The sequence below is a fragment of the Bos indicus genome, chromosome 10 (assembly GCF_029378745.1).
Source record: "Bos indicus isolate NIAB-ARS_2022 breed Sahiwal x Tharparkar chromosome 10, NIAB-ARS_B.indTharparkar_mat_pri_1.0, whole genome shotgun sequence".
Lineage (NCBI taxonomy): Eukaryota > Metazoa > Chordata > Mammalia > Artiodactyla > Bovidae > Bos > Bos indicus.
This window is the reverse complement of record NC_091769.1, coordinates 76,311,341-76,421,087: the sequence shown is the minus strand read 5'-3', so window position 1 is coordinate 76,421,087 and position 109,747 is coordinate 76,311,341. Positions and strand designations below refer to the sequence as shown.

The 109,747-nt window shown below is 41.1% G+C and overlaps 2 protein-coding genes across 18 annotated transcripts; one reads left to right on the top strand and one right to left on the bottom strand.

Moving 5' to 3' along the window:
- Nucleotides 1-6,501: 6,501 nt before the first annotated feature.
- On the bottom strand, nucleotides 6,502-67,198 carry MTHFD1 (methylenetetrahydrofolate dehydrogenase, cyclohydrolase and formyltetrahydrofolate synthetase 1). Of its 2 annotated transcripts, none has more exons than XM_019969039.2 (28): nucleotides 67,018-67,198; nucleotides 51,373-51,457; nucleotides 43,134-43,193; nucleotides 42,651-42,704; nucleotides 41,643-41,779; nucleotides 41,422-41,522; nucleotides 39,369-39,505; nucleotides 38,379-38,490; nucleotides 33,477-33,604; nucleotides 32,769-32,866; nucleotides 32,426-32,599; nucleotides 31,651-31,787; nucleotides 29,861-29,907; nucleotides 29,136-29,243; nucleotides 28,929-29,003; nucleotides 26,008-26,110; nucleotides 23,844-23,920; nucleotides 23,089-23,229; nucleotides 21,528-21,596; nucleotides 21,161-21,272; nucleotides 20,928-21,067; nucleotides 18,429-18,470; nucleotides 15,802-15,902; nucleotides 14,719-14,896; nucleotides 12,319-12,426; nucleotides 11,640-11,792; nucleotides 8,134-8,227; nucleotides 6,502-6,748 (listed from the first exon to the last, which is right to left on the bottom strand). In XM_019969039.2, the coding sequence occupies exons 1-27, from the start codon at nucleotides 67,056-67,058 to the stop codon at nucleotides 8,138-8,140; spliced, it is 2,808 nt and encodes a 935-aa protein (XP_019824598.2). In that variant the 5' UTR covers nucleotides 67,059-67,198; the 3' UTR covers nucleotides 6,502-6,748; nucleotides 8,134-8,137. The 2 variants fall into 2 exon arrangements, with proteins under 2 accessions (XP_019824598.2, XP_019824599.2); XM_019969040.2 differs by lacking the exon at nucleotides 67,018-67,198 and adding an exon at nucleotides 61,380-61,473.
- Nucleotides 67,199-67,272: 74 nt separating this feature from the next.
- LOC109565244 (coiled-coil domain-containing protein 170-like) lies at nucleotides 67,273-109,327 on the top strand. 16 transcript variants are annotated; one of them, XM_070796715.1, is made up of 12 exons: nucleotides 67,279-67,453; nucleotides 69,185-69,311; nucleotides 75,130-75,268; nucleotides 81,342-81,362; nucleotides 82,118-82,246; nucleotides 89,526-89,782; nucleotides 92,815-92,950; nucleotides 94,796-95,110; nucleotides 96,592-96,792; nucleotides 103,231-103,458; nucleotides 104,107-104,322; nucleotides 105,929-106,191. In XM_070796715.1, the coding sequence occupies exons 2-12, from the start codon at nucleotides 69,205-69,207 to the stop codon at nucleotides 106,088-106,090; spliced, it is 1,911 nt and encodes a 636-aa protein (XP_070652816.1). In that variant the 5' UTR covers nucleotides 67,279-67,453; nucleotides 69,185-69,204; the 3' UTR covers nucleotides 106,091-106,191. The 16 variants fall into 16 exon arrangements, with proteins under 16 accessions (XP_070652825.1, XP_070652823.1, XP_070652826.1 ...); XM_070796714.1 differs by having other exon boundaries at nucleotides 67,280-67,577; XM_070796724.1 differs by lacking the exon at nucleotides 105,929-106,191 and adding an exon at nucleotides 108,661-109,327 and having other exon boundaries at nucleotides 67,273-69,311.
- The last annotated feature ends 420 nt before the right edge of the window (nucleotides 109,328-109,747 follow it).

Below are 109,747 nucleotides of genomic sequence, written 5' to 3'. Positions count from 1 at the left end.
GAGATGTGAGGTGGTCACCTAACAAAAATCCTATGAATTTTAGATGGATGTCCTAAAATAAGCAAAGGGACTCTTTCTTTGTACTGTTTTTTGTTTGTTTTTTAATGTAAATCCTTCACTGTTGAAGGTTTATTTGGGTAGCCCCTGATTCCATGAACCATAGAAGGAACTGGAACTCTGAAAATCAGTTCATCATCTAAGTAAATATCCTCTTAGGTTGAGTCTTATATACTCCATTCCTCTGACAGAAAGACAGTCATCCTACAACAATGACGAAACTAAAATATGAACATTTTTACAATGTCCCTCCTCATATGCTTCCAAACACAAGAACCACAGCTGATTATAGCTCTTTAAATCCCCTCCCTTCTTGTGAATTCTCAGCGCCTGAGAGTTTTTATTAACCAGAGGATGTAGAGCCAATAGAAATATCGAAATTAGACCATGTTTAGAAATGTATCATTTGAAATTATCCTAGATTGCCCAAAGACAACTGCTTGAGAAGCTCACTTGAATGTATATCAGATGAAGAAATACAACAAATATCCAAATAAAACCTAACTGAAATGGGGAAGGTGCAGGGCAGCGACACTAAAACTTTGCATAACACTAAGCTGCAACTGATTCGTCCTTAACCTGCGCAGATGGTTTTATCGCCTCGGCAATCTTAAAGTCCCTGTTATAATTTCCTGATAGAACCGCAAGTTTACTGCCACAGAAAATACCCCTCCCCATATTCCCGTGAGCAGAGAAGCAGCCGCTCTCTGGGGAAAGTAGTGAGTCTCTCCCATCTCCCGGTGCTGACGGCGAAGCTTCCTCCTGGAGGAAGGCGTCTCTCCTTCGCCTAGATTGTGCCTTTGGCAGGAGCCAGAGCGCAGGAGAAAGTACTCAAAAAGGAAAATGCTGGGGCGTGGAACAGGTAACCCAGCTTCAAGTTCTCTGCACAATGATAATGGCCAGGATCCCCACACCATATTTCCCCCCAAAAGGGCAAGGAATGAAAAGCTATCAGCCAACACCTGCTCCTAGGAGGAGATGTAACACGAAGAGGTGGGCAGACAGAGCCAATGAGGGTTGCTCTGGCTGGAGATGTCTGCGGACAAATGACCTTCCTGATTCTCACCCTGGCCACCTTGGGTGGTCCAGCGGGCACCTCCCGCCTACTCTGCCGCACAGGCGATCAGCGGACCGGACACCTGCCCGCACCCTCTGCCCCGCAACCTCCCCGCCTTCCTCACTTACCGCGGGGTCCCTGGCCGACGCAGGGCTGGACGCCGGGGCACGCAGAAGCCACGGTCGCACCGGGAGCGAGCAGCCCTCTGCAGAGGGACCGCAGCCCCGCGGCGCCCCCTCCCCAGAGCGCGGGGACCGACAGGCGGCGGCACCAATGCGCGCGGAGGGGGCGGGCGCGGGGCGGGGCCGGGCTGGGGGCGGCGGGGCGGTGAGGGTAGCAGATCCAGAGGTCTCTCCATCTAGCAGCTCGCCGGGCCGCTGAGACGCCGACCGTCGCGCTTCCAGCCTGGCGGCAATCCCCGCCGCGCGACCTCACTGGGGCCAATGAGAGCGAGCCGGCAGATGGGGAAGGGACCCGGGTCAAAAGCCTCCTCTATTTTTTTCTCAGAGCAAAGTAGTTAAATCCAATTTTGAATGACACGCATCCCATTATAAATCCCCCCACTGAATATTTAAGTCACAGCATACAGCACATTTTAAAAGTAGGATTCAAAACTTTGCAGTGAACCTTGTTTGGAGAGAAAATGACATTATGTGAATTGAGAGAGAAAGAGAGAGAAAAACAAAACAAAACAAAAACCTCATTACACCCAAACCCACTCCTGGGAAAGTTTTGGATATCAAGGTTCACGGCCAAAGGGTTTCAGAACCTCAAGACATAGTAGGCTCTTCTCTCCCTAAGTGTCTAGATGTGATGTGAAGTCGCTCAGTCGTGTCTGACTCTTTGCGACCCCATGGACACCAGGCTCGTCCGTCCATGGGATTTTCTAGGCAAGAGTATTGGAGTGAGTTGCCTTTTCCTTCTGCAGGGAACTTCCTGACCCAGGGATTAAACCCAGGTCTCCTGCATTGTAGACAGACGCTTTACCGTCTGAGCCACCAGGGAAGTCAGTGCTTAGAAGGCGGGTAGAAATGATCCAATCTGTGTGCTGAACACAGTTCAGAACGCAGGAACCCAGCTTCACCCATCCTTTATACCTTGTATAGATTTCCAAGATTAAGTGGCTTACAAGTTACCCGTGTTTCCCTTCAGTATGTTCCTAGATGTCTGCTTAACCTTGTCCCTCTCAGTTAAGTGGAGGGTGGAGAACTGGAGCCCTGTTCCTCACAACTCCAGTCCTGATCAGAGCAAGGGTACTGGCATTATCTACTCTCCTGCCTGACTGGAGGGTAGATTCAGTTTAGCTGTTGTGTATTTTGACACATTTTGAGTCTTTATTTACAGATTCTTAAACTTTAGTGAAAAGCACCATAAGCATTTATTTGAATACATAATCCATTGTGTGCTATGTATTAACACCAATGAAAGGTGTTGCAGTGAGTGACTTGCTTTGGGTTTAATATGACATACAAGGGCACTCCTGGGAGCTCCAGAGGTGAGGTCCTCCAGGATGCTCAGCTCCTCTCTCCTCCTCTGGCCCCTCCGATGCACACCCCCAGATGAAGAACTCATTAAGATGGAGGGAAGAATTTCTGAAAAGTAGTTGTACTTATCTTTTTTCTTTTATAGGATCATGATACTTTATAGGTAAACCTCAGTTACCCATTTGGGGATGTTTTTCCAGGAATATATTTTACTTTTGTTAAGATTCTATAGCTTTATCTGAGACTTATTAAGCAAAGAACTATTAGCACACAAAGGTAAAGCTGAATCTAATCTGTCAAGATCTTAGAGACAAAAGCTGTAAAACAGGAAAATCCATAAGCATTTATAAGCACCAATTTATAGTAGTTATAATTAAGAGTTCAATTTCTTTGTTTATTCAGCAAATATATGTGAAGATGTCTCAGATGGGTTACTGACCCTGCTGTTAGTTTTGAACTTTAAACAAATCAAAAGAAATCCATGTCATTCATAACTAACTGAGATGCTATTATTGAGATACGAATTTTCCTAAATCTAGCAGATTTGGGAGTTTGCAGCAATTTCAAGCAAAAATAAGATGCGCTTATCTAGATGAAGACAGGGTAGAATAGCTGTCTTATTAGGAAGTAACTGGAAATGAAATAAGCAACAGATTAAAACAATAAAGGTCATCTTAATGACATAGATCTTATTCCATGTGCTTTTCTTAAAAAAAAAAAAACTGAAAAGTGGTTTGGGGTGAGAGGTGAATTGATTTTGTATTTGAAGGGCAGATTTCTTTAAGGTGTATTACATATAACTCATCTCCAACCTCCAAGACACACACAGTATAGAATCATAAATAAAATACTGTATTGTGGTTTTTTAGAATGTAACTAGAACCCAATGCTAAGTCAGAGTTTCAAAAAATATATCCAGTACCTCATACATGAAAGAAACCTGTCATCCTTGAACTCATTTAAGTGACAATTAGTAAGTAAACCCGTATCATTGTCTGCTATTCCATTAGTAGCTTTTTATTATATAATGAGAAACAGGCTCTAAATATATCTTCAATCTGATGAGATATCCAGTACCTCATACATCTGATGAGATATCCAGTACCTCATACAATCTGATGAGATATCCAGTACCTCATACAATCTGATGAGATATCCAGTACCTCATACATGTGATGAGATATCCAGTACTTCATACATGAAAGAAACCTGTCATCCTTGAACTCATTTAAGTGACAGTAAGTAAACCCATATCATTGTTTGCTATTCCATTAGTAGCTTTTTATTATATAATGAGAAACAGGCTCTAAATATATCTTCAATCTGATGAGAAATTACCCTACCTACAGCTTATCTTGTTAATATCACCAGATACAGTGTGCCAATAAAATCGCTTATTTATCTGATCTCTACAGATGATACCATTTCTCCCATTCTAGTCCCTATCCACCCACAGCCTGGGTCTGCAGTTACCAAAAATGGTTTATAACTCCTTGGTAATAATTCTTACATGTTATGAGACCTCCTGGGAATAAGCCCTCCACTTCCCTTCCCCGGTACACCATTAAATGAATATGGCTGCAGCTCTCTGCTGGTTTGATCTGTTTCCGGACACCACCAGGGTTGCCCCAGCCAACGTAAACTCGACACTAATTCTGCTGCAATCTGCTTTACTTGACAGCACATAAACATTTTCTTCCTTGAATTGAGAATGTATATACATCTTCATTGCACAGCAAGCCTCTGAGGTGCAGATCAGAGGAGATGCAATCTGTTTATCAGTAACATTAAAATATAGGGAGGGAAACCATTAACCACTCAGGGTCAGAGCAGGGACAGGGAGGTCAGTGATCTTGAAGGATGCCTAGGCCCAAAGGAAAGACACTAGTCCTTCTCTGGCTACACACACTATTCCAAGGCCACTAATGCTTGGCAGTAAGACTTTTTTTTTTTTTTTGGCAGTAAGTCTTGAGTTCAGGTCTTCAGATAGCCTGCAGTTATTTTTTGTTCTTTATGCCTTCTCTTGACCTTCAAATACTGGGTAAAAAAACTATTTATTGTATTGAAAGTGAGTTGCTCAGTCGTGTCCAACTCTTTGTGACCCCAAGGACTATACAGTCACTCTCCAGGCCAGAATACTGGAGTGGGTGGCCATTCCCTTCTCCAGAGGATCTTTCCAACCCAGGGATCGAACCCAGTTCTCCCACATTGCAGCTGAGCCACCAGGGAAGCCCATTTATGTATTAGGGCTTTGTTTATAATCTTTGTCTTCCCACCAGTTGTGTTCAGTATTTCTAGAAATATTAAAGATTAAGCCCACACGGCTGGGGCTTCCTTGGAAGTCCAGTGGTTAGGACTCTGTGGGTTCCACTGCAGGGGCCACGAGTTTGATCCCTGGTCTGGGAACTAAGACCGCACAAGCTGTGCAGCACAGCTAAAACACGTATACGACAAACAAAACCCACATGGCTTTTGGTGATACGAGAAAGCCTAAATTTTTAAAGATGATCTTCAGGTCACCTAGACTAACAATACACTGCTTTACTCTCTTGTTTACAAACTGAATTCCCAGCAGGTCCCATTCCAGATGAGGTTTTATAGGACATTAAAAAAAAAAAACCCACTGGAAATAGTGAACTCTGTGCAGACGGCCCCGGGGATGCTTTCTAACAGGAACTGACATCACTGAGTGTGTATGATGCGCCAGGACGCGTGCAAGGCGTGATGGAGCTGGGGCTCCGTGCTTTGACCCCCTCTGCCATATGCCTATGCTGTCATTTCTTTAGACTGTGAAACTGACAGTATTACAACATTGATATGAACAACCTAGGGGATTAAAAATAATAAAACCAAGGACACCAGGAAAAACACTGCTCTGCAATGCTAACTGTGCAGCACTGGCACCAGTGTGGATGTGACATCTTCTGGAAGGGCCCAATGCAGGAAGAGAAAGGGGAAAGAGAAGGAAAAATGGCACAACAGAGAGGGACGATAAACAAAGAGAAGGGAAAACATTTGAGGGGGAAAAAACATCCTGTAGGGAGGGCTAGAGAGCTCAGGCACAGGGTAGAAGCTAAATAATCATTCGCAGAGCCAAAAGAGCCATCCTACGGTTAATACTGTATAACCATCCTTCCTGAGGACTTTTAAAAATGAATGATGCTGGGGGCTTCCCTGGTGGTCCAGTGCCTAGGACTCTGAGCTCCCAATGCAGGGGGCCCAGGTTTGATCCCTGGTCAGGGAACCAGATCCCACATGCTGCATCTAAGACCTGGCAAAGCCAAATAAATAAATAAATAATATATACATTAAAAAAAAGAATGGTGCTGAAGCTGTGATAGCAATGGGAATTCTAAGGAAGTTCAGGATAAAAACCTATATAAGCAATACTTTCTCAGAGTTAAAAAAAAAAAAAAGGCAATATTTTGGGCTTCCCTGGTGGTCCAGTGGTTACGACTCCAAGCTTCCAGAGCAGACGGCATGGGTTCAATCCCTGGTTGGGGAGGTTTCACATGCACACAGTGTAGCAAAGGAAAAAAAAAAAAAAAAAGTAGTTCCCAAAAAACTAGACTGACTGACTGACCAAGGCAATGAGGCCAAGAAAGCATTAAAAAAAACAACAACTCTCTCTCTATATATACACATATATATATATGTACATGACAAAAAGGCATGTTCTCCAAATTCCATTTCTCCCTCAGCCCTCTAAGGAGGTCTCCTTATGTGTCCTCCCAGAAACACACAAGCACGCACGCATCGTTCCCCCTTTAAACACAACGTATCCTAAGGTACACACTAGCACTGGCTGCTTCTGTTGTGGCAGAGGTCTCCCAGATCACAGGGGAAAGCAGAGCTAAGGCAACAGACTGGTAAATGCTACAATTTCTATTTGAACACGGAGACTGAAAAATTATTTACTTTTATTCCAGGGATTCAGTAAGGTAATTAGACGTGTACATGATTCAGGTTAATTTATACACAATGATGCAAATTAAAACTGAAGAAAGGCTTCTGGGGAAACTCCCACTACTCATTTCAGAAGACCTTTGGGGGCAGGGACTGACTTCTCTTGATTTCCCCACACTTCCTGACAGGAAGCCTGAATAAACAGCAGCCAAACTTTCAAACCAACTTCTTGAAGACGGACAATCTAGAAAGACAAAGAGACAAGAAACAGTTTTCTCTAAGCACTGAAATATCTCCTCTTCCTGTCCACACCACACTATCATCTTCTACCGCTGCTGAAGTTGTTAACACTGACCTCCTTCCTCACCGTCAACACTTCTGTCCACAGACCTGAAAACAACGTACAGGATTTATACCATAGCTGTGCGAATACTGTCTAAGTCCAGACCAAGGATGTGTAAGTCCAGACCAAGCATGGGCCATGACAACATTTCCAACGTCACACATGCCTCCTGAAGAACAGCGCTTCCCCAGCACCAAGCACAGGTGTCTGTGCTTCTGTGACAACCATCCGTACAGCTGCCTAGATGATAGCCATGGTTGGCTTCCACCTGGACCCTGACTTTCTTAGACAATGTGAGAGCCTTTCTTTTGCATAATTACCCTTTTGACACCCTTGTCTTAGCTCTCTTTAGTCTTTCCTCCCTCCTTCTATTGCATCTGGGACTTGTAACTCTGGGTCACTTGCAGTCCTCAGGACTCCCCTTCATTAAGTCCAGATTAAGATTTGATCTTCTGAAAACCATGTCTTCCTTTGTCCTGGTTTGGTCCTCATTTTGCTGGAGTAAACTGCTAAATCCCTTCCGAGGAAGGGACGTGGGAGCAGCAAGCCTGCGCCTGTCTGAGAACACCTGGACAGTTTTAGTGGAGTGTAAATACAGGTGGAAAGTCACCTTTCCTCGTGAGTGTGGAGGGCTTTCCTCCACTGTCTAGAAGCCTCTTACTACTGGGAAGACAAGGGTTCAGTCTAATTCTCACTTCTTTCACAGGCCAGCCATTTTTTCTTCTCTGGAGAAGGGTTTTTAGGATTTTCATCTTTAATGTTTTTGAGATTTCACCTGGTATGTCCAGGAGTGGCTCACTCATCGTGAGGAGTACTTTGAGGCCCTTCATTTAAGACCCCAAGAATTCCTGGACTGCTTCCGCTTCCTTCTCTCATCTACTTTCTAGGACATTTACTCACTCCTGCCTGCCGTCCATTCAGAGTATACAGACCTTCAGCTGCTCCTGCCCTCCAGTGTGCCATCAGCTCCAAGCCCAGAGTCTCCTGGGGCTCCAAAGAGGTCTAACCTTCACTGGGGTCCCTCCACAATTCATCAGATGGTGCCTCTCCCCTTGATGCTGCTAATTTGTGATGAACCCTGCTCTTCTTCCAAAAATGTAAGGAAATATAAATATTTCACTTACTGGGTACTGCCAATGCTCACTACTACGGCCTCTCCTCTCACTGATGTCTGGGAAGGAATCTTAAATTATGAAATCTGCATTTTCATAGCTTTAGATGGAATCCGATAATTCATAAATATGCCTCATAAGGAAAAAGCAAAACTTCTGCCAGTAATGACTTACCTGTTTAGAAGAGCCCATTCACCTGCTCAGTTTCAGGGTCCAAATCAATATCATAGAAACAGGGCCGAGTAGGGAGTCCAGGCATGGTGCTCATCTAGGAGATGTGAAATAGCATTAAAAACAAACTAAACCGGGTCTTTTCCTTCATGCTCCTTTCAGTTAGAAAGCCCAAGACACAATATTATTTTACAGTTATCCATAAAGCGGTACTCTTCGTGTTACAAATTAAAAACCAAGTCACTGATTCTGTTCTGATCTCAAGAGAAAACCCTCGAGTCCTCCAGCAAACCAGTCGCCAGTCTTCCCTCTGGGCTCCCACACGGACAGCTGCAACAGGAGGCTGAGGGGGAGTTTGCACCTTCGCCCCACAATGGCAAGTGCTGGGAGGCTAAGCCAGTTATTCACCCCCTTGGTTCTCACACTGAAACACCAAAAGGAGGTGCAGGCTTGTCTGCTATTTAATTTTGTTTTAAAGAGTCTTGAGATGATACTGGTATTATATATTTGCTTCAGTAACAAAAGATTAGCAATCAGTATCCTTTAATTTGGGCCATGACATTGCTGGACACAATCTAGATGGTTTTACAATCACTGTTACTACTAGTCCAATCTGGCTTTCTAAAACTGAACTTGCAATGCTTATGGATTTTATTTATACTTGTTTCTTCTGAAGAGTTGGCTTTGACAAATACCTACTTAGATATAAATTTGTAAAGTCTTGTCAGTGAAAACTCAGTATATTTTAACCTGGAACAACATCCTTTATAAAGAATACATACATACAAGTTTCAAATCAGATCCAGACAGGAGGCGAGACTAAATGGAACTTCTACAACTTTACTATAAAAGTGTCATAGAAAAGGATGAGTCACCTTCCATAACACAAAATACATATACTTTAGAAAACCTGATTCTGACATCTGAGTGTCAGTCAACACTCCTGAGAACACACTATATGGAGCTCATGTTGGTCTCTAGTCTCAAATTCTGTAAGAGAAGCAAGTGCTGAGTGTGGGGACGAGGAAGAAAAAGGGAGCCTGAAGATGACATTATAAAGATAAAGGACAGGTGCCCACTGATGTAGACACGCATGTGCAAGTTGGCAGAAAATTCTGAAGATGTTCCCCCAAATAGTAATTAGCAGGATTTTCAGTACTTTTATTCTTTTCCAAGTAGGACTTTTTCCCCTTAGACACTGGTCATATTGATAATCAGAAAACAGTTTTAAATAAGATTATATATATACATATAGGAACTTAGATTAAAAAAAAACCTCCAAAAAGAAACCACCACCCCGTGAATTAGTACATAAAACGCTCAAATCCTCTAAGCCTCATTCAGGTCCCAACAGCAATTAGGAAGCAGGAAGAACAGTCATCATCAAGCCATCTAGATTTGTGTGGAAACGTGTTGGTCCAAGCGGGCTTCTAATGTGAGTTTGTCTAGATGAGACTGCCGTGGAGCTGGGCAGGCTGTGCTCCTTTCCGAACTGCAGGCCTAAAACTTCCAGTTTCGCTTTTGTCTCCACAGCCACCCTTCTGCATGCACACATCAGAAGTGACAACACTGTTCTGCTTCTTCAGCTGCCAGCTGCTAACAGTTTCTCCAGAATCAATGTACGTTCTACAATATCCAAGGTGCTGGATAAATGGTTTAGAGTTCTTATTAAAAGGGGATTTTGACAAACCCTGAGCATTGATGAATGCTGTCACCAGAGCGAGGCCTCTGGCCTCTGGAGGGGCTGAGGGACACTGGCTTGCAGGCCCGTCTGGCCACCACTGTGACGTGGTGACGCTGCCCCAGAGCGCTGTGAGGAGCAGGGCTCACACCTCTTGTTGTTGTTTGGTCGCTCAGTCATGTCCGACTCTTTGTGACCCTTTGGACTAGCCTGACAGGCTCCTTTGCCCATGGAATTTCCCAGGCAAGAATACTGGAGTGGGTTGCCATTTCCTTCTCCAGGGCATCTTCCCAATCCAGGGATCCAACCAGTGTCTCCTGCTTGGCAGGCAGATTCTTTACCACTGAGACACCTGAACTATCCTGAGGCCCAAACCAGCAGAGCTGAAAATGAATTTGGCTTTAACCTTCTGTACTTCCGACTGTAATATTGCCTCCTACTGCCTTCTTACTAAACTGAAAGAAGCTCCAAAAGGAGATGTATTGATTTCTTTATTTGTGTACTGGCTTAGTTCACTATTTCAATCCTGTTATTTCAGGTAAGAAAAAGCTGCAGATATACTGGTTGGCCAAAAAGTTCATTTGGGTTTTTCTGTACATCTCAAGTGAATTTTCTGGCCAACCAAATAGGCTACTGGGCAGATCTGTGGGGGAGACCTGGGCACAGGATCAATGCAGACTTTGGGACAGAGTCCAAACTAACTAACAAAGTCAGTCCAAATCATGCCCGTAACCTCTCCTCTACTTCCCAATTAGCAATTTTCCTCCTAAAACATGTATGAAACCTGTAAGACAAGGAAGGATTTGAAAATTAATTCATCTCAAAGCGTAAATAATCAGCCATAGAAAGGAACGCATTTGAGTCAGTTCTAATGAGGTGGATGAACCTAGAACCTATTATACAGAGTGAAGTGAGTCAGAAAGAGAAAGATAAATATTGTTTCTAATGTACATATATAGAATCTAGAAAAATGGTTCTGAAGAATTTATTTACAGGGCAGCAGTGGAGAAACAGACACAGAGAACAGACTTAAGGACATGGGAGAGAGGAGGAGAGGGTTAGATGTAAGCAAAGAGCAACATGGAAACTTACATTACCATATGTAAAATAGATAGCCAATGGAAATTTGCTATATGGCTCAGGAAACTCAAACAGGGGCTCTGTATCAACCTAGAAGGGTGGGATGGGGAGGGAGATGGGAGGAAGGTTCAAAAGGGAGGGGGTATATGCATACCTATGGCTGATTCATGTTGAGGTTTCACAGAAAACAACAAAATTCTGTAAAGCAATTACCCTTCAATAAAAAAAATTAATTAAAAAAAGAAGAAAAAAGCATAAATAAGCCGCCTTATCTTTCTTATCTATAGGCTTCATTTACACTTTAAGGGGCAAATTCTTTACTCAAGAATGGTTAATTCCCTAAATTTCAGGCATAAGCTCCAGGCCTATTGATAAGACCCAGGAGGTGCAGAGCCTCAAACAGGCTATTGGGAGGACTAAGTTAGTCTGTAAAAGGTGCCCAATAAAAGTCAGCTGTGATTATATACAACAGTACTGTACAGAGCCTATGAATTAGGCCCATCCGGGATTCAGACAAGGTCACACTGCCACCGGGAAACAATTATTATTCAGTACAAGCAGTCATGGCATCATCCTTGAACTGAGACCAAGATGGTCCACGGCTAGACAATTTATCGTAATGGGTCCGACTCCAGCTTTCTCCTTAGCAATGAACTCTGCTAATTAGGCATTTATGTAATGTTTACAGTAATCGATTTAAGAAGCACTGATGAACAAGCGGTCCTCTCTGCTTGCAGCACTCACTCACCGTTCCCACCAGAGGGTACAGAAAGCCGGCCCCAACGCTGGCGCGGATGTCGCGAATGGGCAGGACGAAGCCAGTGGGCACACCTTTTAGCTCTGGGTTGTGAGACAAGGACAAGTGTGTCTTGGCCATGCAGATGGGCAGATTCCCAAAGCCCTGGGCAAAGATGGGAACAGAAGTGGGAGAAGTGAAAAGCTGGCAATGCAACGCAGAACATCTGGGCACTGTGCTTCTGCAGTTTACCTGAAACACCCAACTCCCTTTATGTCCATGTCTGTGTCACCGCTCTCCTCCAGCTTAGTCATTATAAATTTAAAAAAAAAAATCCTTCTTGGGCAAAGGAGTGGAGCCCGCACAACTATATCCCACAAATGAACATTTCACTTTCATTTATATAACCGATTAAAATGATAGTCTGGAGCAGAAGTGAAAATATCACTCAAGGCAGGCTCTCAGTGCTTTAGTAAGACATTTCATGTTTCCTCATGACTTTTCTACACTCACATACCACCTCAGGGAAGATAAAGAACTTGGGACTGGACCACCTAATCCATGCTCAGTATTTAAGAGGGGAGATGGCTGCCGCCCAGAGGAGGACAGCAGTGCCTGGTGGGGCTGGGGGAACGCGGGCATTCTGCCTCCAAGACTTGATATTTAAAAAGAGCTGAAAGAACACACCTACCTGCTTTGTGTAGACCTCTGCTTTGTGCTGGGCTTCAGGGAGCAATTCGATGTTGTCAGCTCCATAGATCTTCTGCGCAATAATTCTGATTTTGTCCTCAACTGGGAGCTAATGAGAGAGAGAGGGGAGGGCATGACTAGATACCTGTGAGGACATGAACCTTTACTTACAGTGGTATTCCGGGTCAGAGTCCCTGAAACGGCCACAGATGTTTATACATATACAAGGATGGGCAAATAGTTCAAAGTTTACTGGATTAGAAACGTTTTTTTACTACAAGGTCCCAGATCTTGTAAGCCGAAACTGTCCCACAGGTGTCAAGTTACTGTATGTGTGTGTGCATGTGTAAGATTTTACTAGGTACATCATAAACAATATTGCTCAAGAGTAACTATTTCTTCGTAAATAAAAATAATGCTCTAATACTGACCATCAGTCTCCCATCAAAGCAGACTTGGGATACTGTTTATGAATAAGACAACTGATACCCATTCACAGAACCCCCAGTGTGTACAGATGCTCCCTTTAACACAAATGACTGTCAACTGCTGTTACTTTGGAAATAGTTATAAAAACAAAATCATCCCCATATTTAAACAACAATCTAATGACTTATACGATCAACATACAACAAGGATGGTGGGAAAGGATATGTTTTTCATGGCACTTGTGTAGCGGATAGAGGCCAGGGGTCCAACCAGTGACCTCCAGGTCTAATGAGGAAGCCCAGAGCTGCTTCCTCCAGGGCAAAAACCTTCAGAAGTGGCGTCTGGCCTCTGAAATACTCTTGCAGCCCAGCTCAAGTCACTAAAATTCAAGAGCAAACAGCACAAGGAGAAACTGCCCAAAGGAAATGGGAAAGACAGCTACTCTCACAGGTAACCTGGGGGAGCAAATCACTTAAATTAGGCAGTATGTGACTCCATGCCCCCTAGCAACTAAGGCTAACATTGGGCGAGTTTTGCTTTCTGAAAAGAATAATTACGAAAAGAATTACCTACGAAAACAAGTATTTCCTTTTGAACTAAACTGTGATCATTTATGAGGGGGCTTTGTATAATGGACATGAATAAAGTGAAGCTATTCAATTGTGGCTTTATAAAGATTCAATAGAGATTACTTTCATAGCCTCTTATAACTGGAGCTCTATAAATGCCAAGGCACATTCAGAACTCCTGAAGCAAAAGTACTTTCGTTGAGGAGTGATTTAAGACCAACAGATGCTGAATACGACAAAATGCGACAGCTTCCCGTCTGTCAGATACAAGTTCCAAGTAGAAACGGGTTATGAAGTCCTCATTATCCCACTTCTTCCAGGCCTCCTTCTCACCTCCAAGGACTGGGGTTCCTCACTCAGGCATCGTGGATGCAGGCTTAGAGAAGGTGTCTATAAATGCTCTGTATTTGTGTGCAAATTTCTGTGTATGGCATTTCCCCCAAAGACGTTTGGTTGAACAGGTTTTCAAACCAGTCTATAAAACTAAAGCTCAACAGGAAAATGTCCATTATCAATAGAATGTTAATTAACTGTAATTAAGACATAAGCAGATTAGGTCTGCGAGGGACAAAGAAAACAAGAGACTGTTAAAATTCATGAGCAATAGGGTTTGCTTCCTTCTACCTTTTTATGGCTATTTTTGAAAGTCTATGGTCTAGATAACACAAGCAGAACCAGCTGCAGTGTCCATGCCGTGCTCCTAACGAAGCTGGCAGTTGTTGCTGTGGGCGGACTGCTTAATGTCCAATCGCCTTCTGAAGTATATGGACAGAGAGCTGACAGCAAAGCACAACCCTGTAATAAGAACCACCACTTTGTGAACTACCTTTATTGTACCCCAGAATAAGCAGTGCTTCTGCCTACGCCAGACGTATCATAATTTACTCAGTGACAGAAAGGACGCTGAAGCCTGCCAAGGTACTCTGGTTTCACGCCTGAGTGCTTCTCTGAACCCCAGGCACCCCGTACCAGGAAAGGTGTGCAGAACCACACTGCTTTCCCCTATGCTGGGAAGCAGTCAGACGACACTTCTCAGCTTGATGTAGCCCAGTGCCAGTTTGCAGTAACATGGCTGGTGCCCTGCTTTAAAGGCTGTGGTTCTCTATGTAAGCCTTTCTCCTGCCAGAAAAGGGGCTGTACTGTGAGCCTTTTCCAAAGTTAGGACGTGAGCCAACCTCCTGGGGTGTTCTTGTCTGGATGCCCTCCTCGGTCAGAAAGCAGCAATGCACATTGTTAAGAAAGCTGTCTGGAGTTGGGCGTCCAGGCTGTGGTCATGTAACTCACCTCCATGAGACGCAAACCCACAGGCTGAAGCTGCTAAACATGGCTCTGAACAGAAGCCTAAACAGAAACTTCGTTGTGCTTTTTTGGTTTATTGTTTTTGCATACAGCAGTTAACCCACCTTGAGGTCATAGAGAAGCTGGAAGCTGCTGGGGGCCGCAGCTGCCCTCTGGACGGCCTCAGCCAGCGCCAGGGCGCCCTTGCCCCCTTCTGCCCAGTGAGTGCACTTCACGGCGTCAAAAGCACCATGTTCTTTGGCGAGGCGGCTGACGAGGTCCAGCTCGGCCTCCGTATCTGTCCTATAAAGGCAGAACTTCAGGTTAAAGCACTGAGGATGGGGGAGAGGACAGAATTTGTCATGTTTTTGCCATAAAAATCCATGTGCATTACCCACTGATAAACAGACATGAACAGTAACACTGCTTGGGTTTGAACCCTGACGCCACAATTTACCAGCTGGATGACTTGCAATGTCTTGGTGTCCATGTGGGTAGAATGGGCATAATCACTGCATTTCATGGGATGTCATGAGGCTTAGATGGCAAACACACGCAAGGTACTTAGAACATTCCAGGCACGTCATAAGGAATCAATAAACACTAGCTTCTCAAAATTTTTGTTTCCTATTTTGCTGTGGCTAGACCATCAGAACAAGATCAAAACCAGCATGAGAATAACTAAACAACTCATGCAAGTTCTCTTACAGGAACATTTCCAGGTCACTATGCTTAACAAACTGTCAAGACACTCTCCTACCAGACCTGGAGAAATAATGGAACTGTAGGCCCATGACCTTATCTTAGCACAAAAGGCCTTTAGAGACCAGAAAGAACATTTAAGTTCTGGCCTGTGTGTTACCCACTTCACCTGGTGAGGATGGGCACCCACAGGAGCCAAATCTGACTCCGCATGCTCAGCAGGGAGGGTGACAAGTCCCCTGTGACATATGCAGCTCCTGTCATATGGCAGGCTCTCATCAACAGCTCCCAAAGCGAACGCTTGATAACTGACAGCAGCAACTGAAGAAAAGAACAAAGCTAAGAGCTGGGCTGCACATCCGCTCCAGGAGACGTCTGCTGGCCATTTCCCACAGTCTCCCTCAACTCTTTGTTTTATTAATTTATTTTTTAATTGAAGGATAATTGCTTTACAGAATTTTGTTGTGTTCTGTCAAATCCTGCCTCAACTCACACCCCATACGTACTTGAAGGCGTTCACAGCCACTACCACTGGCACGCCAAACATCCTGGCATTTTCAATTTGCTTCTTCAAGTTACTGAAGCCTTTTCCAACCAGCTCCAGGTCCTGCAGAAACAACAGAGGGAGGTCTGGAAGGTTAGAGAGCAGAAGTTAAAACAGCTGCAGGTTCTTCTTAAAAGAGAAACTGTCTCCTTGAGCCAGCAGCCACTTGCTGTCAGGACAAGCCGACAGAGCGCAGGGGCGGTGATGCGTTCCCCAGGCCGCTCCAAGTGACCTGCGACCCTGGAGCAAGCTGTGCTCATGGCCTGGCTGCCCTGAAAGCTGAGATCTGCCTGCGCATCTGCCTCACCATGCCATATCTCGAGCTTATTTGCTGTTTGAAGGGACTCAGATGCCCTTAAATTATATTTGCAACCCGTTTTATAATAGACTGTACGTAGTCCTACGGCACAACGGCACACACTGGCTGTTCGGGATGGCACAGACGCTGCCATCAGAAGGCAGGGCCTGGCATACGGTGCACAAAAAAGCCAAAGTGTCAGTCACTCAGTTGTGTCCAACTTTTTGCAACCCCATGGACTACAGCCCCCCCAGGCTCCTCTGTCTAAGGGATTTCTTAGGCAAGAATACTGGAGTGGGTTGCCATTTTCTCCTCCAGGGGATCTTCCCAACCCAGGGATCGAACCTGGGTCTCCCATACTGCAGGCAGATTCTTTACCGTCTGAGCCACCAGGGAAGCCCTGTGCATGGCATTTGTCAGAAAATGTGGTGTCATCAGGAATGCTTCAAAAGGTTTAAATGAACTCAACCATAATAAGCCTTGTATCAGAAGTAAGATAAATACCATCTTTAAGAACCAAATACTATGAAATTGAAAGGAAAGTAATTAAGGAAGCATTTTAAAATATGCTTCCTGGAGCACTGCCTGCAGCATGAGAAGACTGCAAACAACACAAACCTCCTCCAATAGGGGACTGAGTCAGAGAATTATGATATACACACTCAATAAATATGTATCATGCACATGTCATGAAAAGTGAGATAATCTGTATTAGCACAGAACCTCTCAAAGATGTACTAAAACTGTGAAACTATGAATAGCTTAATTAATGCTATTTTTGGACAAATAAAAAAATACATGTGCATATGCAGGAAATTTTAAATGTTGAGAGATATATACACTAAACCGGGGACTCATATCATATATATTATAATCTTAATTTTTTTATAAAGTGTATGTTATTATATAAGCTTAAAATTCATTAAGTATTTTAACAATGAAAGTATCATGGTCTCATATACAAATATGTACCTAAGACCATGGGTAAAACCCAGCAGTAATAGTGCTTGGTTTATGGACTCCATAAAACCATGGCAGAAAGGGTAAGATACAAGCACAAAACAACTGAGATCATTATAAACATGATTTATGTTTTTTTTCCCTTTAATCACTGAAAACTGAGATTAGAATTTAGTTGACATTCTAAAGAGCACAGCTAATTCTTTACCTCTAGTCACATGAAAACCAATTAATATGTAAGACTGATTGAGAACAGTTTTAAATAAGGCGAATTTCTTAAATGAAGACACCAGCTGGGCCAGTGAGGGGCAGTCACTCTAATTAGACACAGGAAAGGCTGCGGGGTGGCAGGAGGGCCAGAACTGTGAATTCCCCTCCTACGCATGAATCACACAAATGACCATAAAAGGCAAATCATAACTCAGAAGACAGGCAGGCTGAAGGCACCAGCAATGCTTTGCTAGCTGCTTTTGAATTACTTCATTTGGGGGCTGAAAAGTGACCCTGCACTGTCTGACAATTTAAAAGCCTCCAAAAAAGGCAGAGAACTTGAATCAACGGTGATAGCCGCTGACCTTACCGTCTCACATGGTGCCCGCACCTCTCTCAAGACCACCCCAAACTGGCACCAGAGATGCTTCTCGATGGTAAATGATACGAACATGAGAAGCTCTACACTCACAATTCTTTGAGCTCCTGCTTACTGCTATAAACCATATCAGTTTATGAAAACCTTGCTTAGAAAAATAACCAGGGTGCTGATCCCATCTTGGCCCTTGACTATGAATTTAAACCTGCAGAGAAAAAAGCATTTGAGAAAATCCCCCTACTTGCCTCTGATTTGAATGGCATTTACAAATCAACCGGTCAATGCAGGGAAGACAAGGAAACTTCCACTAGATTAGTGCATGGTTCCTTATTTCTTTGTAGTGGGGGGTATCCTACAAATCATAGCTTCCCTCTTTAGCAACAACCCTGGCCTCTACGCTCTGAATGCCAGTAGCACTCCCCACCTCCAGTTGTAACAATCAAAAATAAATGTCTCTAGACATTCCCAAATATCCTAGGATGGGGGAACTGCTTCTGGTTGAGAATCAACCACTGGTCTAGGGGAGTGGTTTTACCGGTAGCCTATGTAGGCAACTGTTTTATGAGGCATTTCTTCCCTGTTTCATTTAGTCCAGTTGTTCAGCACACTACGGGCCCCTTGCTCCCAGGAACAGCCCTGGGTCATATGACAACCCACTCATTTCCAGATATGCCAGGCTGAGAAATGCTGACTTGGAATGTGGTGCATCCTAGGGCAAGCAATGAGAAGTGACTGAAGTTACCTCCTCTATGTAGGCCTTGGGAAGCGGAAGTCCAGCAGTAACCTGGAAGATAAAGCAGCAAAGTCAGAGGCATTTTTACTTACAGTAAAATTTTAGCTTCTAACAGTGCTTTGCCATCTGTTCAAAGCCAGAAACTGCATCCTTGGGGCAGGGGGCTGGGGGGTGGGGTGGAGGATATACAGCAGTAGAAAGCTGTTTCCTGCCTTAAGGATTTAGAGCAAATGACCAAAACTACGGCACAGAACAAAAGTCACTGCTGTGAGCAGGGTGGGAGACCTTCATGAACTGAATTAAAGAGAGAAGGGACGAATCTATGAAGGCGGGTGGGGGAAGCAATGTGTTTCCCTGCGAAGCACACAGCAGCGGGGGTGGAAGTAGGGCTGAGTATAGGGAAAAAGGCAGCTGTCAGCCCTGCAAGAGCCACCCTGAGACGTCCGCTGTGGAGTCTGAGATGCGCCCAGCAATGTATTCATGAGCCGGTCCACCAAGCCAGCCCACACCTTGTGGAGCTGAAATGGTACGTGGGGGCTGAACTGGGGCACGTGAGCAGTACAAACAAGAGGGAAACAACACACAAAGATTTTCTTCCTCTACGGTTACAGAGGTACCTGGTGGGGCCTACTGTATGCACAGGGAAGTGCGTGAGGGTGCAGGCGCCGGTCCCAGGGACCCGGCTGGGCAACGGACTAACAAACCTTCCGAGTGCTCTGCTCCCTTTCCTCAGAGACACCACAGTGCTCCACCTCCAAAAGGGGCCTCAGAGAAGTGGGGCAGGAAGCTGGGACCTGATCCCACTCTCTGGGCCTCACATGGCTCCAGGAGGTACAGGAGCAGCGGGCCAGCCTCCCAACAGAGCTGTGTGAAAAGCTCTCCTCTCAGTGCAGCCAGGTGACACGCTCACGTGATTCCTCAGACCATGAGATCAGGAGGAAGGGAGGCACAAGGGCGTGAGGATGAGTGAGAGGATGGAGGAGGAGAAACGCTGGTTATGATAAGGAAGAGAAAGGGAGTCCATCCTGCAGCCCAGCAGAAAGGGACGTCCTGGGTTAGGAGGGCCACAGGACGAGGAGGACCAGAGAGGTGTGCTGGGCTGTGGCGGCGGTGGTTCTCCCCTTAGTGGGGACCTAAACCTTTCCTGGGGTCCAAGAGGTCAGGACTACTTCCATAACCCTAAGATATTATGGCTCTTTTCACTCTCATTCCCTCAGGAAGTCTACAATGGATTTGCCCACAGATTATGTGACATCACAACAGATCAAATGCTGAAGATGAGAATCCAGCAGTCTTTGATTAAGCCAGACACTGAAGAGATCTGAAAAACATACAATGCCCAAATGTTGTTTTGGAAAATAGAGTCACTTAAAAAAACTGTTTATGTAAGCATTTCATTATGTTAATATTTATGCTAAAATTTAATTCCTACTTTGGTAAATATCAGTATACACAACTCACCTAAACAAAAGTTCTTTTAGGCCTTTAATAATTTTAAGTGTGTCAGGAAGGTCTGAGGCCAACATTCTTGAGAACTGCTCTATCAGGAAAAGCCCTGATCACTACACTAAGAAACAGTGATTTTCTTCTGCAGATGAGGGAGGTCTTACTGCTCAAGCTACAAAACCAGCTCCCAGAGGACAGGAATTTAATACTTCATCAACTAATTCCTGAAAGAGAGAGCCGTATCTTCACATGTACACGCTGAAGAAAAGGTTACAACAGTGACAGTGTTCGTCACTCAGTCGTGTCCGACTCTTTGCCGCCCCAGACTGTAGCCCACCAGGCTCCTCTGTCCATGGGATTCTCCAGGCAAGAATACTGGAATGGGCTGCCATTCCCTTCTCCAGGGGATCTTCCCGATCCAGGGATCAAGCTGGGTCTCCTGTATTACAGGTGGATTCTTTACCGTCTGAGCCACTTGGGAAACCCAACAATAGAGCAAAAAGTACAATTTCTAAGCAGTGTGAATAGAGGAAAACACAGTTTCAGGATAGAGCTGAAGGAAAACCGTGATCACCTGTTTCCCCCATCACTGGAGGCAGTCCCAGCATACCTACCCCTCTTCTCCTCCTCTCCCCAGCCCAGGCTGTTATCAGTCCTGCCTGGCACGCTGACCTCTATCTCAAGCTAAATGGTTTGGCTGGCTGGCTGCCAGCAGCACCATTAGAGGGAATGGGACTCAGATGTAAAAAGAACAGTCCGAACAGAAAGGAGTTTTTCGGTAAATATAGCCAAGCACATGTCCTTGGAGGGGTTTGGATATCATCAGGTGTTTTCCTCAGAAAGGTAGGCCACGAGGCCAAACTTGGCCCTCTCCAAGAGCAGGGACTACCTGTGAGTGATGAGACGGCCAGCACAAGAGCCATGTGGACGTGCCCTGCTTTGGTACCCTAATAATCTTAAGGATAAGAGCAGCTTAATGAAGAAACAGGCAGGAGTCATCAGCTTCCTTTTAGCCTTCAGAACATGTCTGAGAATCAGACCCTTCCAATCCCTGATTCTCACCGTGGGGCCACCTCCGTGCATTTTCAGAGCCCTGACAGTGGCGACAAGCACCACCACGTGCGGGCGGAGACCAGAATACCGGCATTTGATGTTAAAGAACTTTTCCATTCCAATGTCTGCTCCGAATCCTGCTTCAGTCACTGTAAGGACAAAAGCAACTGTAAAAATGCTACCCCAGCTCCCTTGATGCTGAAAGAAAAATGGTCTATCACTGATTTTGCAAAAGTACTTGCCTACAAACCCCTCGGGACCGACAAGCTTGAGTGCAATCCTGTCTGCAATGATGGAGGAATTCCCGTGTGCGATGTTGGCAAACGGCCCAGCGTGAACAAACACTGGAGTGCCCTGTGGAAAGCAAGACATCGTGAGCAAAGCTGCCGATCCTGCTTCAAAAGGGACCATTCGGTCAAGGGGAACCAAAATTAGTTGGCATCCAAAAGAAAAAGGGCAAGTATGAAGCCACCTCTTTTATATTTCAGTGCAGTCCCAGTCATAACTGTGAGAAGAATGGGAATAGAGAGATGATCAGGAAAAGAAGTGTCTCCCTAAGGACACTGTGCTTTCCAACCAGTCCAGGACGGCAGGAGTCACTCTGCTCACCTCTAACGTCTGCATGAGATTGGGCTTGATGGCGTCCTTCATAAGGACCGTCAATGCTCCACTCACTCCCTACAAAACAAAAGCACAAACGGTTAATTCCCACCAGGAAAAAACCCTCCCTTTTGAAGCCAAAATTCAACATTCTTAGGTTTTCCATTTTTGGCCATCTTGGACTAACGAATATTTTTACCTAAACTAGACCAGTCATTCATGTACTTATAAGCTACCAAATACCTTAAAGGAGAATAGAGAATGAAAATGACATTCACATGTAAGTTCTGGAAAAATGTGTAACCCTGGAAACAAGCATCTCAGTGAAGCTCTGGTTACTGATCCATGTGGGGAATCCATTTTAGACAGCATGAAAACGCTAGTTCCTAGAATACTGAAGTATGGGTAACTCTGTGGTGTCTGGACTGAAATGGCTATAAACCAAATTTAACATGTGTGTCTTGGGGCCTCTCCAAATTTAACATGGGGCTTCTCCTGTGGCTCAGCGGTAAAAAAAAAAAAAAAAAATCTACCTGCAATGCTGGAGCTGCAGGAGACACAGGTTTGATCCCTGGGTTGGGACGGTACCCTGGAGAAGGGCATGGTAAGCCACTCCAGTATTCTTGCCTGGAGAATCCCATGGACAGAGGAGTCGTCTGGTGGGCTACAGCCCATAGGGTTGCAAAGAGTTGGACATGACTGAAGCGACTTAACATGCATGCACGTCCTGTACCTTAAACTGAAATTTACCCAGGAGTTCAACATCAGCTCTCATATATCAGGACCCTCTTTTAAGCCATCCAACCACGGATGAACAAACTGGTATCAATGTAAGATAAAGGTATAGATTTCAATTTCCATGAGTTTCTAGGTTTCTGGTTTGGTGTAAAAATTTAAAGCAATTTTTGTTTTTACATACAGAAACTGTGAAAATAAACAATTAGTATTTCCCCCCTTTTCTGAATTCATCTGACATACCACTAATTGTAGACCAACCATTTTGGTGTGTGTCAACACAAACAGGCTTTTTAAAAATTAATCTAGAGATTATCTCATTTCAAACTTCATATTACCATGTAGACAGTTCAGAAATAATCCTGACGTGGACAACTAGCCAAGTAAGATCATTAGAAGACCTGGTTGAGCTATTTCTAATATGATCATCAGTGTGGATATGGGGCCAATGAGCCTCATGATGAGAGGTCTCTGTGCAAGGAGGCCTGTTGCGGGGAGGGGCCGGGGTGGGACGCTAAGCTCAGCTCTAAGGGACTTAAGACTTGGGACTCTTGATGCTCTCTGAAACTGAAGTCAGACACCCTCTCTTGGAAATATTCACAGGTTGAATATAAATGCTCAAACCATCTGAAAACTGTGGTCTGTTACTGGAGCATACTGCCTGTCACTCTCTGTGGAAGTGTTTTTTATAAATTTCATATTTATTTACCAAGTAAAAAGATCATATGACTTCATTAGTTAACTGCAGTATCTTAACTCCACCATAGTTTGTGTTACTGGTAGCTGCTGAGAGAGGCTGGGAATACAGACACAGAGGAATCACCCCAGGACCCACCAGATCCTCAGTACTGATGGGCTCCCCTTTCTTGCTGGACGCCACCACCATTTTGCCCAGTCTCTCTCTCATGTCTTCTAGAGAACTGGTGAGAGCCAGGACAGCCATGATTTCACTGGCCACGGAGATATCAAACTGGGCCTGTTGGCAGGGAAAAGACGCAATAAGGAAAACTGTGTTAAACCTACAAGTGTGGATTCTCTTTACATCCTAGGCTTAAACAAATAACTTAAAAGGACAGAATAAAAGAACAGTACACGAAGAACTTAATGAAAATAAATAATCCCCTAAGAGCAAACAAGTTTGTAATTAAATATTCCAAGACTTTGAATAGACAGTTTTTAGAAATAAAAGTCCCAGAAGGACCAACAATCCTTCTGGAGGCAGCTTGTGGTTCTGTGATTACGGTTTCCCTAACATACAGGGACTGACACGGAAGCTCTCACACTAAAGAAACATACTGCAAGACGGCCACAAAAAAGAAGCCATTTTAATCAATTTGTGTGCAAGGATATTCACTGGGGGCTCTCCACCTCTAGGAGAAAATGTTGGGGGAAAATACATAGGTGACACATGGGGTTTACTGCAAAAGCTGTCAAGAGCGCTCAATGCCACACACCTACTCGCTCCCACTTTAAAAGGAAGAAGGCGGAACAACACCCGGCAGAATCAATCGATCGGGAAAGGACGGAGGAGGAGAGAAGCAGCAAGGATCCAGTCCCCATGAACTAATCTACTTAGAAAGGAACAGTTACCGTCCGTGAGTGCCCCTTCTCCGTTGGAGCCTGTCCAATTGTGATCTTCCTCAGGAATCTATCGTTGGTATCCAGCACTACAGGAGAAAGGGAAGACGCAGAAGATACGGTAGACACAGCAGAAAGGAAAAAGGACCACAGAGTTAAAGGAACTTGCAGAATTGTAAAGCAACAAGTCTAACTTAATGACTATTTGATTTCAAATTTTATGGTAAAGCTAGAATATGGGTTCAAGTTTAGAAATGATGTTCACGTACTGTTAATGTGCAGGAATCAAGGACAGGATTGTAGAGTGGCTTTGTTTACGCTTTCTAGAGAATTCAAACAATTATTAATAACTAGAAATCTGGACTCTGTTTCAAAGCATATTCCAAATTCCACAGAAAACAGAGCAGGTCACACTGTTTCAAAAGGCCAAGGTTTGTGCTGTTCCATGGGATGACTCACTGATTTTACACAACCCTGAGAACCACAGGGGCCATAAACACAGGGCAAGGGCAAGGCCTTTTGAAGCAGGCTGGGTGACAGACCAGCTCTTTCCTTAGTATGTGCAGATGGAATAGTTTCCATTCTGATGGCACAACATCGATCCAATTGCATACCCTTGGAAAACACGGCTTAGATCAATCTGCTAACTACTCTTAATCCCACCGCCTAGGTCTAACTATGGTGAACATTTTAATATATTCCCAATTTTTGTGGACTTCTCTGGTGGCTCAGACGGTAAAGCATCTGTCTACAATGCAGGAGACCCGGGTTCGAGCCCTGGGTTGGGAAGATCCCCTGGAGAAGGAAATGGCAATCCACTCCAGTACTATTGCCTGGAAGATCCCATGGACAGAGGAACCTGGTAGGCTACAGTCTATGGGGTCGAAAAGAGTCGGACACGACTGAGCGACTTCACTTTTCACTTTCACTTTGTTTTTTGTATGACATGCCAAAAATAGCAACAAAACACAAAACGAACAACAGTGGCAAACCCGTTCACACTTTTAGGGTGCATCAAAGAGGAGAGGCTTTTTTAAGGTACTGGATAACATGCTCAATTTTTTCCCATAATACCATATTTAAACACTAAGAGCAGCGTCTTGTACAGCACTTGGAGACACACATACACCCCATTTTGACAGTGAAGGATGTAATGAGTTGTTGGAGTTTATCCTTTTTTTTTTTTATAGTGTCAAGTTCCTTGTATCTAATTTCTGTGTATAAAACAGCCAATGGGTATGATCTATTTTTTCCCTTGTCTACTTCTACCTTCTCAGAAAGCATGAAATTACATATAAAGCAAAGGAAAAGTGAAGGAGATACCAAATTTTCAAACTGGATCTTTACTCCTCACAAAGTATTATACCATAGGGTTAAAGCTACTGAAACAAAGGAAGAGAAATATCAGTGTAGATTAGATGCTAAGAGAGTTACCTTAAAAATGCCATTAGCTAGCACAGTTATTGGGCCAATCACAATCACAAAAACAGTCAATAAATTACTTGTTAGCTGCATTCTGTGCACCTGGATAAAAATTCCTTCTCAGTAATGATAGAGTTTGCATGGATGCACTGTTGGTACAAAATAAAAAACTAAGCCATGCTGGCTGATATAAAGAAAGGCAACATATGGCAGGGAAACCAGGCAACTCACTCTTCAACTTGCTAAATGTTTAGACCTACAAGGCTACCTATTTTGTTAAAAGAGAGTTTAACAAAATGAGGTAAAAATGAGTAGGCAAGCTCCAGAGCTACAAGAAAAATCAAGTCACTTATGCCAGATAAGAATTCTAAGAATAAAGGGCAACATGATTCAAGAAGTGATTAAACATTACTTCTGTACTTCATGACACCGAAACTTGCCATATAAAATGGAACTTGCAAAAATGTTACTTCTGGTTTGTGCATGAACTTCCTTAAAACCATCCTCACACCAATGAACACTGCAAAGCCAGCAAAATGTCCAACTGACCAAACAAAAGCAGGTCTGATTACAGCTAATAAGGAGAGAGACTGGTAGAGGTGGCCAGGAAAAGGAGTAAGTTGCCATCTTGGTCAGCCCTTAACCATGAAACAAGAATACCCAAGCTCTGGACCTCCTGTTTTACCACCTTTTAGGGAGGGCATGGGGTGTGCGGCATAACTGAACCCATGGGGCGTACGCCCTGCTCTGGTACCTCTTTGCCAAGTGATAGTTTCTGGATCAATGTCCAATCTTGCAAATCTGTTTATCTCTTCATCTGTCAGTGTGGCAGGGTCAGTCTTTTCAATGCCTAGTCTCTGAAGAGATAAAAAAATTAAAACAAAAATAAGACAAAACAAACAAAGCAAACAAATTTTAAAAAAGATTTTTATCCTTAGCTCCAGATAGGGTCCCCTCTAGGAAATATGAAAGTGAAAGTGAAGTTGTGTCCAACTCTTTGCGACCCCATGGGCAGCAGCCTGCATCAGGCTCCTCCGTCCATGGGATTTTCTAGGCAAGAGTACTGGAGTGGGTTGCCATTTCCGTCTCCAGGGAATCTTCCCGACCCAGGGATTGAACCCAGGTCTCCCGCATTGTAGACAGACGCTTTACCATCTGAACCACCAGGGAAGTCTTAAATATAAACCATATATTTTAGGTTATAAGTCTAGGAAATATAAACCATGTTAAATTCAGAAGGGCAAATTATGATCCCTTTAGCTAAATCTTTATTAATACCACTCACACATGTACCAAGGCATGAGTAACACATTTGTCCCTATTACTGAACACCAGAGGCATTTCCCTAAACCAAAGCCTTATGTAAGCACAGTGACCAAAACATGTCATACTAATTCACCATATGCAAACATATTGAAAGGAAAAGAAGTGCAAAGCTTTTTCAATCAAACAACTGAGAAGTCCAAGTCAAATGCAAAACCAGAAATGGCCAAAACAAGTAGCAATCAATAAAAATCAATGGAAATCACTTTTAATGTTTTTTTAAAAAAATAATATGCTAATCTTTTGAAATATATAAAGGGATAGTCTTTTCAATGCAGAGGAAAAGAAAAAACATCGCTCTAGCACAGTACATGCTTTTGAAGTAGTCCTATTGTTTACTGCCTTCTTACTGTTTCAAAAGGCACAAGAAAGCTTTGTCTCTTCCTCCTCATGGAAGTTGGAAATTTGTCTATTTACAATGTGTACCGTGGTCACATCCTGAAATGGAAAATTCCTTTAAAACATACCCTCCTTTTCTCATAACTCTTAGTAGAGCTGAGTGGCCCCAGCAAGCCCTACTCTTCCCGTAGTTTCCTTCCTATGCCAATAGGACTTTGTTTTCAAACCTCAGGTGTGTTTTCAGAGTTGGTGCTCACGGGCTTGTCAAACAGCCTCACAAGCCTGGAACGTGCTATTGTTCACAGAGGTCAGCAAAACCCTCAGTCGCTAAGTTGTGAATCTGTGGTTGATCATCCACTCTTATTTACTTCTTTGGTTGCACTGGGTCTTGGCTGCGGCATGCGGGACCTTTGATCTTCATTGCGGCATCTTTAGTTGCAGTATGCAAACTCTTGGTTGCAGCACGTGGGACCTAGTTCCCTAGGCAGGCATCGAACCCAGACCCCCTGCCTTGGAAGTATGGAGTCTTAGCCACTGGACCACCAGGGAAGTCCTGACAACCCACTCTTGACTAAGCCAGGGGGTTAGACTGAGAAAACAAAGTTCAAGAGAGAAAGTTTGGGAACCAGGAAACAGGGGACCAATGTTCTCGTTCTAACCTGTCGAGGGGTTCTGTGGCCACGGACAAATCCCTCGTTTTCAAACCCTAGAGCTTTTTAAAGGATCATTTAAACACTGAGTCCAACCCCTCCCCACACATTGACAGAAAGTTCTACCAACAAAGGTTAAGATCAGTTGCCTGCTCTTTCCACCATACTTGCAGAACACAATTCTCTGACGTAACAAGGTAGGAGCTGACTTATTTTCTGCATAGTGTTTTTTGGGAGGTGTGAAAACAAGAGAAGCTAAGCAATATCAAACTGTGTGAAAGTCAGTTTTTCTCATGTCTAGAGAAAAATGCATATGCATCAATGTGACAGCACTGTACAGTAAGTAGGGCAAAATGCAAACAATGACTGCATCTGGGTACAGGGGAGCTTGTGTCCTACTCTTACAGCATCAAAATATAAGTTGCAAAAAATTAAAAATAAGGTGAGTGTAACGAATATTGGTAACAAGGCAGCACATACCATTTACTGAATGCTTACATGTGCCAGGCAGTCTAATATTTATAGATGTACAATATTTCTTGCATATGTAAAAGTAACACAGGAATATACTTTTGAGTTTTATTTTTAAAATTCCCTTGTGCTACCCCTTTATAGTCACACTGTCCCTGACCCGTAACTGCTGGCACCCAATGACCTATTCTTCATCATTATAGCTCTGTCTTTTGAGATTGTCATATAAATAAATGCAAGCATACGGTATGCAACCGTTTGAGACATTTTCTTCCACAAAAACATAATGCCCTTGGGATTCATTCAAGTTGTTGTATCAGTTCATTCATTCATTCATGGTATGGATGTACCAGTTTGTTTATCCATTCATTCACTGAAGGCCATTTGGATTGTTTCTAGATTTTGCAGATTATTAATAGAGCTGCCAAAAAAATTCATGTTTTTATATGATACACATAAAAGTTTGCATTTCTCTTGGGGAAATACCTAGAGGTAGAATTTCTGGGTCATACAGTACAGTGTATGTTTAATAACTATATATTTGCATTAGAGATTCAAATAAAATACAGAAGTAATAACCTTGCTAAGCTCCCAATGCTGGGATGAGCAAGTATTGAAACTCCAGAAACTGCCATGCTGGCATCCTGACTCCTACACCCATGCTGTAAAGGAAGTGTCATTCTTTTTCTTAGCTGAGGGCAGGTTGTCATATTTCTGCTTTTTTCACTAAAAACTCACAGACAAATGAGAAACAACCTCTGCCACCAATCTCCGCTGTGTATATCATGACCTTATGATTACTAAATGAACCTGTCCAAAATAGGCTACTCTAAGGAGATTATCAATCACCTAATTTCACATAATAACAAAAAAGAACAAGGAAAAGGCTTACCCGCAACCTCCGGATTTGGATATCGGAGAACTTTCTCACTCCATTTACTGATGGCACCAAACGATTAAAAAGAGCCTTAAAGAAAAGGAGCGCAAGAGTTTTTAAGTGAAAAGAACCTCACTGCCTGGCTACCTGCATTATCAGCACCCATTGGGCCAACATTAATTCAAACCTTCTGAAAGTGCCTGTGGGGTCTGAGCAGCCTACCTTGTCTGTCTGGGTCTCTTCATGGAACATACGGGCATCGATGGCTGCGGCCACAAGGTTATTAGCTGCAGTGATGGCATGGATGTCACCAGTGAGGTGGAGATTAAACTACAATAGGGTGGAAGCCACATCAGTCTTAAAACTTCTTTGTATCTTTCCAACAGTCAACCTATCATGACCAAACCTATCCCTATGGTAAAGCCAATGGAAAACTGACGGGAGCACAGCTAGTGGACAAAGACCCAACAGCCCTTGAGAACAATGCCCATCTGTCCTCAGAAGGAACTGGGACCTTCCCTAAGAGACCTGGCTAGTAACCACAAATGCCACACCACTGGGATCAATAGCGACACTGGATTAGAAAGGACACACTCATGAGCTTTCAGCAGTGAGCAAGGAGTACACTGGAGCTCCATTCCTATATGCTGCTCCCACTTCTGTGGTTAGTACTTGGAATTCACTGCATGTTGGTTTTCCCCTCTCTTGTGCCACATCTGATCGCTTGCTTAATGTGATTTCCACTGAAAGCCAGGCTTTGAAGTCCTTGTCATATCAAAAAAGTAAGATGTTTAGAAGTTTACAAATTAAGATGTTTTTCTTCTAAGTATTGCTTCTGCTGAGCAAACGAGTCGTTTGTCTACTAAGATCTCTGTGACAGACTTCATTTCCAGGAAGGAAAATCTATAATAAAAGATCTGATTCAGCCAAATCCTGGACTGCGTTACCTCTTCCATAGGAATGACCTGAGAGTAGCCACCGCCTGCAGCGCCACCTAGAGGACAGGTCAAGGGTGAGGACTCAGGTTAAGCACACTTCTTCATAACTTGAAAATCAAATGAAAGCAAATTGGTTTTTGTAACTGCCTCACGTATTATTTACTTTTTACAAATATTTGGACAGATTTGAATAAGTGATTCTTAATTTTCTTTACCAAGTATTATTTGTTTACTTTTTACAAACATTTGGACAGATCTGAACAAGTGCTTCTTAATTTTCTTTACCAGACTAAACCACTCGCTCTTGTTCATGCTGAATAGTCTCTCAACTGAAATGTGACTCTAACTGACAAAACCATGAACACATACATACCTACTCATTATCTTTAAAAACAGGTTCCCCGTGATTCCTAACATTTGTTAAAAAACCCAGCCGACGGTTACATAAAGACAAACCTGTTCAATTTCCTACCCTCATAACTGCTATTCTGGCATTTTAAAAAAAGGAATATTTAAAATACACACACCAACATAAACACAGAGACTGCAATTCTTCCTAAATAGGACACATATGGTGGAAAACAGCTTAAGTGCTAGATTTTTGCTGGCCCATACTGGGTTCAATAAACAGGAAAAGGCTCATTCTGAGCTAAAAGGGAGTTGTTAAGACAAGCTCAAAAGCAGAACTAAGTCAACGGGCTTATAGCTAAACAACAGGCTGAAGAAGGGCAAAGGTGTACCCATATCAACATTTGTGGTAATGAGAGTAAGGAGAATATATGATACCCTATCACCAAGCGAATGATGAAGCTAACTCTGAGCTAACCCATTATAGTTAGTAAAAATATAATTTTAATTTTAATTACAAAAAGATGTTTGGAGTATTGCTGCTACCAAAAACTGAAAGTGAAATAGTTACTGATGTTGTGTTTTCATCTCATCAGAAGAAACACTGTGTTGATGGTATTATCTTAGACCTTGAGATAGACGCGGGGGCTCTCCCTGGGACTCGATGATAGTGCCTTGACCAAGCTCCTCTGAATTCCAGCTGTTACTGTTGTAAGTGGTGATAAAACTATCTTAGAAGAAATAGGCATAAACCGCTTAGCAAAAAACCTGGCGTGAAGCCTAATACTCAACAAGTGTAGGCTTTTCTTATTCCCTCAGTGTGAAACATCTGTGGGGTTTGTCTTTGTCTCTAGAAAAGTCAGCATGGTGATCAGCAGTTGGGACCGTGTGCTCAGTTGCGTCCGACTCTTTGCTGCCCCATGGACATTAGCCAGCCAGACTTCTCTGCCCATGGAATTATCCAGGCAAGAATACTGGAGTGGGTTGTCATTTCCTCCTCCAGGGGATCTTACTGATCCAGGGATTGAACCTGCATCTCCTGCATCTCCTAAATTGGCAGGTGGATTCTTTACCATTAGTGCCACCTGGGAAGCCCCTGGGAAGCCGTTATGATTACCTTTACTTTTTACTATGACAATCGACTATCAGTCATATAAAAGCACTCCTGGCTATGTATCACCCAATCCAGGAATCCCTGTGCGGTGTCAGACAGTGACAGTAGGAACTGGGGTGAGATGATGAAAGCTTTCAGCAGAAGTACCATGACGGGGTGTAATGAAGCCCCATCTAGTGTCTAAACGAGTTGAAGACCACTGCCCCATAGATGTTCATGGGCCAAGTGGGCCAGAGGACTAAAGGAGAGGCAGGTGCCCTCTGGCCGCCCAAGTCTGGTCCCACTTATACATTTTATTCCTCCTCCAACTGAAAATAAATAATTTTTAAAAAAATACCTTTTATCCCAAAGGTGGGCCCCTGAGAAGGCTGTCGCACACATGCAAAGACATTCTGATGGAGATGGGTGCCAAGGGCCTGCACCAACCCAATCGTGGTTGTGCTTTTCCCCTCTCCCAGGGGTGTTGGAGTGATTCTTCAAGATGAAAGCAGAAAAGGAAAATTAAGTTTAGATAAATTAAATTCATGTGTATCAGTAAGTCAGATCTAACAGAGCCTAGAGAATGACTCTTAGTCTGAATAATCAGAAAGATGAAAGACATGAAAGGGATCTTTTCCAAAAATCTTAGTTGTAACTTCCTCCCAGTTTAAAAAAAAAAAAAAACCTCCTGCATTTTAGCTCTTCTGACTGTGAGGGGCAAATATACTTTACCTTGTAAGAGACACTGCTATAATCTTACATAATTTCTCAATTTTAGTCTCAAAAACTAGCTTTTAACTCAGTAAAACAAAAATATAGATGAATGCTCAACAGATCTACGGAATTAATGATTTGGGGCTAAAAAGAAAGGCACTTTCATCTGAAGATCAGGTTTTAAGACTCAAACTCTTCCACCTACTAGATGAATGACTTTCACAAATTTTCTCATCTCTGCAGGGTTATAATCTACTCTTACCTCACAAGGTTGCTGTAAGGATCAAATCAGTAAAGACATATGAAAATGCCCAAACCAAATTAAAAGAACCTCCACAAATACATGCTAAATGCGAATGCAACCTCTGGTAATAATAATCAGTATTAAGAATCAATTGGCAAATGGACAGAAGTCATACCCAGTTACCACCACGTATTTCCCATCAGGCTGGTGCTTCAGCCGTTCCAGCGCCGACAGCAGAACTTTAGCCTTGGTTTCACCATACAATTCTACCTCTTCAGTGCGCAGACCAACTTCTCGAGCCAGGTTACCAATGGGCTTTGGCTTGTAAGACCGTGATATATCAATGTCACTTAGAAGAAATACAGAAAATACGAATCAACCTTTATGAATCCCATCGTAGTAATGACTCACTCCAATCCCCTTCAGAAGGGGCATACACATTAACCATCAGTTAAAAACCTAACAATCCACGGAGTTTTAACACAGTAATTTTTTTTTTAAACAGTAAAATATTTTACCTTGGCACGGGTGTCTTCAGGTTAAGTTTGTTATACTGAATGATCCACTTTCCTGGCTTGAAGTTCTCCAAGAAACGCTTTGCACTCTCTACTGTGCTCTAAACAAAATGACATGAATGGAACTGAGAAGAGGTGATGATTTTCTAACCTCCACCTCAATTCTTTATCCTGGTCACTCAAGTTCAATTACAAAATGAACAGCTTCATGATCCGATTATTAACACGCTTCAACTGTAGGCCAGAGTCTACGAGCAGCCAGGACGCCCTGGGCTGTGTGCCTCGCCCCCATCAGCTGGTGTATGTTACGAAGGGCAGTAAGCCAAAACAGACCGAGCAAAGCCTTAACATACAGGGTGTTTACACAGTTTTTATACATACAGGGTGTTTATACAGTTTTTATACATACAGGGTGTTTATATAGTTTTTTTCCCCCTGAAGTTTTTATACAAACAGGGTGTTTATACAGTTTTTTTCCCCCTGAAGTTATCACATTCCAGAGGAAATTAGAATCGTGCTACCCCTGATTCCCTTTATTAATATGCCTGATTCTACTTCTTTGGTCTTTCATTTCCTTTTTTTCTTCCAAATAGTCACATCCTTACTCAGATTTTGAGTAGGTTCTATGACATTTCTACTTGAAGAGAAATGCACTCCCTAGAATTCTATCAGTTTTGTAGAACTATTATAGAAACTTGCACCCACACGCACCTGCATTAGCATCGCCACTGTCATGGGCCCGACGCCACCAGGAACGGGGGTGATGAAGCTTGCCCTCTCCTTGGCTTCCGTGTACGCTACATCACCCACAATTTTCTTCCCATTTGGTTTTGTATCATCTGGTCAAACAGGTTTAAAAAAAAAAAAAATCAAAGCCCAGCCTCAGAATCGCAATCCTGGTGTTTATGTCTAAGTTATGTGATCAATTATTACAATAGCTTGTTCCAAAAACTTAGTCGAGTTTAGGGGGTGCTGGCCCATCTGGTTCAAGTGCCTGCTTTACTTTTAAAAAGCTGTGGGGTAACAGGTATTTGCTATTTCCTAGGGAGAGACTTACTCTACCTGCAAAATTCCCCAAGATGCTTAACTGGTTTTTCAGAACCAGGAGAATCCTTTTGTCATCTGTCAGGTGGCAAATAAAATACCAACTGTTTTGTATTCTTACAGCCAACCACCCTGTATATAATAAGCACCTTTTAAAATGTTAATTTGCCAAGGCCTTCAAAGGAATTTTTTGGGTGCACAAAGCTCCAGCTACATCACAGCTGCTAGATACGGTTTCTACAGCAACTGTCACATTTGGTAAGCTCCAGGCATGGAGCTGGAGGAACAATTCAACATCCAATTCCAAAGACGAGCAGCTACTTAAATGTATGCAGAAGGCAAAGAATATAATTACACTCCCCTTAAAAGGATACAAGAACAACTACGAATCTCAGCAGCAAAGAATAGCTATTCAAGAGAACAAAAATCCCACGATGCATCACTGCTCACACACGAACCACGTCCTACACTTGGCTTCAGAGCACTTCTGGGAGGGGCTGGGGACAGGGCTGGACCTTGAGGCTCTCAGGCTTCCAGGCAGGACCTGGTAGGATCTTAGCCATTTCATCTTTTTGAACAGAACACCAGAAATAAGAAAGAAAGCCTTGCTGCTGCTGCTGCTAAGTCACTTCAGTTGTGTCCAACTCTGTGCGACACCATAGATGGCAGCCCACCAGGCTCCCCCGTCCCTGGGATTCTCCAGGCAAGAACACTGGAGTGGGTTGCCATTTCCTTTTCCAATGCATGAAAGTGAAAAGTGAAAGTGAAGTTGCTCAGTCGTGTCCGACTCTTAGGGACCCCATGGACTGCAGCCTACCAGGCTCTTCCGCCCATGGGATTTTCCAGGCAAGAGTACTGGAGTGGGTTGCCATTGCTTAGGTTCAGCCAAAAACCCAGAATTAAGTGACCTCGGCTCTAGGATCAGCTCTTCTACTAACCTGGAGTCCTCAGCCCCTATGGGCTCCTTACTCATGAAAAGTCCAAAGGGACAAAGAAGGATGAACACCACCTATTTCAGAGGCTTGTGAAGACTCAAGAGAGAAATTGTGTTTCTTGAAACTGAAAAAAAAAAACCATTCTCCAAACATAAGGGTTTCTCTTCCCATTCTAGATGTGGTGGTTGGTTTAGTCGCTAAGTCGTGTATGACTCTTGTGACCCCATGGTCTCTAGCCCACCAGGCTCCTCTGTCCATGGGATTCTCCAGGCAAGAATACTGGAGTGGGTTGCCATTTCCTTCCCCACCCATTCTAGATACATATTTTCTATACATACTCTAAGGGGGCAGGGTACAGAAATCCTTACGATGGTTTCAGGTTTCTAGATTATAAGGCAACAAGTTATGGCAACAGGAGAACATTTCCTACCATAACCACAAAGGTCGTTTCAAGATGCCAAGGAAATACAATTCAGCGCTGCCTTCTGTATAGGTTTCAACTTTCTAACACCAAAGTCAGCTAAAAATACCCCTACACCTCCTTCTCTCTATGAATGTTAGTCCCTTTCTCCCTGTGTTTCTCCATACGTACAGGAGATGTATCAATGACTGCACAGCTTAATGCTGAACTGGGTGAGCTCAGCTCTGCCCCTCCTTCAAACACCATCAGGGCTAGCCTCAGTGCCCTGATATACGCATGGGCTTCCCTAGCGGCTTAGATGGTAAAGAATCTGCCTGCATGCAGGACACCAGGGTTCTACCCCTGGGTCGAGAAGATGGACAGGGTTTCATGGAGGGTGTAATGTGGTCAGCGTAGCCATGTCTTGATCTAAGCATATGGCTTCAATAACCAACACACATTTTGGTTACTTATCCCAGCCCCTGAATTTGCTTCATCAGGAATTATTAGCACAAAACTACTTAAGATGAGCTGAGGGAATTCCCTAGAGGTCCAGTGGTTAGTACTCTTGTGCTTCCCCTGTAGGGGCACAGGTTCAGTCCTTGGCTGGGGAACGAAGATCCCACAAGCCTGACAGAATGGCAAAAAAAAAAAAGACGCAGCTGAACGTTAAGTCCTTCGTGTGTAATTTGGGGATCCTAGTAACAGGGTTCAGCATAGAAGCCACTACACTAAATAGATTGAGACTGGATGGGGGGGCAGTGAGGAATCTGTTCCCACTTTTATAACCCTGCCAAATAAAGCACTATTAATCCAGCCCTTCTCAAACAATCTTTAGTAAGCCAAGCAGACAGAACACTTTCACATGTTTCTCTGGCCAGCGCTTTCTGCTATGCACTTGAATCTTAAAAAAAAATTCCGTAAAAAAACAACAACAAAAAACCATACCTTAATTCATCCTGAATTTGGAAAATGACTTAAGACATTATCCCTGAATGGACCATACAAATGATTTGAATAATCAAAATATGAACTAAGAAGTGGCCTAGCTGTGGAACATGGTGCTTTAAGAATGAACATTTGCAAAGAGCAGTCTTAGGTCCCCCTGCTCATCCATGGATTGGTAACAGCAATCCTGCCCTCCTTGGGGAACAGTAACATCCAGGCTTGTTGATGCTTATTCACCTAAATGACCAGGACCAGAAAAAAGTACAGCTGACCAGGAGGAAAGATACTGCTTTGACTATTCATATTTCATCTTCTATGTGAGAAATAAATGTGAAAGGGAGGTAAGTTTCAAGTGTAAGTCAGCATTTCATGCCAAACTGTGAGACTTGAGAACCCTACCCAGGCTTTTCTTTCATCTCTCAAATTCAGTCCCAAACAGAAAAAAGCCAACAGCAGAACTATGTTACAGAAGATGCAAGGTTTTAAACACAAGGAGCCTGAATGTCACATTGCAAGTACTGAGAGCGAGGAGTTATAGGAGAGCAATGTCTTTATCACCCGTCAGATAATTACACTACAAGACAATGAGTGATCAATTGTGAGCTACTGTCTTAAAATCATGGTACCGAGAGTGGGAGGGAGGTTAAAAACGGAAGGCTTGACAGTGACTAATGTTCCTGGCAGCTTAGTGTCAATATTTCAAACCTGAGCTGGGAAGGGAGAAAAAAAGAATATTCTTGCTATAACTCTCTTCAACAATCCAACAGATGAGGGCCTGCTGTCAGCAGGCCTAAGCTGGACATGAGACTACAGAGACCTGCCCCGAGGCACCCATGGGCAGACAAGTGGAGAAAAAGAGACACATACGATGAGAGAAACACCAAGTTCTGTGGGACGGGAGGGAGAAGAAAAGCACTTTCAAAGGAGAGATCCTCTTCTGATGAAGGGAAATAAGACAAGGTTTGAAAGGAAGAATGGACATTTCAGACAGAGAAGAGGTGGGCAGGAAGTTGCTGAAAATGAAGATGACAGATGAGTTTTATTCGACTCTGTAGCCCAAGGCCTGGAGTGGTGCCCCATGCACAGAAATGATCGCTTGATTAAAAATTGTTCCCTTTTTAAACTCACAAAGTATGTACACAAGTATCACTAAACTGTCCTTTCAGCTTTTATGTTTGAAAACTTCATCAGAGAACAGCCTGTCCCACTACAGACGCAGAGGAGCTGCAAAGGAAAACAGGCATGTGTGTGTGTGTGTGTTGGGGGGGCACATGGTCCACTTTACAATAGTTAAGACAGGTATTCACAAAATGCATGTGAGAAAAAAGCCCACAGAGGTGGCCGAAACTAGTACAGGGCTGAGGAGTCTGACAGGTGACACGGGAGAGAGAGGCTCACAAGTCCACGTCAAGCCCCCAAACCTGGCAAGAGCACGCAGATGGACCAGAGTGGGAGGCAGCTGGTGGTAGGGAAGCCAGGGAGACATTTATGGTAGCACATCCACTGGAGAGGGGGACACTCAGTGGTGACACTGAGAATGGATCTATACGTGGAATGATTGGGAGGGAAACTGAAAGGTTTCAGATCTGCGGGAAGGAAGAACGGTGATGATATTACTAACCAAACAGGGCCATGAGGAGTAACTTAGGGATGAGGATTCAAGGACAGTTACAGACATGACTATAATGTTAGCATTATCCTTGGTCTAGAAAAGGTGCAGGTCAAACACCTCTGCAAATCCCTAACTGGAGCTCTCTTGACACTATGTATCCGTCTCCTGGAGTTTCAGAGCAGTTTGTAAAGATCACACTACGCTTTAACTGTCCTTTGCTAAAATCCACTCAAGGTGAGGCTTCTTCCCTGGTGGCTCCAGTCTATAGAGAATCCATCTGCAATGCAGGAGACCCGGGTTTGATCCCTGGGTCAGTAAGATCACCTGGAGAAAGAAATGGCAACCACTCCACTATTCTTGCCTGGGAAATCCTATGGACAAAGGAGCCTGGTGGGCTAGTCCATGCAGTCGCAGGAGTTAGACATGACTTAATAACTAAACACCACCCCATCTCTAGGTCATCTTGGGACTGCACGGCACAGTGGCTAAAATCACAGCTTCTTCCTGCCAAGAGGCAACTATGCCATCTACTAACTTCACGAGCCCAAGGGCAGGCTGATCGCTCTGAACCTTAACACTTCAAGCCTAAAACGGGACAAAAGGTTCTTGCTTAGGCTTCATCTTCCTTGTCCCAGCCTGCCTCCAGAAACCACCTTCTTCCCCGCAACACTTACCTGTGACGTAATTGATTCCACAGTCGATGACTATCGCCCCAGGTTTGATCCACTCCCCTTTCACCATTTCAGGTTGACCAGCTGCAACCACCAGGATGTCACCTTTACTTATCTAGAAAAAGATGGTTCTGACTTCAGAAACTTAACAGTGACACATAAAAAAAAAATGTAGAAGCGGAAAGGACACCCCTGTTTTACACGACATTCTTCGTCATCTGCTATTTTATGCAGGCCGCATAGTCTCTGACAGCTCTTTGTATACTGTGCTCATTCCTACACATGTCAAAACCTCCCCTTTCACTAGATATTTTACTGAATGGGGAACCTGATGAAAACCTGCAAGGTAGGGAGGCGTATAGGCTTAGAGCCACAGGCCTGAAACAACGTCCCTGAGTTACATGCCTCTTCCCCAGGAGGTGGGAACTACCACCTTCCACAGAACATTGCTTGGGGAGGATTAAAGAGATGCTGGGCCTCTCCTGGTCTCTCCCCACGTTTACGAGCCTGCACTGTCAATGCGATGTGTCTGTATGAGAATTCCTGAGCCCAGGTGTCAAGAACAAGCTGTGACTGAGGTCACAAGACCACCGTCCACATCCTCCTCTAGACACCTCCACCTCTGAGGCCACCCCGTCACGTATCCGGGATCTGGCAGCCTGGGGTCAGTCTCAGTTCCTGTACTGCTAACCCCTATCTACCGCGGGATGGACTGGTGGAGAAAAATACAGTCAGAACAAAATCTGTATAAATTTGGGCAAGTTTTAAACCTGAATTTGTTTCTTCATCTTGTAAAATAGACAAGAATCATAGAATTGTTAGAGGGGTTAAATGAAATAATGAGGTAAAGTACACGACAATTTTTGGCACTGAAATGTTAGCTATTCCCATTACGCAAGAACCCCCACCACATGGGAACGTGCATGCAAATGTGAGCATGCGTGTGTGTGCACGCACACACATACCCCTTCCACTCCACTCTGGATCCCTTACCTCCTCTTTCAGATTGGCAGTCTTGGAGTGGCAGGTGGTCACTGTGGCATGGTTCCATAGAAGCAAGTCATGCATTGGGGCACCAACGATTTTACTGCGCCCGACCACCACAGCGTGCCTTCCAGCAATTTGCACCCCTGAAAGACAAGCCAGAGAGCATCAGAGAACAGGGGAAGCTGCCCTCCTTTGCAAGCCACCTAAATGGGAAAATTCTGAACAAGTGCACAAAAACAGGTTCTTAGCATCAAAAACAAATCTTCCTAAAACCATCCCTTCTTTGGCAACTCAGGGTTTCAGCTACAAAATTGGGACTTGTCCATGTGGCCTTCTTGCAAGTGGGTTTTGGAGCGGAGCTTAAGCCAAGATCCATTTACTGAGTCATAGCAGAGTGGGAAGAAAACCTACACTCAAAGCAGAAAGAAACGCTGACATACAGCTTAACAGCCATATGGAAGCAGAGAGCAGATTACATTACCTGGGAAAAAGTTATAAGAAATAGGGTGCGTGTTAATGGAGTGGAGGAGAGAAGTGAAAGAAATTAAGATTCGTATCAGTAATTCTTTAGTTCCTCATCCAAATTTCTCTTTTGGCTTAGGGCCTGAGCCACAGGGTTATTTGCAGGGAAGTGATAAAGGGGAACCTAACTGTAATATAAAGCTTTCTTTTTGTTTACTGAGTACTCATTCTTCTGGCACTGTCCCAACATCTCTCAGGACCAACATACTCTCTGCAATAGAGTTGATATGGGTGAGGACCCAAGTGTGGACGAATGACTGTATTTCATCCCCTGGCCAACAAGATCCGCCCCATCACTCTTAGGCACAAGGATGGAACAGGCTGGAGCTGCTCCGGGAGACCAAGCAGAGCTGAGAAGGAGCTGCCATGCAAAGGCGAGCAGAGATGAGGTCTCTGCTAAGGCCCTACACCCAGTCCCATTGAAGCCAACTCAAGGCAATTTGTGTTCAATTTATGCTTCTTGTGTAACATTAACTCTATCCAAAAATAGGGAAGTTTCTATATAATGCTAACACCATGAACATCTAGAAGTAAAGCCCTCAAATTGTGAAGTGTTTATAAGGTAACTTTCTATACTTTTTAGGGTTCAGCAAAGGACTTGAAGCTCACTAGGGCAAACTGTTGCTTCAATATCAACAAGAGGGAATATCCCTGGTGACCCGGTGGCTAAGACTCCTCACTCCTATGTATGGGGATCTGGGTTTGATCCCTTGGTCAGGGAACTAGATCCTACATGCTAAAACTAAAGATCCTACAGGTTGCAACTAAGACCCAGTGCAGCTTAAATAGATAAAAATTAATTAAAATCAACAAGAGGAGGTGGAGGCCCTACAGCTGCTGCAGCCTAAGGGACTGGTTTCCATCGAGTTGTAATACACTGTAGGCTAAACAAGTCATAGAGGATAAATTTAGTTGTAGGACTGATCAGCAATAGCTGTCCCAAGGGTTATACCTTGACCTTTCCTTGCCAGCCACAGAAAATTTTCACTTATGTTAGCCAACACTTTCCACTTGAAATTTCTGATCCACTTCCTCTAAAAAGGGCACACTTCCTTGTTAAAAAAAATAACCTTTGCTAAAAAGTATTCATGATGAAATTAAAATACCAACATGTTGACTAGGTACTAGGGGGTTGGTTATTCAAGGGATTCATTTGCTAGAACTACAATAGCTCAGTGGCCCATTTTGGGGTGGGGATTTTTCACCCTACAGACAATATGAATTTGTATTACCAAATTGGTTTTTCCACACACAATAATCTGCTTTGAACTCAAATAACTCTGAGTTCAAATCTTGGCTCTGCTGCCTCTTGGACAAATGACTCGATCACTCTGAGAATGTCTTCTCAGCTATTAAACAGTAAGAGTACCTACTTCATAGGGCTGTTGAGAACGTTGAGAATTTAAGTCAAGAAGCCCCTAGCATACAGGTCCTTATGCCAATCAAGCCTGCTTCTTTAGGGCCCACAGCGTATCTCCCCTAAACCTCCAAAGGTATAGACCACGTTCCCCAAAAGGTGCTTTGTTTCTGTTTTTACCTGTCTCCTTGATGAGTTCCAAGCATCCTTTGGGTGTACAAGGGATGAAACAGTTACTAAGGTCCCCTCTAGCAAGTTTTCCAGCACTGATGCTATTCAATCTAAAACAAGGAAAGTGATAGGTATTTTTACTCTTTAGAAACAAAATGACATGTTCCTCAAATAGGAATATATTTTAATCGGAATCAAGCAACGTGGTGCAGAAAGCCAAGCCAACTCACCCATCCACATCTTTTTCGGGGGCGATAGCATTGACCAACGTTTCAGTGTTAATGGGATTCTCTGAATCTAAAGGCAGCTGCACTATGAAGCCGTGCACCGTGAGGTCTTCGTTCAATGATGTGATGCACTTTAACACCTAAAAGTCACACCACATACCAGTTAATGTACCATGGAGCAATCACAAGGGTAGAGAAACACTTCCCAAGCCAAAAGCCAGGCTACCTCACCCCTGCCCCCTCCATACACCGAGAGTTTAACTGTAGCTTTCTCACCTTGCATTCTAGAGCAACTCTACCTTAACACAGAAGGTCATCTTCAGGTGTCTGGTAAGAAATCCATCAAATAAGAGAGCTAAAAGCTTTAATAATCTACTGCTACACAGTAAAATTCATGTTATCATCATCTAAACCAAGGCTTTTGTGATGACAGAAATGTTCTATAATCTGTACCTCACAATAGTGGCTCCCGAAGTACTTGAAATGTGGCTAGTTCGGGAGTTCAAATTTTATTTCATTTTAGTTAAATGAGCACATGGGGTCAGTGGCTGCCCTGCTGGACTGTGTGGATGTAGAACATATCCACGACCTAAGAAAGTCCTTTTTCCCTCCTGTCGTGTCACAGCCAATCCCCCACCTACCGGCAACCACAGTTGCGGCTTGACTCACCCAAGATTTGTTCTGCCTATTCTTGAACAGCATGTAAATGAAATATACGTTTTCATTTTTAAAGTACACAAAACGACAGGCCAACGATCAGTTTTTAATGAACATCGCAAGTGATTTGGAAGCAAAACATGGGCAATTACACTGCAAGTACCCAACATTCACAGCTGGCACTGCCCCATTTACTGATTTTCAAAGATTTTCTGGAGGCTGAATGTGCAGACAAAGAATTATCTGGAGGTCTCTTGTGTGCTGAATGTATCAGCCCCTAAAGTTCTCTGAAACTAAAACCAGTAAGAAAAGCACTTCAGCTGCCCTCTTAATAGCCGACTCCTAACTGCTCACCTCAGATTCCGTGGCCGTCCGGGGTAACTTAATGTGCGTGGCTTTGATCCCGATCTGCAAGAATGAACATTTAAAACGGATACATGGCAAAAGGACTTGAGACATGGGCCTGTTTCCTCTGCAGATGTGACTAAACCAAAGCAAGTGAGGCGGGCGTCATTCCACCCTCACATGTCCTGAAGAATGAGTCTCCTGCTTTGATCCCCCATCCTTCCCTTGTTAACTGTTGCCACCGAACTGAGGCACGTTTATGTTCTCTACGCCTGCTCTTTAGAATCAGATCACTGACTCGAAAACACTGCAGGGCCAACGACAGGCCCAAGCTCTGTCACCCATTTCTAACTTGAAAAATAGATAACCTGAAGTCTGCTGTGGGTGATGAAAGTTTTTGTGGGAGGAGCGCAAGGGGTGACAGACAGGAACCGGAGACGGGGAAGGGTGGGAGCTGAGGTGGGGTGTTGGCACCATTTTTCTGGGCTTTACCTCCTCAGCAGCCTTCAACTTCATATTTATATAAAGATTAGAGTCATCTCTGTTGCCAACCTGGAATAATAAAAACATGCAAATCGGATGATTAGGGAAAGGCAAACTGTATGGCAAAGCTTATAAAATTTCAGTTTTGATAAAAGCAATGTTTAATTATGAGACTCCTGCTCCCGAGAACTTTTACAGGAGAATAAGGAGGATGCCGGGACAGCATGGAGATGCGAATACAGCAGGCAGTACCAAACAGAGCAACGCACGCCTGACCCTCAAAGAAAAGACACTTCAGCACCTGCTCTGGAAACTAACTGAGGGAGCAATGGCCTGCCTAAACCATGGGGAATCTCTGCTTGCCAGCAAGCGGATGAGCCAGAGCAACAGGGCAGGGGGGCGGAGGAACTGTCAACATGCAAGAACACACCGTAGCTCTGGTAAGACATCTGCCCCCTCTCCCCACATCTGGGGGCAGGGCAAAGCTCTCAGGCTCAGCCACAGAAAAGAGGAATCAGCGAGGGTGCACCGAACTATTCCCAGCTCACACACAACACTCGCTTATGCCAGGCAAAGGGCAGTCTGCAGCCCTCAAGACAGAGAGGAAAGAGTATACAGAAGCCAACTTCTCCGACCCACCATGCTAGGTCTCAAGATGGTCCCTGTTTCTTTAATCATGGATATACATAGGTTTTCACTGTAATCACTTACCTAAAAAATTTCCTTTACAAATATTTCCCCCAGTGCTGACATTTGCTCTTTTCAATGATGAAATGTCCTCTCGGGGTGATTTATCACAATAAGTTTGGTTTCTCCCCAAACTGTAGAGGGAAAAACTGTAGGTCCCTTGACACCAGAGATAAGTGATGTGTGGCTGCTTTACACAGGGCAACTCTGGAGAAAGCAGCTGGCCCTAGGAACAGAGCAGCTCCGGGCTTAGTCACTTGATGCTGTTCCTGGAGGCTCTCCTTAGGTTCACGGAACACAGGTTCACAGAACATGGCCTAACTGTTCACTTCATCACTTCAGTGATGAAGTTTTGCCAGTGCTAAGCTGAATTTCAAGACAGCCAGAGGAGTCCAGTGAAGGGTATTTGGTTTTCTGCACCTAAATGCATTAGCTGCTTACTGGGAGGATTTCCCTATGATTTTAGGGAAATTTAGGGATTTTAAGCTCATCTTTCCTGTCCTTTTCACCTTTGCCCCTATCATCCAACCTTCACTGATTTGGTTACCAGATTTAATACCTTACGGGATTTTTAGATCAAATAAAAAAGGTAAGAGTATTTTGTTTTTCCTTATATTGTAAACAAACGATGCCTCCTGCCATTCCAGTTCTGTAAGGATCATGTCATTAGCCACCACAGTCACTGATCTGCAAGTCCACCCTGAGAGGAATTCAGGTTGCAGTATTCCATGTTTTGGATGTGTGGGCCCCTCAGACAGTTAAAATGTGTGTCTTAGGAAGAATGTCAATGACCCCAGATTCACGCATCTTCTCACACACAGAAAAGCACTAAAATCATTGAGATATCTGATCCTGGCGCCCGCAGTTAACCTTTCACTGAGATCCTCACTGCCTGTATCCCCAGTCCACATTCACAGATGTATACTGGCTCCTCCTCCGAACTCTTTGGAACAGTTTCTCTGAGCAACTGGAGAGACTACTGCTGTCTCCTGGGGTACAGCCTTCAGTTAGACACTGAATAAACGACTCACAGCTCTTAGGTTGTATGTTTTTTAAGTAGACCATATTCATAACTATAATTAGTTAACTGAGATTAAATGGTTTTTATCACTCCCTGCTGTTTTTTTTTTTTTAATAAATTACAACTGTTCTATACTTTATCTTCATCTCTGATGTAGCTGAGATACACCTGTAAGTCACTTTTCCTGGAAAGGTGTGGGCTATTCTCCCGAGTCCATGTGTACCTGAAAATCTCTCTCTGCCGTCTTTGCACTCAAAGGACAAATTTGGCCAAGTTTGGAGTCACAACATTTTCCTTCAGGGTTGCTGTCTTTGGCATTTAGTATTACGAAAATCTGAAGTCTTTTGTTGTTGTTGCTATTTCTGTCTGGATGTTTCTGAAGGAATTTTTCTAAAACTCCAAAATGACCACTAGTTTTTAAAAAAAGCTTGAGAGTTACGAGCATACATCAAAGTCTGATTGTAATCCTAAGGCAAAGGAAAACGCCTCTTAGGATCCAGGTGAAACACTCAGCATAGGCAGCTAATAGGGAAAATGGTTACACAATCATTCTCAAACTGGACGCAAAAGGAATGTTTAGCTGAAGAACAGTCGATTTCTTGACTGACAGTCGAGTGGGTGGATGGCACACTGGTTTCCCAGAACAAATCTTAATCCCATTATAGTTTATATTAAAAAAAATCACTTAAGCATTTTATCAGAAATACCAATTTCTTCTTTGAAGGAGTTCAATTACATCATCCAAAAAAGGTCCTATTGAGACAGAAGGGAAGGGGGCAGGGCACAACAGTTAAAAGAACGACAACCGTTAAAGAACAGGATACCACAAAAATCGGTTAGAATCCATTAGGTACAGGATGGCAGTAGAGCCATCTACTTCCAGTGGAGCCTGATTATATGCTCACTGCAATACATTAGCAAGCTAAATGACACACTCACAGGCACCACGACAGTTCCCAGGGTGACCATAAAAGGCCAAAACGTGGGTAGTGGCCCAATTCCTGGAAATCCCTGCCACTTCTCCAAAGTAACTGGAATAATCTTCCTACTTCCTAGCCTAGGAAATTACCCAGCCCTGAGAGCTGAACAATTGATGCTTCGAACTGAGGTGTTGGGGAAGATTCTTGAAAGTCCCTTGGACAGTAAGGAGATCAAACCAGTCAATTCTAAATGAAATCAATCTTGAATATTCATTGGAAGAACTGATGCTGAAGCTGAAGCTCTAATATTTTGGCCTCCTGATGCAGAGTTGACTAACTGAAAAAGACCCTGATGGTGGGAAAGATTGAAGGCAGGAGCAGAAGGGGATGACAGAGGATGAGATGGATGGATGGCATTAACGACTCAATGGACATGAGTTTGAGCAAACTCCAGGAGACGCTGAAGGACAGGGAAGCCTGGCGTGCTGCAGTCCATGGGGCTGCAAAGAGTCAGACACAACTGAGTGACTGAACAAATCAAATCACATCATAACAAGTACAACCACAGCACATGAACTGAGAACTTTCAGATGTACAAGCTGGATTTAAAAAAAGGCAGAGGACCCAGAGATCAAATATCTGCTGGGTCATAGAAAAAGCAAGAGAATTCCAGAAAAACATCTGCTTCTGCTTCACTGACTATGCTAAAGCCTTTGATTGTGTGGATCACAACAAACTTTTGAAAATTCTTAAAGAGATGAGAATACCAGACCATCCTACCTGCCTCCTGAGAAACCTGTATGCAGGTCAAGAAACAACAGTAGAACCAGACACGGAATAATGGATTGGTTCAAAACTGGGAAAGGAATACATCAAGGCTATATATTGTCACCCTGCTTATTTAACCTATATGCAGAGTATATCATGCGAAATGCCAGGCTGGATGAAGCATAAGCTGGGATCAAGATTGCTGGGAGAAATATCAATAATCTCAAATATCAGATGACACCACCCTAATGGCAGAAAGCAAAGAGAAACTAAAGAGCCTCTTGATGAAGCTGAAAGAGACTGAAAAAAGCTGGCTTAGAACTCAACATTCAAAAAATGAAGATCACAGCATCCAGTCCCATCATTTCATGGCAAATAAATGAGGAAAAAATGGAAACAGTGACAGACTTTATTTTCTTGGGCTCCAAAATCACTGAGGATGGTGACTGCAGCCATGAAATTAAAAGACCCTTGCTCCTTGGAAGAAAAGCTTTGACAAACCTAGACAGCATATTAAAAAGCAGAGACATTACTTCGCCAACAAAGGCCAACATGCTGATAAACACAGTCAAAGCTGCAGTTTTTCCAGCAGTCATACACAGCTGTGAGAGCTGGACAATAGAAAAAGCTGAGCACCGAAAAACTGGTGCCTTCGAACTGCGGTGTTAGAGAATATTCTTGAGAGTCTCCTGGACACCAAGGAGATCAAACCAGTCAATCCTAAAGGAAATCAACCCTGAACATTCGCTGGAAGGACTGATGCTGAAGCTGAAGATCCAATACTTTGGCCACCTGATGTGAAGAGCTGACTCACTGGAAAAGACCCTGATGCTGGGAAAGATTGAAGGCAGGAGAAGGGGACGACAGAGGAAGAGATGGTTGGATGGCATCACTGAGTCACTGGACCGAGTTTGAGCAAGCTCCAGGAGATGGTTAAGGACAGGGAAGCCTGGCATGCTGCAGTCCATGGGTCACAAAGAATCAGTCATGACTGAGCAACTGAACAAGACAAAAAGGTCTTCCGATTCCTGTTTTACAACGTAAAATATCCTGGATACTGGTTTATTCATTAGTTTTTCTTCTGCTCCAGGGAAAAGATTTTATAGGCAAGACTTAGGTTGAAAGCTACAGAGTGTGTGACTTTCTTCAGATTGGGTGGTGAGGAAACAGGGCAGTGCTCTAGGAATCTTGTGCTCAGCTTGAAGTTACCATCCTTCACTTGTGTGGGAGCCTTAGTTCTGAAGAATAACTCAAAGCTACTTTTATATATATGTCCTGAGAAGGAACCAGGACCCTGCCCCAAGGCTGTGCTGTACTACTGTTTCCAGACAGTCCCTCTCCTGTGTTTCTACATCCCCTCCCTTCCCTGATAAGCAACTGTTTGAATCTGCCCTATGGGAGGCTGAATTAAGCCTATTTCCTACAAACGAGAAATGGGGGACACAGGAAGATTTGTACCACATGGGACCCCACAGGCTTCTGCTTGGTTTCATTACTGTGTCTACAGGAAGACAGCTCCCATTTTGTGTGGGGAGGGGGGAGGGTAAGATAAAAATTAGAACAACCAGAAATACATACAATCACTTGAACTACAGAGACATTACATAAACAGTACTGTCATTCCTTCTGCATAGGATGGGCAGTGTGTGTGGCTGGATTGATTGTGATCAGATCTGCATTTTGACAAGGGTGGCATCTGCAGGTAAAAGGACAGACTGGAAGCATCCAGATCAGAAGTTTGTAAGCGTGTGACTAGTGCCCGAGTGGGGTGGGAGCAGCAGAAATCAAGAGGAGGGAAAATGGACTTCCCTGGTGATACGGTGGATAAGAACCCGCCTGCTGATAGAGGGGACATGGGCGTGATCTTTGGTCCAGAAAGATTCCACATGCTGTGGAGTGACCACGCCTGCACGCCACAACTCTTGAGCCTGTGTGCCCTAGAGCCTGTGATCTGCAACAGGAGACGTCACTGCGATGAGAAGCCTGGGCACCACAGCTAGAGAAAGCCCAGGCACAACAACAAAGACCCAGCACAACCAATAATAATAATGATAGTAAAGTAAACAAAATGATTTTTAAGATAAATAAATATACGAAAGGAGGGAAGAGGTCTCAAGAGCTTATGATGTGGAGAGCAGAGAGGACAAGACACAGCTCAGGTTTCTGGTTTGAGTATGTGGGGAAATGGTGGTGCCAGTCCCCAGGGTGGAAAAAAAAAAAAAGAGGTCTGAGGCAGCACAGATGTGATTACAACATAATCTGTGAACATTGCATCATAGAATAACATTGCATCATAGAATGACATTGCTTCTGGTGCTAAAGTGCAAGATTAAAATATTCTACCACTGTTTTATTGGCAAGAGCATAGGAGACAAGTTGCAGAACAGCATTTATGTAACAAAAACACTTTGCAATCAATAAGTTTAAAATAGGAGCTTGGAAGTCAATTTTAAAAACAGGGAAAAAAAACCTTCTCTATTGCTACAAAAAGGGTTTTACAGAGACAGATTTCTTGTCTATGACATTTACTCTTCATACAACAAACAATTCACAAGTATAAGCCAAGAAATAACTGGTCCCACAAATGTACCAAGTGTACACCCACAACATATACCTTTGATTCTTAGCAATTTGTAAAATAAAAAAGGAAAATCCATCAAAGCACAGAACAGACCAAGCAGAACGACAGGCCTTCGGTGCTTTTCTTGTCAACTAAGGCCTCTCAGATAATGTATAGCAATGGGGGGGATATTATTCACTCTGAAATTCTTAGAGAACATGGAACAGAACTTAGCAAGGAATTAAATGATATATATGGAGACACACATACAGAAAGAAATGAGACGTGAGGGACCAGGTGTTTCGAACGGAATTTCAAATGCAAGCTATCAGTTTCTTGTCGTCCCAATAAACCCTTTAGACATTCATTTGTACATCTGTCCACATGACACGTATTTATGAAATACCTTCTGCCTTTTTATTGAAGGCCTCTTACTGGATGAACCTGGAGCTCTTGGAAGAAATCTTGGCTAGGAAGTATTCTCCCAAGCAGCCATGGGCCTGGGGGCTCACTTACAGAAAGAATAAGGTAGAAAAGAGGTCTGAGGGCTGAGCATTGGCATTTAAATGGTCAAGGTAACAGGAACAGCAAGCAAAAAGATTAGAGAAGGGAGTGATGTCCTGGAAGCCAAGAGTCTGGAACTCAGATGAAATTGTGCAGGGCAATGGTTCCCAAAGTGTGGATCATACACTCCTGGGGAACCCCAACACCCTTTTAGAAGACCTGCTAGTGCCATCATAATACCATGATGTCATTTGCCATTTTCATTGTATTGACATGTGTATAAGGCTGCAAAAGTTATGGCGGGTAAGACTGCTGATGACTTAGTAAGAATCAAGACAATGGCCCCAAACTGTACTAGTCATAAGGATATCCTTCACTGTCACACACACTCAGTAAAAAAAAAGAAAACACACACACCAATTTCACTTAGAAGTGCTCTTGATGCAGTAAAAATTATTTTTATTAAACTTTGATCCTTGAGTCCATGTCTTTTAAATACTCTGCATAAAGAATGGGGAAGCAGTCATAAAGCACTTGGGCCATAAACAGAAGTGGCTGTCACCAGGAAAAGCATTTGTGCTTTCTTGCCTTGCAAGCAGAACTGGCCAGTTTTTAATGAAACACCAAATTTACTCGAAAGAACAACTGACAAACAATGATTACTGGGGCTTGAACATTTGGCAAATATTTTCTCAAAATTGGATAAAGCGAGCCTGCTACTCCAAGGAAAATAACTAATGACAAAATTGGAGCTTTCAAGCAAAAATTGGTATTTATGTACTTCCTATGAGCTTGACAACTTCTCAACACTTACAGGCTTTTCTGATGAGCTTGTTGGTGACAGTAATGATCATGATTTTTTAAAATATCACATAATAAAATGTATTAACATTTGGGAGATTTGTATAATTCAGTGAACCATTATTTTTCAGATGAGGAACGAAGAACATAACAAAACCACACACAGGTAAGTATCCATTCAAACTGTAACATAAAACTAGATTCTGACTTAACAAAATACGGAAGCTCACTAATAACAGTTTCAGATTTCACACTGCAACTACCTTTTTAAAATTTTACTTACTGAATCCTTATAGTACTAAAGAAAAACAACCACAATCATCTGAGAAGAATATCAAAAGAACACTTCCTTTTACAACCATATGTCTGTATAAGGTCAGATATATGTGAAGGTTCTTCATATATTTCAATCAAACCAGCAGAGGAAGAGACTGAAAAGTGGATAAGAATCCAGCTGTTCTCTATTAAGCCAGACAGTAAAGGGTTTTGCAAAAATGTAAAACAATGCCCTTCTTCTCACTCCAATGTTTCTAAGAGTTACTAAGTCATAAAAATACTACTTAATGCTAATATCTAGTGAGCTTACTATTGGCATTTTAAAATATACAAGTATCTTTAAACTTCTTAGTTTTCATTTCTTTTTTTTTTTTTAGTTTTCATTTCTAATATAGTAAAATATCAATGGATAAATTCATATAAACAAAAGTTCCGAAGTCTTAAATTTTTTAGTGTAAAGGGGTCCTAAGACCAATGATCAAGAGATGCTGGATTAGGGAAAAGTACCCCCAAAGAATAGCCAAGAGCCAGGGCAGGTCCACATGCAGAAGTTGAGCTGAAGAGGAGTAGCCTGCACAGAGAAACTGAAAAGGTCTGAGGCTTCACAGAAGCCAAAAAAGAGGGAGAACTTTGATGTGCTTGTTGTCTTAAGTACTACTGAGAGATTGAGAAAGGAAGAAAGATACTAGTGGAAACACACTATCATAATACCTGTAAAATTGCCAGGCCTGGTATGAAACCAGGTACTTCCTCCTTCATCTGAATGACTTGGTTCTTCAGTCTCTCCTTTATTTGCCTAGAGAAAAAGGAAAAGACTGGAGTTAAAACTTAATGCTTCAAGTCACAAATAAGCGATATGTATTATTAGGTACGTTGAAATTGAAAAAACACCTTCACTAAACAGACATTAGGAGAGGGCCAATGGCACCCCACTCCAGTACTCTCGCCTGGAAAATCCCATGGACAGAGGAGCCTGGTAGGCTGCAGTCCATGGGGTCACTAAGAGTTGGACACGACTGAGCAACTTCACTTTCACTTTTCACTTTCATGCATTGGAGAAGGAAATGGCAACCCACTCCAGTGTTCTTGCCTGCAGAATCGCAGGGACGGGAGAGCCTGATGGGCTGCCGTCTATGGGGTTGCACAGAGTCGGACACGACTGAAGCGACTTAGCAGCAGCAGCAGTGTGTTTTAAACTAGTTGTCCCATAACCCATGGCCCAGTCAGTGTCAGTGAGAATTAGAAAAGATCTGTGCCTGCTTGAGCCCTGGAAAACTGATGGGTGGTATAGAGTACATACGACATCAGATAATGTCTGTTTGCTTCTCCATAAAACACACTAGTTGAATATATGAAATAGATCATCTAGTTGAATACATAAAATAGATCATCTAGTTGAATATATAAAATAGAACAAGGACAGAGAACTCATTATTCTGTAATAACCTAAATGGGAAAAGAATCTGAAGACTAGACATATATATATATCACTGAATCACTCTGCTGTGCACCTGAAACCGAAACATTGTAAGTCAACTATACTCCAGCATAAAATTAACATTTTTAAAAAACATACAAGTTTACAGCATTCAAAATCATACAGGGAACAAACAGAAACTTGGACCAACGCTTTTGGAAGGCTGCTAATACTCATCTTTTTCAGCCATTTCCACTATCTGAGTGCTACTGGAAAAAAGTTTACAGGAAAGAACTCAAGCTCACACCTTCTGCTCAACCTGCCCTACCTAGTCACAGGGTATCTACAGAGTTTGAATGATAAGTCAATGAATCCCACTCTGAATTCAGCATGAATTTACAAATTATATCCTAGTTCACAAAAGAATTTCTCTTACTAAGTTGAAAGTATAACCTCTTGTGAAACAAAGATACATCAATTTACTAACATACAGCTTCTCTACAATAGGACATTAAGTAAATGCCATTACATCCGTAAGTAAACATTCAAATTAGTCTAAACTGTCCAGTTACAATGCAGTTGTTAACTTGAACAGGATCTGTCTCTCCTGAAGGACCAGTTTTGTCATTTGTCTTCATTTTAACTGCAGTTGACAAACAAATATGCCCAGATATTCACAGCATCTCTTCCTTCATTCTAATTTGGTTACTCCCTCCCCCAGCTCTCCACATTTTACACATATCTGGCACAGGAGGACTTCTCTGGTGGTAGAGTGGATAAGAATCCACCTGCCAACGCAGGGGACATGGGTTCAATCTCTGGTCTGGGAAGATTCCATATTGTGCAGAGCAACTAGCCTGTGTGCCATGACTACTAAGCCTGCACTCTAGAGCCCACAGGCCACAACCACTGAACCCATGGGCTACAACTACCGAAGCCTGCACGCCCTAGGGCCTGTGCACCATGACAAGAGAAGCCACTGCAAGGAGAAGCCCATGGACTGCAATGAAGAGCGGCCCCCACTCGCTGCAACTAGAGAAAGCGTGAGTGCAGCAACAAAGACCCAGCACAACCAAAAACAAAGTAACCCCAAAAAAAAGCACAGGAGTAGCAAAGAATAGATTATTCGGGTTAGCCTAGTAGATGGTAAGAATGTTTAGGGATACAAGAAGTTAGAACTAGGACTGCAAAATCTTGTAGCTAGTAGCCTTGTTTTTTCAAATCCAGTATTCTATAAATCATACAGTTCAACACAAGTATTCTGACTACTGGATTTCTTTTACTGGGATTTTAATGAACAGAGGCACAATTCTGCTCTGACACAAGACAACAGGAAACACTAGAGTTGCCAAGTCCTCCCTGGGCTGCCGCTGAAACTCCCCAGCAGCCCCAGCCAGAGTGGTTTCTCCTGCACGAGGACTTAAGTGCTGCCCAAGTTGCTACAGAGAACAAGTCTCCACTCTCTCCTCTCCCTTTCCTTCCCGCAACCACCGTCATACCTAACACAAAGTGCCAGGCAGAGGCTTCTACTGGTTCTCCTTCCCCCTCCCCACCCAAAAAAAAACCCACAGTGGGGAAGGGAGTCCTAGGAGGGGTAGGTGTTTAAAAAAGAAAAAAGCAATTCCTAGCACTATGTGACACAGTAAGGTGAACCAACAGTGAAAAACGAACACATCTGAGACTCTCAATAACCCCCTGCGGTAGGCAAGGGAGAAAAAGCGTTCTTATTCCTGTTCACAGATGCAGACACAGGCGCTAAGCAGTCGGGACAGGTGCCTCTCCCAGGGCCAGTTTACAGAAAGAACAGGTGCAAAAGGCCCCCAGTGGGTAAATGAGGTCCAAGAGGAAGCAGTAATCAAATCAGGTAGATAGTCCTTTATTCTGAATGTGATGGGAAGCCATTTGAGGGTTTTCAATGGGGCTGACGTGATGGAACTCTAAAAAAACAAAAACACTTTTTGGCTGTGCCCTGTGACATGTGGGATCCCAGTTCCCCAACCTGGGATGGAACCCTCACTCTCATTGGAACCGAAGCATCTAGACCACCAGGAAAGTCCTCGGCCTTACATTTTTAAAGGATTATTCTTGCTGCTGAATTGGGAATACACCCAAGGGGGAAAGATGAGAATCAAGGACATCAGCAAGAAGTTACTGCAACTGTAAAATCCAGGCCAAGAGGTGGTGGTAGCTTAGATTACGGACGGTATCAGTGGTAAGCTGGCAAGAAGTATGTATTCTAGATATACAAAACATGAAACACAGAGGAAATACTAGGAATACAGAGGACTCTGAGTTTTGGGGGGGTTGTGAGATGGAGCTGGAAAGACTGATGGTACAAATATTTTAAGGACAGGACAGTGAATTTATTTACCAAATCTTATAAGGATTCTAGAATAAGTAAGCATTTGAGACCCAAGGAAAGAATCTAGGGACAAATAAAAATAACACTTAAACTCAGCAGGTAGTAAGCTGTAGGAACCCAGTACTACAAGGTAGTTTAGGTGGAAAATGTTGTTTCAGCCCAGGAAGTTAAGAGCAAAGAACAAAATGTTCTTTATTTTCTATGCTATAATTTAAATGGGTCTAAGGGTGCATTTTTTTTTCCCTAAAAGAAATTATAGCTTGAGATCACTTATACTGCCTCCCTTAAACTTTTTCTAAGAAGCAGGATCATTTTAAAATTTTCAGGGATATTCTTCCAACTACAAAGCTCTGTTTAAAAGTTAACACTTAGGCCTCTTTATGAGACATGATTAGAATATCAATGAGATGGTCTAACATGCATATAAAGCACAGTAAGCAAGACCTAGACAGCACAGAACGCTAAAGCATCAGGTGGGAGATCTGCCCTGGTGAGGGGGGCGGTGGGGGGCAGAAATTAAGATAGTTATAATTAGGTCTCTATAAGTCCCTTAAATTTTTTTTTTTTTTCCCTGCTTGGCTTTCTTGTTTGGCCAGAAACTGAAGTACCTTAAAATGAAAAGTGGAAAAACAAACCCAAGTGTCAGGTATGTCTGAAGTTGAGACTATAAAAGAAAAAGATGGAGAGAAAAACTAATACTCCCTTCCTTGTCTACCTTTATTTTAGGGTCATAAAGCTGTGATGAATTAAATAGGGGGAAGCCCTTTACTTTTTTATAGCTCATTTTTAGAAAGCTTAAATGTATAATGGAAAAATTTTCAAATCACTGAAGCTTCCTCAATCAACAGAAACTTCCTTGATTGCAGACACCTCTCATTTCTATCCATGGCCCTGCAAGTTACATCATCCTGGTAAAAATTTTGGGAGCAAAGCAAGGCAAAAGTGGGCATATGGAGATACATCCCTGATCCCTGAATAGAACTACACATGCTGGTCACACCATCTTCCATCAACATACCCTAAAATCTAAGGGAAGACACATCCCAATCTTTTTTTTTTTTTTTTTTAACATCCCAATCTTGATGTAGGAAAAATGAGAACTAGAGTGCCACTGACATGAGCAGGACAAAGTAGCAGTAAACCACCGAAGTCTCTCTGGTCCTGAAGGACAGGTACTAGTCCTGAGCCGAGAGTCATGGCCAATTAAACATGAACAGACACAGATGAAGTTTAACCAAGTTACTACTGGCATCTAGTGGGTAGATGCAATTACATACCCGACAATGCACAGGGCAAAGCATAGCAAAGAATTACCCAGCCCTCATGGTAACAGTGCCCAAGGCTGAGAAACTCTGCTGCTGGCCAATAAAATGCAATGTTCCGGGTTACCTTTTCTTTCTAAGCTGCAAAAATCAAGGTGGAATCATTTATAGCTCAACCTGTCAAAATTTGTTTGAATCTCTATGGATCTGCATGACTTATCAGTTTTTTCCAAGCTGACTTCTACCACATCCAAGTGTCAAAGACCCTAGTTAATAAAAGTCAAAGGTGTACGTCCCTGTAGAATCTTATTACTCTTGAACAGTCCTAGTCAAAGTCTAACATCCCTAAACAGTCACCTAGATCTCTTGCCTCAAGTCTTGTACAATTACTCTTGAAAAAATCCATCACAAATTCCAACTCATTCTGTTTCACAGGAGGGCCCATTTTTAAATTCTGGACATTTTATGCCTGAGAAAAAAAAAAAAAAGCATTGCCAAAATATAACCCTAACAAAGACATTTCAACAGAAGCTATAGGTAGGAAAAGGAGGCAGAAAAGGATATTTAGCTACATGGCTAAGAAATCTACATGATGAAAAAAAAGCTGCCCAGTCAACAAACACGGAAATGTTAACACAGGCTTAGAGGAATTTGTAAATGATCCTTAAAAAGTCCACTGAATAGGCCTTTAGTAGTTGATCAGAGAAAAAGCAAGAACATTCATCAACATGTGGGGCTATTCTAAACCAGGACACACATTTCTCTCTTTCCCCTCAAGGAGGTTGTTAAGATTTTAGAATGCAGTAAAACACAAATGTCTGATTTTATTTGTTTTATTTTCATTTCGTTCATTTGCTGTTTTATTTTTCACTGGAGATCTCATACTGCTAAAAAATTCTTCAAATTTTTTGGAAAAACTTAACATGTAGTTCCTTGTAAAAACAATTGAGGCCACCTAGTGTTCCAAGAAAGGTATATACTTCAAATTCCAAGTTAAGTTTAATTGAATTAAATTATTTTTCTTGTTAAAGAACATATTTGCAAACAATGCGACTGACAAGGGCTTAATTTCCAAAATATATAAACAACTCATACAACTCAGTAACAACAACAAAAAACAATGCAATCAAAAAATGGGAAGAAGACTTAGACATTTCTCTAAAGACATACAGATGGTCAATAGGCACATGAAAAGATGCTCAACGTTGCTAATTACAGAGATGCAAATAAAAACTACGCTGAGATATCACATCACGCTAGTCAGAAGGGCCATCATCAAAAAGTTTAACAAATGCTGGAAAGGGTGTGGAGAAAAGGGAACCTTCCTACATTGTTGGTGGGAATGTAATAAATTGGTGCAGCTACTATGGAAAACAGGGTGGCGGTTCCTCTAAAAACTAAAAGTAGAGTTGCCATGTGATGAAGCAATCTCATTCCTGGGTAGATATCCAGTGTGTATGTTAGTCGCTCAGTTGTGTCCGACTCTTTGCGACCACATGGACGGCAGCCCACCACGCTCCTCTGTCCATGGGGATTCTACAGGCAAGGATATTGGAGTGGGTTACCATTTCCTTCTCCAGGAAGATATCCAGATAAAACTATAATTTTAAAAGATATACATGCACCCAGAATCTGCCTGCAATGTGAGAAACCCAAGTTTGATCCCTGGGTCAGGAAGATCCCCTGGAGAGGGAAATGGTAACCCCCTCCAGTATTCTTGCCTGGAGAATCCCACGGACAGAGGAGCTTGGTGGGCTACAGTCCACGGGGTCGAAAAGAGTCGGACACAACTGAGCAACTATACTTTCACTGTTCAGAGCAGCACTATTCACACTAGCCAAGATACGGAAACAAGCTAAATGTCCATCAGCAAGTGAACAGATAAAGAAGATGTGAAAAAAAAAAAAAAAAAGAAGATGTGATACACACACAATGGAATACTACTCAGCCATACAAAAGAACAAAATAATGCTGTCTGCAACAACATGAACGGACCTAGAGATTATCATACTAAATCAGAAAGAGAAAGACAAATATCATATCACTTATATGTGGAATCTAAAACATGATACAAATGAACTTATGTACAAACCAGAAACAGACTCACAGACATAGAACAGACTTGCGGGTGCCAAGGCAGGGCAGGTGCGGGAGGGACGGATTGGGAGTTTGGGAGTAGCAGATGCCAGCTATTCTATATATAGAATGGATAAACAAGATCCTACTGTACAGCCCAGGGAACTATAATCAGTACCCTGCGATAAACCATTATGGAAAAGAATATAAAGTAGAATGAGTGTGTGTATGTATATATATAGACACATACACACACACATACAGAACTGAATCACTTTGCTATACAGCAGAAACTAACATAACACTGTAAATCAACTATACTTCAATAAAATAAATGTAAAAAATTACCTTATTGTTGATACATCATTTTTAGTGAGAAATAATATCAAGCACTACGTTTTATCAACATGCATATCAACTAACACCAGTACTCTTTTATTATGTTTAAGAACGAAATATTTACAATGATTATAATTTTATGCAAATATTTACTAAACTTGACAGGTACCTCAAACATATATTTGAAAACTTAATATGAATCTATTTTATGCTCCAATGAGAATTTATAATGTAAAATTCTTCCATCCAATTCTCTCCAACTCTCTAAGACCCAAGGGAACGGTGACTTACCTGATACTTATGAAAACAGCTAACTGGTGTAAAGTTCTAATAAACCTCCAAATTCTCAGTGAGCGTAAAGGTCATCATTAATCCATATACGCAGTGACAAAATAAATGCTTTTGAGGTCTCCAGATCAGGGTATATGGATCTCAACATGACTGACATTTGGGCCGGATAATTCTATGTTGTGGGGACATCCTGTGCATTGCAGGATGCTCAGCAGCATCCCTGGCTTCTCCTTCTAGATGCCACCAGCACACAGCCACTCGCCATATGACAAGCAAAAATGTCTCCAGACATGTCCAAATGTGGCCATGGAAGGAGGGACAAAACTGTCACCATTTAAGAACCACTGACCTAGAGGAAACTACAAACTAGACTGAATTGGTGGAGAAAGGCTTCATAAAGGGCTTCCCTGATGGCTCAGTCAGTAAAGAATCCACCTGCAATGCAGGAGACCTGGATTCGATACCCGGGTTGGGAAGATCCCCTGGAGGAGGGCATGGCAACCCACTCCAGTAGTCTGGCCTGGAGAATCCCATGGACAGAGGAGCCTGGCAGGCTGCAGTCCATGGGGTCACAAAGAGGCGGACACAACTGAGCTTTATAAAAGGTAGGATTTTAAAAGCAGACTAAAAGTGCATTAACATTAGAGAAAGGTCACACAGAGGAAAGCATTGTCAGAGGGTGCACACCGCCAGGTACAGTCCCACCTTTCCCCCTGCCCTCACACAGGAGTGGGGGCAGCTTCTCCTCAGACCCAACAAATTGGTGATGCTGGATCCGAGTACAGTATTGCTGGACTTTACATGTCTTTCAAAACGTCAGGCGACCAGATTCTTACGTGTAATTACACACTAATGTGTTGGGAAGTAATCCAATTTTTAAAAATAAATCTGTAAGCCCAACGAAACACAACTACATCTGGCCTCCAGGGTACCATTGTGTAATCCCCAGCTGGCAGCAAGAGTTATGAGACGTGATGGAGTGGCCCCAAGTCTCAGGATCTGCAAGCAAGGGCCCAACACCCAGAATTAGTCCTATTTCAGGACTGTCTAACCACAGATCTAAATGTTAGAGCAGATGACATTCAGCAGGCCTCTGGGTCAGCATCCGAGGGGAATGTGGAAAGAGTGTAGAAAATACTGGGGTCTCCACCAGGAGAAGAGGAGAGGCCAACAGCTCTTAGCTGAGAAAAGGCTTAGAGACCTGATCTTTCTGCTTTTAGAGAAGACTAAAGGACAGTCTCGGAGAAGGCGATGGCACCCTACTCCAGTACTCTTGCCTGGAAAACCCCATGGACGGAGGAGCCTGGTAGGCTACAGTCCACGGGGTCTCGAAGAGTTGGATACAACTGAGTGACTTCACTTTCACTTTCATGCATTGGAGAAGGAAATGGCAACCCACTCCAGTGTTCTTGCCTGGAGAATCCCAGGGACGGGGGAGCCTGGTGGGCTGCCGTCTATGGGGTTGCACAGAGTCGGACACGACTGAAGCGACTTAGCAGCAGCAGCAGCAAAGGACAGCCTTGGGTAGGAACGGCTTAGGTCCAAAAGGCTTCTTACTTACTAAGCAGAGGTTAACATCCAAAGGAAAAATCATTTATCTTAAATCATGCAAGGCGGTGAACTCTCCTCCCCATAACACTGGCAGGATCATAGCCCCACCTCCTTCAAATCTTTGCCTACAAGTCCCTTTTATAATGAGTATGAGGTTAATTTCCATATTCAAAATTATAATTCCCGTTAATCAGAAGTCTGCCCCTCTTCCCTGCCCTGGTTTTGAAAGGCTTTGGCAAAACCTTTAACAAAAACACTCCCTATTTCCTGAGGCACATCAAGCATCAGCAACCCAAAGCTGTACCTCTCCTGCCCAGGCTTGAAGGCAAGAACTTTTCAGCAAGTGGGGAAAAAAAAAAAGTTTAGCTAACAAAGGAGGGTGGTTTGACTGGTCTTCAATCTGTCAAAAATGACTGTGACTCTGAAAATGATTTTCTGAGGTGACTCAGTTTGATTCATTCATCTTTTAAAAGGGAGAGCCAAATCTAGCCAGTAAAAGATTGCAATTCCTTTTAGCAGGCAAATAAAAAGCCCTTGGAGAGGAAGGAAAATAGGCTGATGAGGGTCTGCCACTAGCCTTAGAACTCTTGGTCAAACAAGTCACTTCTGGCTGCAGTTTCATAAACTGCAACATGGAGGAAGCGGTGATCTGGGTATCGGACAAATCCTGCCTGTGGCACGGTTAGTTGCCCTCTCCCTTAAGGTCAAAGGCTTACAGGGTGCCAGGAGCCACCTTATGGGAAATCATCAAGGTGGGGGAAACTCACAAAGCAGAGATGCAATGGCCTTCTGCCCTGTGGATCAGATGTCAGAAGGTACAGCTGTAACCAGAGAAGCACACAGGACTTCTTCAGAGAACCTCATATACTCGTTTAATCCTCTCGGCAACCTCAGGAGATAAACACCATCATCATCGCCCCCAGTATGCAGAAGTGGAAAGTGAGGCTGACTGACTTGCCCAAAGCCACACAAGGCTGTAATGTTTACCCTATCCAGCCTCTCCAGGAGTCAGCTGGAGAAGGGAGCCTGTTCCCTCCACTCCAGGGACCCTCCTCTGTGCCAGGACAGCCTGATATCCCTTCTTCCAGAGGCTTCTTCATGCAAATGGGGATATAAACAGGGACTATGTACCTCTACTCAAAGCCCCTTGTCCAAATTCCAATCTGCCTTATCCCCACACTCCTGGTGGGTGAGGACAGATACATGTTCTTGGATGATAAGCCCTAGCAAAGATTTTGGCTGGTGCCATGGTCACATAAATGACTGCTAGTCCAGACTGCCACAGTCCACCTACAACACACCCAATAGCCTGACTGGGTGGCCTAGTGAAGAACCAGTGGAAGGCCCCACTTTCAGGAACTCCTGCTTGCTCTCCTGCACAGGCTCTCAGACTCAAGCCAAGGTTGAGATTGATAGTCACCGTTCCATGGAACTTCCAAAAGGTCCACACTCTGGAACTTGTTACAGGTAAATCTTTTCAAGCACAAAAAGGCCTACAGGTACTTTACCTGCAGGACAAAATGAAAAGCTTATCAATTTCACTGTGGTGAACAAACTCTTTTTACAGAAAATAGTTCTTCTAGCCCTGTAGCTAAACATATAATCAAGGTTCCATTTTATCTTTGAACAGTAGCATACATTCTAATTTTAAGGCTCAAGATGATAAACCAGCGTTCACAGATACAGTTTGGATAAATACAAACGTCATCTGTTTATTCAACATGTACTAAGTACCAATTTATTGTAACTTAACTATGTGCCAAGGACTGCTCTAAATGCTCTACAAGTAATGACTCATTTAATTTAACAATCCTATGAATTAGGTGATCAACATACAGATGAGAGGGCTTCCGAGGTGGCATTAGTGGCATTTGAAAAGAACCCACCTGCCAATGCAGGAGACATGAGATGCAGGTTCAATCCCTGGGTTGGGAAGATCCCCTGGAGGAGGGCATGGCAACCCACTCCAGTATTCTTGCCTGGAGAATCCCATGGACAGAGGAGCCTGGTGGGCTACAGTCCACAGGGTCGCAAAGAGTCAGATACAACTGAAGTGACTTAGCAGGCACACACGCATACAGATGAGGATGTTAAGGCAGTAGGTAAACGAAGTCACCCAGTGATCCTGGAGGGAGCACTCCGTGACCTCCCACAGGAATCTGTGTTACCGGCATATCAACAGGGTCTGCTCCACCCATAACTCAGAGCACCTTCTCTTGGTGGCCTGACAAGGGGCAAACCATCTGTCTCTTCACAACCGGCCTTTCTAGAAGGAAGGCTTAATCAAGAGACTTAATCCCTCCAGGGAAGTAACAGGCTCAACTGCAAAAGGAAAGTTCAAATAAATTTGTACAACATTTCATTAGGCCCCTTTGAAAAGCGAATGGTGGTTCGCTTCTGGTCTAACAGCTGTTATTAGGGTAGTTTTTTGACACTGTCTATTTTCCACCCTTTGTATCATTTCTTTAGGAGCTCCTCCCTGAAGCCAGGGGGCGCTCTCACCACCAAGGTCAGTGCACTTTCACTCAGCCTCCCCACTCACCTTCAGCTTCTCTGAGGCCATCACTGCTGACCCCAGGGCAGTCATTTAATAACTGGCGAGGTCAAAGTTCCATGGCACAGGCTGTGTTTTTGGTGAAGAATCCTCTTCTCTGTAACACTGGCAGGCTCACAGCCCCACCTCCTTCAAACCTCTGCTAATAGGTTCCTCTTACGCTCTCATGTTCAAAATTACAAACCCCATACCCCCACGCCTCAGAAATCTCCATCCCCTTCCCCACACTGGTTTTCTCTTTGGCGCTTCTCACTACCTCACACCCTGCTTTAACGAGTTTTACCATCTTCATCTACCCCTCAGGGCACAAATTCTACCAGGGTAGGGATGCGGGCTGTCTTGATGACTGTTATACTCTTGTGGCTTTGAAGAGTACCTGGCAGATAGGAGGCACACAGATATTTACTGAATGAATAAATATCCCCAAAGACACCTTGGTCCCTAACCCTCAGATCTCCCCCAGTGTTCAAATCCAGGCTACAACCTTGGAAACTCCCCTAAGGAAGAAATGGAAGTGTTCCTTCCAAAGAGACGTAACTGGCAAACAGATCCAGGTTTCCCACAGGCAGAGAAGACATTTGGAATGATGAACTCTGCCCAGTCCTGGCTACCAGAAAAGGAGAAGTAAAAGTAAAAGTAGACAAAGTCTAGGATGGCCTTCTCAGCAGAACTGGAGGCATGGCAATGAGAGGAAGACTAGTGTAAAGAAAAAAAAAATCACTTATGAAATTCCTTTTAGGGAAAGTGATAAGCACTTGATGGTGAGAAACACCATGTACTGCGTGAAGACCCTGATTCTAAATCAGCCTCTGCCGTTAACCAGTCGAGCAACCTTTGGCCAAATCATATCACTTTTCTTGCCTCAACTATTTCCTCAACCGCAGGATAGGATGGGTGTGAACTCTATTTTAGAGAATTTCTCACCATGGGATTCTTGGTCTGCCCCATTCTTCCTCCCCCGTCAAAGAAGAAAGCAAAGTGTTATAATTCAAACACTACATCAGGACAGAATCTGCCCAGGGAACTTGACATTTTGCAAGTTTGTCCTGAGAGAGACTTCACAGGAATCTGATCTGCAAATCTGGGGAATGAGGAACCCTTCGCCTGGACCCCAGGAACCCTGGCTGCACTTACTTTCCTCTGAAGAGTGTCCCTGGCCCAGGAAAAGAGGGAAGGTAGGGACACCCTGCAGCCCCACGAGCTCAAGCTCTAAGACCCACACCTTCTTGTTCAGGACGCCCTCCCTGGGCCATAGCCAAGAGTCCCAGGCCTGCCACAGCCTCAGCACTTGGAGCTGAGGGACTGCACTACTGCATGAACCAAGCAGGCTGTCCCCCCTCTACAGCTTCTCCTCTCTGCTGTGAGCTCTACCTGCTCCTGGATTCAAGCTCTCCATGAAAGTCAAGGTGCCATGGCTGCGTCTGAAAGAGCCATTTTATGAGTACATTAAAGAAAAATCCTCTGTAAGCACAGAGTCCTTAGTCTTAGTGCTTGTTTATGAATTGTATTAGGCGGAATGATCTGATTGCTCAACCATGGGCAGTGTAAAAGGTCAGCTATGTGACTTCTGAGCAGACGAGGGAAAGGAATCCTTCCAGTACCTGGAACAGTCCTTTTCAGATCACTGCCATTCTCCTCTTCAATTATGAAACTTGGACTTAAGAGTTAAAGTGAAGTCACTCAGTCGTGTCCAACTCTTTGTGATCCCATGGACTGTAGCCTACAAGGTTCCTCCATCCATGGGATTCTCCAGGCAAGAATACTGGAGTGGGTTGCCATTTCCTTCTCCAGGAGATCTTCCCGACCCAGGGATTGAACCTGGGTCTCCCGCATTGCAAGCAGATGATTTTCCTGTCTGAGCCACCAGGGAAGCTCAACCTAGGAGTTAAGGGTTTAGATAAGTGGTCACGATGCATTAGAATCACAGGATGAGCTTTTAAAAGATTTTAAAAATATTGAGTCCAGTGGTTTATAGCTAGCAACTACAATTAAATCAGTCTAGTGTAGGTACCAAGCATGAAGTGCATATGTGCAGGTGCTCAGTTGCTCAGTCGTGTCCTACTCTTGTGAACCCATAGATGGTAGCCCGCCAGGCTCTTCTGTTCATGGGATTTCCCAGGCAAAAATACTGGAGTGGGTTGCCATTTTCTCCTCCAGGGATTGAACCCTCTCACATACCTGCACATGCACAAAACTATCTTGGAAAAGATTGGCAATTTCTACTAAAACTGTTCATATATGTGTCCTATTACTCTGCAATTCTACTCTTCGGGATCTAACCAACAGAAATGTATATATTATATGCTCCACCAAAAGACATGTAAAAGAATGCTCATAGCACTATTCAATATTCATAATCAACCAAAATGAGAAACCAAAATGTACGTGAATAAGTAAATAGTGGCATATTCACATAGAATACAAAACAGCGATGAGAGTTAATGAACTACAGCTACATGTAACATGAAATAATTTCAGAAATACAGGGCTGATTGAAAGAAACCAGATACACAGAAGACTTTATACTACTTGATGTCATTTATATAAAGATCCAAAACAAGCAATACTAACCTGCAGTGTTGGAAGTCAGACAGCGATTACCTTTGTTGGAGGGTGGTGATGGGATGGGAGTGAGAGAGGAGTTTCTGGAGAGCCAACAATGTTATTTCTCGCTGAGTGCTACTGAAGTTTAGCAGTGAAAAACTCATTGAGCTATATACCTATGACAGGTGCACTTTTTTGTACACGTTCATATGTAAATAAAAAGAATTAACAAAAACAAAAAGCTCCCCAAGTGATTTTAATGTGCAGTTTATGTTGAGAACCACTAAAATAGGTCTCAAGGCAACTATCACTGTCAAAAAGATAATGAATCAATCACTTCTGTATACATTAACTAATTACCAATTGTTAACAGCTAACATGTATTGAACACTTATTCTGTACCAGGAACAGTTCTAAATTCTCTTCAGTTAGAAACTCATTCAATTCTCTTAATAATTCAAAGGCCTAGATATTATCTTTATTTTACATTTGAGAAAATTTTGGCACAGAGAGGTTAGCTAACTCACTTAATGCTAAAAACCTAGTAAGGAGTGAAAGGTTTCCAGGTGTTATGGATACAGACAGAAATAAGGTGATGCACATATCTGCCCTTATGGAGCTTACAAACATATTTAATTTGCTCTCTACTCAAACCAAAACATATCCAGTGAGCACCTATTCTCAGTAGCCTGCCAAGAAGCAAACCTAAATTATCTCTTCAGCCTCTCTAAAACGAAGATTTTATCAAGAAAAGCCTCTGATTAAGGGAGTGGGTTTGAATATAAGCAACCAAACAACAAACATCAAGCACAAGCAATGCAATTTAGGAAATCACATGCAGAAAAGAGCTCAAATGTTAAGTACTGTGATTTCTAATCTAGAAGTTCCGGGTTCCTCCTCACCACTGTGAGAGATCCACCATCATCTAAATTACATCTCACCTTCTTTGTTCCCCTCTACCTTCCAGGAAACAATCATTATGGCTGAAGGTGGGTTTCACCACCAGTGACTCTATAATTCGCTCAAAAACCTGTACACACAAAATTAGGGCTTCATGGGGCAATTATTGTTGCCAGCTGCGGCTGTCACTAAATAACAGGTGAAGTCCAAGGTCCCAAGAAAAACCTGCAGGTGGATCACAGAAAATATATCCTTCCCTCTTCTACTTTCATCTCTTCCTCTCACTCCACTCCGGTCAACTCTCAAAACAAAAAGCTGCCAGGTGTTACTCCCAGGGAATTAAGGCTGGCAATCATATCCACTAATTAAGCATCCAGATTTCCCGGTAGAGTAGAAATGGCAGAGCTCAAAAGGAATGTAAAATATTGTCAGGACTCAAGAGCCAAACCAGAAAGTAACTCTAGGGTCAGGACACAGGAGATAGCTGTTAGAGGAGCATGAAATTGAGGGGGAAAGAAATGTTTATTAGATTTCACTTAGCAAATGATGACTCTGGGGTAGTAGGAAAAAGCTATGATCTTGGATGGAGACCCTCTGACACTAATCAGCCTGGTAAACTTGTAAAGTCTTGCTACCTCATTAATCTCAGTCTCCTCCCCTCCAAATTACGGGGGAAGGGAAGTAACTGGATTTCTGAGTGGGATGCTGCAGGCAACCCAAACATACTCTTCTGGCAGCTGCACTTCTGGGAGAATAGTTGTCGGGCTGAGGAAGAGAATTGTCCCAGAAGCAGAGGAGCCAGCAGGCAGGGCCACCAGGTACCCGATCTACAAACGCAGATCATGTCCGGGGCGCATTTTTTTGGTTTCAGAGACCCAGTCTTCAGGGGTGAGGGGTTCAAGACAAAGTCCTCGCTACCCACTCCGCTGGCCTGACTTGCGCTATAAGTCTCCCTCCCGCAAAAAAAAAAAAAAAAAAAAGTCCTTGGGAACCTGCACACCCTGCTCACAGTCCTCGCCTGCAAACCCAACACGCCCTAACAACAAGGACAGATGCTTACGCGGAGACCACCTTCCCGTTCAGGATTTCCGCCGGCGCCATGACCTTTAAAAGTCCGCCGCTCACAATGGACACCAACAAAATCGAGGTTCGACTCTCTTCACTGCTGCGCGGGACAGCCCAACACACGTGTCTAGGGACCTCGCAGGCCGACACTTCTACTGCGCCTGCGTCCCCGCCTCCACTCGCAACGGATGAGAATGCGCGTGCGCAGTCCAGACGGACGGAGGACCCTTAGGCAGCTTAGAGCTGAGGAATAGAGGGTTTGACGTGCAGCGGGAATTTGAGGGACCTCTGTGTAGACTGGCTGGAGGACATGATTGGCTGCTGGAAGGATTTTTTTTTTTTTCCAGAATGCGCCATCGTGTGGGCGGGGATCCAGCTGAATTGGGAATCAGCCTAGAATCCAGACCTTAGGGGGCGGAGTCGAGGCACAGGTTAGCGGGAGACCAGTTTGGCGGGCGCGGGAGGGCAGCGCCGGCTGAGGGCGTGGAATCTGTGCTGTACGATTCTTACCGGGTTCCCGCGTTGGGAGCTTGGAGGCGCCGGGCTGGCTTGCAGGTAGACCTGCGGAATTGTGGGGAGGCATCCGGCGTTCTCGTACCGCAGCCCCCCCGTCCTTTCCCTCCCCCCCCGCCCCGGCGTGGTCAGACTGGGGTCGCGGTCCCCACCCTCATACTGAATCGGAGAGTCTGGGTGGCGCCCCTGACTTCTTTTCAAGTCTTCTCAGGCGAATCTGATGCTTGGCCAAGGTCGAAACCCAGCCCGCTGTTTTCAGACCCGCGTAGCTGGAGCGCCATGTTGGCTCCCTCAGGGTCCGGGTAACCCCCAGGACAGCCATTGCAGGGAGGGTGGTCAGCTTTGCAAGTCTAGGTTTTATCAGATGCCCACACACAGATCTGGGGTTGGAGAAAGGACAAGGGCCTTGCAGAACTGTGTGGCCTTGTGACCTCAAGGGCGGACACTCTTGGAAGGCAACTGGAATGTTTAGAAGGACGAGTTCTGCAAGTTTCTGATTGGTTCCAGAATCGTCCCACAGATACTAAAGTCCGCAAGTGCTGAAGTCCGTTATAAAAAAACAAAGTAGTGTTTATGTATAACCGAAGCACATACTCCTGTGTAAATTACATCATCTGTAGATTACTGATACCGTGTAAATGCTATATAAATAGGTGCTGGTATGCTTCAAATTCAAATTTTGCCTTTGGGCACTTAATGGAACTTTTAAAATTTTTGACCAGGCTTGGTTGACAGAGCAAGTGGAACCCAAAGATACTAGAGGGCCAACTATATAATAACCTAAAAAATGTAAGGACCTCTGAAGGCATACTGTTACGTTATGTTCCATGTGAACAACAGATGAAGAGAAAAATATGTTCCCTGAAAATTATGGGTAGTGAAAGTTTTGTGTTTATAATGCCAAATAGATATTGACTGCAACTGTCTGGTTTGCTGAGAAAGATGACATAAACCCCGAATTGCAGATTGAGAAATAGAATTTGAAGGATAATTTTCAAAACTGCATAGCTGTTGCTGGAATAGGGACCAAACCTGATTGTTTAAAATATGTTGCCTTTGCCACTTTAACAGCCTGGTTTTCAACTATGATATCTCTGTGTGACCTGTACAATTCATTCACTGAGCAAATAGTTATTGAGTGGCTACTGTGTCAACAACAGAGAGACACTGCTCTAGGTGATAGGGATACCACGGTGAACCAATTAATTCCCCACCCCCCACCCCCACTTCCCAGCTAATATTCTGGGAGTCAATGGTCAAAGAAATATGTACTCTAATTTTAGATATTAAGAAATACCATGTTTTACCAATAGACAAGCTAAGAGGATACGGAATGGTGGTGGGAGGCAGGAGAATGCTGTTTTAGAAATGTGTTAAGAGGAAATTCCCTCTGGGGAATCTGAGGTGCGGAAACCTGAATGAAGAGAGAAGTTAGGGTATAAGAGAAAAAACCAAGGATTTGGTTTGAGCAGCTGAAAAGGTGAAGTTCCATTACTGAGCTAAAATAAGTTTTTAGATGCATCTTAGATGTCTGATATTTATATAAATGAGATCTGCGATATTTGAATCCATGAAATTGGAAGTGTGCCCAAGACAGGAATGAGTGTAGGTAGAGAGATGACTGTAGACTGATACCTAGGACACTTCAGTGTTTAGAATTCAAGGAGATATGAAGAGAAACCAGGAAGGAATACTGAAAAGAGTCCAGCGTGTTATGAGAAAAACTTTGAGAGCATGCAGCCTTAGAAGACAAGAAAGTGTTTCACAGGAAAAGAGGTAACTAATTCTTCCAAATATATTGCAGGTTGGTCAAATGAGATAAAGACTGAGAATGGATCATTTTACAGAGAATAAAAACAAAAAATATTTTTATTCAAATGCTGTTAATGGCAGTTGCTTGAAAAAAATGTGTATCCTTTCTGCAGAAGTACCATTTTTACAAAAATACTGAGGGTTATTTGAGAATATCTATCAAAACTTTAATGTGGGCTTTCTTTGATCTTGTAAGTCCACTTCTAGAAATTTACCCTAGAGTAATAAGTACATGTATACACAAAGATATATGTATAAGAGTGTTCCTCACAGCATCAATGTCAATAGCAAAAAGCAAATCTCCATCAGGATGGATGAAGTTGTTAAGCAATGGATATACATCTATAGATGCTGTGTAAGATAGCTTTCATAAATTATTAAATCATCAAGGCAGGTTATCCAGTAAAATGTGTAATATGATTTCTATTAATATATTCAAAGTACACTGTCTCTGATTACGTTACCAAAAATGACCCCTCACTTAGCTACTTGTTACTATCACAATAGCCTAGTTTATTCACAGCACTTATCACTATCTAAAATGATTTCATTTATTTAGTTCGCTATCTTTTCTTTTTCCACCAGAATTTTAGCTTTATTAGAAATTCCCTGTCTTGTTCATGGTTATGTTTCTGCTGCTTAGGGATGTAATTTTTAAAATCTAGTTTTAGAGGAAAAAAAGGATATTTCTAATTTTCCTGGTTTAGTTATTAACTCTTACTCTCATACTTATTAATACTACTTATTTTAGCCCTACCTCATTTTTATTCACACTAGGATTACCTGTGTAGATTTTTTAAAATATTTATGCTTAGACCCCACTGTAGACCAATTAAGTCAGAACTTGGGGTAGTGTCAGAGTATCAGTATTTTTTGAAGTTGTCTTTGAGATTTTAATGGGTGGACAGGGCTGAGAACCACTAGATTAGATGATATTTGAAATATAAATATAGTGATTCTAATATCAAGAACACATAATAGGGACATGCTTTCTTAGAATACCAGTTTTTCAAACAAGTCATGTTTTGCTTTTACTGTGTTCCATAGTAGATGGAGTCATCATTTTTCTCCTCCTTTCAAAGTACTTCTTTGTTTATTAGGTGTAGGTGTTTGACCTATTCCAAGAATTTCACAAAAGAAAGACCCAAAATATGAATTTCACCTTTGCTGGAATATTTACTTTTGGTGGGATTACTTTCCTAAGAGTTTGCTAAGTTCTCTCATGCTTGATGAAGCCACTTTATGTTTTTCACTTCATTAATTAGGAAAATAAAGACTCACAGGCCTTACTTTATCACTTTAGAAGGTCCCTTTGCTATTCCCTTGACCTCTGTGATGCGTTGACCTAGCAACAGCTCCTTTGATGTACAAACATTCTTTTGGCAAATAGTGCAGGGCAGTCCCTCATATTGAACAATTCAGATTTCTTCTGGGAACTGAACTTGGAATTGGAATTTTCTCTTGTGCCTGATATGGTAAACATTTATGGTTTTTACTTTCTACTAAATGAAGCATAGCATACTGTATTTTTCTAATGTGAATATTGATAAATCTTACGAATGTTGTGAAAGAATTCAGTAGTTATGTACAGACCTAAAATCATAGAATAATTGTGTCATATGGCTGTATTTTATTTTTCATTTGAGACTTCTATTATATTTTTATTATATTTTTGTAAGGTAAATTTGGAAGAACAGTATTATCACTTATATGAGTTAACTTTGTATTTAAGAGTGGTGTTTTGTTTTTTTCCTGTTGGGTTCTTTAGTTGTTCAAACTGTGTTTTGGGGGCCTAGTATGTTCAAGCTGGTTTTAGAAAAGGCAGAGGAACCAGAGATCAAATTGCCAACATCCGCTGGATTATGGAAAAAGCAACAGAGTTCCAGAAAAACATCTATTTCTGCTTTATTGACTATGCCAAAGCCTTTGACTATGTGGATCATAATAAACTGTGGAAAATTCTGAAAGAGATGGGAATACCAGACCACCTGACCTGCCTCTTGAGAAATCTATAGGCAGGTCAGGAAGCAACAGTTAGAACTGGACATGGAACAACAGACTGGTTCCAAATAGGAAAAGGAGTACGTCAAGGCTGTATATTGTCAGCCTGCTTATTTAACTTCTGTGCAGAGTACATCATGAGAAACGCTGGACTGGAAGAAGCACAAGCTGGAATCAAGATTGCCGGGAGAAATATCAATAACCTCAGATATGCAGATGACACAACCCTTATGGCAGAAAGTGAAGAGGAACTTTAGCCTTGTGATGAAAGTTAAAAGAGGAGAGTGAAAAAGTTGGCTTAAAAAGCTCAACATTCAGAAAACAGAGATCATGGCATCTGGTCCCATTGCTTCATGGGAAATAGATGGGGAAACAGTGGAAACAGTGTCAGACGTTATTTTTTTGGGCTCCAAAATCACTGCAGATGGTGATTGCAGCCATGAAATTAAAAGACGCTTACTCCTTGGATGAAAAGTTATGACCAACCTAGATAGTATATTCAAAAGCAGAGACATTACTTTGCCAACAAAGGTCCGTCTAGTCAAGGCTATGGTTTTTCCCGTGGTCATGTGTGGATGTGAGGGTTGGACTGTGAAGAAAGTTGAGTGCCGAAGAATTGATGCTTTTGAACTGTGATGTTGCAGAAGACTCTTGAGAGTCCCTTGGACAAGGAGATCCAACCAGTCCATTCTAAAGGAGATCAGTCCTGGGTGTTCATTGGAAAGACATGCTGAAGCTGAAACTCCAGTACTTTGGCCACCTCATGTGAAGAGTTGACTCATTGGAAAAGACTCTGATGCTGGGAGGGATTGGGGGCAGGAGGAGAAGGGGATGACAGAGGATGAGATGGCTGGATGGCATCACCGACTCGATGGACGTGAGTTTGGATGAACTCCAGGAGTTGGTGATGGACAAGGAGGCCTGGTATGCTGTGATTCATGGGGTTGCAAAGAGTCGGACACGACTGAGCTGAACTGAACTGAGTATGGAATGATAGAGATAAACCAGAAATAGATTCTGCTCTTAATGTAGCTTTAATGTAGTAGGAGAGATCAGATTTTTACCTCATACAATATTGAATGACATAACAATCAAAGGAAATGCATAGATCATATACTCTTAAGAATTAGGAAGAGAGAGAGATTATTCTCACCTTGCATGAATCAAGGAAGGAGATGGTACTTGAGATACTGTAAGATTAGTTCATGCTTCTGGGAATATATTTTGGCCCACATAGTACCTTGTTTCTTAGAAGCAATATAAATGAAACTCGTAAGTTGTTTTTAATAGAGCATAAGATTCATAAAATGGTAAAGAAATTTTTAAAAAAAGAAGAGGATAGGATTCTTAAGAAAACCTTTGTCTCCAGTATGATCCTTGTTCCAGGACTGAGGAGCAGTTTATTCCTCCTTTTCAGTTCACCAAAACTTAAGTGAGTTCAGTTCAGTTGCTCAGACGTGTCCAACTCTTTGCGACACCATGGACTGCAACAAGCCAGGCCTCCCTGTCCATCGCCAACTCCCAGAGTTTACTCAAACTCATGTCCATTGAGTCGCTGATGCCATCCAGCCATCTCGTCCTCTGTCGTCCCCTTCTCCTCCTGCCTTCAATCTTTCCCAGCATCAGGGTCTTTTCCAGTGAATCAGTTCTTTGCATCAGGTGGCTGAAGTATTGGAGTTTCAGCTTCAACATCAGTCCTTCCAGTGAATATTCAGGATGGACTGCTTGGATCTCCTTGCAGTCCAAGGGACTCTCAAGAGTCTTCTCCAACACCACAGTTCCAGCTTGTGCTTCTTCCAGTCCAGCGTTTCTCATGATGTACTCTGCATATAAGTTAAATAAGCAGGCTGACAATATATAGCCTTGACGTACTCCTTTTCCTATTTGGAACCAGTCTGTTGTTCCATGTCCAGTTCTAACTGTTGCTTCCTGACCTGCATACAGATTTCTCAAGAGGCAGGTCAGGTGGTCTGGTATTCCCATAGAGGAATTTTCCAGAGTTTGTTGTGGTCCACACAGTCAAAGGCTTTGACATAGTCAATAAAGCAGAAGTAAATGTTTTTCTGGAACTCTCTTGCTTTTTCGATGATCCAACAGATGTTGGCAATTTGATCTCTGGTTCCCCTGCCTTTTCTAAATCCATCTTGAACATCTGGAAGTTCATGGTTCACATACTGTTGAAGCCTGGCTTGGAGAATTTTGAGCATTACTTTGCTAGCATGTGAGATGAGTGCAATTGTGTGGTAGTTTGAGCATTCTTTGGCATTGCCTTTCTTTGGGATTGGAGTGAAAACTGACCTTTTCCAGTTCTGTGGCCCCTGCTGAGTTTTCCAAATTTGCTGGCATATTGAGTGCAGCACTTTCACAGCATCATCTTTTAGAATTTGAAATAGTTCAACTGGAATTCCATCACCTCCCATTAGCTTTGTTCATAGTGATGCTTCCTAAGGGCCACTTGACTTCGCATTCCAGGATGTCTGGCTCTAGGTTGATGATCACACCATCACGATTATCTGGGTCTTGAAGGTCTTTTTTTGTATAGTTCTGTGTATTCTTGCCATCTCTTCTTAATATCTTCTGTTTCTGTTAGGTCCATACCATTTCTGTCCTTTATTGAGCCCATCTTTGCATGAAATGTTCCCTTGGTATCTCTAATTTCCTTGAAGAAATATCTAGACTTTCTAATTCTATTGTTTGCCTCTATTTCTTTGCACTGATCACTGAGGAAGGCGTTCTTTAAGTCTATTCTTTGGTTCTTAGAAAAGGAATTGATATAGTAATGATTTTAAGTATCGAATAATTAAAATGAGGAAGAGACTAAAGTTTCATTAGAGATATTTGTTCTTTAATAATTGTCTTCAGTATTAATAAATCTGGAATAAGTAATAGAGGAATTTCAAAATAGATTTCCAGGGTTAGTAAAGAAAACCAGGGTTTCATACTTTCAGCTCAATATTCTTCAGCTCACACCCTCTTGATATTTTTTGTTCTGGAACTGTTGCATTTTCTGGGAGATACCACCAGCAAAGGAAACTCATACCCTATTTGCATGCAGCCCTCTCAATGCACAGTTTCTAAATGCCACATTTCCCCCACTAAAGTTCATTCTCTGGTCTTAAAAAAGAAATCTCCATCTTATTGCTTAATAAAATATATAGATAATAATTTGGAAGGTGTCTTTCTTCTATTTCTCTTATTGAAAAGAAAGATAATACATGAACTGGGTAGGGAAAATGGATTTAAGGCAGTATTGAGTTCTTAGGAAATTGAATTTATAAAATTCATAATGTGAGGTTACATTTTATGTTTCTCTGGGACAGAGCACTATGAGCTATCACATGTTACATTAACTCATTTTAGACACTAGCTTTTGACTGAATCTTGAGGGATATAGTTATATTTCCTATAGACTCAGAAATTGAAAATGAAGGAAATTTGCAAGTCAGGTATCTAAAGATATGATTCACAAGTAGCATTTAAGTATGATATAAGTGCATATGTGTATATCAGCAGGCTATTTTCAACCAGTTGTAATTTAAGCACTGTTTTGATACTGCCTTTAGAAACTAGATCTGTCTTATCTCCAAGCTACAGGTTCAGCGGGCAGCTTCTTCTGAGGTCTGGCTAAACTATAAGGATCTGACGTGGAACCTTCGCAGAGACATTGCTGTGGGCGCTGGCCAGACCTCAGCATCTTTTCCTGACCACTCTATGAAAACTCTTCTTGGAAGCACCTTGGTTCACCATTAGTAGATCTTGTTCATGCTTCTTTTATCTCCAGCATGTCAAGCCCTGTCCAGTTTTTAAACCACTCAAATCCAGGGAAGCTGGCTACTGCCCAAAGCAAAGGACCCCGCAAGGCTAAGCCGTTGGAAGTCAAACATATATCAGCTTACGCATCTCGGAAAAATAGCTCAGGGGTAAGTTGTACTCTGGGATTTATTTAATTTTTTCTGTTCTCAGGAGGAAGAGGTAAAACAGCGTCTTGCACAAGCAAGAGCTAGCAGAAAGGAAAATTCAGTTCTGTTTGCCCCCTCGCCTGTGGAGCACCCTTCCAATGCACGACTCAAGACATGAGTCAAAGATCTCACTTCCAGTTCCTGACTTAACTCTAGAACAAGGAGCAATGAAATTTCTGAATCTAATGGAACCTCAAAGTGAATTTTACTTATTTTTGCCTTTTTGGTGATTCTGATATTTCACCAAGGCCCACAGTCCCAAAACAATATAAAGGGCCTCTGAGTTAATTTGATCCAACCCTATCATTTTGCAGATTAGCAAACTGAACACTGGAAAGAGGCCACAGTGATTTAAGGGCAGAACTGAGTAGTCTGACTCTCATCACCTTTCTGTTGTCCCATATTACCCCCTTGATATACAGCCTTGTTTTATTAGGGCTGGACCCTGATGAGACTGTTTCTGGAAATTAAATACCCTCTTGGGTCAGATGATATTTTTAAGACCATTAGACAGATCCATCTATTCTTTAGCTTGTAACTCCTAGGAGATGAAGTCTGAGCTGTGGGGTAAGGATGGGGGCTTAGGGGACTGGTTTATTTCCATCCCCTATTGTCTTTAAATGAGAATAATTAACCTAGTTTCTTCCCTAGGAAAGGAAATGTATTACATTAAAAGTAAATAAGTCAACAGATGAATGGATAAAGAAAATGTGATACATGTATTCTTTAGAAGAATATTCTTCAGCCTTTAAAAAAAAGGAAATCCTGCCATCTTCAACAACATAGATGAACCTGCAAGACATTCTTACTTAGTGAAATAAGCCAAACAAAGACTAATACTACATGATCTCACTTATATGTAAAATCTAAAACAAACTTACAGAAACAGAGTGGAATGGTGATTTCCTGAGATGGTGGGAAGAAGGAAATGAGATGTTGGTTAAAGGGGACATTATTTTTGCAAGATAAATAAGTTCTGGAGATCTAATGTTCAGCAATGTGACTATGTATATATATATATATATAGTTAATAATACTGTATTGTATACTTGAAACTGCCAACAGTTTAGATCTTAAATGTTCTCATCACAAAAAAAAGAAAATGGTAACTGTGTGAGGTGATGGATATATTAATTAGCTTGATTGTAAAGATTATTTCACAATGTATACAAATATGAAAACATTGTCACATACTTTATATATAATTTTAATTTTCAACTATACCTCTAGAAAGATGGGGAAAAGAAGTAACTGATACAATGAAGAAGGACATTGTTCTACAATCTCTAACTCATTTAAAGTGCATAAATGCTCATAAATACCTCTGGGAATATAAAAAATTGTTTTATCATTTTCCACAAGTTTTAACACCATAAAATATATATTTAAATATTGGTATATTATGAAGTTTATAATAATAAAATTGTCTTATTATCAGCATGTCCTCATTTAACTATGAAATTTATTTTAAATCAATTATAAAACAAAATGCTTGAGTTTGCAACAAGTAAGTTTAAAAATAGCATGTTTTCCAAAAAAAAAAAAATAGTATGCTTTCTTTGGGACTGTGTGTGTGTGTGTTAGTGGCTCAGTTGTGTATGACTCTTTGCAATCCCATGGACTGTAGCCCGCCACACTCTTCTGTCCATGGGATTCTCCCAGCAAGAATACTGGAGTAGCATGCCATTTCCTACTCCAAGGGGATCTTCCCAACCCAAGGATCAAACCCATCTCTTAAATCTCCTTCATTGACAGGTGGAGGCAGATTCTTTATCACTAGCGCCACCTGGGAGTGAAGTGAAGTCAAAGTCGCTCAGTCGTCTCCGACTGTTTGAGACCCCAGGGACTATACAGTCCATGGAGTTCTCCAGGCCAGAATACTGGAGTGCGTAGCCTTTTCCTTCTCCAGGGGATCTTCCCAACCCAGGGATCGAACCCAGAAATCGAACCAAGATCTCCCGCGTTGCAGGCAGGTTCTTTACCAGCTGAGCTGCGTGGGAAACCAGTGCCACCTGGGAAGCCCTACGGAAAAGTATAGAGACTAATACATTTCCCTCCAAATTTGCTTTAGTTGTTCTTTTAAGAAAATAAAACTTCACTCATAAAATTGAAGACCATTTTGTAACCTCTCATCCTTCTCCAGTCTTGGGTTGCGTGCATGTGTGCATGCTGAGTCACTTGAGTTGTGTCCAACTCTTTGCCACCCTATGGACTGTAGCATGCCAGGCTCCTCTGTCCATGGGATTCTCCAGGCAAGAATACTGGAGTGGGTTGCCATGCCCTTCTCCAAGGGATTTTCCCAACTCAGGGATCGAACCTGCGTCTCTTATGTCTTGTGCATTGGCAAGCGCGTTCTACACTAGCACCACCTGGAAAGCCCCTCTTGGGGTGGGTAATATAAATAAATTTAACAGTAGAATCAGACATCAGCCAGTAAGAATCGTTGCCACTCTTAGCTCTAGGGCAGGTCCTGGGGCCTCTGCTGCTGAGTGTTAGTCATCTTGGTGAAGGGAAGTGAGTGGATCCAGGGTCTGGGGTGGTGAGAGATGAGGGTGTTAGGGTAGCTACTATTACAAGTCTATGTGGAAGTACTGCTGGACCATCCTGCACCTTTTTTTTTTTTCCTTCTTCTTTTCAGAGATAATTTCTGAAGTAAGCGTATAGCCTTTGTGTCCATGTTTTTAATGTTTAGATATATGTGAATGCTTCTTATATTGTTTTGGCCATTTAAAAAATTACATTAATGATATTCTACTAAACCTAACTTTCTACCTTGCTATTTGCACTCAGTCTTTTTGTTGTTCAGTTGTTCAGTTGTGTCCAACTCTTTGCATTCCCATGGACTGTGTAGCACGCTAGGCTTCCCTGTCCTTCAGTATCCCCCAGAGCTTGCTCAAACTCATGTCCATTGAGTTAGTGATGCCATCCAACCATCTCATCATCTGCCGTCCTTTGATGTCCTTTTGTCCTCCTGCCTTCAGTCTTTCCCAGCATTAGGGTCTTTTCCAGTGAGTTAGCTCTTTGCATCAGGTGACTAAAGTATTGGAGCTTCAGCTTGCATCAGTCCTTCCAATGAATATTCAGGGTTGATTTCCTTAAGGATGGACTGGTTGGATCTCCTTGCAGTTCAAGGGACTCTCAAGAGTCTTCTGCAACACCCAGTTCAATAGCATCAATTCTTTGGCGCTCAGCCTTATATGGGTGTTTTCTGTTTGTTTTTTGGTAGTCTCTTTTGTTTGTTTGTTTTATTTAATGGACTTTTAAAAAAAATTGGGAGTATAGCTGCTTTATGATGCTGTGTTACTTTCTTTGTATAATGAAGTGAATCAGCTATACATATTCGTATATCCCCTCTGTCTTGGACCTTCCTCACACCTTCTGCTCCTGCCATCCCATTCATCTAAGTCACCACACAGAGCACCCAAGCTTAGCTCACTGTGCTATACAGCAGGTTCCCACTAGCTATCTACTTTATACATGGCTGTGGACACATGTCAATCCCAATCTCTCAATTCATCCCCTGCCCTGCCCGTGTCCATGCATCTGTCTGCTATGTCTGTGTCTCTATTCCTGCCCTGAAAATAGATTTATGTTTTTAAGAGAAGTTTTTTTTATTCATATAAATTTAGTCTGTGCGTGATAATTCCTGCATAGAATTCCAATACAAATTATATTAATATATCAATTTTTATACATTTTAATTTTTTATTATATAAGCAAGCTTCAGCGAGCTTCACATACAGCATCCCTCCTTGTTCATTTCTTCTAAACTATGAAATAAGAAAAGAATTTGAAAGAACTTATCTATAAAAATTGCAGGTTGAATATTTCTTATTTTTATAAATTAAAAGCCTAATGAAACATAATGGTTACTGTTTTTTCTTTTTGTTATTGGTGTTTGAAATCTTAGCAATATTGTGATATGTTAAGAACTTAGCACATTTTAATCAATTTGCTCTTTTGTTTTATATCTCAGGTACATTGTCGAGTTAATCATGCTTAGTTCATGGTACAATATCATCTTTCTGTACAGGGCTCCTCTTGCTTTACTTTTTCTCCATCTCCATTTCTGTCTCATCTAATACATTTGATGTATGTCTTTGGATATAGATGCATCTTTTAAAAATATGTAGTTTTGTTTTGTGAATGGATTTTAAAAAAATATACATAGGAAAGAACTATAAAATGTATATGCACAGGCTAGGTAATAAAACAAATACCTGTAAACCCACCACCCAACATCTTAAAACACTCCAATACCTGAGAAGCGTCCTCTTTGCCACTTACTAACTGAATCCCTTTATTCCTACCTACACTTACAAATAGTGGCTTTTATGAGTTTTGTGTCAATCATTCTCTTTGCTTTTCTTCCAAGTTTTAGCACTTATATAAGAATCCCTAATAAATATTAATTTTATGTTTAAAAGTTTACTTAATGTAATTATACTATTTCTGTCTTTTTGTTACTTCTTTCACTTCATGAGATTTGTGTCACTTTGTGCGCATTCAGTAATGATTCTATTGTATAAAGATACCATAAATTACCCATTAAATCTTACTTGACATGTGGGTTGTTTTCAGTTTTTGCTCTTTCAAGTAACATTGATAATCTTTGCTTTTAACTGGAAAGTTTAGTCCGTTTACATTTATTGATGTTATTGATTATGTGGGTGTCTTTCTATCAGCGTATGTATAATCTACTTGTCCTGTTATCTTGTTTCCTTTTCTCTCCTATCATACACAAAAGTGATTGTTTTTGTTTTGTTGTATTGCATTTATTTCTTTTTTTCTCATTTTTTTTTCTACAAGTTTAAGAGTTATATGCTATATGACTATTGTTTTAATAGTATATTAGTGATTTTAAAATATATAATCAGCAAAGTTAACAGAAGTTTTTATGGTTACTCTTGAGAAATCTGAATATTTTATTATAATGCTTTAAACTGTTTTTCTCCTCTCAGTCTATATGCTTTTATTTTGTCCTGCACTGGTTCTATTCTTTATTTTCAACCCCATAAATCACAGTTTTAAAATTAATGTTTATGTAATTATGCTCACATAATATTTACTGTTATTTTTTATTCACTTTTCTTTCTTGTATCTCAGACTTTGTGAGTTCATTTTCTTTCTTTAAAATTCTCTTAAGTAAGGGCCTGTTGGTGGTAAATTCAATTTTTGTCTAAAATGTGTTTATTTTACTCTTAATCTTGGAACATAATTTAAGTAGAAATTCTGGTTGGCACTTACCTTATGTCTTTGATTTGAACAAGTAGTCCTGTCTTAGCCACTATTTTGAAATTTGAAAGTATGCTTTTGGCTAACCAAGCCATATATGAATTAGTGGAAATTTTAAGATGCAGCCCAGTTGCAGAGATGTGAAAATCTGTGCCTTTTATACTCAGTGAAAGACGATATATTTTTTATTAGTATATTACAGATATCATTTCACTGTTTCTCAGCTTCTGTTGCTATTGAGAAGTTGCTCACCTGTCTAATTGCTATTTCTTTGTAATTATGTCCTTTCTATTATCTGTTTTTTAGATCCCTTTGATGTTCTGTAGTTTCATTATGAGTGTGTTGGTAAAGAAATTTTTTTGACTTACTTTTCTTGGGACTTGCTGGACCACTTAGATTAGTATCTTTCAACAATTCTGTAAAATGATCAAAGCATTATTTCTTCAAATATTGCCTCTTCATCATTCTATAGAATATAGCCTTCTTGGACTCCTAACAGACATATGATAGACCTTTTCATTTTAATCTCTCTGCCTTAAACTCTCTTTCTCCATTTATTTGTTCCTGTATGCTCAAAATTTTGCTTCATATTTGAGTTCACTCGTTCCTCAGCTGTGTCTAATTTGCTTTTCAATGTGTTCGTTTAGTTTTCAAATTAAAGTTATTATACTTTTTATTTCAAAAAGTTGTTTTCCAATGTTAATTCTTTGTGGTATCTTGTGACTTAGTCATATTTTCAAAAGTTCTCTTTATTTTTTAAAAACATTTAAATATAGTCATTTTGTATTCTCTTTTTCAGATCTGCATTCCTAGTATCTTGGTAAGAATAAAATTTTAAAACCTGATAACTTCAGAAAAATGCATTTTGTTCCTTTAATACAATAAGTACTATGTGATACATTTATACACTTTTTAGGGATTTAGATTAATATATTTTACTTGGTTTCAGTTGAATCATATAAACTTTGTTCTTAGCCAGTTATGCTAATTAAATTTAGAATATTATATATACTCTTTTGGTAAGAGGAGGAGATATTGTAATACAGATAAATCTCCCTAATTTTTACTCTCAGTAAAGAGTGAAAGAAACACAAAATTGATGTTGATTTACTGAAATCAGATTTAAAAAAAAATAAATTTGTATAAGATATAAGCATAGGAATTTACTTATAATAAAAATAAAACAAATACTGGTAAATCTTTCACCAGTGACCTTATAATAGTTTAAGGGTCTGTAAAGACTTTATTAAGTGTGAATTAAAATTTTCTGACATTTTATGTGTGTTTTATTTTCTATACTCTCAGAAATTATGTTTATTAGATGTGCTGCATTTACTCATGGCAGGTATTATAAGTTGTTAGGTAAGAATTTTTAGAGAAATATAAAGTAGACTTTTAAGTTAACATGTTACTTGCTACTTTTTGAGACCTATTTCATTTGTTAGGATACCACCTCAAAATGAATATTTTAAAGTTGTATTTTAGAGTTACTTATTTGAGTTTGTGAGCTAAAACAGTGCAGTTTTTATTATAGGGTACATGTTTAGCTGATTAATTTGAAATTTCTTTTTGTAGGCTTGTCTTAATCCACCTATTGAAGTGGTTCCCACCAGGAACCCAGTCAAGTGCAACAAAAGGGCAGCTGATTCAGTCCATCCTGACCTTGCTGGTTTGTTGGTGAAAAACAAGAATCTTTTAGCTGAGGTATATGGATTACTTGAAAATAAAACACCATGGGAAGTTATATCCTCTGTAGGGAGCGAAACATTCTGATAAAAGTCTCCAAGTTTTATCTAAACTCAGTTTTGCTTTTTTTCCCTCAATACTGAACCCTTTTATCACTGAGGGGCACTAATGTAGATCCAAATCTATCTTTTACCAGAGAAATCCCTTTGGAGATGTTACATATTGCTGCTTTTGAGTGACTACTGAATGACGTAGGAACTGCCCTGCTCAAAATGTACATAATAATAATCTGTGTGTGCATGCTCAGTTGTGTCCGACTCTTTGTGACCCCAGGGGCTGTAGACCACTAGGCTTCTCTGTCCATGGATTTTTCTAGACAAGAATACTGGAGTGGGGTGCCATTTTCTACTCCAGGGTATCCTCCCAACTCAGGGATTGAACCTGTGTCTCTTATGTCTCCTGAACTGGCAGGCAGATTCTTTACCACTGTGCCGCCTGGGAAGATAATAGTTAAGGATGAGTTCTCACTTTCAGTAAAGTGCCAAATGGCAAATATTACTAATCTTATTAAATACTTGATGAAACATCTGAGTAGTATCAACAGATGAAAAAGAAACCACATTTGTAAGAAGTACCTTGACTTTGATAGATTTGATACCCTGCAATGAACTAAAGGATACTTGTAGGAATTTTTTAGCTGAACTCTAGCACTCCAGTATTCTTGCCTGGAGAATCCCAGGGACGGGGGAGCCTGGTGGGCTGCCATCTATGCAGTCACACACAGTTGGACACGACTGAAGTGACTTAGCAGCAGCAGCAGCAGCAGTACCCTAAAATATTTGTTGCAAGAGATTGGTAATCAAGATTGGAATCCCAAGGCTGTTGTCATTGTTAAAGGTAACATAATGTGGCTGCGAGTCTGTATTGCCTCTATGGTTACCTTTAAGTAAAATGTTCTAAGTGCTGATATTGTGAGACATTGGATAATGCCTTTTGAATAAGTAGCTATCTGTTGTTTCTATATTGGTTTGCTTGGGCTGCCGTAATAAAGTGCCATGGCCTGGCTGGCTTAGTTAACAGAAATTTACTTTTTCATAATTCTGGAGGCGAGAAGTCCAATATAAGGTGTCAACAGGGCTAGTTTCTTCTTCTTTTTAATGTTTCCCCCAGCTTTATTGCCATATATCTGACATAACATTGTGTAAATTTAAGATGTACAGTATGGTGATTTGACGTACATATGTGTTGTGAAGTGATCACCCCAATAAGGTTGGTTAATAACATCCATCACCTCGCATAATTACTTTTTTTTTTCATGGTAAGATGGTTAGTTTCTTCTGAGGCCTCTCTCCTGGGCTTGTAGATGGTCATCTGTTTTCTGTGTCCTAACTTGGTCACTGTGTCCAGGGGTTCATGTGTATGTCTAATTCATAAAAAACCTTTAAACAGATTTAAAGAAAATATGTAAGCTATTCATATAGAATTTCCAAGTACTTCTTAAAAACAATTTTTTACATGTACACAAAGCATTTGGTACCTACACATAGTTTTTGTTTGCCAAAGGTTCTACAAGGTCTGCAAAGGTTCTAAAAGGTTCTACAAGGCCTCATTGTGAATTGATTTTGGAGACTGTATACATGAAAAAGTATTTCATAGCTCATATTGGCATTTTCTAAATTTAATAAAAATCAGTGACAATTTAACTCCAAGCTTTTTTAAAAAAAAAAAAAACAATTCCCTGGTGGTCCAGTGGTTAGTACTCCGTACTCTCCTGCCAAGGGTCTGAGTTCAGTCCCTGGTCAGGGAACTAAAGTATTACAAGCTGTACAGCCAAAAGAAAAAGAAAAAAAAAAAACTTCAAAAAATAAAATAAATAAAATAAAAAACAAAATTTTAAAAAGTATATTGATTACAATAGAATACCTTCAGCTTGAGTCATCTTTCCCTTTCCCAATAACCTATTATTTAATTTTATAGTAACACAATTGTCTTGATGAGACAGTTTTTCTATTCATGCATACATTTAAGTCTTTCTGTTATAATTATCTCTTTGTGGGACATACAAAAATAATTACCATGTGTTTCTGTCCAATAATGGAGAAACAGGTGCAAAAAGCTATATTTAGAAAAAGGCAGATACAGAAGGGATAAATATTAAAGAATTTAGTTGGTAATTGGATTGTCTAGTTTAGGGAATATGATATTGAGCTAAAACTCTTGCATAGTGCTAGGTAGGCTGCTGTAGTAATAAAAGTTAAACAGGGAATTCCCTGGTGATCCAGTGGTTAGCACTTGGCACTTCCACTGCAGGAGGCCTGGGTTAGATCCCTGGTCTCAGAACTAAGATCCCAAGAGCAGTGAGGCTCATCCAAGGGAAAAAAAAAAGTCTAACAATTTGTTAAAAAAAATTACTGATAATATGTATAATAAGGCCTACTGTCTTAAATTTAAGATAAAATTAATGTGTTTTGCCAGTATTTTTAATTTGATTTTCAAGGAAACTTCTATTTGTGAGGGCAATATGACTATTTTTTGCAGATATTTTTCTTCCCTTAGTGTAGTAACAAGGCAAATAATATAAAGGTGGTAAATGTACCAGTTCTGGAGGGGGTGAATGGAGGCAATATAAATTTTGCAGCTAAAGAAAAAAATCATGAGAACCAATTATTATTAATTTTAGTTGAACTTTTTATTGAGATAATTATAGATTCATTTGCAGTTTTAAGAAATAATACAAAGATATTCTTTGTAAACTTTTCACAGTTTCTTCCAAATTTTGCAAAACTATAAATGTAACAGCCTAAATATTGACATTGATGCAATACAATCCACCAGTATTATTCAGGTTTCCCCAGTTTTACTTGTACTCGTTTGTGGGTATTATGTTCTAAACAGTCAGTCAAAATACTGAACAATTAGTTTTAACAGCACAAAGATCCTTCCCATTGCCATTTGATATGCACATCCACTTCCTTCCCATCCCAACTCCTGGCAACCACTGATCTCTTCACCATTTCTAAAATGCTGTCATTTCAAAAATGTTATATACCGGAAAAAAAAGTTATATACTGAAAAGCTAAACATATTACCATGTGACTCAACAGTTACACTCCTAGGTAGAAACACAAGAGAATTAGAAATATATTCACATAAAAACTTGTAAATGAATGTTCATTATAGCATTTTCTGTAAAACCAAAAAGTAGACACAACACAAATATCCATTGATGAGTAAATATGTAAAATGTGGTATATCCATATAGTAGAATATTATTTAGCCATGAAAAGGAATGAAGTACTAACTGATGCTCCAACATAGATGAACCTTGAAAACACTATGCTAAGTGAAAAAAAAGCCAGTCACAAGAGACAGCATATTATGTAATTCTCTTTATATAAAATGTCCAGAATAGGCAAATCCATAGAAACAGAGAACAGATTAGTGGTTGCCAAGGGCTGGGTTGGAGGTGACTACTAATGGGTATGGGATTTCTTTAAGGGATAATGAAAATGTTCTGGAATTAGATCACGGTGATGGTTGCACAACTGTGAACATACTAAAAACTGAATTGTATATGATAAAGGGTGAATTTACAGTGTGTGGATTATATCTCAATTTAAAAAGTAAAAAAAAGTTCAGTATGGCTACACAACTCTATGAATGTACCGAAAACCATTCAGCTGTGTACTTTAAATGGATAAATCTATGAATTGTACACCAATAAAGCTGTTTTTTAAATGTTTTGCAAATAGAATCATGCATATACAACCTTTTTAGATTGGCTTGTTTCACTCGGCATAATTTCCTGGAGATTTGTTCAAGCTGTTGTATCAATAGTTTGGTCCTTTTTATTGCTGAGATTGTGGTATGTATATACCACAGTTTGTTTAACCATTCACTTGTTGACAAATACCTGGATAATTTCCGGTTTTTTAGCTATCAAAAGTAAAGTTGCTATGAACATTCATGTACAGATTTTTGTGTGAACATAATTTTTCATTTCTCTGGGATAAGGGCCCCAAAATACAATAGCTGGGTCATATGGTATTTGCATATTTAGTTTTATAAGCAACTGCCAAGCAATTTTCCAGAGTATCTGGACCATTCTGTCTTCCTACCAGCAACATATGAGTAATCCAGTTTCTTTGCATCCTCACCAGATCTGGCATTGTCCCTGTTTTGTATTTTATATATTTTAATATTTAATACATGGGGAGTGTTATTGCACTGTGGCTCTTATTTGCATATCCTTAATGGCTGGTGATGTTGAATCTATTTTTATGTGTTTGTTTGCCATCCGTATATCCTTTCTGGTAAAATTTCTGTTAAAGTCTTTTGCCCATTTTTTTAAATCAGATTGTTTTTTGAGAATTTAGAGTTCTTTATGTTAATATATTCTAGATATAAATCCTTTGTTGACAGTTTTTATCAACAAGCTCTATTTGAGTTTTGGGGTACCTAAATTTCGTTAAGTTCTAAATATATTTCAGGTTTCATTATGTCCAAATCCAACATCAAAGTTATAAAAAACTTGGATTCTTTAACATCAACAATAACAGGCATACCTCTTTTATTGTGTTCCACTTTATTTCACCTCACAGATTCTGTGTTTTTTATAAATCAAAGGTCTGTGGCAGCCTTGCATTGCTCAGGTCTGTCAGGGCTCTTTTTCCACCAGCAACTGCTCACTTTGTGCCTCTGTGTCACATTTTGGTAACTCTTGCAATATTTCAGACTCTTTCATTGTTTTATTTGTTGTGTTGATCTGTGACCAGTGATTTTTGATGTTACTATTGTAATTGTTTTGGGGCACCATGAACTGTACCCATATAAGATAGTGAGCTTAGTTGGTAAATATTGGGAGTTTTGACTGCTCCGTTTACCTGCCATTCCCCCCCTCTCTCCCTCTCCTCTGGCTTCTCTATTCCCTGAAACAATATTAAAATTAGGCCAATTTATAACCTTACAATGACATGTAAGTGTTAAAGTGGAAGAAAGAGTTGTAGATCTCTCACTTTAAATCAAAAGCTAGAAATGATTAAGCTCAGTGAGGAAAGCAAGTCAAAACCTGAGATAGGTTGAAAGCTAGGCCTCTTGCCCCAAACTGTCAGCTTAGTTGTGAATGCAAAGGAAAAGTTCTTGAAAGAAATTAAAAGTGCTATTCCGGTGAACACACAAATGATAAGAAAGTGGAACAGCTTTATTGCTGATATGGATAAAGTCCTTGTGATCTGGAGAGAGATCAAACCAGCCCCAGCATTCCCTTAAGCCAGAGCCTAATCCAAAGCAAGGCTCCAACTCTCTTCAGTTCTAGGAAGGCTGAGAGAAGTAAGGAAGCTGCAGAAGAAAAGTTTAAAGCTATCAGAGGTTGGTTCATAGGTTTAAGGAAAAAGCTGTTTCCATTATGTAAAAGTACAAGGTGAAGCAGCAAGTGCTGACATAGTAGCTGCAATAAGATCCAGACGATCTGGCTAAGGTCAAGATGAAGGTGGCCACACTAAACAACAAATTTTCAATGTAGACAGAACAGCCTCTTGTTGAAAGAAGATGCCATCTAGGGCTTTCATAGCTAGAGAGGAGAAGTTGGTGCCTGGCTTCAAAGCTTCAAAGGACAGGCTGACTCTGGTTAGAGGCTAATGCCGCTGGTGACTTTCACTTGAAGTCAGTGATCAATCCAGTCTTAGAACCCTTGAGAATTATTCTAAATCTACTTTGCTTGTACTCTGTAAATTGAACAACAAAACCTGGATGATAGCACATTTGTTTACAACATGGGGTAACTGAGTATTTTAAACCTGCTGTTGAGTTTTACTGTTGAGAGAAAAAAAGAGTCGTTTCAAAATATTATTGCTCTTGGTCACCCAAGAGCTCTGATGGAGATGTACAATGAGGTTAAATTTGTTTTCATGCCTGCTAATACAATCTCCACGGATCAGTTGCTGCTGCTGCTGCTGCTGCTGCTGCTAAGTCGCTTCAGTCGTGTCCGACTCTGTGCAACCCCATAGACGGCAGCCCACCAGGCTCCCCCGTCCCTGGGATTCTCCAGGCAAGAACACTGGAGTGGGTTGCCATTTCCTTCTCCAATGCAGGAAAGTGAAAAGTAAAAGTGAAGTCACTCAGTCATGTCGGACTCTTAGCGACCCCATGGACTGCAGCCCACCAGGCTCCTCCATCCATGGGATTTTCCAGGCAAGAGTACTGGAGTGGGGTGCCATTGCCTTCTCCCCATGGATCAGTTGTCTGCCGTATCTCTGAGGTATGCCTGTAATCCAAGAGTGGTGTTTTTGTTTTCTTTTGTAATTCATAAAGTCATGACTTTTTAATCAAAATATTTCTCAATCACAGTTTTTCATTATACAAGCTGTAATTTTTTCAGACTTTCCTGAATATTCCACTACATGTATCAAACTATCTTTTAAAAAAATTTTTGTTTCAGAAAATGAAGTCGCTCAGTCGTGTCCGACTCTTTGCAACCCCATGGACTGTAGCCTACCAGGCTCCTCTGTCCATGGGATTTTCCGGGCAATAGTACTGGAGTGGATTGCCATTTCCTTCTCCAGGGGAATCTTCCCGACCCAGGGATCGAACCCAGGTCTCCCTTTTTGTAGACAGACGCTTTACCACCTGAGCCACCAGGGAAGTCCTAGTTAATTTACAGTGTTGGGTTAGTTTCAGGTGTACAGCAAAGTGGATCAGTTATACGTGTGTCTATTCTTTTTTAGATTATTTTCCTATATAGGTCATTATAGAATATTGATTAGAGGTCCCTGTGCTATACAGTAGGTCCTTATTATCTATTTTCTATATAGTAGTGTGTATATGTCAAATTCAGTCTCCCAATTTATCCCTCTCCTCTTTACCCCTTGGGAACCATAAGTTTAATGCTGATGAGATTAAAATTATTTGTTCCAAATCCTTTGTGTCAATTTGATCTGATTTTTAAAATTAATTAATTTATTTTTGGCAATGCTGGGTCTTTTGTTGCTGCGCACAGGCTTTCTCTAGTTGTGGCTCGCAGGCTTTATTGCCTCGCAGCATTTTGGGGATCTTCTCAGACCAGGAATCAAACCCATGTCCCCTGCATTGCAAGACAGATTCTTAACCACTGGACCACCAGGGAAGCCCTAATAAGTTTTTTAAAATGTATTTAATATTGGAATCTACTGTTAGGAGATTCAAAAATCCTCATTTTGTTGTATAATGTATAATTTAAATGCTCATAATGATTTAAAATCATGAATTTTCTAAAACCAAAATTATAAATGACCTTAAAATAACACTTTCCTTTTCTCATTAGCTAAGAAATCTTCGAAACAAACTTCTCATAAAAGAAACTTCATTGCAAGAGATGAAGAGTGAGCTAGAAACTTACAAAGAAAATAACGTGCAACAGTCATTCCAGATAATGTCCCTGAAAGACGACATCAAGGACTTAGAGGAACTTATTGCTTCTCTAACCAGAATTAAATCTTTGAAAAACACCAGTATTCAGAGTCTTGAAAGAGGCAACTGGGATCTAACTGAAAGAATTACAGAACTAGAAAATCTTCTAAGGTAGGGAATTTTCTAGTTTGTTTTCAAAAATTTCATTCATTTTTCATAAGCTTGCAAATATTATATGAACTTCATATTCCTGACTGATCACAGAATTTAAATATAACAAAATTTAACATGCCTGACTCAAAATTAAATTTTTAATTAAGATATAATTTCCATTTCATTAAAATTCACCCTTTTGCAGCATACAATTTAGTAGTTTTTAGTATATTCACTAGGTTGTACAAGCATCACCACACTCTAATTCTAGAACACTTTCATCAACCCCTAAAAAAATCCATGTCTACTAGTAGTTACTCCCCAATCCACTCTCTCCAGTTTCTGACAACCAGCAGTCTACTGTCTTTCTCTTTGGGCTTGCCTTTTCTGGACATTTCATATGAATGAAATGTTACAATATATGGCCTCTGTGTCTAACTTCTTTAATTTAGCACAATGTTTTCAAGATACATCAATGTTTAGCCTAAATCAGTACTTAATTTTTTTATGGCTGAATAATATTCCGTTATAAGGTATATACCACATTTTGTTTGTCCATTCATCAGTTGATGAACATTGGGCTGCTTCCTTTGCAAGGGACTTTATGAATGAGCTGCTGTGTACATTGTTGTGTGAACTCTTACATGACTGTAAGTTTTATTTCTCTTAGTTAAATGCCTTAGGAGTAGAATTGCTGGGTTGTAAAGTAACTCTGTGTTTAACTTTTTGAGGTTACTTCTGAGCGACTTCCAGGCTGTTTTCCAAAGAGTTTTGATGAAGCTTACCTTTTTTTTCTTTTGTCATTTTGTGTCTTTGGTGTTATAGCAAAGAAACCTAATCTCGTATCACAAAGATTTACACATATGTTTTATTTTAATAGTTACTGTTTTAATACTTAAAATTTTATCTTTGATCCATTTTGACTGTTTATTCATTTATTTTTGGCTGGCTGGTTCTTCACTGCTGTGTGCAGGCTTACTCTAGTTGCAGTGAGCAGAGGCTACTCTGTAGTTGCGATGCGTGGGCTTCTCTTTGTGGTGGCTTTGCTTGTTGTAGGTGTGTGGGCTTCAGTAGTTGTGGCTTATGGGCTCGATTGTTGTGGCACACAGGCTGAGTTGCCCCATGGCAAATGGGATCTTCTCAGACCAGAGGTCAAACCTGTGTCCCCTGAATTGGCAGGTGGATTCTTAACCACTGGACCACCAGGGAAGTCCCCACCATTTTCTTTTAGATTAATCGAGTTTTTATTACTATTTTTCTCCTGTGTTATTTTTAAATATCTTTTAAATTATCATTAACTTTTTAACTTAGACCTTCTGATTACAATTAAAGTCTAAATTAGTGCTGTTATGTTATCCGAAAATAGAAATCTTATAACAATGTAACTCTATTTACCCATCTTACGCTCCTGTACTATTGTTATGATACATTTTACTTTTCCAAATGTTATAAATCTCATAAGATATTAATTTCCAGTACTAATTTCTATTGACCCCCACACTCACTCCTGGTGCTCTTCATTCCTTTCTACAGTTCTGGGTAGCCACCAGGGATCGTTTTCCTTTATCCTGAAAAATTGCCTGTAGTTTTTCTGCAATTTAATGCAGTTCTTCTAAGGATGAATTTTTCCATTTTTCCTTCTGAAAGGTTTTTTTTTTTTTTTTACTGAGAACTCTAGGTTGCCAGTATTTTTTCTTTCTGCACTTGAACGTGTTCTTCGGTTATCTTCTGACTGACTTACTTTGACTGACTTACTTTGAAAAGCCAGTGTTCAGTCTTATAGCTATATGTTAGAAGGTAATATATGCTTTTTTATCTGACTTTTAATTGGTAGAAATTTGATGATGATATGTCTTGGTGTGGCCGCCTTTGTATCTATCCTACTTTGGATTTGCAGAATTTACTTAATCTATCAATTGATGTTTTTCATCAGGTTTCAAAAATTCTTGGGAAGTATTTTTTAAAGTATTGTTTCTATCTCATTCTGTGTCTACTGTCATTCTAAGGCTATAATTACAAGGAATGACCTTTTGAGTGTGACCTACATGTCTCCAATATAATTTTATTGAATTATATTTTCTCTTAGATAATTCAGATATTTTCTTTGACCTGACCCATATTCACTAATTCTGTAGGATGCAAATCTTCTATAGAAAAGAATATAACAAACATGGAAGGTAGACTGAAACTTTAACTTAGCTTCAAGGTAGAAAATATTACCAAACCTATCAATTGTTAATCAAAACAAGAACCAAATAATTAGTTGTTTGTGTTTGATAATAAAACAGGTTTTTACATATGCTGTTTTCTGTTTCCATTTCTAATTCCTTTACCTTTCTTGAAACTCTATTCAGGGATTCAGTTAAAGAGCCCATGCAGGTGTTACTAAAATGGGAATACAGTTGTCCTTCATCTCTTGTGCCTCAGTGTCTGCAGGGGAGGGTTCTAGGACCCTGAGAGTACCAAAATCTGCACATGCTAAATCCCTTATATAAAATAGTACAGTATTTGCATATAACCTATGCACATCTCTTGTGTACTTTAACTCAACTCTAGATTACTTGTAATAGCTAATCCTATGTAAATGGTTGCTTGTGTAAGATAAATTTAATTTTTGCCTTTTGGAACTTTCTGAAAAAAAATTTTTTGAATAGTTTCAATCCATGGCTGCTTGAATCCATGGATGTGGAACTTGCAAATACAGGCCCATGGTAATTGTATCCATGTGGAACCTCCTGATCATCACGATATTATCATAGGAGCAGAGATGTATTCATACTTAAATTTCCTCTTGAAAAAGAGTGGTTTCAAGATTGACCTCTCCCAGGGGAACTACTACAGACTTAACATGGAATCATTCTCTCCATTTCTCTACCATTTCTCATCTCTTCCTAGAATTAAGCCGGGAACTTGCACAGCTCGTTTCATAAGGAATACATTTTTATTTGGTACACATATTTAATTTATTTTAAGTGGGGATATTTTTTGTTATTATTTGAAGTTTGAAAAATTGGTTTCATGATATTGTTACCTACCAATATCTTACACAGAGTACATCTGATTGAAAGAAAAAGAGCAGAGCGAAAAGCAGACCTTTTGGAGAAAAAGTTAGCAGGTGCTAACAGATTCTCCCCTTATATGAGTATGAAAGAACAAGAAGATTCCTTGGATAGTTTCATGACAAAGGTGAGAACAAATTTGGATTGATTTTTGAAGAAAAAGGATTTTTGTTACTTTATGTTATTCCAGGAGATAATTGGCCAATGTTGAGTGGTTTGTTGGTCCTCTTCTTGTGGAGGATAAAAGGAAGCAGTCCAGCATGGTGAACCGAAAGCGTTTCTGAAGTATGGAGAGAAAGTGCAAGGCAGATCTGAAGGTCTCTGTGATACTAAAGAGGAGGTTAGAGGGAATGCAGCTGTGAGAGAACTGGGAGGAGGTGGTGGTTAGAGAGTGAAATATTGAAGTTTTAAATTTCTGGTATGGGGTAGTTCTTGCTGCTGACAAAATCTGAGTTTTTGGATTTGTGTATAAGGATTGAGTAGGAGTGTAGAAGAAAGTCATTGAAACTGAGGCACAAGGGTCACAGAACTAAACTGGTGGATCATCCACACTGAATATTGAAATCTAGATGTATGCATGAGTTGGGTTTAGAAGGAGGAGGTTAGCCTGGTCCCTAGTAGACAGCAATTCACAGGATGAATAGAAGTTTTATGGAGGAATGCTGAAGGAGGATGGGAGATGAATTACTGTCAAGGAAGTGGTAAAAGTTTATTCTGAAATCCGTAGACTATAATTGTTTATTATATGCATGCTAAGTTGCTTCAGTCATGTCCAACTCTTTGCAACCCCATGGGCTGTAGCCTGCCAGGCTCCTCTCTGTCTGTGTAATTTTTGAGGCAAGAATGCTGGAGTTGGTTGCCATGCCCTTCTCCAGGTTTATAATATTCTGAATGTAAAATAAGTTCCATTGTGATCCAATTAATGTGAAGGGTTCCACTTAAAAAATTCAGCAACTACTTTCAGAGTTTAAAGTAATTCCAATTTTTAATTACTTCTTTCAAGTAATTCACAGTAACCCTTTCTATGTTTTTCACTTCTCTGTCATATCTCTGAAAAACTCTCCCACACCAGTCTGTGTAGCTCTGACCTTTTCTTCCACTGCTCTTTTATTCTACCTCTTTTTTTTTTTTTTTCCTTCCTGGGCTTTTAGTGAGACAAACCCATCATTACTTCAACAACTCTAGCTTCGCTTCTATCTCCAAGTTTCACATGACAAAAAGTCCAGAAAGTAAACTTATTTACTCAGTTTTCAGAATTGAAGGTGAAAAGAAGAATTTATAAAGGCAGAATCTTCCTGGGAGAGGGAGGGTGAAGGAGTAGTATTGCGTTATCTTCTATTTTTTCCTGTTTACAATGAAAGCAGGGCGCTTACAAGGGAACGGTTGGGGGAAAGAAATGTGACTTATCTGTGCTTTTACATTATCAAAGCTGTTACTATTAAATGATGTTCTATAATCATAATTAAGTCTTTATGAAAATATCCATTTCCCTGCCAACTTTGCACTTAATAGTCTTAGCATTCATTGATGATCCTTGCCTGAATCAGTTATTTTGTTAGGAGAACCAAAATGCTGAGCTGTGAAAGTCTATCTTTCCTTCTACATGTATTACCTCAAAATATTCTGTAAACAGTTCCTTCATAAATTGGAGCAGTTGGTTGGCTACTTCTCTAAGTTAAACTTCCTGTGTTCTCAAAATACTTTCTCCATAACATCAGGTTTTTTGCCCTTCCCACATGCCCCCAAAGAGGTATTTTAATACCTCTTGATGTTCTAGTTTACTCTTGTGAGTATGCTCTTGTCTCTCTTGTAACTCTGTAACTCTTTGTTTCTATAGAAAGCCTTTTCTCCTCAAGTTCTGTATTATGACTATACTGTATTATGACTATGACTATATTTCAAAAGGACAGAAATAGATGTCTCGATATTAAATTCCAAATGAGAAGTTTAACACGTGTGTTGGTATATTTAGGATAAGGATGAAGCTATCCTGGTCAAAAATTTTGAGAGAGACAACACTTTTTGCTCTGAAGGACCAAAAGATGGACAGAAAATTTGGGATAAGTGTCAACAAGATTTGATCCATGAGGAAAAACAAATACTTGAGTTAGACAGACCTCCACGTTCATACAACTGGGAAACTAAAATAGCGCGATCCCACTATCAGAAATTCCTCAGTCAGCTGTCTGCTCTTCCCAGCAACAGTGCTGAGCCCACACCAGCCATAGAGGAAGCTGTGAAAGAGAGCCTTCTGGAGACTGGTGCAAATGAGCAGTCTTGGAAGTCCGTAAGTGTATCGACAGATGAGTTCCTCTTTCAAATTAGTTTTAAGATGTGGATTTTGATGTTAGTCGTCAGTGAACCCTGTGGCCCTGATTGTATTTTTATTACTATAGTGATAAGAGGGATGAAGATGTCCATTATCACAATAGGGGTATTTAAGAGCAGAGAGGCCGGGTATGAATTCCAGCTCTACGATTACTGAATGTGTGCTTTGGGGCAGGTTATTTATGTTCTCTGTGCCTCAGTTTTGTAAATTTTGGTGGGAGTGGGTTTAGGGGGGATATAGTTTGTGTACCACAGAATGGTTGTAAGGATTAAATGGATTAATACATAATAAATGCTTAGTAGAGGTCAGTGTAAGCTCAGTGAATGTTAGCTTAAACATAGTGGTGTGGTGAGGATAATGCTTCTGTCATGACCAAACACTGGTCAGTTTAGTCAGTGCAGTGAAGTAAATTATCAAGTCAGTCATTTGTGTGAATTTACTGGTCACGTCTGTCAAGATTGATCCAGCAAGTTCAAGTGGATATATCTCCTGTTATGTTCAAATTATTGTAGTAAAATTTCATCACTCTTCATCCTGACATTCAAGTGAAAATAGGTATTGCTTAAATTCAGTTTGTTAGTAAAACCTGCTACACAGTAGTATGCTTATTGTACAGTTACAATTTTTTTACACACTCTCTCCTAAAATTCATTATACTATTTTATTTCTCAGTATTCACTAAAATGTCTTATTTTTGTATATCAAACCTTTGTTTCTTTTTTTTAAAACCAGCTTATACATGTTGAGTCTTCTTAAACATCTTCCCCACTCATCTATTTAGTAACTTAGTGTTCAGTTCAGTCGCTCAGTCGTGTCCAATACTTTGGGACCCCATGGACTGCAGCATGCCAGGCCTCCCTGTCCATCACCAACTCCCGGAGTTTACTCAAACTCATGTCAATTGAGTTGGTGATGCCATCCAGCCATCTCATGCTCTGTCATCCCTTGCTCCTCCTGCCTTCAATCTTTCCCAGCATCAGGGTCTTTTCAAATGAGTCAGCTCTTCGCATCAGGTGGCCAAAGTATAGGAGTTTCAGCTTCAACATCAGTCCTTCCAATGAACACTCAGGACTGATCTCCTTTAGGATGGACTGGTTGGATCTCCTTGCAGTCCAAGGGACTCTCAAGAATCTTCTCCAACGCCACAATTCAAAAGCATCAATTCTTCCATGCTCAGCTTTCTTTATAGTCCAACTCTCACATCCATACATGACCACTGGAAAAACCATAGCCTTGACTAGACGGACCTTTGTTGGCAAAGGAATGTCTCTGCTTTTTAATATGTTGTCTAGGTTGGTCATAACTTTCCTTCCAATGAGTAAGAGTTTTAATTTCATTACTACAATGTTAATATAAGTAGAACTTGCACATAGTTTTGAAAATAGAAATCATGGACCATTGGGGTGTTTTATCTATTTTTTTTTTTTTTTTCCCTACAGAGAGCTGAAGTCCTTCAGCAGGAAATGCAGATGCTCACTAAACGATTGGAGAAGCAATCTCATCACTCTGAAGAAACTGCTGGAGAAGTATCCGACACTGAGGAAAAGTATATGGAACAAAAAAGACTCTTGAAATGTCTGGAAGGAAAAATTGCTATTAATGACCTTTTTCAAGGGAAATTAGACTTGGACATGAACAAAGTAAGAATTTCTTGAAGTATAAGGCATTTTTTTGACAATGAAAATGATCATCTTACATCATTTAAATGTTCAAAGCTATTAATACTATTTGTACTTTCTTAATAGTGGGAAAGGGAGGAAATTTTGCTACAAATTTTGAACCTTCTGATTTTATCAAAATACCTCTCATTCGATTATCTCCCATTTTTCTACTGTACACATTTGATATTTATTATAAGGGCATTTGTTTACATATATATTTTTAAATTGGAGGATAATCGCTTACAATGTTGTGGCGGTCTCTGCCACACATCAGTGTGAATCAGTCATAGTGATATAGATATTCCCTTCCTCTTGCGCCTCTCTCCCGCCCCTTCCTCCCCTCTAGATCATCACAGAGCGGCAGGCTGGGCTCCTGTGTTACACAGCGGCTTCCTGCTCGTTACCTGTTTACACAGGATAGTGTATATATGTCAGTGCTACTTTCTCAATTTGTCCTACCCTCTCCTTCCTCCACTGGGTCCACCAGTCCACTCCCTGCATCTGCATCTCCATTTCTTCTCTGTAAATAGGTGTATTAGTACTATTTTCCTAGATTCCATATACATTAATAAACAATGTACTTCTTAATATACTTTTAAAAAAAGATTAGAGGGAAATGAATTCAAAGAAATGACTCTCTAAAGATGGAATTTTAGCTACTGTGTCAGGGAAGGGGCTGTTGGTGAAATTCCTCAATAATTACCTTATAGACCATTTCCTTTTCTATTTTTTGCTTCTCTGCATCTATAAAGTCAATCCTAAAAGTGGAATGGGACTAGGTAGGATTTTTTCAGGAGATTTTGATTCTATTTCACTACCTCTTCACAGAATCGCATGTCATACCCATCCCCATGCTATACTATTTCTATACTTGCTGTGCCCCAGAGTATAAACTCACGCACTCACTACTGAGTCTGTCATTCCATCCGGTCATTCATTCATTCATTGATCGCGTATAGTTTGATCACTCAGTTTTTAAAACCTTCCAGCACTTGGTAAAGTGGTATTGGCAATGGACTCCAGAGCACAAGGATGAATCCAGCTTCTACCTCTGCTCTTGAAAATGTAGTTGACAATGATTCATTTCCACATAAATATTTTGAAATATATTATGTTAAAATTTAAGACTATATAAATAGCACATGCATTCCACAACCCTTGAAACCATGCTAAAAGATTTGACGAAAACAATAATAATCTTCTCTAACCCTCTTTCTGCCTATTCACCTCAGTAACCAGTGTGTCTATATCTTCTATAACTATTGCAGTGATTATGGAAATATATGAGTATATACATATATGTAAATGTTGACATTTTTACAAAATTTGGACTGTACTAGTCAAAATACTCATCTTACTTGATAAGTAAGTACTTCATGGTCTTTCCTTAGATCAAAAGATACAGGTTTAACTCATTCCTTTACAGTTGCATAATATTCCATACTCTATATATAACTTATTTAACCAGTTCCCTATTAAGAACTATTGATGGTCATTCTCTTATTCCTACTTTTTATGCCACTACAAATAATGCTGAAATAAGTATGTTCACACATATGTATTTCCACACTGGTGCTTTCTCCCTCTATGGTGGGTGTGTGTGTGCTCAGTCACTTAGTTGTGTTCTACTTGGCTACCCCATGGACTGTAGCCCACCAGGCCCCTCTGTCCATGGAATTTTCCAGCAGGAATCCTGGAGTGGGTTGCCGTTTCCTAGTCCAGAGGATCTTCTCGACCCAGGAATTGAACCCGCATCTCTTTGCACCTACTGCATTGGCAGGCAGATCCTTTACTGCTAGCGCCACCTGGGAAGCCCCCTCTCTCTATAGGATTGAGTTCTAAATGTGTTCAATTAATGTATGAGTTCAATATAGTGTATGAGTATTTTTTTTCCCTTTGGTTGCACCACATAGCTTGCAGGATTTTCGTTCCCTGACCAGCAATCAGATCCAGGGCCCTGGCAATGAGAGTGCTGAGTCCTATCCACTGGACCACCAGGAAGTTTCCTCAATATTTAAAAGTTTAATGGCTTCCCTGGTGACTTAGATGTAAAGAATCCACCTGCAATGTGGGAGACCTGGGTTCAATCCCTGGGTCAGGAAGATCCCCTGGAGAAGGAAATGGCAACCCAGGCCAGTATTCTTGGCTGGAGAATTCCATGGACAGAGAAGCCTGGCAGGCTACAGTCTATGGGTCACAAAGAGTCGGACACGACTGTGCAGCTGAGCTCACACACATGTACCACCTTACTGAATTTACTTATTAAGTCCAATAATTTAGTTCTAGGGTTTTCTTGACACAGTTGAATATTATAGTTTTATAGGAAACAATGTATTTCTTTTAGGTTTTCAACTTATTGCCACTGAGTTACAAAGTAGTGTTTAGAATTCTTTTCATGTTTTCTATATCTATGCATTCTGTATGTTTCTCCTTGCTAATATTGTGTGTTTTCACTTTCTCTTTTTCCTCCTTAACCAGACTTGCCTGGGACATCTATTTTATCTTTCCAAAGAACTAATGGTTCTTTTTTATATGCATTTTACCAGTTTAGTTTTGATGTATACATAAGGAAAATATACGGTACCTTTATTAAATCTATACCCCTTGTTTCTCTTTTTCCTTATGTAAATATGCTCTTTTTGGTGGGGGGTGTTCCCTTGTTTTAATTCATAAAAACAGCAAAGGCTGTAAATATTCCTCTGTAAGTTGTTCAGTATATTTTTATATGAAGTTCTTTCACTGTATAAGTGTTTATAATTTTTCTATTAATTTTCATTTCTTCTTTGAGCTGCAGTTATTTAGAATTTTTTATCTTTTACACTTATATGTATATATTACTACTACTACTACTAAGTCGCTTCAGTCGTGTCCGATTTTGTGCGACCCCAGAGACGGCAGCCCACCAGGCTCCCCCGTCCCTGGGATTCTCCAGGCAAGAACAGTGGAGTGGGTTGCCATTTCCTTCTCCAATTCATGAAAGTGAAAAGTGAAAGTGAAGTCGCTCAGTCATGTCTGACTCTTAGCGACCCCATGGACTGCAGCCTACCAGGCTCCTCCGTCCATGGGATTTGCCAGGCAGGAGTACTGGAGTGGGGTGCCATTGCCTTCTCCGATGTATATATTATATATACATATATATTTTTTAAATTAAATATACCACGAGTCTTCTATTGAAAAGCAGCAGCCCATTTCTGTACTTCCACCTATCCTATTTCCCAGAGGGAACTACTTTTAACCTTTTTAGCTATTGCTTCTGGTAGTAAACTCCATTTTCTTAAATGATTTGCTTATACTGCTATGTGTGCTGTGCTGTGCTTACTCAGAGCTCAGTCATGTCCAACTCTTTGCAACCCCAAGGACTGTAGCCTGCCAGGTTCCTCAATACATGGGGATTCTCCAGGCAAGAATAGTGGAGTGGGTTGTCATGCCCTCCTCCAGGGGATCTTCCCAACCCAGGAATTGAACCAGGATCTCCTGCCTTGTAGGTGGATTCTTACCAGCTGAGTTATCAGGTAAGCCCTTATATTGGTATATCCTGAGTTATTTGTTTTAGACATTATCTGTTGACTTCCTATTATATGATAGATATAATTTTATCTCTTTCCCCCTCCACCTTCTATTGTCCCAGTATAGCTATATCAGTATTTTTAGCTAGACCCATAATCAGCATTTACTTCAATATGACACTAAATAATGTTTACAAAATGCCCAGTATTATACTCTTGTGACATTTCCTTTCTTGTAGTAATGTGTGTTATTTTTCCTAGAGTTAATAGTTTTCTTGTATTTTCATATGTATAATTTTCAACATTCACTTATTAATTTTTCCCCAATATTATGTCAGATGATCTTATAATCTACAAAAATCTCCCATTCTTTCTCATCCAGACTCCTTAATTCTCTTGCATCAGTCTGGACTGTTGCTCTGTGGGCCTGGGCACAGCTATAATCCTGTGACTTTTCTTCTCCAATCTCTTGGTTAGGTTGCACTGTTTCCTGAATCTTTTGTCTTCCTTTCTTTTGATGTACTTTCTTATTTTGCTGGGGTACATCTTCTAATAGATTTCTAAGAAATGGTATCTTGGAGGGAAAAATTCTTTGAATAAATTACATGGTCTTTTTTTGTTATTGTTTACCGTCAGGATCAGTTGATAGTTGGGTTTAGACTTTATTTTCACACAGATTTGAAGGCATTACTCCATTGTCTTCTGATTTCCAGTGTGTTATTAAGAAAAATGGTGCCATTCTCATTCTTATTCCTTAATATGTTACTTGTTTTATTTTTTTTAATGGATTAAGACATTTGAAATAACATTTTAAGTAACTTTTTTCTCATTATAAAATTAATTTATGTACATTAGTTCTGTATGTTTCTCTTACCTAATAGTATTTTCATTTTCTCTTCCTTTTTTAAAAGTTAAAAAAATGTATTTATTTATTTATTATTGTTGGCTGCACTGGGTGTTCAGTGCTGGGTGCAGGCTTCTCTAGTTGCAGCAGGCAGGGGCTATTCTCTAGTTGTGCTGCACAAGCCTCTTGTTAAGGTGGCTTCTCTTGCTGTATACCATGGGCCCTAGAGCAAGTGGGCTTTAGTAGTTGCGGCTTGTGGGCTTAGTAGGTTTCAGCATACTGGCTCAGTAGTTGCGGCTTGTGGGCTTAGTAGTTGTGCCACATGGCTTAGTTGCTCCATGCGTGTGGAATATTCCAGGACCAAGGATCAAACCTGTGTCCCCTGTATTGGCAGGCAGATTCTCAACCACTGGACCACCAGGGCAGTCCTCTCTTCCTTCTTTAACCAGCCTTGCCTGGAGTATCTATTTTCTTATTGGAAGAACTAGTGATTCTTTAAAATATATTTTATTAATTTTTAGTTCATGTATAATGAAAATATGCATATCTTTATTAAATTTGCACCTCTTCTCCATCTCTCTCTTTTCTGGTAGTATCTTTATAAAGTATAAAATAGTAGAAAGGATACAATTAAAATAGCCAGTAATTCTACCACTTTGAGATAACCAGTGTTAACATATAGGTATATTTTACTATCAGAGAAGGCAATGGCACCCCACTCCAGTACTCTTGCCTGGAAAATCCCAAGGACGGAGGAGCCTGGTAGGCTGCAGTCCACGTGGTCTCGAAGAGTCGGACACGACTGAGCGACTTCACTTTCACTTTTCACTTTCATGCACTGGAGAAGGAAATGGCAACCCACTCCAGTGTTCTTGCCTGGAGAATCCCAGGGACGGGGGATCCTGGTGGGCTGCTGTCTATGGGGTCGCACAGAGTTGGACACGACTGAAGTGACTTAGCTTAGCATAGCATATTTTACTACGACTATTTTTCATGAATATTTTAACATAACTGAGATAAGCATCGGAGAAGGCAATGGCACCCCACTCCAGTACTCTTGCCTGGAAAATCCCATGGATGGAGGAGCCTGGTGGGCTGCAGTCCACGTGGTCGTGAAGAGTCGGATACAACTGAGCGACTTCACTTTCACTTTTCACTTTCATGCATTGGAGAAGGAAATGGCAACCAACTCCAGTGTTCTTGCCTGGAGAATCCCAGGGATGGGGGAACCTGGTGGGCTGCCATCTATTGGGTCGCATAGAGTCGGACACGACTGAAGCAACTTAGCAGCAGCAGCAGCAGAGAGAGGCATAATTTTTCTTCATCCTGTTTCTTTCATTTAAATATATCATTAGCATTTTCTCTTACAGTATTTTTGAAAACTTGATTTATAAGAAATGTATTAATCTGAATGGAATCCTAGATTTCTGATTTAAAAAAGAATGGATATGTAACAAGCAACGAAGGTTTACTGTATAGCACAGGAAACAGTAGTCAATATCTTGTAATAACCTATAATGGAAAATAATCTGAAAAATAATATATGTGTATATGTATAACTTAATCACCTTACTGTGTACCTGAAATACTGTAGGTCAACTATAACTTCAATAAAATGTATATATTAAGGGAAAAAAAAACCAAAAGAAATATATTAATTCTTAATACATGAAATGTATTAATTAATCACATGTAATTTAATTCTTTTTTGACATTTGTATTTCTTCATGTTATAAATACTGTTGTAGAGGATATCTTTTTGCTTGAACCTTTAAATATTTTATTATTTCCTAATCATACCTTATTAGAAAAGTTGAACTAAGACATGCTATCACATGGTGTTTATAAATTGTCTGCTTAACTGTACCTTTGTTAGCATTAAGCTATCACTTTTCTGTCACATTTTATTTTCTGAATTATTATAATGCATATTTATGGTGAAAACTATCCTATTTATATAAGAATTAAGTCTATAATTTATCAGTCTAGAGCAGATCTGGTATGCTAGTGTGGCATACCATCTTAAAGCATAGCTTCTTTGTTTCAATACTGTTGATTTCTGTAAAGGAAAACTCTCAATCTAAGATTTCCCAGGTGGATGAACATGGCAAAACATTCGAGCAGCTAGAGAAAGACAACAAGCAAGAAACATTACTGAATATTCAGCAGAATTTTCAGACTGTTACAACTCAAAGATTAGAGGAGAAAATTCAGAAACTTCAGAAACAGCTCAGTGACTTGAAATTGTCAAATAAAAATATGAAAACTCAACTGACAAGAGTAAATGTCCTTAAAGTAAGTAAAGGATGTGAGGCTTTCAAAAATTCACTTAAGCTTTGTTCTGTTACTGTTTTTGCTGTATGTTTCTCATTGAACTTAAAAAATTATTTTACACCCATAAAAATAATATATATAATATTAAACATATAGGATAATAAAGTTAGATGTTGTAAATCCACCACTCATCTTAAGAATCAGAGTATCTTTGGATCTTCGCTGTATCAAGCTTCAGTTGTAGTATTTCGAAAGTACATTTTATGCCTGAAACCAAAGATGCACTAGATACTTATTGGTCAACTTTTTTTGCCCGTTTATCAAGAATATTTAATCTTACTGTATCCAGTTATTCTCTATTTCTGTGTTTGATTACCACAGACTAAGACTCTTGAGGACATGGAACATGTGTTAAACCTCTTTAAATCCCAAATGCCTAGTTAATAAAAGTTCTCATTAACTATTGGTTATTGATGAACATAGTGGAGAAATGTCCTCTTAATTCATAAATTGTGGAATTTTCTTTTTCTACATTATCTAGCTCGTAAAAGAAAGAAAGAGAGAGGAAGAAAGTAAAAAAGCATGAGTTATCATGCATCATGCCTGTCTGTTACTTAGAAGAGATCTAATCATAGTCTTCTCCCTTTCCCACAACCTCTACCCTCATAGGACAAAACAATTGAGAAGCTCAGGGAATCTCTAACAAAAGTTGAAGCAATGAAAGGGAAGGCAGTTATGGAAACAGACCTGAAAACTACAGTAGACTCTGATGAGCAAGAAGCAAGATGGGATAAAAAGAAGATCCATCAAGTGTTAGAAACTGCCACTCCTGAGCTCAGCACAGCAAAGAGCACACTTGAAGAAGTACCGGGAAAACAAGAAAAGGTTTGTTTTCTTTGAATACTATATTAAAATTCTTTAAGTTGAAGTGATAAACACCAACCTCAATTTAGACTACCCTAACTTAGACAATGGAGAAGGCAATGGCACCCCACTCCCGTACTCTTGCCTGGAAAATCCCATGGATGGAGGAGCCTGGTGGGCTGCAGTCCATGTGGTCTCGAAGAGTCAGACACAACTGAGCGACTTCACTTTCACTTTTCACTTTCATGCATTGGAGAAGGAAATGGCAACCCACTCCACTGTTCTTGCCTGGAGAATCCCAGGGACGAGGGATCCTGATGGGCTGCTGTCTATGGGGTCGCACAGAGTTGGACACGACTGAAGTGACTTAGCAGCAGTAGCAGCAGCAACTTAGACAAAAGAGAATTGATTGCCTTGTGGAATCAGAGTTAAACAACCAGAGCTCCGAGAAGGCAGAGATGCACCTGGGCTATGGATCAGCACCTGGAATCTTCAACATAAGGCCTTTGTCACCATTTCTTCTTGGCATTTCTCAGTGAACTTCTGTCTGACTGACAGCCACAGGGTTAGAGTTTCTGTGACAGGAGAGAGAATCTCAAGAAAGGGTCTTAAGAGCCCTGAACAGTTTGGATGTTAGTGCTTTTCTGTTTTCTTCTTATCACAATTTTGAATGCGTATTTGCCATTTATCTATTCACTTTAAAATCCCTTTAATTGCCTTGCGCTCTCAATTTCAGGTGTTTCTACTTTAGGATATTTAGGGGGCAGGGTTTACATACTAGGTTTCTTAACTCAGTACCACCTTCTTCTGTTGACATGGTGAGTGGAGCTTCTTAAAGTTTACTTAGGAAGTCAAGCCTTTTATTTTGGGGCAGGGTTTATGTGATGTCTGTTTCTGCAGTACTCTCTTGTTTATATAAGTCCCTAATTTCCAGTGCTTGCTTTTTCCTTTTCCTTTATCACTAAGCCTCCTCAGAAACCTTGCCCTCTAGATCTGCCTTTTCTGCTCTCACATACTTTCATGCACCTTTCTTTTCCTTCCACAGACACCGGTGTTCTGATCCACCAGTTCTCAGACTTGTTTTTAGTATTTCCTCCTTTGTGAACTGTCGCGTATCTGGGACACCGGAGGAATCTAGCTGCATACTCCAGCTTGGGTTCTCAACTAGCCTTTGCCGGTTTAGAATATTTATTTCCCCACTTATATGCAGAATGAAGTCTGTGGTAGTCTCTACTTGTGCTTTAGGCATGATTTATGGATGATTTTATCTGCTCTCCTGTTGATCACTATAGAGAATGGGCAGAGAGAGATGTACTTCGGGGACTCTATTACCTACAGCAAATCAGAAGCCCCCAAAATAATTACCTCACGGATGAAAAGCAAGCAGCAGTAAAATTAAGTTTATCCTATAAAATTGTAAAACTAAAAACAAATCTTAAAATACAAAAGTAAGTTTAGATTTCTTATAATAGAGTTTTTTTAGCTTAAAAATATATTTGAATGTAGAATATGTTATACTTCATAAAGAAATGTTTAATAAAACTAAATTTCTTAATATTTCATTGTACATAGTAAGGTGATCAAAACTCATGACATATCTTGATTTTGGGGGGGTGGTTCTTTGTAGCTTGTTGACTTTCGAGAAACTATTATGAAGATGTTGGGCTTTAACATGAAAACAGCAGACAAGAAAATCATCAATCACCTAAGGCTTATTATACAAGTATATGAAGCATCTGACAAATCAAAGATGGCTTCTGAGTGTGAGACTGGACAGGATAATGAATAAAGAATTTCTGCAAACAAGAACTCACAAATATGGACATTTCCTCTAGCGTCTTGAATATGGTTATATTATGAATAAAATGCATTTGAAACTTTTCAGTTAAATCTGTTCTCTCCTTTGATATTTGGCAATTCACTTTTCTTTGTTGCAATCATGTTCTACATACATACAAATACATTTATTTGTGGTCTAGTCTGGATTGTTATTATAATGCATAGTGTCTAATTATATTTATTAACTGTATTTTAAGCAGAACTAACCCTTAGTTGGAATATTCGTATCTACGTTAATGGCTTGTGTCTAGAATGAATGGTTTTTGGGGTATGTCCCCTTATGAATCTAGGTAAAGTTACAGTCTATAATTTGAATCTATTTTATCTATTTGATTAACTGAGAGTTTGAAAATCAGATATGTGCTGGCGTCCAGCCCCAGCAGGATCTAGGGATTCCCTCAGGATGACAGCGTTGGCTAAAGAATAGATAAAGAGATAAGGAAAGAATTTTGCAGTTAAGAAAATAGAGGAGAGAAAAAAGAGGCTGATATTCCTTGGTTTACGCAGAAAGCCAATAAAGCCCCAGCACGGGACTTGCTCTGTTCACGTAGGCTGCAGGCGCCCTCTCGAATCTTGGAACGTGCCCCACCTTAGGCACTTTCTCGAGTGGGTCTTAGAAGCCCAGGCAGGAAAGTGAACGCAGAGAGCCCCTGCGCCCCATGAAATCAGCCTGAATAGGAAAAGGAAAGAGAAAGAACGACATGGGGAGACCGAGCTTCGGTAAGCAAGGCCCGCACTTTATTTTCCAAAGTAGTTTTTATACCTTAAGTTGTGCATAGAGGATAATGGGGGAAGGGGTAGAGTCATGCAAGGTCAGCAGTCCTTGATCCTTATCGAAGCCAGGCTTTCTTTCTGCAAACCTATCATATGCAAAAGTTTTAGGCGCATCATCTTCTGGCCAGGAGGCCTGTTAACATTTCATGACCCTTTCTTCAGAAAACTTATTTTTCTCTAAAGGTGATTATTCTAAAGTCAGGCGCCACCCTCCAAAAGCATTAGATAAAGTTGCATTCCTATAGGGCAAAAGTGTGGTGGGCTATAACAAGAAAAGAATTAACTCAAGGGTCCAAGGTTACAAACATTAAAGGTACTACTTACATTTCTATACACCAACTATATTAATCAATATACTCCCAGGGACTCAGTAGGTAAGGGATATGGAAACTTGGCAGCAAGCATTAGCTCAACAAAGAAATCCTCTACTGCTAAGTCGCTTCAGTCATTTCCCGACTCTGTGCGACCCCATAGATGGCAGCCCACCAGGCTCCCCCGTCCCTGGGATTCTCCAGGCAAGAACACTGGAGTGGGTTGCCATTTCCTTCTCCAATGCATGAAAGTGAAAAGTGAAAGCGAAGTCGCTCAGTCGTGTCCGACTCTTAGCAACCCCATGGACTTCAGCCTACCAGGCTCCTCCATCCATGGGATTTTCCAGGCAAGAGTACTGGAGTGGGGTGCCATTGCCTTCTCCAAATCCTCTACTAGTTCTATTCTAACAATTTTAACTCTCTGAGAAGCTCTGCATTGTTAGAATATCTTAAGCTTCCTGTGCCTCTTGTGGTTGGGAGGCTGTGAATCTGAACAAACCTGTCAGGCAAGCTAGAAAGTCATCAGAGGGGTTTGAATTGAAACACTCCTATTATGCCCAGGAGACTTATTAACTAGAGTTTTAAGTTGATATTCTTCAGAGAAAGGTGGTCGGGGATAGCCCCCCGTTAATGTCAGAGGAGTTGGTTAAAGTCGTGAAATAGTAAAACAGACAGATTTTGGTTTGGGGGTAGACACTCAGGCAGGCCCAGAGGGGCACCCCTCGAGTTGTGGCTCGCCTTGCCCACCAGAACTCTCCCACATGGCCTTGTCATGGGTGGGGACTCCCGTGCTGGGTCCCAGCAGATATGAAATATTGAAAGGTAGGAAACTCATTAAGAATTATTAATAATGTGCAAGAATATATTGTTTATTTTTCTTAGTTAATAGTGTCTGCCAGTGTTTTCCTAATTGTAGATAGATCTCTAAGTTAATGATGTTTTAAAATATATTATTTCTAAATTTTACTTAGAACAGGAAACTGTTCATCTTACAAGATAGTTTTAGATTTATCCAAGATGTCCTCTGTAGGAACAGGTCAGAATCTGGACAGGCCTGTGGATACCCAGTGCCTGCTGCTGTCATTTGAAAAGATCTCCTGTGGGGCTTAGTTTTAGAGGGATCATCAGGGTGGAAGAAGTGATGTTACACTGGACCTTATAGTAGTAACACTTTGGAAGAAAATGATTCTCTTGAATACTCATTCAAGGAAAGATGAGTGAACTTCTAAAATGCTCACATTGTGTCCCAAGGCACTCTGGAGCACTACAAGATCTCAGCATGCCATGGAGTGTTTAAAATTTTAAAGAGAAACAGTGACATTTGACACTTGTCAGGAAAGTACTTGAACTATTAGCTCCTACTAATTTATAGTTTGAACACTGGCTCACTTTTCATTCCTTTTGATGACATATATTTTTAATAAAAACTTCCCAGGGTTTCTGAGGACTTTTGAATTTGTGGCCAAGTGGGGGTCAGCAGTTGGTGGTATCACTACCAAGTAAGGTGATTCCAGGATCCCTGGAGGCAAGGTAAGAGGTTCACTTACCTTTTTTTCTGGAGAATATCCTTAAGGAAAGGTAGGGACACCCTGCACAGAGCCTCCACCTACAGCCCAACCTGCTCAAGCTCTAAGAAAACCACCTTCTTGTTCAGGATTCCCCCACGGTCAGTGGTCGGAGGTTCGGTCAGGTGACTGCTACAGCCTCAGCTTCTAAGAGCTGGAAGGATAGCACAACCCCATGAGCCTGACAAGCTGCCGGACCCCTTCCTCCAGCTTCTCCTTTCTGAGGAACTGCAAATACTACCAGCTCCAGGATCAAGTTCTTCATGAATGTGAACAGTGGCAAGGTCTGGCAGTCTCAAAGAGTCAGTTCATAAGCATGTTAAAGAAAATTTATCTTTAAGTACAGAGTCCCTAGTCTTAAGGCTCCTTTATGAATTGTATTAATAGAAACTGTTCAACCACAGAGCACTGTATAAGGTCAGCTATGTTAGGTCTGAGCAGAGGAGGGAGAGGAACCCTTCCAGTACCTGGAACAAGTTGCTGCCTCTCTGTTCTTTAATGAGAAGTGAATTTAGACTTAAGGATTTAGACAAATAATTTTCAACCTTCAAGATTCAGAAAAATTATCTAATTTAAAATAATACATTTTCTGGACCTATCTGGAGATTCCAGTTCAGTGCATATTGTGTGGGGTAAAGTATGGACATGTTTTCAAAGCTGCTTAAGTGTATGAATTGGTAAAATTACTTTGGAAAAGTTTGGCAGTGTATCAGTTTCCTACTGCTGCTGTAACAAATTATCACAAACTTTGTGGCTGAATCAAATGTTTATTATTCTACATTTCTGGAGGTCTCAGAGCTATGCTCCTTCTGGGGAGGGGAGAGAATCCATTTCCTTATCTTCCCCAGCTTCTAGAAGAATCCCACAGTCTATGCTCATTGCCTTCTTCTCTCTTCAAAGCCAGGGTCTTGAGGTTTGCCAGGTCTTTCTAACACTACTACTTCTCTTATTCTCCTT

What these genes read in the sequence shown, in the direction of transcription:
- MTHFD1 (XM_019969039.2), bottom strand. Translation starts at nt 67,058, where the DNA reads ATGGCGCCGGCGGAAATCCTGAACGGGAAGGTGGTCTCCGC. An exon ending in CAGGCCTGGCAATTTTACAG is followed by an intron (nt 43,194 to 51,372) that starts GTATTATGATAG and finishes TTATTATTCCAG; the next exon opens with GTTGGCAACAGAGATGACTC. An exon ending in AAGAGACCCAGACAGACAAG is followed by an intron (nt 29,004 to 29,135) that starts GTAGGCTGCTCA and finishes CTTTTCTTTAAG; the next exon opens with GCTCTTTTTAATCGTTTGGT.
- LOC109565244 (XM_070796715.1), top strand. Translation starts at nt 69,205, where the DNA reads ATGAAGAGAAACCAGGAAGGAATACTGAAAAGAGTCCAGCGTGTTATG. An exon ending in ATGAGCAGTCTTGGAAGTCC is followed by an intron (nt 95,111 to 96,591) that starts GTAAGTGTATCG and finishes TTTTCCCTACAG; the next exon opens with AGAGCTGAAGTCCTTCAGCA. An exon ending in CAAGAGTAAATGTCCTTAAA is followed by an intron (nt 103,459 to 104,106) that starts GTAAGTAAAGGA and finishes CTACCCTCATAG; the next exon opens with GACAAAACAATTGAGAAGCT.